The following is a 144179-nucleotide window of genomic DNA, read 5'->3' on the forward strand; positions in this document are numbered from 1 at the left end:
CTGTTGACATTTTAATGATACATTGTGCAGACAATGATTTTTTTTATTACTGCAATAAGCAGAGACAGAAAATCATCAATTCAGCAAGGTCTTGAAAAATAACATCCTACAAAAGTGTTAAAATCTTTACACATTGAACCTCTAGGGCGGCACGGTGGCTCAGTGGTTAGCTCTTCTGCCTCACGGCACTGAGGTCATGAGTTTGATTCCTGACCATGGACTTATCTGTGTGTAGTTTGTATGTTCTTCCTATGTTTGCGTGGGTTTCCTCTGGGTGCTCCAGTTTCCTCCCACGCTCCAAAAACAAACTAGTAGGTTAATTGGCTGCTATTAAATTGACCTTAGTCTCTCTCTCTCTGTGTATATGTTAGGGAATTTAGACTGTAAGCTCCAATGGGACAGGGACTAATGTGAGTTATCTGTACAGCACTGCAGAATTAGTGGCGCTATATAAATAGCTGATGATGATAATCTCTGTAAGAACTGTTAATAATACATTATGACGTTCATGGCCAACCAGCAATAATGTACTTGTGTCACAGATTCTTTCTGACACTAAACTACTGTATTCATCAGGGGATCTTGGCTACATTACATCTAGGCTACACAATGTATTTGTGCCCTAATATTTGCAATATAAGTTGTTACTTATTTATTTTTAAATTTTTTATTTATGAGGTAGACAATAAAAATAAGCACATTGGTTACATTGAGCATAGTATCACACAATATGTTTACAAGCATAAAGACACTCGGATAAGTGTTACAGACAAATTGTATGTCCCAATGGCATGTATCAAAAGCCTCTTGGTTTGTTAGCGTTTGAGGAACAAGTAAGTACATATATGAGCATATATGAGCATGGGGACACAGGCCAGCATCCAGGGCCATCTTAACAACATTATGGGCCCCCGGGCAAAACAGTACACCGGGGCCCCTAGATATAGATATAGATATAGATATATAGATGTATACAGATACAGATATAGATATATAGAGATAGAGATAGATAGATGTACTTGCTCAGTGACCCTTGTAGGTTTTTTTTGCAGGTTTTTTTCTTTTGCAGGATTATTTATTCTCATTAAGAGCTGTGCCTATGGGGCCCCCTTGCCCGTGGGCCCCCCGGGCAGCTGCCCATCGTGCCCAATGAAAAAGATGACCCTGCCAGCACCCCCTAACGATTGCTAGCTAGTCAGATGACGTTTTGTTCAATCGGAGGATCACCAACACACATTCGTAACTCGTACCATTCTGTATTGTGGAAGCTCTCCCACACTTGTGTACGTATACCTTGCGGTAATAAGCCTATCAAGCTTTCCCATGTGTTAAAGAAATATTCAACCCTGCTCTCTTGCTGTAATGAGGTTTCGATCCAGTCCATACGGAAAATATGGTAGAGTTTTTGAGGGAAAAGTGAGAATGTGGGTGGTTCTTTCTGGGCCCAGACCTGCAGAACGCTCTTCCTCGCTGCTGCCGATATAGCAAGCAATAGTTTTCTACAACCCTTGTCCACCTTAATCTCTGAAGGCAAAATTACGAAGATCGCTCTCTCTGGGGATAATGGAACATAATTTATTAAATGAGCGAGTGAGTATCTCCAGATCTGGACCCAGAAATGTCTAATAGGAGGGCACTCCCAAAAACAGTGTGTCAGGTCTGCCTGATGAGCTCCATTTTGGGCATAGGTGATTATCCGCCAAGTCAATTTGAAAACGCCTAGATGGGGAGAGATCGGCTCTGTGGAAAATTTTTATAAACATCTCTGAATAAGTCATAGCTAGGATTAGGCGCGTCTGTTTTATCAAGGCTTTTAAAAGAAAGTCTGGGGTCATAGAAGGGAAACGTTCCTGCCATTTGGCGATACGCGTCTTAAAATTATTATAATCAAACCGATGGCATAAGATAGAATAATGTTGTGAAATAGCTTGATGCAACGGGACCGGCTTAGCCAGAATTGGATCTAGCGGATTGTCCCAATCTATCGGGAAGAACTTGTTTAAGACAGTTTTAATATAATGTTGGCATTGAAAATAGGCCAAATTATGAGCTCGAAGGGGGGGGAATACAGAAGAGGTTTGGTCATGGGACATGGGTTTACGAGATACCTTATCGATCAGTGGACGGATTGTTGAGATTCCTAATTTTTCCAACATTGTAAAAGGATAGGAAGCCATGCAGTCCTGAAATTCGGGGTTATGTATTAATGGAAGATGCTACGAGGCATGCGGGTTTAATCTGAATTGTCTACAAACTTGTTGCCATAGTTTATAGGTAGTAAAGAGGATTGGATTATCACTAACCAAATCCGGTAATTCCTGTTTGTGCATGTGAATGAAAGCACAAAGGTTTATTTCCGGTAGGAAGTTCTGATCAAGTATAGTACAGGTATATGTAGATGTATTATGGATCCAGTCTCGAAGATGTCTCAACTGGGCCGCGTGGTTATATTGGGTCACGTTTGGTAAATTGAAACCTCCTCTCTCTCTTGGTTGTTGCAATTTTATGAGTCCGATTCGATCCCTCTTTGAGTTCCAGATGAATTTACGGAAAATCGAGTTTATTTTTGTCGAGTTTGAATTTGTTAGAAGTAGAGGAAGTATCTGCAGAGGGTATAGAAGCTCAGAAAAGTAATAATTTTTATTAAATTAATCCGGCCACCCATGGATAGATTTAATCTGCCCCACCCATTTATTTCTCGTTCAGCTTCCAGAATTGTTTTAGTAATATTTAAGTGATAGAGCAGATGAATATTTTTCGGCAGACACCCCTGGTAGTATTGGTCGTGGTGGCGCTATAGCGTCACTGTAGCCCTGTCTCTTGCACGACATTTCATAGCAAGGGGTGAGGCTTACTGGACTGACAAAAAATGAATCATTAAGCCTCACCTCCATCACGTCCAGGAGGATGCCTACTCATCCTGGAGCACTCCCTGAGTTTCGGGAGCCTCCCGGAAATACCGGGAGAGTAGGCAAGTATGGTATAGTAATGTAATGTAATTTGCTCTGTGGGAGTAGTTTCAGTACAGGTTCATTTGTTGCAATTGTTAGAGGTCCAAAAAACCTGTAAGTGGCCAACAATGGGCACAGAGTTTAGAAACAAAGCTCCTAGTTAAAGCATGCGTGAACACTGTCACACATGCGTCTCACTATTTTACTGTTATTGCAATTGTACTGCGTCAGACCTATAAGAAACCCAGTCCTGGTTCCATGTTATTTAATCCCTGTTAAATGCTATTAGTGTTTATTGCATTGCATAGTAGTAGACTATATTCTGGGAGTAGGCTAGTCACATCTACAGTTGGTAATTACATCTAGCTCATATACTGCACATCACTGATATTTTGTATTATATTATATATTACTTTTGTCTGTCCTTATTACTGCTCTTGCCATTTACCTACTTCTGCCAAATAAACATAGCACTTTGTTTTCCCTCCTTTACCATTTGCACTCCCCAGTATAAGTGTGGAACATATATTTACCTCCCACTGTGACACTATTCAAGAATGACCTGGGGTGGCAGCACTGAAGACATCCATTGTAAATAAATCTAGTTAACATATCACACCCCTGGAACCTATCTACCCAGTGGTTACATATATAAAGCAAATTTAGTTCAAATGTTGCTTTTTTTCCATAGATGAGGAAAATGGTAAATGTTATTATTCCTTTTTTTGCATTATACATTTTCTTCTTAAAAAGAGTTTTTAACATTATATTTTTTATTTATAATTTTGTGGAGTGTTTAATCTTTAGACTTTTTTTTAAGAACACAGTCTGTGAGCTTGCAGTATAGTTTTGTTGCAAGGATTTACTAACATTGTTTCTGCAAATAACATTGATATTGATAAGGATAATTGTCATAGCTCTACAATCGCTACAACTTACTTTTTAATTCTATTTTATGAAAACAATGCATTTTTAATGTGTCAATGTGAATTTGGTGTGATGTTTATAAATTATGGCAAGCGTTTGTTTAGATATTATTCTGCAGGGGGCAGGCTTTACACAGGTAATCAGGTCATTGACTTTCCCCAAGTCACCAGGTAACCTGGTTTGTCCCAAACAAACAGCAGACAGGTGAATGTGATTCTTCCCTCACTACCACTCCCTGCAGGTGTACAAACTTAGTGTTGACAGAAAAGCAGAAAGGGGTTAGAAGTGAGGAAAAGCACACAGGTAGAAATACCTGCAGACTGTAGAGACAAAGAAAGCATAGATAATGTGAATATAAGCTGTGATTCATTAATTTCATCATGCCAGCTCCGGCAGCACCTTCTGCTGTCCCACTCGGACCCCCTCGTCTTCGGTTAGATGACAAGTTGTTGTCTCTAGAGTTTCATCTTTTGGATGCCCAGTTTAATGAAACAGGACAGTATCAGCTGGTCCTGCATGTGGAGAACCCTCTGCTGGATGACTCGGTGGAAGGGGTCACAGTGAGCGTCAACAATGGAGATATGATTCAGAGCTGCCAGGCCGAGACCGACATTGCAGAGCAAAGCGACCTAGCAGATACTCTCGCATTTGACAAGAACATCTTCCTATTTATTCTGCCCAAAGGTAATATATGCTGGTGATATATAAACACTGATCCAATCTCCCAGAGCAGGCTTGAAAGGCTCCCTCACACTTCTATTGAGGAGGATAGCAAAGGCACCAAGAGCTCATTCATACACAGACACTGGCAAAATGGGTAAAACTGCATGAATACAAATGTGTGCATTACGAGCCTTTTAGTCATGTGTTTCAGTGTGCTTTTCATGAGTTGCCCTATTACCAATACAATCAAATGTACCGGTAATGTGCATATTAAAAATGTTCAAAGTAATATTGGGGACGGCACCCCAGACTCTTATTTGACCTATTTTCATGCTTCTAGTAACAAAAAAAGTGTAAAGGTCTAAACAAGTTCTACGTCCTTTTCTAGTATTCACTTTATAGCAGTCTTTGTAGACAAAGGTACAGCAGAGGTACTACTGTTTGAGACCTGTACGGCGCTGCGGAACCCTTGTGGCGCCTAACAAATAAAGGATAATAATAATACAAAAACAGCCAGTGCTGTATTATTGTCCGTTTTGCCTTAGTATGTTGTGGAATTACCAAAATCAGGCAGTTTACCTCATTATTTTCACAGAAAGGGGCACAAGCATGCATTTGCATCATACCATACTATGACTGCAGTATAAAGAATATGGGGGCACAGTCACCTAAAACATGCTTAAAATAAGTAAGTTGAAAGCATATATTTATTTGAGAAAGTAAATAGAAGTGTTCAGTTAAACATTTAATCCAAACTAAACTACATACAATTTCTATCTATAGTGTTAATGTTACTACTTGTCTTCACTTTCTTCATAGATTACCTAATTCTGTTTCCTCCCTTGTTCTACACAGGGCTTTGTAAGAATGATAAGCACCATGACGTCAGACTGTGCATTGATGTCTTGAAGATTGGAACTGGTCCTTTTAAAGGGGGCAAGAAAGTTGGACAAGCTTTATTTGCCATCTACCCGCGCACTAACCAGCCCCGCATTAATCTGCGTGCTGAACCCTTCCAGCCACTTTATAATTACCAGGGAGTGCTTGCACTTCTGCGAGTTGGAGGGGATCATATGGCAATGCACTGTGGACGTCTTGCATACAATGTCTGCTTTCGGGAATACCAACCAACAAAAATTGAGGAAATTCCCAAACCAGACTCTCCCATACAGGCCAGGTTAAAAGCAAGTAATTCTCAGGCTGGTACCCCCAGACCTGACCTTTACCAGCAAAACAATTCTCAAAAAGATCTATCCCGAGTACCTACTTCTACGTTCAATATCTCCCACTCAGAAACTACAAGATCTGTCCAGTACAACACTGACACTCCCACACCTAGATCACATCACAATGTCAGTAAAAACCAAGATCTCAGAAAACCTAAGTCCTCAGATGAAGAAGAAGAAGAGGAAGAATGGATACCATCTCCAAAGTTTGATTCACTGCAAGACCAGGTAAGGACTGAGTAGCATGGAATGTTATTATATTTAGTCCGGAAGATTATACGGCACCACAACATCAGTCCCTCCACAGTTGTGTCAGCCATATATTTGCTTACATAAGCTTCTTATATCAAATGTGACAAATATTGTATTGCTTTTATTTATGTACCATAGATGTTTCATTTTATCCTGGCATTTGCAGCACTGTATAGTAGAGGCCCATACTTGCTAGTTAAATATAAATCTGTCTTCTACCAGACAACCATATGTATATGTGATTGCAGGGATGACAACGGAATGCAGCCTATTTTCATCCTATTGGTATCAGTTGTATCTGATTGTTTGAATTTTGTTAGCTACTCAAGAAGCAGTTGCTTAACAGGTTTTAGTTGAAGGTTGATTCATTTACATTAGTATACAGGTAGTAACATCCAGTCTAAATGGACAGAAACTAAGGTCACTAGTAGACATGTGCAACATTTTCCAAAGTGTTCTATGAAATTTACAGCGTTTTGTTGGTGGAATATAACCATATCACACACCAGGATTAATTGACTGTTGTCATTCCAGGTTTATCCCAAGTTGGACGTAAGTCCAAAACGGAGATGCAAAACCCACTTTTTCATTCTGCTTATGCACAGTAAAATGGCATAGTATCTGGGCTTTGTGCCTATGTGTAGACAGGTTGAATAGGTTAGCGAAGGGTTAAGACAGTAATGGCGTGTTACCGCCCTTTACTACCTATGTAGAGGTGGAAGCAGGGTCATATACACCTCTTCGGTATATCTGTTGGGCCTGCTTCACCCCTGGCGCAATATCCTTAGTGGTGATGATGACTCCCTGAAAAAAAAGTAAAACTGGCTTTAGTGCTGCCAGACTAGGCTGGTGTCACCAAAGTGCTTTTTGACCCACTGATTTTGCCGGCAGTGTTAGAGCTGTTTTGGTTTTTTGGCCGGGCTGGGGTTCATTTTTAAAAAATAAAAAATATATATATATATCTATCTACTATATAAAAGCCTAGTGGCGTGTGTCTGTGTGTGGAAAAAAAAAACCAAGCTGCAGCGCCACCTGCTGGGTGAAGTTATACACTGACCTACTAAATTCTTTCAGAAAGGACTGAAATTTGGTATACTAAGATGTTTTTAATTTGTTAATTTAATTTGTTAATTGTTAAAAGTGTTTATAAAGATTTAAAAAAAATATATATATATTTCTTGAAGGAGAAGTGACAGTTTGGAGTGGTTGGTGGTTGCTGGGGGTGACAGTGGGGAGTGGTTGGTGGTTGAGGCCTGGGCTATGGCCCAAATGCATGACAAGAACCTTTTTAACACCTTAAGTAGCTTGATTTGACTAGAATGCATGAGTATCATGCACGGGTTAACTTGTGTGTGTATATATATATAATATATATATATATATATATATATATATATATATATATATATATATATAATATATATATATATATATATATATATATATATATATATCTATATAAAAAAAAGAAGGGTAAAAGAAACAGGGCGCCACATAGTGTATTACCACAATAAAATCAATGCTTGAAAAGGATAGAGTATGACAGAATTGGAGGCACACTAGAGATATAATAAAGATATATTGTGATTTTCAAATAGTGATCAGAAAAGACACTTGTGCCAACACACTGTTATCCCAGGTGTGATCACCACTAGTAAATATTAAGCGTACCGGATAAAAAAACTTGTCAGGCATATCCATAAAACTGCTGTGATTTCCAATGATTTAGGTTGTCTCCAAATCCTCAATAATATGGGGAGTCACTGGAAAACCACTTGCATCTCCATGGTGCAATAAAGTAGAAAAAGCTAAAATAGTATAATACTGTATGCAACAGAATTTATTTAATAAAAGTAAGTATCAAACTTACATAAAAACATTTACAACAATGCACATAAAGGTATCTTTTAGGTGGTACTCATCTATGCAGCATGCATTTCCCGCAGGGTAGGTGACAATCAGTCCCAATGAATCTCCACAGCGGATCTCCAGCATATGTACCCCAAAATCCTGCAGTGTTTCGTCCGTACAATAACAAGGACTTCATCAGGAGGAAAATATATTTTTCTCCTGATGAAGTCCTTGTTATTGTATGGACGAAACGTGTTGAGGTATATTGCACACTGCAGGATATCGGGGTACGTATGTGGCTTTTTGTGTCAGACACACAGAGCTCATGTTGATTAAAAAGACTGAGGCTAGAGATATGTGACAGTGAGCTGCTATAGAACAAAATATATTGCCTATCTGATTATTGTGTAATATGTGGCTGTGGAGAAATATCGGGACATATAAGATGTACTGGGCAGTATGTAGCATGGTGGTTAGCCTTGCTGCCTCACAGCTCTAGGGCCATGGCTGGGTATGACTTTACCCACGAGTCTATCTTTGTGGAGTTTGCATGGGATCAAGCTGATAAATGCTATTACAGCGGTGTCCATAGGGCATGGGTACTCTCATGTGACAGGCAGGGTTGCCAACTCTGAAATGAAAAACAAGCCCAAACCAATCCTAAAAAGCCCCAAAGAAAGCCCAACTTACAGGGACCATCCTTTTCTATAACACTAATTTCTACACATTTCTACACTGAATCTCCATTTAGAAAACCTTTATAAACACAAGAGGACACATTTATACACTGATAGGGCAAATGAACAAGCAAATGCTGTAATTTAGGACACTGGTATGTCTATACCACACAGCCCCATGATATAACAGTATAAGCAGTCTTCTGACATGAGCAGCTTACTGAATGGGAGGGGAGGGTGTTATATAGCAGTGTTACCTGCTATAAGTGCAGCGATCGTGTGTCTGTCACAGCACTTATTACAGTAGGATGCTGTAGATCCGTCTTCCTGTGAATTATTCCACGTCCTCCTCTGACTCCGCCGACCCACAAAGCGCCACTTCATTGGAGGAATTCGCTGCACAACCTGCCCACAAAAAAAAACAACTGAATGCACCAATCACAAAATGGTAACAGAGGGAAACCCCCCCCCCCCCCCCCAAAAAAAAACCGATTGTGCAGTCTGAGGACTTGGAGAACGTGTCCAAGCTCAAAAACAAGCTCCCCGCCCAGTTCCGCTTGTTATAAGCGGAATTGGCAACTATGGTGACAGGAACTACTGGTCTTTGATGTTTTCTATGTCATACTTGGCAACTTTTCCTTATTGGCTTCAGAAAGATCCTGGGGGAGGTGGACGTGCGGGGGCGGGGCTTGATGAATTGCATCATTTTGGCCTCGCCCCCTAAACAATTGTCACAATTTTGGCCGATTACAGTAGGGAGTGGAGCAAAGATGACATGATATTTGCATCATTAAGCCCGCCTCCACCACTTATCTATTGCAGGGGCGAAAACCGGGAGGTTGCCCTGCACTCTCGGGAGGTCTCCCAGAAATGCGGGAGTCTCCTGGATATTCCGGGAAAGTAGGCAACTATGCGTTGAAGAAAAGCAGCAAATGAATCTCTAGAGACTGAAGTGTCTTTTACATTTCTGTCTCCATTACTGACCATTACTGAAGTCATGTTGTCTTACCTGTCAGTCTTTGATCAAATCTTGGTCTCCATGAAAATGGCCACCTCCATAGGCATCAATACATGGACATAGGACACAATTTCTGAACTGTGTCATCATGCCACAGATGGCGAAGCCAACCACGTCTTGTACTGGCTCAGTATCAGGGAGAATGCCAGACTCTTCAGGGAGTGAGGGAGATCACCCCTATTTCAGGGAGTCTCCCTGAAATTCAGGGAGAGTTGACAAGTATGTTCTATGTACATGAAAACAGTGTAAAAGCTTATAAAAAAACATGGGTGCAGAAAGCTCTCATGTGTTATCACCTTGATGCTCATTATTTATATAGTCTAGAACTAAAGGCAGCATTGCTCCTTCTTTTATTGTGTAACAAATTCTAGATCTGATGATTCAGGAATTTGTATTGATGTTTTAAGTCAGGGAGATTTACATATGATACATGGACTATATAGTAACACAATGCATGCCTATACAAACAATGCAGACATTAATAACATGCACTATACAACCTACCTTACACCTTACTATGAAAAACGTAATATTGCAGTGAATGAAGACAACCTGCAAAGAGATACTCAGTGCCATCTGGTGGCCTGTTTGTGATTATGCTAGCAGTTTTGGCCCAGTCCTTGTTTACTTTACAATCTAATGTAGCTTATGTGAAAAAAGTAGCAGTAATTGTAGAACTGTGACTGGACCCTCTAATATAATAAAACTTGATTTGCAGTGTTAACACTGAACAGTATAAACGGAGTGGGCTGCATAGAGTTGGACGCATTTTATGTAAAAAAAAAAATAATGCAGACCTTAAATGTGTCCGAAACACTATTAAAAGAATCTTCAGATACCTGCGACTCAGAATATCATGATAAATAAGTCTGCTGCCATTTAAAGCATGTAATACATTTTAAGTGTATCATGATGTAGTGATGCAAGTCATTGACATCAAGTTGTGATGAAAAAATCCCGGCGTGCCCCTGTGAACCCCCCTAAAAGCGACCCAAGCACCAGCGCTCATAGCCTCTGAAGCCTGCCTGTATTGGTTAGTAGCGGCAGGCCTCCCGGCGTCTGTAGTGTTTATTCTTTTTCTTCTTTAAGGATTACAAAGCTGGAAGTAGATGATCCAATCCATGGATTTAGGTCTTTAATACATTGTTCAAAGGGGGTTGGTTGTTCAATGGGCGCTAGTTTTGGGAGGAGCCCTAGTGCTTTCAGCATGGGGCTGTTTATTTCCTAGGACAGAGTGCCAGCATTTTTTTATGGACCCAATTCCCTAGGCTGAACAGGCAGCGTTTGTGTGACATTATGACAGGGGGACCCAAAGCTCTGGGTTTCACCAGCTCAGCCTAGGAACCCCACGCTGTTCATCCCTCCGAAATTGCCGCAACCCACCCAGGCTACAAGCTCTGGTACTTAGTTCACTTTTGGGTGGCCTTACACCATTATTATAAAAATATGTTTATTTACTTTTTATTTTACACATTACTGAGGTCTGGGGTGATAATCATCATCAGCCCAGATCATGTGTCTGGCATCCACCTAGTCAAAATCGGATGCATCTTTAGTAAGGTGTCGTCTCCACACTACTTTTGTACTTACATGTGAATGCCGCTGACCCACCACTCCAAGTGCATGTAGGCACAAGTATAAGATACACTGAACTCACGATAGGGCACAAGTTGTGCGCATAATTTATACAAGTCACATTTTTATGTGGCTAAAATGGAATTGCATCCAACTTTATATAAGGCCCTTAGCCCCTTCTCAGTTTAGGACCACTCCTTTCTTTCAGCTTTTATTTTTTCCCTCTACTATACTGCTCCACCTAGGCTAATGTTTCTCTTACATAAAGAGAAGAAGACTGTTTAAATTCCATGTGTTTGAATGTTTTGCTTGCATTAGTTGCAAATGATCTATAATATAAAAGCCTAGCGGCGTGTGTTAGTCTGTGTGTGGAAAAAAACTACCGGGTGACAGAGTGCTCAAGCTGCAGCGCCTCCTGCTGGGCGGAGTTATATACTACACTGACCTACTAAATTCTTAGCATTATCTATAATATAAAAGCCTAGCAGCGTGTGTTAGTCTGTGTGTGGAAAAAAAACAAAACAAGCTGCAGCGCCACCTGCTGGGCGGAGTTATACACTGACCTACTAAATTCTTGGCATTATCTAATATATAAAAGTAAAAGCCTAGCGCCGTGTGTTAGTGTGTGTGTGTGTGGGAAAAAACTATTTTCTCAGAAAGGGCTCATCCAATTGACCTGAAATTTGGTATACTGACATTATTTGACAAACAAATTAGAATAGTGAAGTCAGTTAACTTCCATCATCCCCCCTTCCCCCCGTAGGAGGGGTAGTAAAGGCTAAATTTACGAGTTGAGGGGTCAAACTCATTTTCGTGAGGTAATTTTACCTCAAGAACACACATTAAAAAGGGCGCTTGCGTCGGGAAGTAACGCTCTTCCCCTGAGGAGGCCTGTGCTAGGCCCAAATGCATGACAAGAACCTTTTTAAGACCTTAAGTAGCTTGATTTGACTAGAATGCATGAGTGTCATGCACAGGTTAACTTGTTTAATATATTAAGGAAGCCTGAAGCCACTGCCCCTGGGTCCGGGGCAATAGGAGCACACTGCTCGTCTCTTTGTGTTGTTGTCCTTGTCAGCCCTAGACTTAGGTACTGTACGCAATGATAGGCGAGTGTTTTCCCTCCTCCACCAGACACTCCAGCAGCTCCTACCCTACTAAGTAATAGTATTATATCTAATATGTGACAGTGGGATGGATGGTGGGGGTCATGTGACAAGGGGTGATAGAGTATGGGGGTGCATATGTGACTAGAGCTTGTGGACATAAGTGACAAGGAGATGTGTTGGGGGGGGGGGGGTCCGTTATGTGACCTAGGACCAGAGGTGTTTGCAGCAATACCAAACAAGTTTTGCTTTCATTTCAAATTTCTTAATGCGTCACTGATTGCTTGAAGTATAAATAACATCTTCACAGACTCTTCATCTATATAACTCCTACATGCCTCTCTCACCTGATATGGCCAGTAAACTAGTACGCAGTATTTCCCCATTTTTCAATTATTCTTTTAATCTTGTTGGTTTTTTTTTGACACCTTCTTTGTTATCTCTCTTCTTCTCATTCATGTTTCTCCTGAAGGATGATCTTGAAGATGGACCTGATAGACCTTCATCTTCTTTGATGTTGCACCCTGTATCACAAAGAATACCTAATGATGCTCCTTTGCTTCTCCCCTCACCTCCCAAAACACCAGCTGCCACCCAGAGGTCTCACGTGAGTAGCAAAAATGTGTGACTGTGAGACACTGTTCGGGTATAAAACAGAAGTATGATTGGAGACCAGCATGATTGGAGACAATAGTAGGTTAAGAGTCATATGTACTGTGCGGTGAACCCAGCAATAGTATAGTGCTCTATTACTTATAGAAGTCATGACCTACTTACTGTGCATGATGAGAGTTTAAGAAAACTCCATTTAGTTCTCTATTTTGATTACCGCATATTGGTCTTCAAGAGCAGAATGTAAACTTATAATAGTTTGGTTTTTAGGTGTGCTGTGAAAGAGTGACATGTTTGAGAAGTATAGATATTAAGTAGAATAATGCTTTTCTTGATGATTGTGTATGTGTGTTGTATGTATATTTCATTAACGGGGTTAACACCGAATTTAAGAACACAGATTGGTAAACAGCTCTTTCAATAAGCCAGAGCAGCCCAGAGGTTTTCTATAATTATTGTTGCACTTTGTGCATTAGTTTGTATTGGAAGGGTATGATGGCTGCATTACCATTCATATATAGTATATGTCCAGATGTATGAAGGGGTTGCATTGTTGAGGGTTTTGTAGGTAAGAGTGAGTACTCTGGAGCATATGGGGAGCCAGTTTAGGGATTTGCTAAATGGTGCAGAAGATGTGGAGCAGCGAGAGAAGAAGATCAGTTGTGTGCCATAGCAGAGTTGTTTTTGTTGCAAGAGTATGAGAGATATAGAGGTAGTGGACATAACATTTGAACACCTGGGTAAATGCAATAATGACTAGGGATGAGTGCACTCGGATTTATGAAATCCGAGCCCACCCGAACGTTGCGGATCCGAGTCGGATCCGAGACAGATCCGGGTATTGGCGCCAAATTCAAATCTGAAACTGAGGCTCTGACTCATAATCCCGTTGTCGGATCTCGCGATACTCGGATCCTATAAATTCCCCGCTAGTCGCCGCCATCTTCACTCGGGCATTGATCAGGGTAGAGGGAGGGTGTGTTAGGTGGTCCTCTGTCCTGGTAGATCTCGTGCTGTGCTGTTTAGTTCTGTGCTGTGCTGTTTAGTTCTGTGCTGTGCTGTGTTCTGCAGTATCAGTCCAGTGGTGCTGTGTGCTGTGCTCTGTCCTTCTGAGGTCAGTGGTGCTGCTGGGTCCTGTGCTGTGTCCTGTTCAGTCCAGTGGTGCTGTGTCCTGTGCTCTGTGCTTCTAAGGGCATAGTTATTTCCCCAATATTCCAAAGTGTTTAAAAAAATAAAAAAAAGTTATTTAAAAAAATACCAAAAACTACTTTAATTTTTTTTAATTACCACAAAATTTGCACAACCAATCCTGCAGTATAAGCCCATTGGTACTGCAATATTACAAAGTTCACACATTCAGCAGTAAAAGTCCAGTGGTTCTGCAATATTACAAAGTTCACACATTCTGCAGTATCAGTCCAGTGGTGCTGTGTCCTGTGCTCTGTCCTGCTGAGTTCAGTAGTGCTGCTGGGTCCTGTTCAGTCCAGTGGTGCTGTGTCCTGTGCTCTGTGCTTCTAAGGGCATAGTTATTTCCCCATTATTCCCAAGTTTTTAAAAAATAAAAAAAAAGTTATAAAAAAAATTAAAATAAAAAATTTTTAAAAAAAATAATTATAACCAAATTTGCAAAGCCAATCCAGCAGTATATAAGCCCATTGGTACTGCAATATTACCAAGTTCACACATTCAGCAGTAAAAGTCCAGTGGTACTGCTATTACAAAGTTCACTGATTCAGCAGTATAAGTCCAGTGCTACTCTCCTGTGCCGCATATAATTTTTAAAGGCTTTGCCGAGTGTGTGTGGCTTAGGGGTACGCTCTCTTGTGCTACATATAATGGAAAACCAAAATTTGGAGGATAAAGTAGGGAAAGATCAAGACCCACTTCCTCCTAATGCTGAAGCTGCTGCCACTAGTCATGACATAGACGATGAAATGCCATCAACGTCGTCTGGCAAGCCCGAATCCCAATCTCCTAGTACAGGGCATGTAAAATCCAAAAAGCCCAAGTTCTCAAAAAATAGCAAAAAGAGAAACTTAAAATCATCTGAGGAGAAACGTAAAGTTGGCAATATGCCATTTACGACACGGAGTGGCAAGGAACGGCTTAGGCCCTGGCCCGTGTTCATGACTAGTGGTCCAGCTTCACCCAAGGATCTAAGCCCACCTCCCCCCCCTACAAAAAATTTAAGAGAGTTATGCTGTCAGCAACAACAACAAAACAGCAAAGAACTCTGCCTTCTAAACAGATGACATCACAAATCCCCAAGGCAAGTCAAAGGGTGTTGTTGGTTGTGAACCCTGACCTTCCCATCACTGTACGGGAAGAGGTGACTCCATCCAGCATTTGCAGCACGCCCTCTGCATATGCTGGAAGGATCACCCACAGTCCAGTTACAGATTTGGCTAATGAAGGTGTGAATGTTGTACACTGGGAGGAGGATATTGATGTAGCTGGCGCTGAGGAGGATGTTGATGATTATGATGCAGCCAGATACCAAATTGCCTTTCTCAATTTCTATTTATATTCTAGATTATATAACGGCTGAAAAGTTTCCTGTTTTACTCCTAGTGGAGAGGGGATCTGATGCAGACAGATACCAAACTGCCTTTGTCCATTTCTTTGTATATTTGAATTTCTAGTTCTACAGTCTATGTAGGCTGCTTTATTTATATTCAACTACAAGTGTAGGGTGGGGGGGGGGGGGGGGAGCATAGATAGCCACCAAAATAACGTGGTCCATTTAATTTCACTTTCTAGCTCAACAGTCTGTGCAGCCTTTTTTTATCTTCAAAGTATTTATATTTACAAGCCTTGCAATCTAAATTAACTAGAGGTAGTGACGTGGTAGAACTCCAAAAGGCAGTTTGGAAGCCCCTGTACAAACTGGCTCTATTTTTTAACTGAGTTGTCCCCCCTCCAGTGTGTACTCGGAAAGAGTTTTTAGTGCAGCGGGGAACCTGGTCAGTGAGCGGCGAAGGAGGTTGCTTCCTCACAACGTAGAAAAAATGATGTTTATAAAAATGAATAATCAATTCCTCAATGAAGTACAGCACTGCCCTCCAGACAGTACAGAGGGACTGTGGTTGTGGAGTCCAGCGGGGATGAATTGATAATGTGTGAGGAGGAGGAAGTACACACTGTAGGGAGAAAGGAATCAGAGGTTGAGGATGAGGACGACATCTTTCCTCAGTAGAGCCTGTTTAGTTTGTACAGGGAGAGATGAATTGTTTAATTGGTGTGGGGGCCCAAACAAACAAATCATTTCAGCCACAGTTGTTTGGTAGGCCCTGTCGCTGAAATGATTGGTTTGTTAAAGTGTGCATGTCCTATTTCAACAACATAAGGGTGGGTGTGAGGGCCCAAGGACAATTCCATCTTGGACCTTTTTTTTTTGCATTATATGACCAATCAACAGTCGTTTGCCATGTTCAAAAAGTAAAACCAAATTTAAAAAAATTCAAGAAATTAAACCAAAAGTAAAATGCCCTGTCATAATTTAAAACAAGAGGTATTGACGTGCTCTAAAACTACTGTATTGTTGTTTATATTTTATAAACACTACACTTGAAAGCTTGAGTCTTTCAATAAAAAAGTAACTGTCCATTGCACGAATATTTGCAACAGGGACAATTTTAGGGTTAAGAAAGTCAACTAATAACACTTCGACGCTGTCTGTCTTTATAAACACTACACTTGGAAGTTGGAGGAGGTATTGTGGCCCCGGCACCAAATTTACTACCGGGGCCACTCCACTGTGCAGTCCATATTTAGGTGTATCAGATATTAAACAACGGTGACAGTTGATGCCCAATTTTTTAATTATATTGTGGCCTCGGTACCAAATTGTGTACCGGGGCCACCACACTACGCAGTCCATACCCTTTTTTGGTGGAATTCTGACACGTGGAGGGTTTTTTAATTATATTGTGGCCTCGGTACCAAATTGTGTACCGGGGCCACCACACTACGCAGTCCAGATACTTGTTTGGTGGAATTCAGACCAGTTGAGGGTTTTATTATTATATTGTGGGGACCACTCTATCTATACCACACTACAACTCTATACCACTCTATTTAATACTTTAATTCTATTTAATATTTTAATTCTATTAGTAGTTACCATAAAGAGGAACAAAATAAACCAATTTTACCAAAAGTATAATATGACTTAGACTTACAAACACTACACTTGAAAGATGGTGCCTTTAAATGAAAAAGTCAGTCTTCATTGCACGACTATGTGCAACAGGGACAGTTTTTTGGTTTACAAAGTCAACCAATAACACTTCGACCCTGTCTGTCTTTAACATACTTGATGGGATCTCAATGACGAATTGTCTGTACCATGTTTGGAGGAGGTATTGTGGCCCCGGTATCAAATTGGGTACCGGGGCCACCCCACTACGCAGTCCATACCCTTTTTTGGTGGAATTCTGACACGTGGAGGGTTTTTTAATTATATTGTGGCCTCGTACCAAATTGTGTACCGGGGCCACCACACTACGCAGTCCATACCCTTTTTTGGTGGAATTCTGACACGTGGAGGGTTTTTTAATTATATTGTGGCCTCGGTACCAAATTGTGTACCGGGGCCACCACACTACGCAGTCAAGATAGATAGATGCGTATCATAGATAAAGTACATTCAGTGGTGTGGGGCAAATTGAAAAATATTCAAAATGCACTGACATTATCAAAAACAAGAGGTTGTCACACGCTAAAACTCCAACATGTATATGATGGAGAGGATGGAGGAGCAGCCGTATGTGTAGTGTAATGCAGACCTGTTGAAGGTTTTTTATATATTTTATTGTGGTGCCCAGTGCCCACTCCTCTAGGCAGTCCAGGTACATTTATTGGTGCGATTCATAAAAGTTCAGGGTTTTTAATATATTGTGGTGACCCACTCCTCTACGCAGTCCAGGTACATTTATTGGTGCGATTCATAAAAGTTCAGGGTTTTTAATATATTGTGGTGACCCACTCCTCTACGCAGTCCAGGTACATTTATTGGTGCGATTCATAAAAGTTCAGGGTTTTTAATATATTGTGGTGACCCACTCCTCTACGCATTCCAGGTACATTTATTGGTGCGATTCATAAAAGTTCAGGGTTTTTAATATATTGTGGTGACCCACTCCTCTACGCATTCCAGGTACATTTATTGGTGCGATTCATAAAAGTTCAGGGTTTTTAATATATTGTGGTGACCCACTCCTCTACGCAGTCCAGGTACATTTATTGGTGCGATTCATAAAAGTTCAGGGTTTTTAATATATTGTGGTGACCCACTCCTCTACGCAGTCCAGGTACATTTATTGGTGCGATTCATAAAAGTTCAGGGTTTTTAATATATTGTGGTGACCCACTCCTCTACGCAGTCCAGGTACATTTATTGGTGCGAATCATAAAAGTTCAGGGTTTTTAATATATATTGTGGTGACCCACTCCTCTACGCAGTCCAGGTACATTTATTGGTGCGAATCATACAAGTTGATGGTTTTCTTATTATATATATTGTGGTGACCAGTGTCGGACTGGGGCATGAAGGGCCCACCGGGGGACTGCAAAGCTAGGGGCCCACCAGAGGGGGTGTGGCCAGCATCATAGAGGCGTGGCCTGACACTAGAGGGGGGAGTGGTCAGCCCATGAAGGACAGCTAGCATCATAGTGTAGTATATAAAGAATGCAGTGTGTATATAAAGAGTACACAGTCTTGACCTCCCCCTTAGATTGGGTAGAACAGTCACCAAAAATCTGGATTGTCCCACTAGAATCAGAACATTTGACAGACTGTCCTACCTGTTCTTGTCACCACCTGTGGCTGCTGGTTTCTTAAGTTGCGACTTGTCTGGATCCCGGAATGTTGGGTACCCTATTTTGAAAAAAAAATGGGTACATTTAGAAAATTCCAACCAGCCCCGGCGTAAAATCTATAGCACCCACAATTAATACTTAGGCCTTCCTCCAGCCCCAACATTAAAGATAGGTTTATTTATTAAGTGAGAATACTCTATTTCCCTCCCTCCAAACAGCCCCAGCAATAAATGAATATCATTTACATATAATACATATACCTATTTCCCACAACAGGCACTGCCATTAAATAATTCATATTCACATTTAATAAATAGACCTCATGCTCCTCAAACTCAGCCCCACATTCAATCAATAGCACCTAAACCACCCCAGGATTAAATTAAAGGTCTGTCACCCCATCTTAATTTAATAGGCCCCACTCTTAAATTAAATAGCCCACCAATAAATTAAATTGCCCCACCATCACCCCACAAATAAAATAGCTCCCATTAAATAATTAGCCCCCACCTAAACTCCACCATTAAATTAATAGCCTATCTCCTACCCATGTACTATTAAGGCAACCCCACTCCTTTCCCTCATATCACACATTATATTAAAAAACCCATTCCCTCATTATAGCAGCCCACACTCCTTTCATTCACACCATATTGTGGCCCCCCCCTCCCATTTCATTCACACAGTATAGCAGGGCCCCCCTCCCCTGTCACTCACACAAATAGCAGCCCCCCCCTCCCCTGTCTCTCACACAGTATAGCAGGCCCCCCCTCCCCTGTCTCTCACACAGTATAGCAGGCCCCCCTCCCCTGTCTCTCACACAAATAGCAGGGCACCCCCGTCCCCTGTCTCTCACACAGTATAGCAGGCCCCCCCTCCCCTGTCTCTCACACAGTATAGCAGGGCCCCCCTCCCCTGTCTCTCACACAGTATAGCAGGCCCCCCTCCCCTGTCTCCCACACAAATAGCAGGCCCCCCTCCCCTGTCTCTCACACAAATAGCAGGGCACCCCCGTCCCCTGTCTCTCACACAGTATAGCAGGGCCCCCCTCCCCTGTCTCTCACACAAATAGCAGGCCCCCCTCCCCTGTCTCTCACACAAATAGCAGGCCCCCCTCCCCTGTCTCTCACACAAATAGCAGGGCCATCTTTCATTCACACTTACCTTATTGCTGCATCTCACATGCTTGCTGTGCGATCAAAAGCAAAACAGGAAGTAACGTGCGTTCCACGGTGGAACGCACGCTACTTCCTGTTTCCTGTTTAGCGAAAGTGACTGGTCCCTGAGGAGGGGCCAGCCACCCACTGCCACGCTGACCCCGCCGCGCGGCACCTGGCTCCCGGCCCCCACCGACACAAGAATCATTTTTTTAGCCCCGCCCCACCACGGAGGAGGGCGGAGCTATCTGCCATCAGGGCCTACCGGTGGATTTCCCGGTCCACCGGCGGCCCAGTCCGACGCTGGTGGTGACCCACTCCTCTACGCAGTCCAGGTACATTTATTGGTGCGAATCATAAAAGTTCAGGGTTTTTACTTTTTAATATATATTGTGGTGACCCACTCCTCTACGTAGTCCAGGTACATTTATTGGTGCGAATCATACAAGTTGATGGTTTTCTTATTATATATATTGTGGTGACCCACTCCTCTAGGCAGTCCAGGTACATTTATTGGTGCGAATCATAAAAGTTCAGGGTTTTTAATATATATTGTGGTGACCCACTCCTCTACGCAGTCCAGGTACATTTATTGGTGCGATTCATAAAAGTTCAGGGTTTTTAATATATATTGTGGTGACCCACTCCTCTACGCAGTCCAGAAAGATACCTTGTTGCAACGTTTTGGACTAATAACTATATTGTGAGGTGTTCAGAATACACTGTAAATTAGTGGAAATGCTTGTTATTGAATGTTATTGAGGTTAATAATAGCCTAGGAGTGAAAATAAGCCCAAAAACTTGATTTTTAAACTTTTTATGTTTTTTTCAAAAAAAATCCGAATCCAAAACCTTAAATCCGAACCGAGACCTTTCGTCAAGTGTTTTGCGAGACAAATCCGAACCCCAAAAATAACGAAAATCCGGATCCAAAACACAAAACACGAGACCTCAAAAGTCGCCGGTGCACATCCCTAATAATGACATTCCAGCATGGTCAGGGTCATGTATAAAATTGCTGTACTGCCCTGCTGACCCATAATTAGGAGGAGACTTTGGTGACATTGAAAGAGAGGTGAGCGTGGTATCCGTGCCTTCATTTGAAGTGCAATAAAAAACAGATAAACAACTGTATTATTTATTAACCCTTGATGCAAGCAAGCAGAGCAGGACATTATAGTCAGGTTGCAGTGTGTAAATCACTAATTACATCTGCCAATTTTAAGATCAGTGGTGCAAAGACTATAGGCAATAGGCTACCATGCAGTGGAGGAAAGATGAATGGCATGCGTACCACCAACCTTAAGAACTCCAACAATAAATGGTTTTGGTTGTTCTGTAATGTTCCTGACGGGAAGCTTGTCCAGTATGACAATTCCCACATACACAGAGCACGTGTGGTCATCCAGTGTATAGATGAAGGTGACATTGATGTTATCCACATGTCATGGTCTTCTTAATCACCAGATCTGTACCCAATTGAGCATTTATGAGATATTTTGCCTGACGCAGCGTTTACTACCACAGTTGATCAGACATCAGTTGAGTGACATTCTTATGAAACAATCATCATCAACATTATCAACATTTATTTACATAGCGGCAGCAGATTGGGTAGCGATTTACAGTTGGGAACAAACAATAGTAAAACAATAGCGGGTAATACATACAGAGAGGTAAGAGGGCCCTGCTCACAAGCTTACAATCTATGGGAGGGAGCTGCATCTCTCCTAAAAATCAAGACATCGGTAGAGTGAAGGCCACTGTGCATACAGGCCATAGAACTGCATGTGGTAGCTTAATGCTCTATCAAGTGACTTTAGAATGGTGTTTTCAATTTTTGTCTGTGTATAAATTTTACCAATTTGTATATTGGGTCTGTTCACATGTTATTAATGTTATGTTTAAATCACCCTTTTCTTATATTTTCTTTGCATTTCTTTTTACTTTCCACATGGAATACTGGAAAAAACACACACATATATATGTATTAAAATACATGATGCTGCTTTCTAAGAAGAATGTTTTATTTAATTTTTCATCCATTATTTATTAGTTCCAAATGAATGGAAAAAGGGTAAAATATATTAATGCATGGACCCTTAGAGGGTTATTGAATTGCCTTGTAAGGCACAAATATACAGCTATGGCTCTGTCTATAGTGCTGTGTTCAGTAACTCCTCAGTTGCCATGGATCTGCAAAACAGGACCCTCTCTCACTAGCTTGCAATCATGATTGTAAATCGAGTTCTACTGTTCACTGTCAGGAGAGATACTATGCACTTTTTTAGTAGAAGATAAATTAGGGGAGTAATACTCTGTGTGATTCTATTTATTCACCTTCAGGGAAGCTCACCCTACTCAGTCTACCTTTTGTCTTTTTTATTTGGTCTTTTCTCCCTTAGGTTATAGAGAAGCCCCCAGCTCCAGGTGACCCTGTGCATGGTGAAGATAGAGAAACAAAACTTTTACCCCTTCCTGGAACTGAGACAGTTGTTGTTTTCCTCCATTCAGCCACTCACATTCCCTCAAATACGACTGGGTCTGTGCCCACCCCCTTCATCACTCTGTAAGTATGCAAGTAAGATTTGGGGGTATATTTACTAAACTGCGGGTTTGAAAAAGTGGAGATGTTGCCTATAGCAACCAATCCGATTCTAGTTATCATTTATTTAGTGCATTCTACAAAATGATAGCTAGAATCTTATTGGTTGCTATAGGCAACATCTCCACTTTTTCAAACCCACAGTTTAGTAAATATACCCCTTGGAGTCTAGTTGTACAGCAGGCTGCCACAACTAACCATTTCTGAGCTTGGTTATTGCTCCAAAGATACTATCTCTGTAATTTCATATTGCATTTTCTGCTAATTTTCTAGGTATTCACGCCAGATGGTTAATACATTTTTGGAATCTGAAAAATCACATTTGTCCTATATCGCACATTACTTCATATATTCTATTATGCTCATTGTTATACCCCTATGCTACACATTGTTTAACATTTCCTTCATAACACTGTCCTGATTGTGTGATATAGCAAATGGTAGAGCTTTTACAATTTTGTTTTCTCCTCCTTCATACATGTTTAATTATTTTTCTGGCCCAGTGGTTGACACTTGTGATAATCTCAGACACCTAACCTTAAACATCTTTGCTTCAAAAGCAGTTAATCCAGTCTGAAAATGGCTTGTATGGGGCTGCTAATGGGATTTTGCTACCCCTCCTTGTCTTCTCAGGGGGTTCACTTCCCATTAATATTTCATCACATTGGCCCAGAGCTGACAGATCACATGACAACAACCCCAGGCCAGTCCCTCCCTCACTCCTTTGTCAGTCACAGCCTGATGATTGACAGTTTAGACCTATGAGTGTATTTCCTTTTTCCTATTTACAAGTGGTTTGGATTCTGTATTCAGTCATGGGTCATTCATATTGCTGAAAAAATTAAAAATAAAATTATATATATATATATATATATGCAATGAATTACCTAGTCAGAGTAATACATTAATAATTGATCTACAAACATCACTCCAGTAGCTACAATTTGAGAAATATGTGGCATTAAATAGCTTAGGATTTATAATATATTGATTTTCTTTTATTAGTAACATGTGTTTTACAGAATGAGCAGCGTGGATGAAAAAAGAGGAATTGATGCACAAAGCATCTCACATGCTGCACGAACTCAAACTACCAGCCCAGTCTGGGGGGAGATCCTGACCATGACAGTGAAAGAGGAGGAGATAGAGAAAGAAGGTACCTGCATAGCAGTGATCTGCTAACACCACTTGTATGTAACACTGCACCCCTCTGTCAGAATTCTGTGAAACTGTAGAATACTGTACAATAGTGTATATCCTCTATTATGTAATTGAAATAGTGGTGCAAATACGCATGTGCTGACATGTCTTATACAGTGCTGGCACAAGCTCTGTGGTTCCTTAGGCATCCCACCTATTGGGACTGGTGGTCCCAATCACCCTGATTATTAACCATAATCAGGGTGATTGGGGCCACCAGTTAGTATGATACTAACCTAATTATTGGACTTCATTCAGTTGCCATGGGGTTTGGTAATGTGTCACAAGAAAAAGAAGCAGGAACTGGGAGGGTGGCCTACTCTACTGGAAGCCTGTGATGTCACTCATTCAGTGTTATATGAACCCATAACCATTGGCACCCTAGGCAAACTCCTAGGTTCGCCTAATGGTTGTTACGCCCCTGGCCTTGTCTTCTGTATTCATCTGTCCTGTATAATATGATGCATTTACCCTTTAGTTACCCAATCTTTTGTAGAATAGTGCAATTATTATTGTTATTGCTATTCAGTATACATAAAGCATCATATTATCACACTGCTCTGTATAATTAGTAAAAACTGCAAAGATATCACATAAAAGTACAAACTGAAACAAAGGGAAAAGAGAGCCCAGCTTGTGAGAGCCACCAATCTAAAGCAAGAAAGCACACAATTACAGGGACAAAATGTGTGGGCTGATTTTCTCCATTAACATGTCTTGTATGGATTAGCACAAGTACCTTCTCAATTAGCATTTCTTATATATAGAGATGTGCCACTAGCCTTCTTATGTACCTGTCTTATGCAGCACAGAACAATTATCCTTTCTGTTCACATATGCTATTAGTGTAGCACAATTACTCTTTCTGATAGCATTACCTAATTATGTGTGATATGTAAATCTGACCTGGACTTTATTTTTATTTTAAATTGTGCAATTAATCATAAAATAATATTACAGTCAATCTTCAAAGTACTTTCCCAAGTAACAATTATCGATTGTTTTCTTAAAAAAAAAAAAATCACCCCTTCTCTCTGAAATCATTGATTCAGAAACATTGAAACTTGCACTTAATTTTACTCTCATTTGACACCCATCATGTGCAGACATTACTGAGTCTAAGGTTGTTATTGAGTAGGGTATAATCAATGGTGGAAGGGTATAATAGTATAATCAGTGGGGGAAGTGGGCTGTTAAATGGTGGTATGCCATACTCCTACTGCCTTCATTGTAAAACTGTCCAATTCCATTCACTTACATTTTCCATACCGCCACTTTGTAATTTCCACTTAAACCACTGAGTATAATACATACTTTTCATAAACAATTTTTATTTCACTTGTAGAGCTGATCCTCACTGTGGCTGATAATCCCTCTCAGGATCTTCTCCTTGACTACCGCCTGCCACTCAGTGTTCTGCAACCTTTCCACCCATATCATCTGTGTATGGTGCAGGTACTAAATGGCTGTTAGAGGGTGAGGGGATTCTCAAGTACAACACATTCCACAAAATGCTATATAAATATCTGGGGAATGAGGACACACACACCAGGAGCTATTGTCTACAAGATGTAGAAGCCTCCTGTTACAACACATCATGAATCACTTATAAAACCTCACATTTACAAATCAAGATACTTTAAAGTGAAGCAGTCATCTACACACAGAGGAATGAGACATAATGTGGACTGAACCAATATCCATGAGAACTCAGCTTATCTATTTATTAAGAATCAATTCAGGATGAAACACCTTTTCTTCTGTGGTTGTCCAGTGTTTATCCAGTTTGTCATATCCCCTCTTGTCTCAGCTTCGCCCCTCCCCATCAGATTGTACGTTCTCATGTACAGGGCCTGTCTTGTCCATTGTCTTGTTATCCCTTATATTATGTCCTCTTCATTCCTCAGCCGCACAGTCAGGTTCCTGAAGGGTGCCATCTTTATGTCAGCATTGAGCGCAGAAGCAGCTGTATTGCTCAGCAGAGTGGGTTCACATATAGCGCTTTACAGGTGAGTTGGGCATGAATCTGCGAAAGATAATACATAGTAATAAATAAAATCCAGTAACCAGGTTACCATGCCTTTTCATGCAGGTTCTGCTTGTCGGCATAGAAGCTCCTCTTCAGGATCCATCTCATCCTCTTTTGGCAGTGGCAAGGATTGTGTCCAACTACAAAGATTATAGGTATGATTGTTATATACAATAAATAACATACAAATGGTCAGTATCTTCGGCAGTGGCACATATCAAAAGTTATGTTAATGTTTATGTAAGTTAATGCAATTTGAGAATAAAGATCATTCTGATAATTGTACAGGCTGTATCTCCAGCTATATTATACTTCACACAGGGATATTGTGGCCATAGAAAGACACCAGGTCCAAGTGTTTTTATAAAGGTTACTTAAACTCCAAGGTGACTTCCAAACTGCTTCCACTTTAATAATAGTGGTAGATATATAATATAATAAACTAGTGTTCATAATGAATGCATGACGTGGTGACATAATTGACAGCATTTGTGTATTGCATTGTCTTTAATAGCTTATTTCCAGGTTTCCAGGATCCACATTAAAATTAAGTGTATATCAAGATGTAAGTGCCTCTTCCTTCTCAAACTGCAATGCTAGCACAACTGAAACAATGTAATGTACTTCTCTCTTTGAAATATGAAGATATTTCATTATGTTAGTGCTTGTTTAACTGTGTGTATGTAATATTGTGTATCCTACAGTCAGGCCCACAAGCCTCCTGGTAACTCTGGGGTGAGTCATATCACCGTTGCATTCCCAGACCCGTCCCCATCTTGTTTCCAGGTGCCACAAAGAGCCACACAGGGACACCCACAGGTAACATTGATGTACTTACTATATCAAGAGTGTTCAATGCTAAAGATCTTGAGGCTTTCAGGCTTGGATCCTCAACTCCTACTCATATGCCACCATTTGCCCAACACCACATTTATATATGTGTATACAATAAAACATTAACTCCCTAGAAATTAAAACTTTGTTTTTTTTTAATTAATAGACATACATAAGTAAACAATTAAAACATGAATCCTGGGTTTGGACTTATTTCACAAACTCAAACCTTTGTGTTATGGCACAGACTTTCCTTTTGCTCTTTTTATAATCCTTGTCACAGTCTTCCTGTGATTTTACATGCAGACTCATTCCATCTGTGCTTTGTGAATCTTTCTCATAGATCTCTTTTCCTGGGCTTCCACCCTCCCAGCCTATATGGAATACCTCCTATATGTTTCAGGGAAGAGATGGGGTGACCCTCTTCAGCGAAGGACCTGCACTAGTCCTGGAATATTACCCTGTCACTGCTGGTAAATCTACAGGAGTTACTGTCTGGGCAATGTGTCTAACAAGTTGGACTTGCTTCTGTGATAGTCCCCCTAGAATTTAGGGTACACAGAGGATGACAATATAAATGCATAGTTGCACACAGATGGTTTATTCTTTATTCTACAGATGGCATGTTTAAGGCACTATTGTCACTGGTATCCTTTCTAAAACTAAAAATGTATCTCAAAAGCTTCCACATGTACTCAACAATCTGCTCTATGGAACCAACATTTGTAGAATTGCACATGACCAGCAAATATAATGTTAGACAAAACTAAAGGGGCCAATTTAACACAACCGGATCTCTGTCATGTTTGGCCAGACCTGTAAGACACGTTTGTTTAGCACTTGGGATGAATGACTTGGTCTTATAGGACACATGGTGGGTAGCTGATGACCACATACATGGTCAGATATGGCCATAACCCATAGTTTTATATTTACCAGTCATCCCAGTCAATGGCTGAATGATCCTGCTCAAATATTGATTGTTTTTGGGCCCATACACATTGCAATTTGTGCCCAATACAGTATTTGGCAGGCAAAATTACAGCATGTATGAATACATACATACAAACATTCAAACAAATTCCCTTTTTGGTACTGAAGGCCTAAAGTGGCACTGGCCTAGAATAACACTCTTAAAGGGCTGCAGGGAAATGGCTGTGAAGCAGAAATGCATGCATGTATTCATTTTATTTTCAATTCTATCCAATAAATATCATTTGCATGTTCACAGTTTATAGTTGAGCTGTATTAATTTGCACTGCTTGTTGGGAATCAGATGATATTGCACCTATGATGGGGGACAAGGAAAAGCTTGACATCTAATCAATATGAATAACTTCCTTTTTAGCTAAATTTTACACCAAATATTTCTCAGCGTGCTCATTATATTTTATTTTCTCTTATGATGTGTGTATGATGGATTCTATACAGAGCTACACCTTACCTTAAAATCAAACTCTTCTTATCTAAAAGACTTAAGGGTTTGTTTGCAATTATGAGGCACAAAAGCTGGATTTTTCTTTTTTTGCACCATTGTTGCAGGTGTTATACATCTACAGCAGGCAGTTGTGATGGTGCACCTGAATTGTACTAAAGTAAGATATTGTTTCTGTGCTCAAGATATTAAAATGCACTGCGAGTGGTAGAGACAGGGTGGGCTGGAACCCATTTCTACTTTACACTGCAGCAGGTACTGGGCATAACCCCTTTACATTAATGCCTGTTCAGAAGTGGCATTAGCTGCTACTTTCAGCTTTCAGTTCAGTGCCATTTGCATATCCTAAGTGTACAAGTTATACAAACTGCCACTTGAAATAAGGACAGTTGCCCTGACTCTCATTTTGCCAAGGGATAATACCTTAAACAGCTTTTCCAACCTTAAATAATTTGTTGCTCTGCCGACCCACCCTGGGTTCTGAGGGCATTGTATCTCTGATTGTGACTCAAAACAGCATGAAGGTTATTTCATGGGGTTGCAGCACTGATGGTTTCCTTGCTGCACTGTAATAGTGGGATAACACATTAAAGTTATAGGCTTCAAAATAATGTTATATTACATATAGCACATTATTATGAATCAGGGGGTTCTATGGAGCTGCTGGTCAACCCACCCATCACATGGTCTCTATGCTACTAGGAGGAGTAGAACTGAATCCAGAGCCTGCAGACAGATATGTACAGTAAGTATGGGTACAAAAGCATGTATCAGTATTAGGTTGTTTTAAACATGTTGCAGAATTAGTGGGGCTATATAAATGAATAGATGATGATGATTTGTTAACTTTTATTTAGTGATGGAGTAAGCCTTTTAAACAAGCAGTTTATTGGAAGAAATCCAGAATAGTTAAATTCAGTGAGGGAGGGAAATAAGTGGTGCAAAAAAATACAAAGGGCCCTTAAATCCATTTAGCAAATCAGCAAATTTATCCACAAGGAATTTGGAGCAGGTGAACCCAAATTATTATATATTATCATCATCATCTATTTATATAGCGCCACTAATTCCGCAGCGCTGTACAGAGAACTCACATCAGTCCCTGCTCCATTGGAGCTTACAGTCTAAATTCCAGCACATGCAACAGGGGCACTGACTAAATCTCAGCAACCAGATAAGCAAAGTGTTCAAAGACTATACTGAGCCTATAAATGGTTCTGATATGTTTATTGTGTCCTTTTCTGTCTGCCGGGATTCTTCTTACAATGACTAGCTGGAAATTAATGTTTTTTGTTATTTCTCTTGTTTAGCGGTTCTTAATGCCAATGGTATAGTACCATTCATTCCCATAAGTTACTGACTCGTAGTTTTGCACAGAGTAAAGAAAGGGTGAATACAGGTTAGCTTTACATAACCTTAGGATTGAGCTCAATATCAATCTCCTGGAGCACTTGATCTGCTGGTCACAAGGTTAATGTCAGCAAACAGAGACAGAAGTTTTGTGGCTTTCCTCTATAAATATTATAGATATAGGTGGCACAGTGGTATTTCTGCCTTACATTGCTTTTGTTCTGACCAGTGTACTATCTGAGTGGAATTTGTGTGCTCTAGGTAGTTCAGACTCTAAGCTCCATAGGAACAGGGACTGATGTAGTTGATTAAACAAGTGCGACGTAATATGTTGGCGCTATAAATAAAGGTAATAGGTAGCAGAAGGAACTGTTTAAACTTCAAATGAGTTTATTATATAATGCGTTTTCTTTGATTAGATTCTAGGCGTGTCCCATGGCATCTATCACACTACTGTGGGTTCTCGGTAATCCCCTTGGACATGAAAGTCTATCACCAGCTGATGTCTGGAAGTAGCAACAAAGCTCTCACCTTAACTGGTGTCCCTATTCAGGTAAATTCAAGAACAAAAGCATAGATGAAACTGAACTTAGTAATGCCATTTTAAGAGAGGGGGAGGGGTACAGAGTATAGTGTATTGGGGACTGCTGGTATCACTAATATTTGTGAAAGAACTGCCATTACAAGCATTGTACTTGTGTAGTTGGCAATGATTTTTGCGTGAATTTAGCACCGCCAATTGGGTAGTGCAAATGGCACAGTTGTATATTCATACACCTCTTCTTCCTTTAGGGTACAGATCTGAAGACTCTCTCTGGTGGACCTCCCTCGGTGTCACTACAGCTGCTACTACTGAAGTCTGAGGTGAGAGGTGAAACATTGTCTGCTACAGACTTAATTATTTTCTGTCTTTTCATTCATGCTGTCGGTTTACTTTTTCTCTGTCCTTTCATTTGCATGTGTGTTTCTTTCTTTCCGTTTACTCTTAGTCCCTTACCTTTATTTGCTCTGTATCATTTATGTTTTATGTTCTACAGGTTATCTATTATAATTTTTCTTCATCACTATGTTGCTGGCACAGGTCCATTGGGCAATCCACTGTGGTATTTGCTAGTTGACTGCAATAGATCAACTGGAAACACAGTGAGGAATGTTTATCACAAGTGCCTGGACAATTGATGACAATATGGGATCCCGCCACCTGTCAATCTTTCCCTCTCCCCTTATCGTGCTCTCTTGCTTTGCTCTCTCATCTCATTTATAATCTGAACTAACAAGCTGTCGATATCTTTTCATATCACACCTCAGGGCTAGTGGGAGGTGGACTAAGGGGATGCTTCTGCCTAATTTCTCCCATGAGACAGAGCAGAAAAAAGGAGGGGTCCTGTTGAATAATTCAGGGGGTTTCTTACCCTTGAGCTGCAATAAATAATCGCCCTCCTCCTCTAATGTCAGGCACTGAATTAATTCTGAGACTCGCATCTTAAACCCAATATCCACCATAGGGAAACATAAAATGATAGCCTGTGAAGAAATGTTCTTATCCCAGCTAGTAGGGTACATGCAGAATACTAGATTCTGTTAGAACGGTTATGCTGCTGATAATAACACAAGCATCCAGTTCTTATAAAATAGGTGGGTGATAGAAAAGAATATTGGTAAAGGTGACAAATAGATTGAGCAGATATTATAAAGTTCTAAAGTGATTGATTAAGAAGCCGAGAGAATTTGCAGGGTGGGGATTTATAGGGGAATATATGCCTGTAAATACTGATTTGCTTCCTATCGCTCCAGTAGTGTGCTCCTATGTTAATCACAGTCTAATGAGTGGGGCTCATGCAGAGACACACTGTGCTCTGCACACAGACAAATACACCCCAGATGCCGTTCATTAACTTCTATTACCAAGTAATGCTTCCATTTTCAGTAGCAGCACGAAGTAACAAGGGGGGTATGATTAGTCATTTCACTGTGGTGTATTCTACACGCAATATACACATATCATACAAAAAGAATAAACTGTCATAAACTGTCCTCTTGCTTCAATACCTACAGAAGTCAAGATAGGTATAGCTGTGTATATCCAGATTACCTGTTGTTTATCAATAATGTGTCTTGTTCCTCAGCACCCAGAATTCTTTTTGAGTCCATCTGCAATACAACCTTCCACTGATTGGCAGGCACAAAGCCAACAGGCTACAAGCTTCACAAAGGGGGACTCAGGAACCCCTAATAAGGATGAGGTGAGTGTGCAGGGAAACATGTAACCTGTGCTATAGCTAAACTGCTAATAGCAGCAGTTAAAAGAGAAATCATTGTCCTGTCACTGTTCCTGTGCTGTATACAGGGTGATCACTGTGGTACCTTGTGATGTGTACCAAACCATCTATGTACAGCTGAGTGACATCACTTTGCTGCTCAGTTCTATATACTGATAGATCACTGTACTGCCCTGTGCTGTATACAGGGTGTTCACTGTGGTACCTTGTGCTGTGTACCAAACCATCTATGTACAGCTGAGGGACATCACTTTACTGCTCAGTTCTATATACTGATAGATCACTGTACTGCCCTGTGCTGTATACAGGGTGATCACTGTGGTACCTTGTGCTGTGTACCAAACCATCTATGTACAGCTGAGTGACATCACTTTACTGCTCAGTTCTATATACTGATAGATCACTGTATTGCCCTGTGCTGTTTATGGGAAGACAAAGAGCTCACAATATTATTTAATGTTGTATACCGACAGGTCACTATAGTGTACAGCACTGAATACAGAGACTTCATTTTTGTATACTGAGATACTGCTGCACTGCCCATTACTAGGTGCCAAGTTTGGTTTAGCAGTAAATCCTGTATATTAATATAGAGCTGCAGTTCCCAGTAATATAGACTGAGATTGGTCAGTTTATACGAGAGATAGCTGTCCGGCGATTAACAGATTTCCAGTGACAGAGACAAAGCACACAGGAAATTAACATTGGAAATAAAGAGTTGGTAGTTAATGAAAGAATGATAGAAGGGATGAGCTGGAGAAGATACAAAAGGAGACAGTGATTGTGCTATACAGGACTCTGCTCTCTTCCTTGGGGTTTCTCTGCAGTTGGATTACTCCATAAAAGCAAAGGATGAAAGAGAGGGATGAAAGACAAACAGCAGCTGCTCCGCTTATCTCCGACGTCCAGAGTGTAAACTGCATCTGTGGAGACCACTGAGACCTCTCATCTAGTCTTGTGTGGTTGAGGAAAATGCTGAGCCCTCTCTTCTGGGGCTGTTTAACTTTGTGTTGTAATCCAGCTTCTGCGTACTTGGTACACTACAGATATGACCCAGTTGTTTGTCTGAAGAAATACCGTATATGTTATACTGGGCATACAGTTTACATGGCTGCTAACATAGATACAGTCTGCAATACTATAAACAGTGTAATACAAGTAGTATACACATTGTAGGCCAGCAGGGTCTTGCCACATATTGGATACTATGTAAGTTCGAGGCCATAGTCTGCAGGAAGCATATCTCTAGGTCAGATTTATGGGCCCCTTGGGGAGGATCTGATTAAAAGCTGATTCTAGTTTGCAAACACACAGGAGAATAATGAAAGAGTGAGATTTATAGGGATTCCAGAGAGGGGAAGGCCAAGGGGAGAGGAACCAGGGGAGGGGGGCTGACTTCGAATTAAGGGCAGCAGTAAAAAATGAGAACATGATTGGGAAAGAGAAATTCTGCATCTATGAAAGCGTTACATAGTTATAGTGCAATTAGTTTATTCTGTTCTGTTGACTCTTAGGCCAAGTTTTTATATGTTACTTTTTTATAGCTTATATTTCATAAATTGCCTTTTTATGGGTTATAAGGGCTCCTTTCTGCCTCACATTTCTCATTACTGAAGTGAAACAGTTTTAATATGTTGATGAGCCCTAGGCAAAGTTTAAATTACTGTGCCTCCTACAATAATATATTCATCCATTTTTCTGCCCTACTGATCTTCCTCAGCAAGCAGAATACTTGTTCATAAGGTCTCACAATGCAGTGTGATGTTCCAAAGTCTTGCATTGTGCCCAGATCACTGGGGAAGGGTGAAAGAACCACATCAATTCTAAACTTGCATGACCATTGTGGAAAGTCAATTATGAGGGATGTGCAATATTATCCCGTTTTAAAAACATCCATAAGAAATAAACATAGGAGCCACAGACCCCTCTATCAATGATTTATGTTCCTCTCAGTCTACTGAGTATTGCGGACAACAACAAGACATCCATAACAGCATGTAAGCCACCAGCATGGAGATCATCATGCAGGGAAACTAAGATGTGTGCTCCAGGAAGTTTGCTTTCCAAATAATTGTCTCCATGACTTTCAGGCGTGGGCAGCAGATGGGACATACTGCTCCATGACATTTATACCAGCACTATTCCTGGGCCTGTAATCATTTTAATGCAAGCAAACTTTTTGGGGCTCATGTAATGCTGGACATACCTTTTGTCCCATAAAGAAAGCATTTCCGTACTGCACATTCACACAAAAAATGCTTACGCCTGTATGCTGATTTGGTTGCATCATACACTTCAGACACCTTGCACTTGGAGCAGGGGAACAGGGCAGAGAAAGAGTGGCAGAGCATAGGCTGAGCACAGTAAGGGCATGATCACGTCATTGTGGCTGAAGTACACCTGGACAGATGTTTGAATTTAACTACTTGTATTTTGTATTTGTGTCTTTATTTAATTACATTTTATATTGCAAATGAGTGAGTCTTTTTAAATGAGTCTCTATCAATATCACATAACTGGAATTGTATTCTTCCCTGCAAAAAAGTTCAACGTCCGTCAGATTGCGAAGCTGTCCTGTGCACAGCCCTCTTAGATCATTTTGCGGGTTTTCAATGTGTTGAGGTCTGGCCTCCAGTGGCTCCATTCCAAGACTTCCTCTTCAGCTTTTTGACAAAGGTCAGCAGGTTTCGTGCCTTAATGTCTTGCTAATTGCTGGCGATATTCATTATGTCCTCTATGCTGCCTAGCAGGGCCGTAACTAGGGCTGTGCGACAGGGGCGACCGCCCAGGGCGCAACACTGAAGGGGGGCACAATTTAGGCATATTTTAGGTTCATTTGGTTAAAATTGAGGACTAGGGGGGCGGCATTTATCTTTCTCGCCCCAGGCGCTAGAATTCTAAGTTATGGCTCTGCTGCCTAGAGTCCAGCTGAAGAGAAGCAGACCAATGAATGATGCTGCCACAGTAAGTATGGTGTACTTTGGATGATGAGCTGGCCATAAGATATTTTCCCCCATGATTTTGGCGCAATTGAATGTATTTTTTTGCAGAATTTAGACTTGGATTTTCTTTTTTGTACGAAATGATTTCTGACTTGCCACCCTATCCATAGCCCAGGCGTGCAGAATACTGAAGATTGTTGTTACATGCAGGGAGTGACATGTTCTGCAAGAAGCTTCTGCAGCTTTTTTAATGTTGTTGTAGACACCTTGATAGCTTCCCTGATGAGTTTTATCCTTGCCCTGTCATCAACTTTGGAGGGACATCCTGATCTTGCCAATGTTCCTGTTGTGCCACATATTCTCAACGTATTGATGATATTATTTTATATCCCTACCCTGATTGGTAGCTTTCAACAGTGAGGTCCCGTAGATGTCTTGAAGGGTCCGTGCAGACCGTCACAACCCCAGTAGGATGCAACCTAGAAAACTACAAGGAAATCCTACAGGAACTGCTGATCTTTATTTGGGGTTAAACACAGTCACTTTCATAGCTGGCAGGGGTATGCTAATTACCTTTGTATGTGATTTTGGATGTGATTAGTTAACAGTGAACACAACTACAGTCCCATTATGACAGGGTGTGCACTCTTATGCTACCTGGGTACTGTAGGTTTTTAATTTTAACTTCTGTTTTTTCACTTGAAATTTCTTGCTTGCAAGATCACATTAAACGGTAGATGTATCAGACCTTCATAAAAGGAAAAGTGGAGGTGTTACCCATAGCAACCATTCAGATTCTAGCTATTGTTCTCTAGAATGTCCTAGATCAGTGACACTGATACACATCACACGGTGCGTCCCTCTAGCCTTCAAACTGGCCGCACACTACCCTCAATCTCAGTAATATGTAAAGCAATGCATTTAATCAAGAAGAGTGACACCTATTCATAATAACATATCAGCATTGTAAAGTGTTACAAGTTATACCAAACAATTCTGACCAATAAGCCGGTAGAAGCTGGGAGCCGCAGGTGAAGGCACCTGTTGCCCATCACTGTATTAGATAAATGCTCGCTAGAATCTGATAGACTGCTATGGGCAATAACTTCATTTTAGAAAGTGTAATAAATCTACCCTTAAAGGTGGACAAATATCTGACATGATTTATCTGATTTCAAGCTTGACATCACACACATGCAAGTTCTATACTCTCTTTATATTCACAGCAGCTGTTGTGTAAGACTCTTGTCCTGTTCCTGCATCATAAGTGGACCAAATTTCGCCTGATGTCGCATGAACTTTTAAAAATACTTTAGTTACAGTCTGATAGTATAGCAAACGTAGAGCCTGATTCATTAAGGAAGCACGGTGGCGTAGTGGTTAGCACTTCTGCCTTACAACACTGGGGTCATGAGTTCAGTTCCCGATCATGGCCTTATCTGTGAGGAATTTGTATGTTCTCCCCGTGTTTGCGTGGGTGTGCTCCGGTTTCCTCCCACACTCCAAAAATATACTGGTAGGTTAATTGGCTGCTAACAAATTTACCCTAGTCTGTGTGTGTGTGTTAGGGAATTTAGACTGTAAGCCGAAGAGAGAGACAGAGGATTAAAAAAAAGAAAGGCAATAGAAAGGTAAGTGAAGGGTAGCAAAAACAGCATAAAGGGCACAGTGTGAAGCGAGAGAAGGGTAAAGGGGAGCAAAAGCAGCATGATGGAGGTCACAGTATGAAACAGGGGAGACAAATGAAGGGGAGCAAAAGCAGTATGAAGGGCGCAGTGTGATGAAAGGGGGTGACAAAATTGCATATGAGACTTTTTTTTGCGGCCCACAAAATCTTAGACTTTGATTATTTGGCCCAATTGGGGTTTTGAGTTTGACATGCCAGGTCTAATACATATGTGGAATATAAAGTCCCAATAGAATGCACAGAAGAAAAAGTATTCAAATAATATCACCTGTTATAATATCGTCATTAATGACAAAATATAAAAAAAAAAAAAAAAAACATAAAATACATTTCTTAGAATGTTATGAATGTCTAGTGAACATAAAATGCATTTTTACAATTGCTCCTAATTGCAAACACATTCACTAGTTTGCATATGCTACCATCATTACTAGTAATCGGCCCTTAGACCAGACCAGTAGCTGGTGCAAGTGATACAACAGACAAATCTGCACTTTTAGAGATGCCAAAGGCTTGAATCAGACTTTGCTGCATGCGCTCGAGCTTGGCACACCCTTAGTGTACATTGCCTATCTGCATATGCCCTATCCCCTCCCCGTTACGCCGCTGAAATTGTAGGCTGTAGTAAGTGTCCTTTGTGCTTGAAGATGAATTGAACGTTGCTGCGTCCACTGTCCTATGGTTTGTTTCTAAACATTTGCAGTAAGATTTTACGCCACAAAATACAGCACGTATCACCATTTACGGGCCTTAATGAATCAGGCCCATAATGTTTTTAATTACATAATATGTAAAACGATACATTTCATATATATCTAGATGGCTTAAATAGCCAGCAGAGCGCCGACGTTACAGCTAGGAGGTGAACTCTGATTGGCTCACCGCCCCGACCCATAGCGGTGCAGCAGCACTGGTCCGGAGGGGTCCTCCGGACCTCCAACCGCCCCATTAAGCTCTTCACAGTTCCAAAGCACATTGCAGCGTTTGATTTGATTTTTAAACTGAACTAAAAATCTTGTTCAAGATGGAACAATGTCATTCCAATTCTGCAGTGTGTATGCACTCACGACCGGCAGTGTTCATAGATCGTTATGGAGTGTGCAGAGTCACAATCTTTTCAGCCAATAGTTATGACAGTTGAAGAGCACAGATCTGAAGGTAAATCTTGTAAAATACACATGAATCGGCATGCTGATCGGGACTTGTATTTTTTTCAGTCATTGGTAAAATTGTTAAATATATCACATCGGGAGAAATTTTCTGTATTGTGTACCTAGCCTAAGTCCTATTTGGTAAAATAGATGAATGGATTACCTTCAAAGATCTGTTATTTACTTGAGACATCGTGGAGTAGTAAGAGAGAAATGGAAGATTTTCCTCCCTGGATAAAAGAGATTTAGGGCCTGAGTATCTGTATACATCTATATATCTATATCTGAATACATCTATATATCTATATCTAGGGGCCCCAGTGCACTGCTTTGCCCGGGGGCCCATAATGTTGTTAAGATGGCCCTGGGCAGAAGTGAGTGAACATGGCTGTTGGGGGGGTGAGTGAGTGAACATGTCTGCAGGGGGGAAGTGAGTGAACATGTCTGCAGGGGGGGAGTGAGTGAACATGTCTGCAGGGGGGGGGAGTGAGTGAACATGGCTGCTGGGGGGGAGTGAGTGAACAGGGCTGCTGGGGGGCAGAAGTGAGTGCACAGGGCTGCTGGGGGGCAGAAGTGAGTGCACAGGGCTGCTGGGGGGCAGAAGTGAGTGCACAGGGCTGCTGGGGGTGTGGGAGGGAGTGAACAGGGCTGCTGGGGGGCTGAGGGGCGGAGTGAGTGAAGGGGGGAGTGAGTGAACATGCTCCTGGGTGGGGGGGAGTGAGTGAACATGGCTGCTAGGGGGATAATGGGAATGGGTGAACAGGGCTGCTGGGGGTGTGTGTGAGTGAACAGGGCTGCTGGGGGGGGGGGGGGAGTGAGTGAACATGGCTGCTGGGGGGGAGTGAGTGAACATGGCTGCTGGGGGGGAGTGAGTGAACATGGCTGCTGGGGGAGGGAGTGAGTGAAAATGTATGTTAATATAGTGTGTGGCCGCAGTATTTTAATATGGCGTGTGTGTGTGGCCGCAGTATGTTAATATGACGCATATGTGGGTGGCCGCAGTATGTTAATATGGCATGTGTGTGTATGTGTTGGAGCAGTATGTTAATATAGTGTGTGAGGGGAGGGAGGATCTTAATATAGTGTGGGAGGTAGGCTATTTAACCGTAAAGTGTAAGTGGGGGCTAATTATTTAAGGTGAGGAGACTGAACCTTTAATTTAATGCTGGGACTGTTTGGAGGGAGGGAAATAGCTTTTGATTAAATGGGTATACTGTTAGTTTAATGTTGGAGCTGGTTGGAGGGAAATAGGTCTACTTATTAAATGTGAATATTATTATTGTTGGGAATGGAGGGAGGCCTAATTATAAAACGTGATTTCTATTGATTTAACACTCTTGTCTCTTCTCACTTCCCCATTACCTGGTCCATGTCCCAAACAAAACTGTCCAACTTGATCCTACTGTTACTATTTATCTCCCTCTAGAATGTAAGATCTCTACTTTATGTCTCATGTTTGTCCTCAATCCATCTACCTCATATGTCCCTTGTCATGTACCTATTTTTATGTTTACTGTTTTCATGTGTGTTATAAATGTCAGGCACCACGGCAAATAAACGATGATGATGATGGTAGGTGAATTGACTTCTGACTAAACTAATCCTAGTGTGTATGTTCGTGTGGTAGGGAAAATAGATTGTAAGCTCCACCGGCACAGGGACTGATCTGGTTGATTAAATATTCTCTGTAAAGCGCTGTGTAATATGTAGGTACTGAATGAATTAGTAATAATAATACTTCTTATTTATATAGTATATTTATTATTGATAACATACTTGCCAATTCTCCTGGAATGTCCGGGAGACTCCGGAATTAAGGTTAGGTCTCCAAGACTTCCGGGAGAGTAGGACATTCTCCCGCATCTGTCCACTTCCTAGTGAAGTGCGCAGGATTTGGAGGCTCCATGATTCTCAGGGAATCGCATCATTTTGGCCCGTCACCCACGGTAAAATGCCACGTTTGTGTCAGTGTGTCATGGGGGCATGGCCAAAATAATGTGATTCGCTGGGCCCCGCTCCCACACGCCCACATCCCCCCTGGATCTCCTGGAGGCCACCTTGGAAAGGTTGGCAAGTATGATTAGTAATAATAATCCTTATTTATATAGCGACAACATATTACACTGTCATTTACACATGCACATAAATTCCTGCCCCAGTACAGCTTACAATATCATTTTTCTACCACAGGCACATAAACACACACACTCTTGGGACAATATGTTTAGAAACTAATTAACCTACTAGTATGTTTAAGCTGTGAGAGAAATCCATACAGACACTGGGAGAAACTTCATTAAGCTGTATCCAGATTGTGAGCTTCTGTAGCAGATGTCAACAGAAACTAAAAAAAACAACAAATTTATATATTGCTATTTAATTTTTATCTGTATGTTTGTATAGCATACAGTGAGAAGTACTGTAGTATTCAGCAACATTTTTACTTTTTACTTCAAGTTCAATTTTTGGTACAAACTTTAGTGTAATCCTATCTTCCAACTAATGTAAATCAGTAAGTAACACTTAACAAATACAATAATACTAAACATTGTACAGCTGGAATTTTACATATAACAGTGTACACATTCAAAACACTTGCTGTACTTATCGTCACCTTAAATTCTAGTTTTGGAAAGTTTTTGGGACCTTAATCTATATTTTTACACTTCTATTTTGATATATTCAGTCCTGTGTTCCTGATTACTTTGAACCTTTTCCTGATTGGTTTGTTATATTCATTATCTCCACAATACTAACTTGGCATAGAGCTAATCAGCTTCTCCCCCCCCCCCCCCCCCCCCCTCCTCAGAGCCCTAGGAAAAAGGGCTGAAGAGAGCAGCCCCAGACTTCTGTTTGTCTCACAGGCAGAACCAAAATCTGTGGGTGTTGCTGTGGTGGGGAGGTATGGCGGGAGGACCTGATTGGTCCTCCTGTTTATACTCCTCTTTTGCAGCCATTTTTGGTGATAATGCAGCTTTAAATTGTAAAATAAGGAAAATGTTATTATATGGTCATTATGTCAAACCTGGGAGGAACCTAGACACAATAAACACTGTTTACAGAATAGGTTAGCCTGTTCCCAGTTTACTTTGCAAGCCCTCACTGCTTGTATTTGTGACTATTGACATAGTTACACTTGCAATTTTTCAGAACTCATTAACCACCAAAATTGTTGCAGAGGAGAGGTAGATATATGTTTAAGTTATGCCATAGTTACCAGATGCTCGAATTAGGGTTACACCTCTCGAACTCCTGAGGAAGTCGACAATTCTCCTGCACAGTTGCTTACCTGCCTGTGTAGTGGACAGATCTGTGATGGTGCAAATTGCTTCATCAATCTGCGTCCACCTTCGTGAACACAAAGTGGACAGGGTTGTGGTGGCAATTAGTGGCGCCCACTTGACGTGAGTGGCACCATCAATTCACTCCCACCTTTTCTCCCAGAAGACATGTATGGAAAGTAGGCAAGTATGAGTTTTGCCCTGATAGTGAATTTGCCAAAAAAATTGCCTGTACAGCTGGTTTGTTCATCTCTAGTGACATATTTCCATAATATTCAATCCCTGTGGGAGAGAATACAAAGATAATTACAAGCAGAAGGAAATATGAACAAATATCTAGACATGGGTGTGGAGTTCAACAGAGAACAGACACACGTCCTTTATCAATCCTTCCTCTCTAACAAATATTGTATTTTTACAATAAATGTGTTTTTATAAGCAATAGCTTTTATATAACCCCCCAAAATAATATTTCTTATAATATAGGCATGTTTTTTCATTCAACATATGATATTATCTTTAATAGCAACAGACCATGTTATTTGAATGATTTATTCAATGATATGTTATGAAGCCTCTGTCTGCCAAATGTTTTACTGGTGGTATATATGCAGTATTTTGATAGAAGCTAGCTTCTGAGCCAGACTCAGAACAATTGATGAATACAGCAACACGCCTAACAAACATTATGATCTAGTGGCTTGGCATGACCTTTAAGCAGCCACACCAGTGAAAACTTTGCCCACCAATGTGCACCATTCTGAACAACTAGATTACAGTAATATCCATCAAGTGTCTTCGGTCTAGCGCAGAAGCTGGGGTCAGTTAATTATTGCACAGCAAAACTTCATTGTGTGTCAGCAGCTTAAAATTTAATACAAGCCCCATGATGAAAGAAATAAAGTAAAAATAAAACATTCTTCCATGTACGAAAACAGCTTATTTATTATTAAACTGCTAGAAATCCTCCTGAGTCTGTCTGCTTTTTGCCATATATAGAATGTCATTGTCATTAGAGATAGTCCTATAAGGTGTGTTCACAAAAGTATGTGTCCTACTTACTAAGCTGTGATGGAGAAAGTGCGTTCTACAGGCCTGTATACAGAAAGGGTTAAAAGAGCCAACACCCTATTTCATGAGAGTACATTATGTGGTATCAATGCCCCCCTAGTGGTTGAAATTGGGAAAGAAACTAGAACAATGGATGAACTGAGATGTTCAGATTGGAATATTACCTGGCACAGAAGGGCCCACTTTTAGTATATTGTTTACATTTAAAGCAAGAGAATATATAGAGTATCTTGTATATTTATTTTCTAAGTAGATACTAAAATCATGCTTTAAATTGTTCAGACAAGTTTAGAATAACATGTACGGTAACTTATTTTATACTGAAACAGTAATAAATCTTGTCAGACTTCATAATGGACATTAATGACTGCTGGTCTGTACTGTGTTGTGTCTTTTGACTAACATCATGCATATTCTGCTCGGAAACATGGTAAGGGCTTAATGCTTTTGTGTGATTGACAAGGGTGACAGCAGCAGTGTACTCAAACTTTCCTTCTCTACCTGGAAGCTGCAAGTTTTCTAAGTCAAACAACTTACATATAATACATTCAGGAGTATTAGGTTTCTGTATTAAAAATGAGCAGCTCCTGTCTTTCCCAAACCCCAGGGTTTTTTTGCTTTCAAAACTATGAATGTGCAGTGTATGATCTCTCTATGCTTCCTGTTAATTAATTGACCTTAGGAAAGTCCCTCTGTCTCCCACCTCTAACCATAATAGCAACTGAAATGACTAACATAACATCAAGCAGTGAATAAGAATATGGCCACATCCTCTTTACATATACTTTAAGCATACTTGCCTACTTTTGGTAAGTTGTATCCGGGAGAGGGGCGCGCCTAGAGGGCGGGAGGGGGCTGGGCATGGCCAAACTCATCATTTTGGCCCCGCCTCACGTTAAATATGCCATTTTGCCGTAGGGGCGGGGCCAAAATGCCGCAATTCACCGCGAATCACGTCATTTTAGCCCCGCAATTGCAGGATGTGGGAGACTTGCCACCTCTCCCGGGAGTCTGTGAGACCGACCCGAATTTCGTGAGTCTCCCGGACATTCCAGGAGAGTTGGCAAGTACAACTTTAAGGGAAGGGGTATAATCAGACAACAAAGTGCTGCCAATCAATTGTCAAGGCGCGCGTTTAACAGGGGAGGCTGGCAAATTTTCACCCGTGGGCAGGGGGGGGGGGGGGGCAAGACTCAACTATGCAGCCTATTTTAAAGGAAAAAAATTCAGATGACCCAGCCCAAGGTAGCACACTATGGGACCGACCCAGGGGGCAGATGCCAAACTGCCCCCATCCCAGCCTGCTCCTGGCATTAACCATGTCTACCTCACTGGCCACCTGACCTGCAGTCCCAGTGACAAACATAAAATCGGACTGTAATAATCCATACTGTGGGATGCAAACCAGAGCTGGATTAAGACCCCTTGGAGTCTTCGGTAAGATAGTGATTTGTGGCCGCACTCCTCAAATTGGTCCATACCACTCTATTTATTTATCTTATACACAATGTTAACTATATACATTTTACTCTGACTTAACATATCTGATACACACTACTCACTATGCACAGGTCACACTGACATTACTCACAAGGTACAAAACTGACATGCCCCCTTCTGCCCACTAGTTTTTCTTTTACATGCCTCACTGCCCACCAGCTTTTCCCTCACATGCCCTTCTGCCCACCAGCTTTTCCCTCACATGCCCTTCTGCCCACCAGCTTTTCCCTCACATGCCCTTCTCCCCACCAACCTTTTCCCTCACATGCCTCACTGCCCACCAGCTTTTCCCTCACATGCCCTTCTCCCCACCAACCTTTTCCCTCACATGCCTTACTGCCCACCAGCTTTTCCCTCACATGCCCCTCTGCCCACCAGCTTTTCCCTCAAATGCCCCTCTGCCCTCCAGCTTTTCCCTCACATGCCCCTCTGCCCACCAGCTTTTCCCTCACATGCCCCTCTGCCCACCAGCTTTTCCCTCACATGCCCCTCTGCCCACCAGCTTTTCTCTCACATGCCCCTCTGCCCACCAGCTTTTTCCCTCACATGTCCTTCTGCCCACCAGCTTTTCCCTCACATGCCACTCTACCCACCAGCTTTTCCCTCACATGCCCTTCTGCCCACCAGCTTTTCCCTCACATGCCCCTCTACCCACCAGCTTTTCCCTCACATGCCCCTCTGCCCACCAGCTTTTCCCTCACATGCCACTCTGCCCACCAGCTTTTCCCTCACATGCTACTTTGCCCACCAGCTTTTCCCTCACATGCCCTTCTGCCCATCAGCTTTTCCCTCACATGCCACTCTACCCACCAGCTTTTCCCTCACATGCCCTTCTGCCCACCAGCTTTTCCCTCATATGCCCTTCTGCCCACCAGCTTTTCTCTCACATGCCCCTCTGCCCACCAGCTTTTCACTCACATGTCCTTCTGCCCACCAGCTTTTCCCTCACATGTCCTTCTGCTCACCAGCTTTTCCCTCACATGCCCTTCTGCCCACCAGCTTTTCCCTCACATGCCACTCTACCCACCAGCTTTTCCCTCACATGCCCCTCTGCCCACCAGCTTTTCCCTCACATGCCACTCTGCCCACCAGCTTTTCCCTCACATGCCACTCTGCCCACCAGCTTTTCCCTCACATGCCCTTCTGCCCACCAGCATTTCCCTCACATGCCACTCTGCCCACCAGCTTTTCCCTCACATGCCCTTCTGCCCACCAGCTTTTCCTTCACATGCCACTCTACCCACCAGCTTTTCCCTCACATGCGCTTTTCCTTTTTGCACTGTTAGTTCTGCTGCTGGAGTTCCCCCTAACTTAACCATACATTTCACCATTCCAGGGATAATCAATAACCCTTATCCACATCACTGGCCATGATAATCCACAAAGCAAATCAGTTACTCATCTCTCCATTTCTGCCAAATAAATTTTTCTTTTTTAACAAGTATTTCACATCACTTCTCAGTTACTTTGTTTTTCTATTTATTTATTTTATTAAAATAATAATAATTCACAACAAATATCAGCAATTTCATAATTCACAACATCCCCATTCCCAACTCTCCCTAACTTTAGATGGGCTGGGTGGGGTTACTTGCCTTATTGGGAAGACGGATGGGCATTACATTAGTGAATGTAAATATGTAGATGAAATAGGTTGTATGCACATTTTTAATAATGCCATTAAGCCACAAATGTTCACAGAAATAGTGAAAAGTGAAAATGCTCTTTAAAAATAGGGTTTAAGTTTTTATTCTTTTTATAGGAAGCTAGATTCAACCCATGAACTTTGCCAAAGTATCTGTGCTGATACAAATAGTCTCGCAATGCCTTCTTTTTGCAGGAAGTTTAAGGGCTAGATTAACTAAGCTGCGGGTTTGAAAAAGTGGGGATGTTGCCTATAGCAACCAATCAGATTCTAGCTGTCATTTTGTAGAAGGTACTAAATAAATGAAAGCTAGAATCTGATTGGTTGCTATAGGCAACATCCCCACTTTTTCAAACCCGCAGCTTAGTAAATCTAGCCCGAAGTGTTGTTGTTTGTTTGCTGGAAGTGATTTTGTCATTCTGACTTTCTCTGTAGCTCATTTTGTTTGGTTTAAAGTTTTGCCACATAGTAAATTACTGGAATACTAGCTAAACTGCTTGATAATAATACCCTAAAGTGAAGCTATATGTAATTGTGTGTGTTACGTTAATGACTGAAGCTGCCAGGGTTGGTTGCCGACTATCTCCAGTATACAGACTGGTGTCCAATGCCCTGCCCTCTTCCTCTTGGTGACAGTTTCCAGGGAGATTTATTGTTGTGACAACCTGCATAGCGAGTTGTCCCAGAAGAATTAAGGTGACAGGATGTTATGGGAAATTAAAGTAAAATATAGGAAGACAGGGTAACTAGGATATTTCTAGAGGTGATAGTCACTCAGTCTCAGTGGGGGTGAGGATGTAATGCTAAGGAGAGAAAACATCTACAAATAAGGGAGCCACATAAATGTTTATAGGGAGGGAGTAGGCAGGGGAAACAGGTAGCTCTAACAAGGTAAGATCTAAGAAACAAAGAAAATGATTTCTAAATGCGTACGCAGGGAGCAGAGCAGGGAGCTGGATATTTAACTGTGCTTCTAAGTCTGCCCCCAAGCCTGTTGACTGCACCTCTTATCCATTCTGGCTGCATTACACAAGGTAAGTTGGATGAGAGACATGAAGCTGTGGTTGCTATTTGGTAAAGGGAGGAGGGTGTGTGTGTTTGGGTGGGAGTGTATCTGTGCAACAGTTATCTCTCTAGGATACTGGGTTGGGTGCTGTTATCTTTCTTTAGTATAGGGCTGGGAGCTCAGCTATACTATGTCACATTAAATGTGTGTAGGAGCAACACTTTTATAAACAGTATTTAGGGCACCACTCAGAGCCTTCTCTGAATAGTATAACGTTCTGAGCTAGAGTTGTACTCTCGCTAGCATAGTATATACAGCTGGACATATACAACTAGTCATATAGTTTACTCTTTCCCAACATGGTGCTTGGTGCACACCATTCATGTGTCTGCTGAATATTGCAATATACACCTGTGAGAAAAACTATTTCTCACTAAAAGTGTACAGGATTGGCTCACATTAGCATATTACATAGCTCCAGAGGACCTGCTATCTCTCATGGATGGATAGTTTTTATAGACCATACTCTTCCTCTGTAAGTAATATAATGATTTAGTGTTTATTGTTTTTTATTGTATGTGATTAGATACATTTTAAGTACTAATCTCAGGGTCTATCACTACTGTTTATTTTTAGCTGCAGAAAGATGGGCCTTTTTTGCCCCCCTACAATGCTCTGGCCGACATCCTTCCTGACCCATGGATTCAACAGACACCAGGAGAGCAAAAGTCCTCAGATCCAGTGGGACTTCAGAAGCAATCCAACACAAAACTCCCTACAAAATACCTGAGGTAAGTCCAAGATGCCTAGTGTAATGCTTGTGCACTCAGTTCATGAACCTGGACCATGAGACTTCGTTCACCTGTGTGCAGGATGTCTTGACAGTCTGTTCTTATTTGTGAATGAAATGAAGTTTGCGAATTGAATTATATCTCATCCTTGGAGACCCTCTGTGAACATCTGAGCTAAAATCTCTCTAATCTCTTGTAGTAATACTGTGGAACTTCCTGTAGACCCTGTGATGGAGCATCAGGAAGAGGTGAGCACTGCCTGTATATGTTTGTAATATATAAATATATATACAATTACAGTATTCTCACATCCTTATAATAAAATAAAATGTAATGTAAAGTATTAATTAGATGTTGGATTAAAGCACTGCTTTTTAACCTGGAGTGCTAAATACTTTTTTAATAGTGCAAGATATTACAGATTTATTTAGAAGGTATATAAGAGAAATAATTTATTAGGCACAACCATGTTAAATCGACTAATTGGGTGTTTTATCAGTTTCTGTAATATACACACACAGATGATTTTCAAAGCTGCTTATTGTAGTGAAACTGCAGTGTGAGCTGCATGTTGGCCTAGTGGTTAGTGTTGGCGCTGCACAGGGTTGAGTTAAGCACTGACTTGGTGTAGTTTGTAAGTTCTCATCTGTGCATGGATTTCCTCTGGGTACTCCAGTTTCCTTCCAAAGTAAAAAAAATCTAGAGTAGATTTATTAGCTAAAGGCCTAATTGTTCAGCATATTTTACAGCCCCCCAATTGGTAAGTCTGGAATGCACTTCCATACTATGTGTCATCTTTTGTAATCTCCAATGTCGTAGAAGTGTAAAATGGTACATTAACATGTTAGGAACGTGCCACATTTAAAAGAAAAGGTGAAGTATGGCAACTGGGAATTACTTTTACAAACATAATAATAAACAAACTGATCTAGCTATATTAGTTCAGTTGTAATAATGTATACTTGTGAGTACTGTAGTACTTAGTAAGTTTCACTGACTAAATGTAACTTTAAACTGACTCACATGCCTCCTAAAATTCATATTTTTGGAATCGGAAAACAGCAAGAGGAGGAGTGGGGCTTGGCGACATAACCCAAAGGCATGCCTAGCTCGTCTGAATCGCTAGGTGTCCACAACCACACTCCCCTGGCCTTCCATTGCATGGTGTGGACCAGTGACAGATGCACAGAAGACAAGCTCACAGCTGTGAGTGATACATACCTCTCAACATACCCGGGTGTCGGGACAGTAGGACAGTCCTGCAGAATCGGGACTGTCCCCCCTAATTCAGTATACAAACATAAAAAAGTAGCCAAAATACTACAGTACTCATCACTGTACATTATACAAACATGCAAATAAATAATAATATATACACTTATTATGTAGCTTTTTTTTTGATCTGCTATAGACGTTTGCAAACTAATCTGCGTGGAGTTTGTATGTTCTCCCAATGTCACTGTAGGTTTCTTCTGATTTACCCCCATGGCACAAAAACATACTAGTAGGTTAATTAGCTTCTACCTAAATTGTCCCCTGTGTGTTTGTGTGCCTGTAGTAGAGAATTAGGTTTTAAGCTGCACTGAGGCAGGGACTGATGTGAATGAATAAACAATCTCTGATCATAAGCTCTGCATGATATTTTGACGTTGTATATATAAAGAAAGTGCTGTCGTTTTGTGTGGTAATACACAAGCATCTAGTGATGTGGCATTAATGGGTAGGACAAACAAACCTTATACCAGTGTTTCTTAACTCCAGTCCTCACGTACTCCTAACAGCTCATCTTTTGAGAATTTCTGTCTGTGGAATAGGTGAGATAATTACTGACCCAGCCAAGCAGACTAAGTCACCTGTGCATGATTAGAGAAATCCTGTAAACATGAGCTGTTGGGGGTGCGTGAGGACCGGAGTTAAGAAACTTTTTCTAATACTTACCAGTGCATTTCTAATGTTATGTACTAAGGTGAATTAGCCTAAAGGTCATATATAATAAAATTGTTCTCATATAAGTCACAGAACTCCATATTGTCTTTCAATATATTTACATTTTAAATTAGGAGGTGTGACACTGCTTATAATACCAAATTAGCAGTTTTTGGGAAACCAATGAAGAAGAAAAAATGCAGATGTTTAGTATAATATGGATGCAGTTGTAATGTAAATAACTAACTTTATTATATCTTGCTGAGCACCAATAATAGTCTGGTTGTAGTCAGAGTGTGCAAACAATCAATGGTGGGACGTCCCAAAGTGGAAGAAGATTGATGTAGATTGACATCAGTCTTCTACTCCTGGGGTCTGACAAGAAGATTGATGTGGCACTGTATTAGTAGGAATATCCATTCCTTAGTAAAAGTACATAAGTATTGATGCAATATGTCTGGGCTATTTGCAGAGCCGGATTTAGACCTCATAGGGCCCTAGGCAGGATACTGTTTTTGGGCCCCCTCCCTGAAACAATCCATAGCACTATATTTTTGCAGCCTACCATATACCCCTATAGTTACGTAGAAGTGAAAGCATGTGCCGCCGCATGCCTACCATATACCCCTATAGTTAAGTAGATATGAAAGTATGTGCCGCCGCTGCGCGGCGGCACGCCGCCAAAGGAGGTGAGGGCGTGGCTTGCATCTTTGGGGGCGTACCTAACATGTGAAAAGAGCAAGGCCACCCTGCTGCAGAAAAAGGCACCCCTAAATAATTACCAAGCAGTCCCGTTTTTTTAAGTAGTTGGGTCAAAACAACATAATAAATATTGAAGTCAGGGCAGAAATACTTACTTAAGTTGTTTGCAAAAATAATACGCATAAATCCAAGTATGTGCTCTTGTCACTTTTGTCCCTCTATCAACACACTGTGCCCCTTCATTGTCACTTTTGCCCCTTCACAATATCACATGTGCCCTTTCCCCATCACCTCTGTGCCCATCACCATCCCCACCTCTGTGCCAATCACCATCACCACCAATGTGCCAATCACCATCACCACCTCTGTGCCCATCACCACCTCTGTGCCTTTTCACCATCACCACCTCTGTGCCCTTCACCATCACCACCTCTGTGCCCTTCACCATCACCACCTCTGTGCCCTTCACCATCACCACCTCTGCGCCAATCACCATCACCTCCTCTGTGCCCTTCACCATCACCACCTCTGTGTCAATCACCATCACCACCTCTGTGCCAATCACCATCACCAATTCTGTGCCCCTTCACCATCACCGTGCCCCTTCACCATCACCACCTCTGTGCCCTTCACCATCACCACCTCTGTGCCCATCACCACTTCTGTGCCAATCACCATCACCACTTCTGTGCCAATCACCATCTCTGTGCCCTTCACCATCACCACCTCTGTGCCCTTCACCATCACCACTTCTGTGCCAATCACCATCACCACTTCTGTGCCAATCACCATCTCTGTACCCTTCACCACCTCTGTGCCCCTTCACCATCACCACTTCTGTGCCCATCACCATCACCACTTCTGTGCCCCTTCACCATCACCACTTCTGTGCCCCTTCACCATCACCACTTATGTCCCTTGTTTTACTTACCTTTCTATTGCGCGCTGCTCCTCCTCCGTCAGTCCAGATGTAAAAAAAAAAAAAAAAAAAAAGAAAGAGTCACGTGAGCGCTCGTCGGGTCCCGGCAGCCTCTCCTCCTCTCTCTATCACTGAGACACTGAGAGGAGAAGAGGCTGCCGGGACCCGATTCGCGGCACCCCCCCCCTCCCCCGACTCGCGGCACCCCCCCCCCCCCCGCACGAGTCGCGCGGGGGGGGGGGGGGGGTGTGCCGCGAGTCGGGGGAGGGGCCGATTATTTTTTTTTTTTTTCATTTTTTAAAAAATTACTCCTGTCCCCCCCAGCTGTGCCCCCCGAGTGACGCTAGGCCCTAGGCAGGTGCCTAGGTTGCCTAGCGGTAAATCCGGCCCTGGCTATTTGAGGTAAGCCCATATCTTCCACAGTCAGGATTTTTGTTGCTGTGTAATTTACAGCACAGGAAAGGATAAAGTGCAAAATGAGCTGAAAGGACTAGTAAACACTGTATTAAAAAGTACATACAAAAAAAAAAAAAAAAATTTGAAAAAAAAACTAATATACAGATTAATAACAATAGGATGGTGGCAATAGACTCAATTTTTTTTGCCTGTGAGGTGCAGGGATAGTGATTATAGGCCTGATTCAGAGTGGAACACAAACATAAGTGTAATTTGTGATTGAAAAAGTTGCATGCAAGTGTATGTGTGTGTATGCGTGTGTATGCCGTATTCAGAGTTGAAGATGCGTCCAAATCTGAATGAGTAGCAGATGTGTCTACTTGGCAACAGGCACACCGCTCAGACACTTGCATCCAACCTGCAAACATGTACAAAACCTTTTATTATATAAGTTATAAATGCAATTGCTATGAAGCATTATTTAAACTTGAACTTAGCTAACAAACCACGAACAACTTTCCAATATGCGTAAAAGAATTAAAACATTTTTTTGTATTTTTCCTACAACACGTTCTGCAAATCCTAATCTATGGCCGAGCGACTACTGAAATCTTGATAAGCGTCTGTGAATCATTCACAAACCTCTAAGTTTTTTGCTAGTTTGGGTGTTCGTCATTGTCATCATCCGCTACTTACACCTGTTCTTGACCCCTCGCAAATAAAACTGCTTTTTCATGTGTATCCTTGACTACTTCCCAATTTGATTCCGTACGCAATTGCCCTTACTGTACATTGCCAACATTAACCATTCCTTCCCTCCCCAACTACATCTCTTCAGGCTTAAGGAGTTGTAAATGCCAAAAAGTCACAGGTCTGAATAGTTGCAGTTGTGCAAGTTCACTTTCTGAGTATTCGCAGTGCAAAAATGCAAACGAGCGTACGTCTCACTATGACTCAGGCCCTATATGTGTTAGGACTATTTGTGGGTATAGGAATATTGTGAGTAATGTATTCTCTGGCTGCAATGCAACTATGACAGGAATAGGAATAAAACAGAGATGTAATAGGTTTTATAACAGGGGGTATAAACAACTGTAAAATACATATTGTCACTCTCTGACGTCGCTAACAAACACATATCGTTTGACACTATTAAGCATCAAAGATAAATATATATTTCTTAGTTGCTTATACAGATATTCACAAAATTCATGAGCAATATAATTCTTCCTCTTTCATTCCGTAGCTATGATTCATTTGACCGTTAAAAGTGAATGTTTCAATTTTGTCTTAAACTGAGGTTTGTCTTTACAATAATGAATTATTGTCACAGAGAATGAATAATAACAGACACAGAGGTATAAAGATTAAGAATAAGAGTTTTTACTTAGTGTTGTAGGTTGTCAAACAGTACAAACATCAAGATACAGTGCTGGAAACTCTAGGCAAAAATGCATGTTTGTTTTAACACCTTTAAAAGGGAGAGTGACAGATCACTGATATGCAGCTCACTGGAGAGAATGCCCAATTTGAAAGACATGCAAAATTTTGCAATCTTTTCAATGCTTTTTTTCTTTCTTGCCACATTTCCAGCCTATGCAACCTACTATACTCTACTCAATAAATAGGATCTCATGAAAGACTTAGGGCTAGATTTACTAAGCTGCGGGTTTGAAAAAGTGGGGTTGTTGCCTATAGCCACCAATCAGATTCTAGCTGTCATTTTGTAGAAAGAACTAAATAAATGAAAGCTAGAATCTGATTGGTTGCTATAGGCAACATCCCCACTTTTTCAAACCCGCAGCTTAGTAAATCTAGCCCTTAATCTTACTCTATTATTTGTGGGCATGAGGGAGGAAATCTCAACCTCTACTGAAATAAAGGAGACCTCTTATAAAGTCTTTTACAGATGGTATCATACACCAGATGGACTGAATAAGATGTCTTCTTCTGCTCATTCCAGATGTTGGCGGAACTGTGGCTACTGGGGAACAATGTCACATGTGGTTAAAATACCTGATAAACACTCCCTACTGAGGTCCATAGCCCCCTGGACTCTATGATGGAAGTCCTGATCCAAAAGGATCCATGGACTTTCCTCTTATGATACCCCCCCCCCCCACTCCCACAAAAGAACAACTATAGCAAGCATTTTAAGAAACTGGTCTTTTATATACTAGCAGCCACTAAATGTGTACTAGCCTGTAATTGGAAAAATCTCCTCCTGCTCTCCTCTCAAGAACTTAAAAAATATATCTGGCATCAGCCATGGAAAAAATAACACACTGTCTCCATGACGGGTGACACATATTTGGCAGGTCTGGATCTCATAGTCATTCAAAGACAACCAACCCTAACTACAGTGGCATCAGAATAGATCTCCCCACTCATCTCCCCATCCTCTTCAATTACAGTGATTGCTATCTCCACCCATTTACCATGTGGTCTAATGGTCTGAAACCCATTTGAATAACTAGCTCCACACTAGGACTTCTCCCCTACAGTTGTGTGCCTGGACTCCTCCCCCCCCCCCCCCCCCCCTCCACCTCTTCCTTCTGCCCCATCTTTTATCTGTTTTTTAAGAGTCCCATTGTTGTACAAGTTGAATCGAAGTTGTATAAATGAAGACTTTTATTTGTTAGAAAACGTATCTGTATAAAATACCCACAATTCCTTCTCTTCAGTTTTAGCAATTTCTGGCCCACTATTATAAATCCCCATTGAAGCCCAGGATTCTGGCAAGGGGGTGGCTTGGAAACATCTTGTAAACTGTCAGCTGAGACCTCAAGACCACTCTCACAACACTCGCCATGGGCGCATCAAGTCCTGTGGATACCTGCTGGGAAAACGTGTACGTGATTCTCAGTAGTAGTATTAGGTAGCAATACTCATTAATATTATAATTCACACTAAGTATTGCTATTACTACTTCTGTACTACCACTGAAGAATATTAAGGAGCACTTCACAATTAGAACTACTACTATTGATACTTTAACCCCTGCTGCTGTATTTACATAATATATTTTACTATATACTGAGTAATAAAATTACCTATACTGACTGAGGCTCATTTTCCCTATTCTCTATATACCCCCTGAAAACGATTTCCATTAGATTCTAATTAGAGATGTTCACTGACCCCCTTGTTTTGGTTTTGGATATCTGGATCTGGATTAACTTCGTGTTTTGGTTTTGGCAAAACTGCCCTTGTGTATTTTGGTTTTGGATCCCTATTTTTTTTTCCTAAAATCACATAATTTGGCTCTTTTTTTTGTCCCTAAATTATTATTAACCTCAATAACATTAATTTCCAGTAAATTTTTGTCAAGTGACAAGAACACTGCTACCCCTCCTGTTTCTGTATGAGCAAGGGCACTGAGCAATGTCACTGGAGAATAGAGAGTGACAAGATCACTGCTACCCCTGTTTCTCTGTGAGCAATGGCGCTGGATCTCCTGGGGAGGGAGGTACTTATGGAATTCAAAACCCGCAAGATCCGACAACGCAACAATGACCTTTTGCCTCGATTCAGATCCGAGGACGCGCGAGCCTGCTCAGATCCCTTAAGTTCGGGTGGGCTCGGTTTTCAGAAAACCGAGCCCGAGCATCTCTAATTCTAATACCGTCTTGCTGACTGTCAATAGTATGTAATTCCCTGTCTGTGTCGTTGGCTGCTGGGTGTTAACCGGCAGTCCACCATTGCTATGAGGCACTGTGAATTGGGTCCCATCTTTGATCTTGTCCAGGACTTGTTTTGGAGAAAAGTGGCTCTACTAAGAGGAGCTCATTTCCAATTGTTAAATTAAGGTGGAATTGAAATCATTTATTTTTTGGATTGATGGACTATAAGTAATTGACTCTTTCCTTTTTGAATACACTTTCCAAGTGTTTATCACAAGTGTCAGGAACTCCTCACATTTATTTTATTTGTCATTTCAAAATGTGTTGCATAGTTAATGGCAATTTAATCTGTGGATAATATTCCTACCAAATACACAGAATGGCTCATGTTCATACTTGTAAATATGCAGTTGAATAAAATTATTTGTGAACAGTAACTTAAATAAGAGAAGTGTGTCCCTTAGACTAAACGCAGTTAAAATCATGCGGGTGAGTGACTTGCCAAAGAACCTATTATCTGTGGATTCCTGGAATTTTAGCCAATGAGAGCAGGAAGGGGATGGGACTTATACACAGTTATAAGTCAGTGCTCAGAGGTTACAGTCCTTCCTGCTTCCGGATTCCTCCCGCCCTCCCTGCAATTTCTGAGATATATTGTATCGTAGTTGTTTAGAGTAGGAGAGCAGTGCAGTCTGTAACTGTGCATATGGTGCTCGGGTGATCTTGTCATAGGTCACTACCCCTCTGTGGTTATGGTGTCATACCATGGTTGGTCCGTTTGTTAGGAGGACCATTGGGCCAGTTTTGTATGGTTTATATTGGCGGAGTTTATAGGGGGCGTAGTCTTGCCATTGGACTTGATCTTAGCACCGGCCAATAGATAAGGTATGATCCTGGGTTGGTGGTACTATGGTCTGACCTTTCCACCTTATTGGTTTTGCGTTCCTGACTGCCCTGCTCTCGTCCGCCTTACAGTCCTATTAGTTTAAATATAAATAAATACCGTCATTCTTTCCAACTTTAATTTGGTGTCCGTGTCTTTATTTGGTTTGGTAAAAGGTAATGTCACAGGTGTGTTATTTGGGGAGAACTTCCCTGCTATGCATTTTATGTCCATTTGTTTTATCAAGCGTTTTATAAAACATACATTAAAAATAAACCTTGTTTATAAATACAGTGAATTGCCCTTATAATGACTTACCACATAGACCACTCTTGCTCTACAATCCTTGTTTTATGATTTTTTTTCGTTATTGAGGTGTGCAAACTAAATTAGAACAGTTAAACACTAAAAACATTGCTGCAATGGCAACAATATTATAAATGAATGATTGTAAAGAATGTACACAAGGTCTAGGATCTCCCTCCTCTGGATACCAGTAGAACTGCAGGTAATTTCACCTGTTCAGCCTGCTACAGGTAGTGGACAAAAATATGGAAACACCTGAGTAAATTAGAGACACCAAGCACATCGAAAGCAAAAACATCCTACAGCATATTCAGGGTAAATAATGCTTGACTTTCCTAATATCCTATAAGCATAGCTAGCATGGTAGTAGTGACTTTGAGAGAACAGTGATTGTTGCACATTTGGCAGAAGCTTCAGTGACCACAACAGTTTAACTTGCTAGTGTTTAATTAGAAATAGTGGCTATAGTGTTGTCAGCACTTAACTCAAAGTGAAAATGCCTGGTTGCCCCTCAAAGTGTATGGGTATGCTGACACTAAGGGGCATATTCAATTGTTATTTTTCCGCGCCGCGGAAAAACTATTACCGTTAATACAGTAATAGATAGCTGGATCAGCTCGCAGCTCCAGCGAGTAAATTACCGTATTAACGGTTTTTCTGCGCACGATTAGCGTAATAATGGTAATCGTACACGGGCCGCGAGATTTTCGGCATTTCCGCCGAGAATTGAATATGCCCCTTATAGTACTACAGCCCTGACATCCAGGGCCCACTGGAAAAATGTTAAAAAAAGAACAATACACAACATGAAAAAACATCTCTTATTCTCTTTTATTTCCTCACCTAATTCCAATGTGGCGCGCTGGAATCATCCCTATCTCCAGCAGGAATTCCATGAGTACAGAAAATAAGAAACCATAATGTACGACGCATAAGCCTTCTGCAAATGTCTCAGAACCAACATTGCAATCATCTTTGTAAGCTGGGAGAATTACCACACTCTGAGGTCATATCATCATCATCATCATCACCATTTATTTATATAGCGCCACTAATTCCACAGCGCTGTAAGAGATCTCACTCACATCAGTCCCTGCCCCATTGGCGCTTACAGTCTAAATTCCCTAATATACACACAGACAGACAGAGACACACATATTAGGGTCAATTTGTTAGCAGCCAATTGACCTACCAGTATGTTTTTGGAGTGTGGGAGGAAACCGGAACACTCGGAGGAAACCGGAGCACCCGGAGTCATATTAATGTAATACCAGTTTTGAGTCATTTGCAGCAGGGCTCTTAAGTACCACTGCAAAAATCTTGTAGCCATTCTCTCTTATGACCATACTTGTGGACATTTTGGCTAATTGTTCATACACTTTCTGCCACTGATTGGAATATCAGGCTTATATGGAGGTCAAATATTGGTGGCATATTCTATTTTGTATTTTATACTTGTGTACATTCTTTTTTCATATCCCATTAATGGTATCCCTAGCTTTAATTTATTTGTATCATTTCATTTACATAGGTTTGTAGTTTTAACATATTTTCTTCCCTGTTTTTTAATTTTTGAAAGTCATGAAAGTGGAAATAACATGCTGATTCATTCACACACTGAACAGAGACTGATGCAGATATATTTTGTGGATATAGTTTCACTAGCACCACTAGTACCACAACAATACACATGCCTATAAATAGCTGGACTAAGACCTTTATTTGTATTTCTCCTAAAGGAGCTAGGAAACTACCGACTCGCCATGCAGCGCATGGCAGATGATATCATTGCCCTACGGCGTCAGATGAGTGGACTGGAGGCAGAAAACAGCGCCCTACGTAGTGAACGTAGTCTCCATCAGGACGTGGGCCGCAGCCTTCTCAGCGACACAGACATTGATGTTATGACCAAAGCTGAAATCGCTGACCGACTAGGTGAGGGTGTACATTCTAGTTTCTATACAATCCCTGGCCATAAATAGTAATCACCAATCCAACATTTTCCAGTGTTAGTGTACCTGAACAGTGCTGGTTTTCAGGAACTCTAACTACTCTTGGATTGGATACTTGCCAACTCCCAAAATTAAGGTCGGTCTCCCGAAATCCTGGGAGAGCTGGCATTTCTCCTGCATCCCACAATTCCCTTGGCGAAATGACGCGATTCTCTGTGAATCGCGTCATTTGGCCTCGCCCCCCGTCGACAAAACGTAATTTTACTTGTGATTGCGAGGCCAAAATGACGCAATTGAAGGAGCCCCGCCCATCCCACCTTCTAGTCACACCCCTCTCCCGGATGTCGCCTGCTGAAAGTAGGCAAGTATGATTAATGACCTGCATTCATATTAGCATAATATGGAAGTGTGCCCTTTATTCTCTGTTAAATTTATATTTTAACAGTACTTGCCTAATACAGAATGATATTAAAGAAGAAGTGTTATCTTCTGGTATTGAAGAAAGAATTCTCTCTTCTATCTCTATTCCCTTACAGTGGCTGTGAAACAAAAGTTGGCAAGTGAAACATCAGAGCTCCGCAGTATAAGAGACAGAGTCCAGCAATTGCAGAATGAGTTAGTGAGGGTGAGTACCGTGGCTGCCAACCATAGATAAAAGTGACATTTTCATCTATTAGTAATCATATTACTATACTATATAGTGATCAGTAAAGACATACTGCAGACACTACTAAATTATCCATAATATGCACTTCAGCAGTGATTTGGGTCCGTGCATCCTTTTTTCCTGCAACACCCTAGATCTTTACATCTCCTTTTGCATATTTTGTTTTAACATTTTATTTTTACATAAGCAAAGTGTTACTAAAAATGCCCATTAAATGTAAGAACTGGTAACACTTGGGAGTGCAAAAAATCACTGGATGGGCACCACAAATCATCCTTGGTTTTGCACACATCTAGATGGTCCGCCCAGATCACACCAAGGTGCACACTTACTCTCTGTGACGGATCTGCAAACTAGATATACACCTAGATGTGCAGAGAGTCGGGATAATCAGGTGCACTGTGCAAAAAGTGTCAATTCCACTTCCAAGCTACCCGTTTCAATAAACTAAGATTTTCACTTTTATCATTTGTGTATTAAATTAATCTTGAGAGTGAGGGATCTGTCTTTTTTTTACTTCTGACACTTGTCTTTTTGAGGTTTTGTTTTAAATAAAGCAAAATGTGGATGAAAATATTATGTACAAATCAAAGGGCACAGCACTATTGTTTTGTGCTTCAGAAATGTGCTTTTTGTAAATTGTCTCCATTGTATCTCGTTGTCTGACTATAAATGGGTTCACTTTTTTTGAGTCAATAAAGAAGCTGCAGTGTAATGTTATCAGCTATAAACAGTCCTGGGATAACAGAAGTAAATTACTAGGTTCCTCTCTGCTTTGTAGTTTATGTGCGTTCAAGCATTGTATTGTCAAAATCAGTCAATAAGAATCTCATTATAAATAATGCAGTGCATTACCTTATAGGAAGATTGTACTCATGTAATTCAGTGTATTGATCCATACTGAGTGAGCTTACTTATTCTTTGTATTATGGTTTGCTAATGTTGTAATGATTTTCCAGAGAAATGATCGCGAGAAGGAGCTACTTCTGCTGCAGAGAGCGCACCAGCAGCAGCAGGCTGTGATGAGCCAGTACCACCATCGACTGAGCCGGGCAAAAACATTACAGGACACTGTACGGAAACAAGAGAAGGTGAGGTGCAACCTCTTTAAAAATGATGCTACAATGTAATGATGAAGTAAAGCAATGCGAGAGTATGGACTGCAGTGAGAAAACTAAACTGTACTAGAACTATAAATGCATCACATACCAGTACCCTGAGTAAAATATTCATGGCCAGTGACAGACAGTGAGCAAAGAAGGCATCAGAGTAAAATTGGCTTATATAGGGCGATCACCATAGCCTGTAGGGACACAACTTAGGTGGCTGTCCACTCACCATACCTCTTTGACATCAACAGTTTAGAAAGCTTGCTCATCTTGTCAAAATAGTGGCACTGTCCTACAGAATTCAACACCCCAACATGTATATCATCTTCTACCGTTCACATCCCCCCAAAGTAAAGTAACACTTCTTAATAACAATTTATCAGACAAGTTATTTTTTTTCTCATTTCCTATAATGATTAAAAAAAAGTCATTACATAGACCGTGTTCAGAGAAACACCCGTCTCTCAGCAGTAATCTCCTTTAGAAATATGCCAACTGTACCTAGTGCTAAGTTTGACCGTAGGCTTATTCTTATGCAGGTGATTCAGAAGATGGAAAAACTGCTGGACAGTAAACTAAGAGACGAGAAGAGGAGCCGCGTGGACGGAGGAGATAGAGGTGACACTGATGAGAGAGGGAGAGGTAGCACTGTGATTTAAAGACTTTGTATAGTTCCCATATGTTCAACGGCAATTCACCAGGAAGAGGTTTGAAATGAGCAAAGGCAAGATAGTTGTAAGCCAGAAGGTCACCCATCCTATGCTTCCTCTTCTATATTATAGCCAATCATACGTTGCCCTCTCCATCCTTCTTTCCTTTTCCAATTCCTCAAAGGCTAAAATTGACAAAACTATTGATTTTCTGTTTAAACAAGGGGACAGTATAACCTCTTTAATGCAGGTGTCATTTGGAATGATTCATTGGGGACTGCAAAGTTAAAGTAAAAACATAAAAAATATTAAAGAGCCGTGGGCAAAAATAATGGCAGCCTTTTAGATTTTTCTAACAATACACCATCTCTCACAGAAGCTTGTTGAAATTACAAAATATGCTGTTATCCACATATATATTTCTCTGAAACCACAAAAAGCAGAAACATGTAGTAAATCATAGCTTATTCCACAAAGAATCCTTAAATGGGCCAAACAAAATTATTGTCACCTTCTAGAAGTAGTTAGAAATATGTAGATTTCAAGCAGATGTTTCTCCTTCTCTTTGGAACGGAACTCAGCTGTGGTAGCAGGTGCCACTAATATAAAAACCACTCATTAATAACCGTGAATAGACAAAAGGATTAATTCTCTGTTTCGTGTCACTGTGTGTACTGTAATGGGTATGGAGAAAAGAAGGAAAGACAGAGAATTGTCTGAGGAGGTCAGAAAGATTGTAGCCAAGCATGGGAAATCTCAAGGCTATAAATTAATCTCCAGAGGCCTTTATAATCCCATGTCCACAGTATGTAATGTTATTCGGAAGTTTAAGGCCCATGGTAAACCTCCCTTGACATGGCCACAAGAGAAAACTTGATTGAAGATTGCAGTGTAGGATTGTTCAGATGGTGGAGAAAGCACCTTGATCAAACTACCCAACAGATTCAAGCTGACCTTCATACATGGGGTATGACCGTTTCAGCTTGTACCATCCTTCACCAACTCAATGAAAGAGGGTGAATGACAGATGAGACCAAATTAGAGCTTTGTGGTAAAGCGAATCATCTTTATATTACCAGACCATTTTAGAGCGCAATGTTGAACTCAATGTCAGCAAGTTGAGTCTCCGTCCAAGGTCGTGGATCTTCCAGCAAGACATTTACCCCAAACACCCAGGCTGGGTTCAAGACAAGACACTGGACTGTTCTGAAGCAGCCAGCAATGATTCCACATCTAAATCCCATAAAGCACCTGTGGAGAGATCTGAAACTAGCAGTTGGGAGAAAACGCCCTTGAAATCTGGAAGAACTGGAGCAGATTGCACATGAAGAGTGGACCAAACCACCAGGAGAAAGATGCAGGAAGCTCATTCATGGCTATAGGAAGCTGTTTGTTGCAGTTATTTTGACCAAAGGCTCTGCTACCAAATTTTAAGTCTAAGGTGTCAATAATTTTGTTTATGCCATTTCTTTCATTTTCTGATTTGAAAGGATATATGGTATTACATTCATAATTAAAAACAAAGGATCTGTATAATAACAGAGAAAGAATTGTGGAGACCAATTACTGTTGTTAATTTCAACTTAAGTTTAGAGAAAATTGTGAGTTGTTTGTGAAGTGCAAGGGTACCAATACTTTTGCCCTTTATAAAGGCATATATAGTATTGTGAGATTTACGTCCTTTTGCGTAGCGTATATTTGCATTTTTTCACACAGACTGTGCATGATCTGAAAGTGAACGTATGCAAGTGCGGCTATCAGACCGGTGACTTTATGGCACTTTTGACTCCTTATGTACAGTAAGGGTGTATTTGAGAAGTTGCATTCAGGCTGGGAAGTAGTCCCAGATACGCCTGCAAGCATTTTTATTTGCAGGTGGCCAAGTAGCGGATGATGACGTCGAACACCCGAACTGGTGAACTGCTTGTAATTAGAGATTTGCAAATGATTCGCAGACGTTTATTGAGCCTTTGGTAGTTGCTTAATCATAGATTAGGATTTGTTGTACATGTTGTAGCAAAGATAAAAACATTATTTTTTGTACGTATGACAGGAAGTTGTTCCTGCTGTATTAGTGAGGTTTTTCAAGTTTAAATGATGCTTCATAGCAATTGCTTTCATAACACACAAAATATAATGTTATGTGCATGCCAGCAAATTGGACATACGTGTCTGAGGGGTGTGTCGTTTGTCAAGCAGGGGCATCTGCTACCTATTCAGACATGGACGCATCTTCAACTATAAATACGGCGTACATACATATACAGTTGCGTGCAAAGTTTTCAGTTACAAGTTACGCTTACGCTTGTGTTCCACTCTGAACCATGCCCAATGTGTATATAATTGTATAGAAAAAATGGATAATTTCTTTACAAAACCCATCTACTTCTCAGGTACCAAAAGATATAAAGGTACCAAATTCTCAACTAGCATCATTGCTAAACAGTCTGGACTGGTTGGCTCTATAACAGGGAGACCACAAGCATGGAATCTCACTGCTACAGTACATGACAACCAATGTTGATTCCTCTATTGTTGGGGGACCACAAATACAGCATGCTAAACATACCCAGAGGCTCCCAGACCCAGACTGAAAAGAGCTGCAGTATTTCTGACCATGGTGACTGTGGGAACAAAGGCTTGGTGTGGCTTCTTTGCCATCCCAGTATAATGGAGAGGAGTCCCAAGGACCTACCCCACCCCATTATACCAAGAAGAGTAAAAAAAAAGACATACACAATCTTTCAATAAACTGTATTTGAATTAAAGGTTCCCCAAAACATGTGTTCACCAATTTATTACTGACCAACCTGGGGCTAGTTTTCACCGTAAAAGGGAACTTCACGCTTGGTATCTCTATGTTATAGTGGAAACCAGCCCATGTTGACTAGCATTGAGACTGAAGTGTACCTGCAAACACGCTTCTCTACAGAATGGGTCCGATAAGAAGTAGAGTACCAGACCCGATCTCTGCCTGCCTTTAGTGGAGGAAGGCATTTATAAGGGCACTCTAACAATGTATAAATAGCTTCACACACACACACACACAGATGTGAAACATGTAAGAAACAGTCCTGATGTTTTATTCTTCTGAATTATTTAAGCCATAAATAAGCCTAAACCAAGGGGTATTTTAGAATAACAAATGAAAGCTTAATTTAATTGAAAGGGATAGTACTAAAGGGGTTGGAGGCTGGACTTTGAATTGACGTTTAAACTTTTGCACAGTACATGTCCTAAGCAGTTTGTCACAATTCGAGGCGCACATTGTGGAGACTGCTCCCGAGTATGGAGAGTACAGAGTTACGAGAGAGTATGAAGCTGTTAATTTTTATGTGCGCTAAATGGACCTAAAGTATGAGGTGCACTGGTACAAAACCAAGTTATCTTGCAGTGCGGAGTGCACTTTATAAAGTAACTGCTCTGTGTTCTCCTAATTTCCTAAATTCTGCAAAACAGCCTCCTGACTGGAAGGGACTGCCTTTTTATTAGACATACGGAAGTTTTTGCCTCAGATGCTTACATTTTGGGGTTGACTATGGGCACAAGTAAGATTTTTTACACACAAGACAGGAGAGTACCAAACATGTTTTTTTTAAGGTTTTACAGTCTTCTTTAGATTCATCTGGAGTGATAAGCCCCGCAGACTCTATCTGACCATCCTTAGGAAGTCTAGGATCAGAGGAAGAAGATTAAATAAATTAATATTATCTAGCAAGCCATCTGAATCAAATAGCAGCTACTTGAGTTCCCTATAATATCTTCGCTTGGCTAAACAGAAAAACTAACTACACCAAGGTAAACTTCTTAGCCTCCAAATAGGCTATAGCCAAAACCAACAGATCGGCCTCGCTTAACTTTTTCACCTCTCTCAAATTCTGCTAGACCATTCGAGATTATTGTCGATTCCATCTGAAATTATCCTCCACTGTATCCCGCTTAGGTCCATTATGGAACAATCCAGATATCCCCTAAAATGTGGCTCCAAATGTGGCCCTAAAATGTGGCTCCAAGCTGGGATTAGACCAGCTGGGACCAGCTGGGATGACCTTAACATCAGAAACAATTGGACCTCCCTAAATGTTATTCAACAAAAGTTTTTCTCCTTCCATACTCTGTTCTTTGTATTTCTCAAAGTGAGTCACTTCCTCATTTCTCTTTCCTCTGTGAATACCCTGAGAGACCTTACTTTACTTGAAAGCTATGTCTGTGTTCTTCGCTTTGTAAGGGCATTATGTCTTCAATCTACAACTTGTTAATTGATATTACTCTTGGCTCTCTGGGCAGCCACGAAAGGGAATGAGAAAGGGATTTGGGACCACCTCAGGATGAATCTTGTTGGAAGAAGTGAGAGAAGGGATTCCCACTAGTTCATTTTCAATACATTTAAGAAACTCTGTACAGGTACTACTGTAGGTGGTATTGTACCTCAGATAAACTCTCTAAAATGTTCCCTAACTCCAACTCTAGCTGCTGGCCACATAGGCTCAGTTTTCCATATGTGGTGTGCTTGCCATCGCATTGTCCCCCTTTGGAACAAGGTCTTGCCCATTTTTAACTCTCTGTCCAACCAACCGATTTCCAAAGACCCATGGGCCTTCCACTTATCCCACCCCCACAGTATGAGAGCGCCCAGACTAACAAATTGATCTCTCTCATCCTCACAGCCGCTAAATTCCTAATTTCTGAAGCTTGGGGAAACCCTGACACTCATATTACCAGAGCTCTCAAAAACCTTATTTGGCACATTTCAAGCATGGAGAGTATCATATATTATCTGCACAATACATGACACAAATTCGATGCCATTTGGACACCCTGGTGTATAAGGGAAAGTTGTAATCATCCGCCCTCATTTAGGACATCCTCCCCACCTTAACTATTCAGTCCTTTTGTCCAGCATACTTAGGGCCATCTCCAGGTCCTCCGCAGAGGTGACTTTACCCTCTGATTCTATGAGGTTTGGTATACTATTGCTGATTTAAGATCTCTATGTATATTTATACATACACTAATTTGTTTTTTGTATTTCATTTGTTTATTGGTTATTGCTGTCATGTACCTGCCTCCCCCTCCCCTTTTTCTCATCCCCTACCAGTCCTTTTTGAAAAAACAAAAAACAATTTTATTATCTGTCCAATTGTTCCTTTTATAAATAAAAAGTTTCAAAAAACCCCCCCAGAAGACATGCATCAATTGTGTGTGCCAATGCAAAAAAGTACAAAATGTATGACGTTATATGCCATACATACCCCTATACTCTTGGCAATAATTACTTATTTTACCTATTTTTATGTTACAGGGGAAGCAATAATTTTTATCCTGAATTGCCAAAGATATATGACGTTCTTTAGCTAGGTGAGAGGTGACATTAATCTTGGAAGCAGGGAGTGATTGAGCAGTGTGAGAAATCACACTATAATAAGGGATAATACAAATGAAAGAGAGCATGAGGAGTGACAGCTAGAAGTGAGGACATTACAACACATGTTTAGCCAAGAAACATTGAATAAATCACTTAAAGTGTACCTGACTGGTGAAGGGTTTTTCATCTTGTATCAGGCAGTTTTACATTAGCTAGCATGGCATTGCACACAGCACATAATATACAACAAAAGCAATAACATTGGGAACTAAAAAAAAAACTTCAGGATCGTCCGTGGTGTGAAGGATTAAGATAAGTAAATGGTGAATCTGCTGAGCTAGAATCTGAGATGTGATATTGATGAGTGAGAACCTAATTGGTAACATCATAATCAGAAGCCCAGAATTCTTCAATTCCCTCTCTAGACCGCAAATATGAGAAGCGTGTTTAAAATATGAAGGTAAAACATTGTTGTGCTGCAATTTCTGCCACTGCACACTCCTTGTACAGTTTTCCACTATTGCGTGTGTGTGTGTGTGTGTGTGTGTGTGTGTGTGTGTGTATGTATATATATATATATATATATATATATATATATATATATATATATATAATATAGTTATACTGCAAGGTCATTAGCGGTCATAAACCATTTTAGGCCTCAGTATAGATTGGATTAAGTCCAGTATCCTTTCCATAGATATATTTGGCCATATGTAACATCAGTCATCCCTCCCTGTAAAACAAGTACTATAAGATATTTAGGGATAGACATCTCCAGGTACCTTAACAACTTTCATCATCATCAGTTATTTATATAGCGCCACTAATTCCGCAGCGCTGTACAGAGAACTCACTCACATCCGTCCCTGCCCTATTGGCGCTTACAGTATAAATTCCCTAACACAGACACACAGACAGAGGGAGACTAGGGTCAATTTTTGATAGCAGCCAATTAACCTACTAGTATGTTTTTGGAGTAGCAGGAAACCGGAGCACCTAGAGAAGAACATACAAACTCCACACAGATAAGACCAGTGAGAAGAAGTGTTAACCACTAGGCCACTGTGCTGCCCATTAAATCACAGCCTTGTCAAATTACATCACAACTAAAATAAGAACATGGACAAAACTACTAGGGATGAGCGCGCTCGGATTTCTGAAATCCGAGCCCACCCGAACGTTGCGGATCCGAGTCGGATCCGAGACAGATCCGGGTATTGGCGCCAAATTCAAAAGTGAAACTGAGGCTCTGACTCATAATCCCGTTGTCGGATCTCGCGATACTCGGATCCTATAAATTCCCCGCTAGTCGCCGCCATCTTCACTCGGGCATTGATCAGGGTAGAGGGAGGGTGTGTTAGGTGGTCCTCTGTGCTGTTTAGTTCTGTGCTGTTTAGTTCTGTGCTGTTTAGTTCTGTGCTGTTTAGTTCTGTGCTGTTTAGTTCTGTGCTGTGCTGTGCTGTGCTGTGCTGTGCTGTGCTGTGTTCTGCAGTATCAGTCCAGTGGTGCTGTGTGCTGTGCTCTGTCCTTCTGAGGTCAGTGGTGCTGCTGGGTCCTGTGCTGTGTCCTGTTCAGTCCAGTGGTGCTGTGTCCTGTGCTCTGTGCTTCTAAGGGCATAGTTATTTCCCCAATATTCCCCTGTGTTTAAAAAAATAAAAAAAAGTTTTTTTAAAAAATACCAAAAACTACTTTAATATTTTTTAATTACCACAAAATTTTCACAACCAATCCTGCAGTATAAGCCCATTGGTACTGCAATATTACCAAGTTCACACATTCAGCAGTAAAAGTCCAGTGGTACTGCAATATTACCAAGTTCACACATTCTGCAGTATCAGTCCAGTGGTGCTGTGTCCTGTGCTCTGTCCTGCTGAGTTCCGTAGTGCTGCTGGGTCCTGTGCCGTGTCCTGTTCAGTCCAGTGGTGCTGTGTCCTGTGCTCTGTGCTTCTAAGGGCATAGTTATTTCCCCATTATTCCCAAGTTTTTAAAAAATAAAAAAAAAGTAAAAAATAATAAAAATTTTTAAAAAAAATAAATATATAATAATTATAACCAAATTTGCAAAACCAATCCAGCATTATAAGTCCATTGGTACTGCAATATTACCAAGTTCACACATTCTGCAGTATCAGTCCAGTGGTGCTGTGTCCTGTGCTCTGTCCTGCTGAGTTCCGTAGTGCTGCTGGGTCCTGTGCCGTGTCCTGTTCAGTCCAGTGGTGCTGTGTCCTGTGCTCTGTGCTTCTAAGGGCATAGTTATTTCCCCATTATTCCCAAGTTTTTAAAAAATAAAAAAAAAGTAAAAAATAATAAAAAATTTAAAAAAAAAAAAATATATAATAATTATAACCAAATTTGCAAAACCAATCCAGCATTATAAGTCCATTGGTACTGCAATATTACCAAGTTCACACATTCTGCAGTATCTTGTGCTACATATAATGGAGAGCAAAAATTTGGAGGATAAAGTAGGGAAAGATCAAGACCCACTTCCTCCTAATGCTGAAGCTGCTGCCACTAGTCATGACATAGACGATGAAATGCCATCAACGTCGTCTGGCAAGCACGATGCCCAATCTCCTAGTACAGGGCATGTAAAATCCAAAAAGCCCAAGTTCTCAAAAAACAGCAAAAAAAGAAACTTAAAATCATCTGAGGAGAAACGTAAAGTTGGCAATATGCCAATTACGACAAGTAGTGGCAAGGAACGGCTTAGGCCCTGTCCAGTGTTCATGACTAGTGGTCCAACTTCACCCAAGGATCAAAGCCCTCCTCCCCCCCCCTACAAAAAATTTAAGAGAGTTATGCTGTCAGCAACAACAACAAAACAGCAAAGAACTCTGCCTTCTAAACAGATGACATCACAAATCCCCAAGGCGAGTCCAAGGGTGTTGTTGGTTGTGAACCCTGACCTTCCCATCACTGTACGGGAAGAGGTGACTCCATCCAGCATTTGCAGCACGCCCTCTGCATATGCTGGAAGGATCACCCACAGTCCAGTTACAGATTTGGCTAATGAAGGTGTGAATGTTGTGCACTGGGAGGAGGATATTGATGTAGCTGGCGCTGAGGAGGATGTTGATGATTATGATGCAGACAGATACCAAATTGCATTTCTCAATTTCTATTTATATTCTAGATTATATAACGGCTGAAAAGTTTTCTGTTTTACTCCTAGTGGAGAGGGGATCTGATGCAGACAGATACCAAACTGCCTTTGTCCATTTCTTTGTATATTTGAATTGCTAGTTCTACAGTCTATGCAGGCTGCTTTATTTATATTCAACTACAAGTGTAGGGCGGGGGGGGGGGGGCATAGATAGCCACCAAAGTAACGTGGTCCATTTAATTTCACTTTCTAGCTCCACAGTCTGTGCAGCCTGCTTTTTTTTATCTTCAAAGTATTTATATTTACAAGCCTTGCAATCTAAATTAACTAGAGGTAGTGACGTGGTAGAACTCCAAAAGGCAGTTTGGAAGCCCCTGTACAAACTGGCTCTATTTTTTAACTGAGTTGTCCCCCCTCCAGTGTGTACTCGGAAAGAGTTTTTAGTGCAGCGGGGAACCTGGTCAGTGAGCGGCGAAGGAGGTTGCTTCCTCACAACGTTGAAAAAATGATGTTTATAAAAATGAATAATCAATTCCTCAATGAAGTACAGCACTGCCCTCCAGACAGTACAGAGGGACTGTGGTTGTGGAGTCCAGCGGGGACGAATTGATAATGTGTGAGGAGGAGGAAGTACACACTGTAGGGGGAGAGGAATCAGAGGTTGAGGATAAGGACGACATCTTTCCTCAGTAGAGCCTGTTTAGTTTGTACAGGGAGAGATGAATTGTTTTATTGGTGTGGGGGCCCAAACAAACCAATCATTTCAGCCACAGTTGTTTGGTAGGCCCTGTCGCTGAAATGATTGGTTTGTTAAAGTGTGCATGTCCTATTTCAACAACATAAGGGTGGGTGGGAGGGCCCAAGGACAATTCCATCTTGCAACTTTTTTTTTGGCATTATGTGACCATTCAACAGTCGTTTGCCATGTTCAAAAAGTAAAAGAAAATGCCAACAAATTCAATAAATTAAATCAAAAGTTAAATGCCCTGTCATTATTTAAAACAAGAGGTTTTGACGTGCTAGAATTAGTGTAGTGTTAAGATGTTATAAACACTACACTTGGAAATTGGAGGAGGTAATGTGGCCCCGGTATCAAATTGGGTACCGGGGCCACCCCACTATGCAGTCCAGATACTTGTTTGGTGGAATCCAGACACGTGGAGGGTTTTTAAATTATATTGTGGCCTCGGTACCAAATTGTGTACCGGGGCCACCACACTACGCAGTCAAGATACTTGTTTGGTGGAATTCAGACCAGTTGAGGGTTTTATTATTATATTGTGTGGACCACTCTATCTATACCACACTACAACTCTATACCACTCTATTTCCTACTTTAATTCTATTTAATTCTATTTCCTACTTTAATTCTATTACTAATTAATTACCATAAAGAGGAACAAAAAAAACCAATTTTACCAAAAGTATAATATGACTTAGACTTACAAACACTACACTTGAAAGATCGTGCCTTTAAATGAAAAAGTCAGTCTTCATTGCACGACTATGTGCAAGTGCAACAGGGACATTTTTTTGGGTTTACAAAGTCAAACAATAACACTACGACCCTGTCTGTCTGGGGTCTGTCAATGACGAATTGTCTGTAGCATGTTTGGAGGAGGTATTGTGGCCCCGGTATCAAATTGGGTACCGGGGCCACCCCACTACGCAGTCCAGATACTTGTTTGGTGGAATTCTGACACGTGGAGGGTGTATTTATTTTATTGTGGCCCCGGTATCAAATTGGGTACCGGGGCCACCCCACTATGCAGTCCAGATACTTGTTTGGTGGAATTCCGACACGTGGAGGGTTTTTAAATTATATTGTGGCCTCGGTACCAAATTGTGTACCGGGGCCACCACACTACGCAGTCAAGATAGATAGATGCGTATCATAGATAAAGTACATTCAGTGGTGTGGGGCAAATTGAAAAATATTCCAAATGCACTGACATTATCAAAAACAAGAGGTTGTCACACGCTAAAACTCCAACATGTATATGATGGAGAGGATGGAGGAGCAGCCGTATGTGTAGTGTAATGCAGACCTGTTGAAGGTTTTTTATATATTTTATTGTGGTGCCCAGTGCCCACTCCTCTACGCAGTCCAGGTACATTTATTGGTGCGAATCATAAAAGTTCAGGGTTTTTAATATATTGTGGTGACCCACTCCTCTACGCAGTCCAGGTACATTTATTGGTGCGAATCAAACCAGTTGATGGTTTTCTTATTATATATATTGTGGTGACCCACTCCTCTACGCAGTCCAGGTACATTTATTGGTGCGAATCAAACCAGTTGATGGTTTTCTTATTATATATATTGTGGTGACCCACTCCTCTACGCAGTCCAGGTACATTTATTGGTGCGAATCAAACAAGTTGATGGTTTTCTTATTATATATATTGTGGTGACCCACTCCTCTACGCAGTCCAGGTACATTTATTGGTGCGATTCATAAAAGTTCAGGGTTTTTAATATATTGTGGTGACCCACTCCTCTACGCAGTCCAGGTACATTTATTGGTGCGATTCATAAAAGTTCAGGGTTTTTAATATATTGTGGTGACCCACTCCTCTACGCAGTCCAGGTACATTTATTGGTGCGAATCAAACCAGTTGATGGTTTTCTTATTATATATATTGTGGTGACCCACTCCTCTACGCAGTCCAGGTACATTTATTGGTGCGAATCAAACAAGTTGATGGTTTTCTTATTATATATATTGTGGTGACCCACTCCTCTACGCAGTCCAGGTACATTTATTGGTGCGATTCATAAAAGTTCAGGGTTTTTAATATATTGTGGTGACCCACTCCTCTACGCAGTCCAGGTACATTTATTGGTGCGAATCAAACCAGTTGATGGTTTTCTTATTATATATATTGTGGTGACCCACTCCTCTACGCAGTCCAGGTACATTTATTGGTGCGATTCATAAAAGTTCAGGGTTTTTAATATATTGTGGTGACCCACTCCTCTACGCAGTCCAGGTACATTTATTGGTGCGAATCAAACAAGTTGATGGTTTTCTTATTATATATATTGTGGTGACCCACTCCTCTACGCAGTCCAGGTACATTTATTGGTGCGATTCATAAAAGTTCAGGGTTTTTAATATATTGTGGTGACCCACTCCTCTACGCAGTCCAGGTACATTTATTGGTGCGATTCATAAAAGTTCAGGGTTTTTAATATATTGTGGTGACCCACTCCTCTACGCAGTCCAGGTACATTTATTGGTGCGAATCAAACAAGTTGATGGTTTTCTTATTATATATATTGTGGTGACCCACTCCTCTACGCAGTCCAGGTACATTTATTGGTGCGAATCAAACAAGTTGATGGTTTTCTTATTATATATATTGTGGTGACCCACTCCTCTACGCAGTCCAGGTACATTTATTGGTGCGATTCATAAAAGTTCAGGGTTTTTAATATATTGTGGTGACCCACTCCTCTACGCAGTCCAGGTACATTTATTGGTGCGATTCATAAAAGTTCAGGGTTTTTAATATATTGTGGTGACCCACTCCTCTACGCAGTCCAGGTACATTTATTGGTGCGAATCAAACCAGTTGATGGTTTTCTTATTATATATATTGTGGTGACCCACTCCTCTACGCAGTCCAGGTACATTTATTGGTGCGATTCATAAAAGTTCAGGGTTTTTAATATATTGTGGTGACCCACTCCTCTACTCAGTCCAGGTACATTTATTGGTGCGAATCAAACAAGTTGATGGTTTTCTTATTATATATATTGTGGTGACCCACTCCTCTACGCAGTCCAGGTACATTTATTGGTGCGATTCATAAAAGTTCAGGGTTTTTAATATATTGTGGTGACCCACTCCTCTACGCAGTCCAGGTACATTTATTGGTGCGAATCAAACCAGTTGATGGTTTTCTTATTATATATATTGTGGTGACCCACTCCTCTACGCAGTCCAGGTACATTTATTGGTGCGAATCAAACCAGTTGATGGTTTTCTTATTATATATATTGTGGTGACCCACTCCTCTACGCAGTCCAGGTACATTTATTGGTGCGAATCAAACAAGTTGATGGTTTTCTTATTATATATATTGTGGTGACCCACTCCTCTACGCAGTCCAGGTACATTTATTGGTGCGATTCATAAAAGTTCAGGGTTTTTAATATATTGTGGTGACCCACTCCTCTACGCAGTCCAGGTACATTTATTGGTGCGATTCATAAAAGTTCAGGGTTTTTAAGATATTGTGGTGACCCACTCCTCTACGCAGTCCAGGTACAATTATTGGTGCGAATCATAAAAGTTCAGGGTTTTTAATATATATTGTGGTGACCCACTCCTCTACGCAGTCCAGAAAGATACCTTGTTGCAACGTTTTGGACTAATAACTATATTGTGAGGTGTTCAGAATACACTGTAAATTAGTGGAAATGCTTGTTATTGAATGTTATTGAGGTTAATAATAGCCTAGGAGTGAAAATAAGCCCAAAAACTTGATTTTTAAACTTTTTATGTTTTTTTCAAAAAAAATCCGAATCCAATACCTTAAATCCGAACCGAGACCTTTCGTCAAGTGTTTTGCGAGACAAATCCGAACCTCAAAAATAACGAAAATCCGGATCCAAAACACAAAACACGAGACCTCAAAAGTCGCCGGTGCACATCCCTAAAAACTACCATTGTCAGCAGTAAGTTGAGTGACCCACCTGCCGAAAATCCTATAGATTATATACCAACCCCCTATATAGCTATATTTAAGTGAGAACTAGATTTTTGACACTCGTTCTAGATAATTGGTAATACCAGTGTGTGGTAGCATGGGACATAACAGCGTTAAGTGTTTTTTTTCTCTCTTCAAGATTTTTTTTCCCTTCCTCTCTCCCAGGGGGTCGAACAGAGGTTCTTCAGCAGGAGATACATGCTACATTACTGGCTGAGAATTCACGCCTAAGAGAAGAGCTGGAGAGGGCTCGACTCCCAACTACAGTATTGCCACAGAGCGCTCTGGTGAGTAGATAACAGGCAGGAATGATGAGAGGCAAATGAAGGATCAAATATTGTCTGAGGTTATCAGGAATAAAATGGGCAGACTAGATAGGCCAAATGGTTCTTTTACTGCTGGCAAATGTTTATTTAGTAAGTGGTTAGAGTATTTAAGTCATCGATTGCATAAACTGATATATAATGTCTAATAGGTTCAAAGGAGTTATGAAAGGTTCTAGAAATAAGTTGTAGGTATAACAGGTAGGTATAACAGAAAACAAAGAAAACGATACATTGGAGCTGAACATATATAAAAATGATGGCAAAAAATAACTGTCTGATACATGTAGTCTGCTCATTTCATTACCTGCTGTTTTTTTGTTTCTCTTATAAGTTCTTAAAGTAACAAATCTCCAAAGAACCCATATATTGGTTAGAGAAATGACTTAAAGGGAACTTATGTGCAAAGCCACTGCTATTCAGTCAGGAGTTGATTTACAAAACAGGTCTAATATGTACTAAATGTATTTTGAGACTCAAGGCACAAACACAACGCAAAAGATTGTGTTAGAGACAGATACGTAGCACGACATTTAATTTACAGTAACAACAATTTAATATGTGACACAGAGCCACTTTTGATGCCACAATAGCGAAAATTTCAGTTACCTCCATCAAATTATGTATTGAGGTTTTCACCACTTTAGATGCAAGTTGAGATGTTATTTCTCAGTATAAGCCACCAAACCACAATGTAAAAAATGTTTATTGTGGAGGTTGTGTTTTTTTACAGTTTCATGAAGCATTCACTGACACTGAGAAGTTTTCCCTTCTTAGCAAGCTGGAGAAATCACAAGCAAGAGTGCAGAGCCTGGAGAGAGAGGTGATTAATCTATCACTATTTTTCATTTGTGAATATTGAGTTTCGGTGCCATTGTGGTTTCTTACTGTTCCATTACTGTAATCTACCTCTTACTGCTAGCTAGAGGATGCGGCACGGCGATGGGGACGTGACAAACAGCAGCTCCTGATGCAGCTGTCTGAGCAGCAGATGGGATTCAGCCGTACCCACACTACAATCCTGCACCACTTTCCCACGGTAAGGATCATGTTCTGTTCTACTAATGATAGACAAGTAGTTCAGAACATCAATGTTATATTCCTGTACCCATCTTCTCTGCTATGGATGATAAGTTATTCATTGCAAGTCACTAGTATTCTCAGCTATGCACATTTTAGACTAAAGAGGTTTGCTTGGAGCAGCAATAAGAGCTTTCTTTTGAAATGCTTACTTAACAACATAGCTGTATGCTGTCTGAAAACACCTTGCACTAGAAAGGAATGCATCCAAGTTACCCTGTCTATTCTCCCTTTATTTAATTTAAATGCCAAGCCTGCACATCTGCCTTGTTTGTGTATGCCACATACAACCCAAAGACTGATCAACCTTTATAGTCCATTGGAAAGTTTTTCATGCACACTCAAATACCTCAGAGGCACATATTAGCTTGCAAATGTAGGTGGAATAACACAACAAATGTCCAGTTTCATATTTTGCATTGTGTTGTGCCTTCACTGATTATAATAAATGACATAGGGATATAGCTGGTAATGTACTTACTGCTGAGCGCCACTAGGAGCCGGTGTGACAGAGCTATCAATAGTTATGAAAACTGAATGAAAAAAAGGCCATATTGAGTCAGCACAGTTTGTAGTCAATTGACATCAGTTGATGTTTATAAATTGCAAACAACAACCACAGATGCCACCACATTCAGTGGTGAGCCCCATAAAGCAAAATATAAAGATATCAATATTCTCTGTACTGGTAGTTTTAGATGGATAACTTTGGAGCAAATAGGTTTTTAAAATATTGAACTGTGTCACCCATTCTATTTTCATTTGTAATGACTCGTCTCTTTGGGGCTTGTGGTGCATCGCTCACTATAACTTAATTTGATAGAACTCAACAACTACCCCAAAAGGTAGGAGCCAGCAGTTTTTAATGGAAAATGTGAGAGCTGCTTATAAAATACTTGCACAACATGTGTACATAGCAGATCATGCATAAAATAAACAGCAGGCCATTTATTACAGGTTACACGTCCCACATGACCAGCATATTATACCAACCTTTTGTCCCCCAACACACTCTTATAACAAGTGTATGCACCAGCACACTATTATATCTGCCATGTGCCCCTCAGCGTATAGTTATACCTGCTGTGCCTCAGCAACATGTACTCCCCAACATATTTATATGCCATACTGTCCAGCACATCACAATATCAGCCTGTGCATTCAGCATTCAGCACATCACTATACCGTTCTGCGCCCAAAGCACATAATTATTCCAGCATGTGACCCTTTGAGCCACCACATGATTGGCAAATACTCTTATCAATTGGTCGGCATAGATAATAAAATGAATGGCCTTGCTTGTATGTTTTATAGTGTACTTTAAACCTATGCACAACTATGTGAACCTGAGCATATTCCCAAGAAGTGTTTTTGCTTTGAGTTTTCATATCTTATCTTCCCTGCTGTTTTGAGAACTGACGCTCTAGAGAAATATTCTCCTATAATTAATCATAAATATAGACAAATAGACCTGTCTAGCATTGATGTACAAATGATGGGACATAGGAACCAACTTTTTTAAATAAATAAGAGAAAATATGCCCTGCATAGACATGGTTATTGGCTGCTCAAGCACCCACAAAACCATCCGATTATGGACACAGAACACATCACCTACTGTCATGCCTCTTACCTCCGCAGAAGGATCCAGACCCACCCACAAGGAGGCATGCCAAGCTCAATCCTATAATATGACATTTTCAACAATGCAACTTAGCCGCACTCTTAAAATGATCCTTCAACTGGAGTACAACAGAACTGGTGCAGATATTGATGTAATGGTGTCACATGGCTTCCAGGTGATGTGAGAGATGTGAGCTTCAGGTACTGGAAACACAGTGATACTTTAGTAAATGACTTTGAAAAGCCTGTATTCTTGGACACCCCTTTTGCAGTCATGGAACTGTTGTCAAAGGCAGAGCTACAAGTGACATCACAACAACAAGAAGCAAAATACAGAACATGGCAGCACACAGTGGCTACTTGGAAGTTCATTGCATATAAGGAATCAATATAATTATGTTTACTGCTGAAACCCAGACTAGTATAAGACTAGTAGAAAAAGTCCCCCCTTTATATTGAGTGTTTATTATAGCAAATGTTCTCTGAATATAGACATTAAAATGAACAATTTTATTATACAAGAGAATTGTATCCTTAATGTAAAGCACTCTATAATGTACAGAAATACATTGAAGATGGATATAAAGCCCCAAAGGCAGGACTACAGTGCTATGCACACGTTGTGGTATATACTAAAATAAATACTGCTTTAAAGAATAACTACCATTAACAAAATGTTCTGTATAGTATTAGTTGTAATTCCATTTTTTAATTAACAATTATTTTGGGACAACCACCAGTTATTTGGAGATAACAGGCGATAAACCTATTTAGCTGTCATGGTGAGAAGCAAAGAGAACATGTCACCACTCTTGTTGGGAGTTGATATAACTAGCATTAACAGACAAGGCTCACGTGTCTTCATTGTATTCTTTTCCTCTTATTGGTATGTTATGTTTATGTTGTTGAAACTTTCATTCAAAATCTCTAATGTTCATTATCAAAAACACATTTTCATTTTTCCACACTACATGGTAAGAAAGAATAGCACTGAATTTATCTTGTTCTATGAAGACAATTGTACATGTATGTAAATTTGTACTGAAGCAAAATAAAAATATATTATTAAAAATTCATCTGTTTAATTTATTAGTAACCCAATCTAGTTCAGAGCTGATGTATATTGCAAGTGATTTTGCAAAGTATATATGTCTGTGACCTTCCACAAAGCAAGGAAGAAGCACTAAAAATGCTTACCTACCACCTCTTTATCTCACTTTAATACTCTTGTGCCGAATGCTCTGCAAAACTAGGGGCCTGATTCATTAAGAATCTTAAATGAAGAGGATTCTTATTTCAGTCTCCTGGACAAAACCATGTTACATTGCAAGGGGTGCAAATGAGTGTTCTCTTTTGCACATAAGTTAAATACTGACTGTTTTTTCATGTAACACACACATATCAACTTTAAATTTCAGTGTACAAATAAGCTATCAAGTATTTGTGTGCTACATGAAAAAAACAGTCAGTATTTAACTTATGTGCAAAACTGAACACTCATTTGCACCCCTTGCAATGTAACATGGTTTTGTCCAGGAGACTGAAATAAGAATCCTCTTCATTTAAGATCCTTAATGAATCAGGCCCTAGGTGCCTATTTCATAACTAGCAAGAAACTCCTGTGCTCCTGCAGACTTCTGTTCCTCTGCAAATGCTGCCATTTTTCTCCACAAACCAATGTACTTTGGCAGAAATCTAGGCGCAAATTGAGGCATTGCATAAATGAGTTCCAATGGCTTCAGTTAATGCACATTAGACAATTGAGAATTCAAAGATCAGTCACCTTCTTCAGATCACATGGTGGTCACAATATGTATAATTTTTTTCCATCTATACCTGTATTGACAAAAGAACTTTACAACATCAGTTCTCCAAATTATATCTCCATTTCTGGAGACTAAATAATATGCTAGACCAGCAAGTCCATAAGGCAAAGAGGCTTTAGGAGAGGCGTTCAGAGAGAGAGAGGGCGCAGCGTTAGCTGAATGGGTTTGGAAGGGAAGATAATGAGATTAAAGGTTGTTCCCACTTCAGCCATGCGGTTTGTCTCTATCTTAAAATTCTCCAAAACCTGAAAAATAAGAGAAAGCATTTAATTTAAAATCAAAACAGCATTAAACCATACTAAGGGATCTATTTAACAAGCGGTGAAGAGCCAAAAGGCTTTTTGTTATTTAACAAAGGGTTAACGCCAGTGTTGCTTACCGCAAATCTCTACGGACACTGCGGTATCAGGCAAATTATTGAGCTATGAAAAGCAAAGTTTTTGCAGCAAGGTAATGCCATCTCCGGATGACGCTACTTGACTTTTACAATGACTTTTACAGCTGAAGCCTTTACACTTGACTCTTAGAGCTGAAGCCTATCTAGCCTTGCAGCTTTGCATGCATACTATTGTCATAGGACAAAGCTATATGTGCATAGTATTTTCTACATTCGCAAACAGCATTAGTGTGCCGGTGAATAGGAAAACATCTTTGGGGGGTCTTCACAGGGGCTCCCAGAGCAGCCCCAATATGATAAGTATTTCATTATTTAATGTGATTTGCAACAATACAGAATGATGGTTACCGCCACCCCATAATAAATAGACCTCTAAGTACCTTAATATCTAATTATTGCCCTTTATTCGTCATTCAGAATAATATTTATGTCACCTATGCAGTTTTACTTGTGTTCTATTTACAATTCAATATTCTGTATGTGCACTGGTAGCACTGGTAAATGCTACAACCTGCTGCACGTAACATTATGCTGGCTCTTTACCTGAGCAATACCATTCTTGTCAACTCTCCCGGAATGTCCGGGAGACTCCCGCATTTTGCGCGAGTCTCACGGACTCCCAGGAGAGTGTGGCAATCTCCCGGATCTGCCCACTTCACGGTGAATCGCGGTGTTTGGCCCCGCCCCCCACTGTCAAATGACGTGTTTGCGTCATGACGTCATGGGGAGTGAGTCCAAAATGACGCGCATTTTGGAGGCACGCACCCCATCATGCCCACCTCCCCCGCAGGCTCCCGGATACCAACATTTCAAAGTTTGTAAGTATGAGCAATACATATTCAGGGACTGATTTAGAGTCGGACACAAGTCCTTCTGTTGAGCGCAAAAAGCACTTTTGGCCAAAGATCCGTCTCGGTTTGCACTCTGACTGAGATGGATCTCCCCGTTGAACCTCTCTGTGCTTAGAGAGATGGAACAGGGGAGGTAGGGGGCGAGCCTAGCAATGTAAAGGCATGTTCACACTCTTTGCATGCTATTTTGAGTTGAAAGCAACCGCAGATAGGTATCTTTGAGACGTATCCTTTGCAGGTGCTTTCAGCTGGTGCAAGAGACTTCAATGTATTAAAAAGCAAAGTAAAACATATAATATTTTTTTTTTTTTAAAAAAAAAGGTGTTCAACCCCTCACAAACAGCATAAGCAACCCTTGTGATGTTTGGAGGGGGGAACGACAATTTTTTTCTTTTCACATTCTTAAATGTAATTATCTGCTTTACAGGACGCTGTGCATGATACACTTGCACGTCGACCCATAAGGCAGATAAAGAGGCGTGTTTGTGCAATTTGCACAGTATTCTAAGTCGCATGAGCAATATTTTACTACAAATTTACAACTGTTTAAATAGTATGTCTGCTTATTATTGGGTTTAGTTTTTTTTTTTTATTATATTATCACCTCTGAATGCAGTAACATTCTCTGTCTTAGTCTACACTTAAGATGATGCTGTTTCTTCATTAGCTACTTGACAGCCAATTAGTTGTCTGAAATGGGAAAGCCACATCTAAAATACACGGTTTTCCCATCCTTCATGGCCAGTGTCCATTTTTTAGCTCTCTCCATATAAATTCAGCTATGTGAACTTGCACTTGCATAGGTGACTTTGTGCAAATCCCACTCCCGTTCCTGGAGTTATGCAGCATTACAGAAATAGTCTAAAGCTTTGAAGTGTTATGCTGTTATTATAATGCCCAGTGGGACCCAAGTATCCTTCTTTGTGGGATGTGTGACACTGAATGCCAGCAGAGCACCAGGAAGACATAGGAAGCAAGAGGAAGCAGTGACTAGGAGGAAACACTGCAGGGATATAGCAGGTGGGGGCAACAGGGCAGTAGGTACTGCATAGTATTTCTTTTCAATGGGCATTATCACTTGCATATTATATTATTACTGGCATATTACCAGGGCCTGATTAAGGGTTCTGGCCGCTCTTGGCTAATACACCCACAGTGCCCCCCCCCCCCTCCTTCAAATCATTAAAGGAAGATTCAGGAGTATTCTCCAGCAAACAAATTTATGAAGATTCTCTTACCTGTTCTTGCTGTTCTTTCTTGCTTGTTCTCGCAGCATTGTTGTCGTTTCGCTGTCTTCTGGAAAGTTGGGGTTCTGTTTTGAAAATGTGCAAACATTACAAATCCTCAATGGAGGATGAGGATGCTCTTTAGAGAGCATCCTCATGAACAGCACACAATTCAGAGATTATGCCCCCCCCCCCCCACCAGCCATTTCCTCAACCACAACCACAAGTAATCTTCATGATTCCCATGGCAATTTCATCATCCACTTACCACCAAGTTATTTCATCACCTACCCCCCCTCAGACAATTCATCATTCACCTTAGCTCTCCCTGTATATCTTCCACTTGCTCTTCCCCCAGCCATTAGATCACTGTACCCATTATCACACTGCCCCCCTCAATACACTGTGCCCTTTATCATATTGTGCCCACCCTTCAGCAAACTCTTCCCCCCTTAAGAGCACACTATCCCCCATATTATACTACACTATGCCCCCATTCGGAATACTATGCCCCCCTTCAGAACATGCTGCCACCCTTCAGCACATGCTGCCCTCCTTCAGCACACCCTGTCCTCCCTTCAGCACACTCTGCCCCTGCTTCAGCACACACTGCCCCTCCTTCAGCACACACTGCCCCCCCTTCAGCACACCCTGTCCTCCCTTCAGCATACTCTGCCCCTCCTTCAGCATACTCTGCCCCTCCTTCAGCACACACTGCCCCCCCTTCAACACACACTGCCCCCCCTTCAACACACACTGCCCCCCCTTCAACACACACTGCCCCTCCTTCAGCAAACACTGTCTCCCCATCAGCACACATTGTCTCCCTTATTACACACTGTCCCTCCTTCAGCACACACTGCCCCCCCCCCCTTCAGCACACCCTGTCCCTCCTTTAGCACACCCTGTCCCTCCTTTAGCACACCCTGTCCCTCCTTTAGCACACCCTGTCCCTCCTTTAGCACACCCTGTCCCTCCTTCAGCACACCCTGTCCCTCCTTCAGCACACTCTGCCCCTCGTTCAGCGCACAATGCCCCTTCTTATTACACACTGTCCCTCGTTCAGCACACCCTGTCCCTCGTTCAGCACACCCTGTCCCTCGTTCAGCACACCCTGTCCCTCGTTCAGCACACCCTGTCCCTCGTTCAGCACACCCTGTCCCTCGTTCAGCACAATCTGTCCCCCCTTCAGCACACCCTGCCCCTCCTTCAGCACAATCTGTTCCCCCTTCAGCACACCCTGCCCCTCCTTCAGCACAATCTGTACCCCCTTCAGCACACCCTGCCCCTCCTTCAGCACACACTGTCCCCCTTATTACACACTGCCCCCCTTCAGCACACACTAACCCCCCCTTTGGCACACACTGTCCCACCTTCAGCACACCCTGCCCCTCCTTCAGCACACCCTGCCCCTCCTTCAGCACACCCTGTCCCTCCCTCAGCACACCCTGTCCCCCTTATTACACACTGCACCCCTTCAGCACACATTGTCCCACTTATTACACTCTGTCTCCCCTTCAGCACACTGTTCCCCCCTTCAGCACACTGTCCCACCTTCAGCACAATCTGTCCCCCTTTCAGCACACCCTGCCCCTCCTTCAGCACACCCTGCCCCTCCTTCAGCACACACTGTCCCTCTTATTACACACTGCCAGCCTTCAGTACACACACTACCCCCCTTTAGCACACAATGCCCCAATTTAGCACACACTTCTCCTCATAACATTCTAACCCTCCAGAACACTATGTCCCTGCATAAACACAAATATTTACTTACCTGTCTTCTTCTCTTCTGACGGCAGTCTGTTCCTCTCACTGCAGCTCCTCACTGACTCCGTCAAGACGTGATGATGACATCGTGTTCGACAGTCAGTGAGGAGGGGGAGGAGCAGAGGTTAGGAGAGGGGAAGGGGGGAATGGAGCGGCTACCTCTACATAAATACAAAATAAATAAAATTTTCCTATTGATTGTAGTAAAAGAGATTGGGGAAATTATCTTTATATAAGTGCGCCATACATAAATGTTTTTACATACGTGTATGAGGAAGAGCTGCATCTCCATTTCTGCTATCCTTCTACCAATGCACTGTCGGGGACCAAAACCAAAGCCTAGACCTCTAAAATGTGTTGATCCACCCCCTAGCCAGCGCTCAGGGGAGAACTGCTCAGGAGATGGAAACACATCTGGATTCCGTCCCATTGCGTACAGTCCAACCTGCACCAATGTCTGAAAGGGAAGGGGAGAGAGATTATGCAAAAGAGTTGTTCATGGAAAGGGATGTGCTCTCATTCTGCATACAGTACAGGTCATTATGGATGTGGCAACAGATGATACCAATAACCCTTAACAACATGTTAGGAACCTTTACAGTTTAAAATGCTTATAGCTGCATTCAGACAGCGATTGTTACTTTCACATGCAATGTACAGTATGCTAGGCTGGCCAATTGGCTGCCATCAAGGTCAACACTGATCTATCCAGTTCAGTTAGTATTTAGAACTTTAACATCATGAAATAGTTTTTTTCAAAAATGTATGTAAGTTTTATAATGTGGAACCAGTAATCTCTGGTAGAAAATATGGGTACAGGCATTTTAAAATGTAAAATGACTTTCTTAATATTTTTCTTAAGATGCATTTGTATTTGTAAAACAATTATTTCCTCTGTTCTTCATTGTTATGGATAGTTTCACACTTGCACTATTAGTGCTTACCCCTGGTGGAATCATGTGGTTGTGGAGAATGGTATCCCTCCTGGTGTATCGTTGCAATGTGATAGCCACAGGATGCAGCCTGCAACAAAGAATGATTAATGAAAAAAAGGCATGATTTGCACAGTGCAGTTTTTAAATGTAACTTTTTATATTCTTGGGCAGCAATCCTTTTATACCTGAGTGTTTCCTTCAAAGCTGCTTTAACCAGTGGGATCCTCTTCAGCAGAGCTGTGAGGTCACTTCCTGAGGCCGCTCTGGCAGCCAGAACTTCGGCCCTGAGTTTCTCCTGCACACCTGGGGCACGGGCTAGCTCATACATTGCCCACTGCAGAGTCATAGATGTCTGTGACAGCATTAAGGGAATGGTATTGATATGGAATAAATCATCATTTCATGTCTATACATGCACAACAAAGGGTGTGGAATTAGTTGGCTCGATTTAACATTTACATTTTCTTTCTTGCATTCATCTCAGACCCATTTATCCCAGTGTGTAGCGCAGCCTATTGACAAGCAGCAATGATACAGCATAAGAAATAGATTTTCGGTGTTCCTGGGCCTGCTTCCATAGTAACTGAGATCGGACACATTGTGCTTGGTGAATGTCATTATACAGAATTAGGTTAAGAAACAAAATATATTTCTAGTTCATACAGTATTGAGAATTCAATTTTTTTTAAATATACAGTATAGTTACCATTTCAAAATAACAAAACAGAGCTTTGATCTTGAATTTATTTTACACGGTTTCATACATGGTATAATATTTATATAACTAAGAAAGAAAACCATGCTCATACATTGTTATGCAGTGATGTAGTACATTATGTCATGCTGGTGAATGAAGGCTTCTGATTAAAATTCAGTTGAGTTATGTCACATATTGGCTATCCAATTTCTCTTCCAATTGCCTTCAGTCTAAATGCCACAGATCAGCTCATGGAGCTTTGATTATTTTCTTATTATGCAGATACTATAAGTAGTAGTGTATATGTAGGTTCTCTTGCTTGTTAGTAATTATTTACATATATTTATTTCAGATATGGTTTTTAGCCAGCACTTACCTATGAATGAGGTGTGAATACGCAGGGTCATGGGGTGTGATTGGCAGGATTGGTGTCTTCTAGCTTGTCGCGCTAGCCACCATTAACAGGGTCCATGTGTATTTCGCTGCTTGTTTCAAACATTTATTTGCCTTGATAAAGGTGCAATGTACTACTGAAGCGTTGATATGCTATAATAACATTTTGTAATCTTTTTTTGGTTCTAAAAATCTTTTGGATTATACTTATGGTAATTCAGCTTGGATTTTTAGACACGTAACCCATTGGTTGTTTTCCTCCAAAAACCAGTGATTGCCCACCCTCTATATTGTATTATAAATATTAATTTATTTTTTTAACATTCATTTATGTTTTAAGAATGATCCAATCATTCTGATGGTAACCAATGCCAATCTTTTTCCATTGCCTAATTTGCATTAACTTTATCAAAACGAATTGCTGATTGGTTGCCATGTGGTACAGCTCTTATGCAGGTCAGTAATTTGCTAGTAATGAAATAAATAAATCCTATTGGTTTGGGTTGAGTATCTTTATATGTCTTGACTATATTAACCATTAGTGTCTCCTTCCGTCACTTACTGTATCCACCCCTCCAGCCATCAGTTCTGTAATGCTAGCTTTAATATCCTCCAGAGGCAGCTGATCCTGAAGTAGAAGACTAGAAAGGACTCCAGAGTATGTATTGTTTGTCCGTTGCCTTAGAGAACTGTATATACCTTGTATACAGCGATCAGCTGGGGAAGACAAGAGATATAGATATGTATATAAATATTGTTTACTTCTCACAGTAAATTTAAGTTACTGGTATTGGCATATAAAGACGTGACCTCATACAGCGGGATTTCAGGAGACCGCATATTGTGATTGCTAGGGTCTTAATTTAGATGATAGAACTAGTTAAAAATAAATGGTTTATATGGGACATGAGTAACTGGCTTTTTGTAGTTTGTAAGACAAGCATACATATTCAATAATGTCAAATTGTGTGAGCTTTGAATAGGGGTGTCATTTTATTCTTGACTTTGTAGAAAAGGAAGATTATTCATTTATGAATCTAAAACACAGACAGAAGAGCAAACCCTGTGTTCCATGTGTTGTGACTGCTTGTTATCTGCAACTGGTTTTTACTCTAGTCAGTGAAACCGGGAATGGGAGGATGTGATGAGAGTGGAAGTGAGATACAGATCTTGTGCAGAACAGAGGTGTCAAGTTGGGAGATATTTTTAGACAAGTGAGGAGATGTATGTTTGGTGCAGTTTTGTTAATAGCCTTGTATGTTAGTAGAATTATTTTATATTGGATTTGCTGGAAAACAGACAACCAATGTAGAAACTGGTGAGTCAGCAGTGGGAGAACGATTTGCAAGGAAAATCAATCTAGCTGCTACATACAAAATAGAGTGTAGGAGTAAAAGTCTGATTTGGGGAAGACCAGTAGAGAGGGAATTGTAATAGTTATTGTGGGAGATGAGCAGTGCATACATTAACGTTTTTGCAGTGTCTTGTGTGAAATATGTGCTTATTCTGGAAATGTTTTTTAGATGTATGTAACATGATTTAGATATAGAGTTGATGTGGGGAGCATAGGATAGTTCTAAATCAAGTATAATGAGCTTGTGTGGTGGGATTTATTGTCATGTTGTCAACAGAAATAGAAATGTCAAGTAGGTAACTTCTGTTGGTTGTATATTATTAATTTTGTTTTTTAAAGATTGAGTTTGGGTTTGTGAAAGGACATCCAAAATATCTTGTCATCAAATGGCAGAAGGACAGTCAGTAACACGGGCCAATACAGACGGTGATAGATCAGGAAAGGATAGATATATTTGGGTAACATATGCATAGAGATGATACTGGAAGTCATAGAAACTTATTAGTTTTCCAAGTGAAGTCGTATAAATAGAGAATAATAGAGAACCAAGGACTGAGCCTTGTGGTACTGCAACTGATAAAGTAAGTAGAGCAGAGGTGAATCCAGAGAAACTAACACCGAAAGATCAATTAGATAGGTAGGATGAGAACCAGGATACGACAGTGTCTTTAGGACTTAAGGATTGTAGCATTTGTATGAGAACAGTGTGGTCAACTGTGTAAATTGCAGCAGAGAGATCGAGGAGAATTAAAAGTGAGTAATGGCCTTTAGATTTAGCAGTGGTCAAATCGTTGACAACCTTAATCAACGCAGTCTTTGTGCAGCTTCAAATGAGATTTGAAAACCCACCTATTATTAAAAGCCTATTAGTACTCTGCTTAACTATTTCACCTAGTAGGTAACCTTTCCCTCTCATCCTTTCAACCCCCGTCCTCCTTCTTTCCCCCTCGTTCCTCGCGACCCTGTCTCCATTTCACACCTTGTGTCATCTGTTTGTCTGCCCTCCTCTTTAATTTGTAAGCTGTTTGAGCAGGGTCCTCCCACCTCCTGTTTCCACCATTTATAACTTTGCTTTCATGCTCCTTGGGCTATCTACCCATTGACTTGACTCCTGCATATCTTTGCATCTTTTAAGTGACTCTTAACCTGTTAGCTGCACCCACACTCTTGGGCACTGGTTTCCAGTTGGGCAGAATATACCTCGCTCACCCTCACCCTTCCAGTCTTTCTCGATAGTTGTGCTTAGAGCTACAAAAGTTATATTGTTACTTATTTACTGTTCTGCACTGTTTATTGTTGGTACCCTGTACGGCGCTGCAGAAATCTTGTGGCACTACTACTACTACTACTCATAATAATAAAATGTTCCAATAAGTTTTTGACTCAATTTCAGAGAAGGTATCTGTTATTTGAGGCTTTTAGTGGATAGCCAGACTTTGTGTCCAATCTGAAAATTGGGTACATCTCTATGGTGTATGTCTGCAGCTTGATTATAATGTTCTTGAGCTTCTTTCAATGTATCAATAAGCTTCTCTTGATTTTTTTTAAGACGATTGGGTGGATTTTCTACCCAATTGTGATTCTATTAGTCACAGTTGGAACTTATGTGGAAACTGGGAGATTCAGAGTAAATGTTGGATGGAAACCACAGTTGGCAAAGATAAGGAAATTGAACTGTGTGCAGAGTTGTTATATAAAATTCAGAATTGGGTAGAAAATCCACCCAATCGTCTTAAAAAAAACATCATAAGTATTGTTCAAAAGTCTGTTTAGCCCTTTCAGATTGTGGATGGAAAGGAGAGAACAGATTAACCTTCACTCCAAGGGCAGTGCAAAAACTCTTTCAAAACTTAGAAGTGAATTGAATACCTCTATCAGAAACTATATCATCTGGGATGTCCTGATGCCTGAATATTTCCCAAATCATAAGTTTTGCAGTCTGTTCAGCTGTGGGTATCGCCTTGGCAGGGATAAAATGAGCTATCTTAGTAAGACGATCCAATACTACTAGAATTACTGTCCTCCCTTTTGAAGGAGGTAGGTCAGCTATGAAATCTATGAAATCCATAGAGATAGCGCTCCAGGGACGATATGAAATTGGAAGAAGTTGGAGTAAACTAAGTGGTGAGTTGCACAGAGTCTTGTTTCAGGCACATGTCAGGCATAATGAAACATATCTTTTGACATAAAGGCGATGAAGTTGAGTCCAGTAGCCATTATGAAATGTTAAATTAACATGTGTAGAAGGATTTCTAAGGGAAGGTTTAGAATCATAAGCATTTTTCAAAACTGAGAGTAACTACAGAGAAACAACGGCCCCTAAGAAGTTGTGATGAGGTAGAATCATTTTTACAGGTTTCTTCTACATGGGGCTCAGAAAACATTCCAGAGAGTGCATCTGCTTTGCCATTTCTGGATCAAGGTCGGTAAGAAATTATGAAGTTAAAATGAGAGAAAAATAAAGTCCATCTGGCCTGTCTAGGGGACAATTGTTTTAGAATTGTTTAACTTTTAAAATTTCTAGATTTCTTTGACCAGTAAGAACTGTTACTAGATGGACAAAATACTCAAGAAGTTGTCTCCATTCTGAAAAAGCACGCTTGGTGGCCAGTAATTCCTTGTTTCCAATATCATAATTATTTTCCACAGATGTCATTTGGCGGGAAAAATAAGAACAAGGATGCAACAACTTCTTGTCACTAATACGTTGAAAAAGAAATGCTCCCACTGCGAAATCAGAGGCATCAACTTCAACAACAGAGGGTAGTTCAGGATTCAGTTGTATCAAAATTGGTGCTGATGTGAAAAGAGTCTTAAGACGGGTAAAAGCTTCTTGTGTTTCAGATGATATATCCTAAGAATTGGATTTGAGCTTGTTCAAATTCATACTTTTCCAATTTAATATACAATCGGTTCTTCCAAAGTCTTTCAAGTACAGTACAGCCATGTTTGCGATGTTCCTCCAGATTTTCAGAAAATATATGAATGTCATCTAGATAAGCGAGAACAAATTGATCTAATAGATCTCTTAAGATGCCATTGATGAATTGCTGAAATGTTGCAGGGACATTGCATAGACCAAAGACTCAAAATGTTCATATCTTGTCCTGAACGCAGTTTTCCACTCATCCCCAGGTCGAATACGAACAAAACTGTATGCCCCACATAAATCAAGCTTCATAAAGATCTTTGCCTTCTATAGCCTCTCAAACAATTCAGGAATTAAGGAGAGTAGATAACAGTTCTTGATCGTAATCTTATTCTGTTTCCTATAGTCAATACAGGGGCGTAGGGTAGAGTCTTTCTTCTCAACAAATAATAAAGCTGCACTAGAAGGGGAAGTACAATGGTGAATGAAGCCAGTTTCATCCAAAAATTCCCACAGGACTTTTAACTCTGGTTCGGACAGAGAATGTAGCCGCCCAAAAGGTATTGATGATCCTGGTAGCAGCTCAATGGGACAGTCATAGGGGCGATGGGGAGGTAATATTTCTGCATTCTTCTATCACAGACATCCCAAAATTCTCTGTATTGTGGTGGCAATCTTTTCAAATTTTTAAAAGAAAGTTCAGTGACCTGCTTGACTTCAGATACCATAAAGGTAGTTTAATTTGAAATGCGAGTATCCCAGTTGACAGAAGCTTGCAGAAACGTGAATAGAGGTCTTTGCCTATAGCAGCCATCTTTCCTGTAGAGCTTATCACACTCACAGGTACTCAGATGCCCCTAGGTCTTTAACTCTAGTGTAGTGTAAGCTTATGAGTAATACTGTAGCGAGGAAATAGGAGACAGTAGACAGGATGGTAGTGGGTAGTCAGGAGCAGGCAGAGGTCAGGGGTCTGTAGCAGTCTGAATAGTCAGGGACAAGCCAAGGGATCAGGACTGGCAGCAAACAGGGATTTACAGAAAACAAGCCAAAAGTCAGGGCAATCAGGTTACAAGCAAGGTCCAGAAACTAGCCAAAGTTAACAACAGAAGTCGATCAGGAAAATAACAAAAGTATCCAAACGTAATACAGGAAAACAGGAGCAGGTTAGCTATGCACAGGATATAAGCTATAACCGTCAGGGAGGCTAAGCCCTCCCCGACTTAAATACATAAGGGAGCCAATAAAAAGTGAGGAGGCACACCAGTTTAATCAGCCTCGGCAGGATGTAATTAATTGACAAATGTGTGTGCGCGCCCGGCACTAACAAGCAGAGTGTCCCTGCCGTTGCCTAGGTGACAGCCGGGGCAAAGTGGGAGTGACATCATGGTCATCATGGTGACAGCTTGGCAGATTGAATGTACTGAAGACTTTTGTGGTCTGTAAAAACTGAAATCAGATGCGTAGCCCTTTCCAACCAGTAACGCAAAGCCCATTTGATAGCTAGTAACTCATGGTTACCTACGTAATAGTTTGCTTCTGCAGGGGTAAAATTCTGAGAGAGATAAGCACAGGGGTGCAGTCTCTGATCCTGAGGATCCTTTTGGGAAAGGATAGCACCCGCCCCCACATCTAAAGCGTCCACCTCAATTATAAAAGGTAGTTCAGGATTCGGGTGTTTGAGAACTGGAGCGGAGATTAAGGCGTCCTTTAAAGCCAAGAATGATGCCAAAGCTTTAGGAGACCAATTGACTGTGTTGGACCCTTTCTGGGTAAGAGCAGTGATAGTTGACACCAGAACAGAAAATGAGAGGATGAACCTCCTATAATAGTTTGCAAAACCTAAGAATCGCTGGATGGCTTTTTGGTTTGTAGGAACCACCCAATCTAGAATAGCATGGACCTTGGGGTTGATGACATATCCCAGAAAGGTTACTTGAGTGACCTTGAACTTGCATTTTTTGAGTTTGGCAAAAAGCTGATGTTGGCAGAGTTTGAGGAGCACTTCATGAACATGTTGACCATGTTGTATCAAGGGCTGCAAATAGATCAAAATATTGTCAAGGTAGACCACTATGAATTTGCCTAAAAACCCCTGAAAGACATCATTAATCAGGTCCTGGAAAACCCGTGGGACATTGACCAAATATTCATAGTGACCAGAGTGGGTATTAAAGGCGATTTTCCACTTGTCCCCCTCTCTAATCCGGACGAGATTGTATGCTCCCCACAGGTCAATCTTAGAGAAAATCGTGGCCTGCTTAAGCTGTTCAAAGATAACTGAAATGAGAGGAAGCGGGTAAGTGTTTTTAACTGTAGTTTTGTTCAAGCCATGGTAGTCTATGCAAGGCCTCAAACTACCAAGCTTTTTGGCCACAAAGAAATACCCGGCTCTTACCAGGGACTTAGAGGTTCTTATAAAGCCTCCTCCACATACTCCTCCAAAGCCTTAGTATCTGGAATAAAAAGTGCGTACAACCTGCCTTTAGGCAGCTTAGAACCAGGGATGATGTCAATAGCACAGTCATATTCCCGATGAGAAGGAAAGGAATCTGCCTTTTTCTTGAAAAATATATCCTGGAAATCCAATGTGAGTGCTCACCCTGCTGTCTCTCCATGCCTGGACACCGCACTAACAGGCAGAGCGTCTTGGCTGTTGCCTAGGTGACTGAATGGCGATGGCCAGGATGCGGCCCAAACGTACACAGTGAGTTGCGGAAGCTTGGGGCACCGCCATGGCTCGTAACAGACAGGGGATTCCCAAGTTTATGGGAAATTTAGGTGAAGCAGTTAAATGATGTCCTGGTTCAATAGCTATTTGGAGCTGAATGGTTTAATGGGTAACTGGCCCTGAAGACAAAGGTGATCCATCTACAGTCTCCAAACTCACCCAATATGGTTTTCCTGTGCAAAGGTGATATTCATTAAATTGTCATCAGCACCAAAATTGAGCATTGCCAGACTGGCAATTAGAAGAAACCCAGAAGAAAGTGTTATTGGTAGAACAAAATGGGATTGATGAGGCAGAGGGTCTTCTTTTCCGTGAGCTAGGAGATCTAGTGGTTGTGAGATGGAATTTAATTAAATAGACTTAGGGGTAAATGTATCAAGCTGAGAGTATTCCCGGCGGGTTTGAAAGACCAATCAGGTTCTAGCTGTTTTTTATTTAGTACATTCTACAAAATGATAGCTAGAATCTGATTGGTTGCTATAGGCAACATCTCTACTTTTCAAACCCACCGGAAAATTCTCAGCTTGATACATTTACCCCTTAGACTTAGAATTCACTTGTCTAAAGTCTGTCATAGCAATAGTTTGATGACTCTCATTTGGGCAACTGAATGCATACTGTACTTGACCACCACAATATAAACAAAGATTCTCATCACAACGTCTCTGTTTTTTATTAAAGCTGAGAGGTTTCCTAATTACATCAATTTGCATTGGTTCAGGTGAAACATTAGGACTGTCTAATGGTGGGGCCTTGAATGATGTAGGACTATAAAACTTGTCCACTCCAAAAGCTTTTAACCTCTCACTTTTCCTTTCACTTAGTCTTGGATCAATCCTAATACAAAGTTGGATAAATGTGTCCAGATCATAAGGGGTGTCCACTCTGGCCACTTGCTCAGAATGACCACGACGGAACTGCCTTTTTTGGCAGAATCTTTCCATGTGGTGTCTGCAATGAAACATCAGAATTCAGCAGGTTACTCAGCTACAGAGCGTTTTCCTTGGCGCAGTCCATGGAGTTTAGCTTCAGCAATGGAGCATCATTTAGGATAATCAAAAACTTGACCGATAGCATTTATATCTTGCAGGATATTGCTGTCTTGCTCAACATAAAAGAGGCCCAGGAAAGAGCTTCCCCAGGCAGAATATTAATTATGAAGAAGATCTTCATCGTATCATTATTGAACTGTGTAGGTTGCATCTGAAAATGCTGCACTGATTTAGGAAACCTCTGTATAAGTGACAATCACCACTAAATTTAGAAGGCAATGGTGGACGTGAGATTTGTGCAGCAGCAATGTCATTTTTTTAAAACTTTTCCTGCAATTTAGATATTTGTCTTTGCTGGGTTTTAACAAGGGTTTCTAATTCTATGATCTTATTCTGATAAAGGCAAGTAAACTCTTGCAGCACTTTTATTTGATTCTTCAAAGTAATTAGCAGAGTTACTCCTGTGGACCATTTTTAGGCCAGATTTATCTGTAATGGTACAGAAACTGAACAAGAGTCCAGAGGCTGAAAGGAAGGAAAACTGGAGGATAGTGTAATAAAGAGCGGTCAATGGCAGCCGGCTTCAGAAAAAAAAAGTGAATAATAGAATGCAGGATGCAGCAGCAGAAACTAGATTAATGGCAGGAGTACAATAATCTGGCAAGGCAGACAGGGACAGGTAAGGCTTTTATAGGAAGTGAGGGGGTGAAGCGAGAACATGCTGGAACATAGAAGCACAGTTGGACTAGAATACAGAGTAAAGACAAGGCACTGTCCAGCAGCCAAAATAGCTCAGTCAGCAGAGCAGCAGACTCAAGAAGCAAAAGCTCTGGGTTCAAGCCCTGACAACAGGAGACAGAGATCTGCTGATTTGGGAGAATATAGGATCAAGAGGACAGGTGGTAGAGTAAAAAGAATGTAGATACTTCATTTTTATTTGTGGGATCAAATAAAGAGATGGTGTTAGAGTGTGCAGGGAAGGAATTGAGCAGGTTGTTTGTTGACAAAGATGATTCCATTTCAAGTTGAATCTTAACAATATTGTCCTTGAAGTAGGAAGTAAGGTCTTGGGCATTGATAGTAGTCAGAGGGTTGAGAAGAGGTTAAAATGGTGTTTGGAGTTTTTCATCTGAGTAGAGATGGGAGATTGGAAGTATGTTTGTTTAACAGTGTCCAGAGCATTTCGATATTAGTGGTAGATAGCGGTATATGTGCAGAAATCATTAGTGGTACAAGATTTACACCAGTGACGCTTTGCTTTGTGAGAAAGTATGTGAACATTTCATGTTGCCTTATTGTGCCACGGCTGACATTGAAGTAGACATGAAGTTTGAAGGGTCGCTGGAGCGACTTGATCAAGAGGTGCTGCAACTGATCAAGAGTACTGCCATATCAGGGGAGGAGAAACTAGAAATTGTGGCGAGAGTGTGTTGGAGAGAGGTGGAAAACTATTGAAAATTAATAGAGTTAAGATTTCTACTGGTATGAGGAGTCTTGGTAGAGATAGACAGTAGAGAGTTTAAAGAACTGTGGGAGAGCTTGTAGCTGAAAAGGTGATGATCCAAAAGGGGGTAGGAGTGTTGAGGAAATCAAAAACTGAGCACAGTCTAGAGAAAACAAGATCAAGGCAGTGGCCACCCCGATGAGTAGAGGACTCAGTCCGCTGGGAGAGGCCAAGGGAGGAAGTTAGAGAGAGTAGTTTGGAGGCACAAGTGGAATGTGGTTTATCAATGGGGATGTTGAAATCGCCCATGATGATTGTGGGGATGTCAGAAGACAAAAAATGAAGGAACCAGGCAGAGAAATGTTAAGGAAATTGTTGGTATGGTCCGGGGGGCATAGGAATAGATCACAACAACACGCATAGAGAATAGGTTAAATATCCGAAAAGTATGTACTTCAAAAGATGTGAACGTGAGTGATGGGACATTTAGTATAACTGTGAATGTGCACTGTGGGGAAAGAAGTAGTCCAACCCCACCTCCTTGCCTGCCTCCAGGTCTGGGGGTCTGGGTGAAATGGAGGCCACCATGTGAAAGGGCTGCAGGTGGGGCAGTGTCTGATTGTGTGAGCCATGTTTGTGTTATTGACAGAAGGTTGAGAATTTTTGAGAGGAAACAGTTGTGTATGGAGTAAGTTTGTAGAGCGTGCATTCCATAGAGCACACTTGAAGGACTTTGGGAGAGAAGAGAGACAGTGAAGTGTTTGTGGTTTGCTGGATTTCGGTAGTGCTCTGATATACGTGTATGAGGGATGTCCAGAACGTATTGTCATTGAAATTCGTGAGGAGGGGCAAACAATTGCTATGAAATGTGTATTTTTATAATTATTCTGGTATGTGCTCATTTTTAAGATTTACTAATAAAACATTGTAAACAATAGACACCATGGTAGTGCCCTCTGTTTGCATTATTGTTTAGAAATATGTATTAATTTGGTGCACACTGCAAAAAAACAGTTCATTGTGTCATGTTTGGTCCAATTATTTTTACCTAGTTCTGTCATTAAGACCCTACCAATTGAAATATGCTGTCTCCTGAAATCTAGCTGCCTGAGGTCACTTCTTTATACACCATTTGCGATAAAGAGAGGGACAGATTTTGTTAAGCAGAAGCCATAGTTTTTAAAACATAAACAAAAATAAAACTGGGTGCTCAGTATCCAATCAAGAGAAAAAAGTATACACTAATCATATGTTAAAACAACAATATAATAGATTGTACTATAGATAGATATAATAGATTATAATAGATTGTAAGCATGCGAGCAGGGCCTTCTCACCTCTTTGTCTGTTTTACCCAGTTTGTTTATTAGTTTACTGTGTTTGTCCCCATTTGTAAAGCACTACGGAATATGTTGGCACTATATAAATAAATGATGATGATGAATATAATAATATATATTGTGATAATTATGATGCAAGAGATAAAAACAATAATTATCCTAATACGAGTCATTAAACATCCCTTGAAGTCAGAAGCCTGTATGCACAGGAAGCTATGCACACTTACCATGGTTAAAGATGGAATCCCATGCCTTCACGTGGTCCGTCCAGATAGATGAGTTTATCAGTCTCAGCAGCCGGGGAGGAATATAAAGCATGGGGCTTGTGGTGTGAAACATTAGTGTTACCGAGTCTATAAACTTCTGAGATTCCGGGTTTATGTAATCCTGCAGGAGACCAAGTCGCTGTCCATATAGCACATAGCAAATAGCTGTGAACATATCACATGTACAGATCAACACACAGAGAAAAACTATAGCTACCACACAAATTGATGCAATATGAAATATGTTGTGCTGTGCGCACACACAGGCTTCTAAGAATGGTCTACACTTACATTGTGAACTAAATGCAAATACCGTATATACTCGTGTATAAGCCGAGTTTTTCAGCACATTTTTGTGTGCTGAAAATGGCCCCCTCGGCTTATACACGGGTGAACTTCCTGGTGTCCGGTCCCTAAGCTGTTTAGTTCCGCAGTGGAATGCATGTGAGTTCCACTGACAGGAAGTTTTGCATTTGGAACGCAAACTTGCGTTCCAAATGCCGAACTTCCTGTTGGTGGAATGCACATGCGTTCCACTGCGGGGTAAGTAAAAGGCTGAAAAACTCTCTCTCTCTTTTTTTTTTTTTTTTTCACGGAGCGATCTTCATTTTCAGCAGCAACGAGTATGGCGCCCTGGAGCCTGAAATCTCTCTAGCACGCTAGTTCTCTTTCACAGCAGCCTCATTAACGAGAACATAGTTGATTTCTTCATCCCCTTTCTGCCACTGGAGCGCCGGCATGTGAAGATGTGTATCAAGGAAGAGCTAAGACAATATGGGCTCCAGGAGGATGAACATATAATAGAGGCTGTGGCAAATATGATGCAGTACATCCCAAAGGAGTGCAAAAGATTTTCTGATAGTGGCTGCAAACGTGTGAGAGTGACCCTGGAACTCAAGTCCTGACAACTGACAACCCCACCAAACTGCAAGTAATAGATTTGAAAATTTCACAACTTACACAGTTAATAATTTATTTGTATTTTATGTGTATACATATTTTTATTCTCCACAACAATGAAAGCATACATCAAAATGACAAAATAGCATTAAACTGAAAAACACACATGATATAAAAATGTGTACAATAAAAATGCATATACAGATGTAAATAAAAAAATATAATAATGAATACATCTAAAAAAATTACCAGTAGCTGCTGCATTTCCCACCCTAGGCTTATACTCGAGTCAATAAGTTTTACCTGTTTTTGGTGGTAAAATTAGGTGCCTCGGCTTATATTCGGGTCGACTTATACTCAAGTATATACGGTAGCTTATTTAAAAAGAAGGCTAGGTAACATCTCATAACTGTTCAAGTATATATAGTATATACAGTAGTTGAAGTGAAAACTTTAGAAGTAGCGGTAGGAAAAATGTATTGGGAATGTAAGTGAATTGAATTGGATAGTTTTACAACAAAGTCAGTAGGAGAAATGGCGGTATGGCGTATACACCGCCACTTTGACCACTGGTAAAATACATAACTGATGAGCATTTCACTGAGACTGGTGCTTCCAATCGCTCTATCAAAATCAGTATTAAACTTGGCAAAGGACTATTCTAGACCTGGTAACAGAATTTTAGAGAGTAAGAGATAACCAGCCACCTGTACCCACAAATAGTGACAGTAAGATTATTAGTTGTCTGTGAGCACAAAATGCTTTCTAGTAAACATTTTTTTAAGGAAAAGCAGAACCTCTTCTGTCTTGCACACCAAACATATCAAGTATTAGCTTTCTGGCAGGAACAGATATTGGTGAATGAGCATACAGCTTATGGAATATCCCCATAAGCAATGCTAAATATCAACTTTCTACATTATCAATACCCCCAGGAAACTTATAATGGACTGCACTCCGTTAAATAAAGCTCTGCATGCTTTTGACAGACATTAGAAGTACTGAGCAGGACTCTATACATTATATTAAGTTGAGGTTAGCACAACAGCATGGGCCAGCACTTCCCGTGTTCTCCCAGAGCTGTTATAATGTTATGTTTTATTGGTTGATAGAACACTGTTTCCATGTACTGAATTCTGATTGCTTGCAAACAATAGCGGGTCTGGGACAAGTATATAAGCACCAGAAATGCGTTTGTACTGTACATTAGACAACTCAAATTGGATGTGTATGGTACATTATTATTATATTATTATACAGTATTGTGCATTAAAAGTGTTTGTTCTGTATTGCACACTACCCAACAGGAAAGTCACCAAGGAGGAGTCTATAGGCCGTAGGGTGTAACACATTGCTATATGCAATGAAGTTAATTAATCAAACTATGCTTTTTGGGGGATGGTTATTTTGTTGATTTTACTTTTCCTAAACAAATACAAGGAAGGCATCATAGGTCATAGTGTGTAAAACACCTATTCATGCATAGAAGTTCATACATCCATGTTTTTTATGTTTCAAATTTGATCTAAATTTTTGTTTACATCACTGGTATCAAACAGCTTATCTGACCCTTGACTGATAGAGGAATTCTAATTTACACATGAGGTTCTGGGTGGCCGAGAAAGAGGTACTTTAAAGCACTCCCCATCCACATTCAATGAATTATAGTGGTGCCAGAAATATTCTGGCAAGTTCATGGCAAATTCCCATTTTACTATTTAATTGAAACAGCTGCTCACTACCCTATACCAGCAGTCATTTAATACATTTCTTTAGGAGGCCTTAGGAGAGAATAATCTTACCCATTATTATACTTTGGGGAAAAAGCACTGCTGATCATGAATGCTACCTCAATATTTCAATGGCAGCCTGTTACTGTAAAAATATAGCAATGTTGCAGTTCCATGGGATACTTTCTTCTGCGTGTCCCTAAGTCTGGACCTCTCCTTATGGGAAATCTGAGACATGTGAGAATAGCATCCCATCCATAATACTCTACTATGCTGCTAAAAGAGAATTCAAATAATAGATTTGGGAATTACTGTTTAACTTAACATCCACTGTTTCTTAAAAGGAGAAGGTTAGTAAAGTTAGAATGAATTGGAAAATAGACTAAGCCATTATTTATTGAATGGCATCCCATAGATTGCTGATGGGAGTTGAAATTCAGCATCTGAACAGCCACTGCCTGTGTCTGTATCCATACAGCCAATAGCTTGGGAAAGCATGAGACAGTTGCTGTTTATGTTGTTCTTCAATGAATACCTGTGTCAGAGTATAAGTGCCCCCCTTTCTTCTTTACTTACACTCTAGTGCAAACCGAAAGAGCTCATTGGTCAAGTCAGCAGTCCACTTTCCCCGATCACTCCTTTCCACCTGAGTGTAAACTCTACGAACAAAATCCTGCCCCACACTGTCCAGAAGCGGCAGGAAGCGATTCATCCCTGCCACAGATAGTACCTCGCGATTTAGTATCAGTCGTTGACAACGCCAGTCTTCTCCACTCCTGAAAGACCACAGTATAAAGTGTGACCTCTTTATATAACAAACATCAATATATCATACTTGCCAACTCTCCCGGAATGTCCGGGAGACTCCCGCATTTTGCGAGAGTCTCCCGGACTCCCGGGTGAGTGTGGCAATCTCCTGAATTCTGCCCACTTCACTAGGAAGTGCCCCACTTCCTAGTGAAGTGGGCAGAATTAGCTCCCAAACTCCGCAATTCCCGGTGAATCGCGGGGTTTGGCTCCGCGCCCACTGTGAAATGACGCGGGTGCGTTATGACGTCACAGGGGGGCGGTGCCAAAATGCCACGATTCTGGCCACCCCGCCCCCCTCACGACCCCCTCCACTGGCTGGCTCCTGGAAGAGAGAAAGTAGGTAAGTATGCTACCCTATTAGTTTGTATTTGTATTGTATTAGTTTGTATTTTTTTTAGATTGAAAGCTCTGAAGGTTGTCTTGCTATAAATAGAAACATAGATAAAAATGCAATCTTAAAAATACTCTCAACACTATTATTATCCTCCTACAAATCATTATATCATTTTCAAAATCTCTATGGAGGAAAAAAAAGTATGGCTGCCAGACAGAAAGATAGTCTGCTACACAGACACAGGATGCCTGACTCTCAGCATGTGATGTTGGTGGAGAGACAGAGAGATGTGGAACAGTATTGTATCATGTAACTGCAGTTGCTATGGTAGTCACATTACACTGTGGAAAGTCTGTGGAATTATAAATCATTAATAGCAGTCTGAAGAAACAAACCAAGGTAATAAGGTAATTACCAAGCTGCTTCTGTTATCCAGACACAGTGATTTATGTAAAAAAAAAAATACTCCTTAAACACTCAAATATAGAAGCAAATCATCCATTTTTATATATAAACTACATTTTCTAAACTATAATGTACGATAGTATTTATCTTTTCATGTAAAAACAATATTTAAACTTTTTATACAAGAACCACTTGGCAAGGACCATTCCTGTATTATCCACATTCTGAGGCTACAGGACAGAAAAATTAAAATATACACACATAACTAATACATTAAAAAAAATAAAAAATAAAAAAATTATTTTGCTCCTGCATACCCCATAACGCATTCCATGGCTGATAGAGTGTCTTTTGTCAGACACTTTTAAATGCTATGTAGTCTACATTATGATGAACAAAACAAAATAATGCAGCATTAGGCAACAGCGACACTTAGTGGTGAGCTGGGCTAATGATATCTTGAAAATTGTGCAAGGCAAATACACAAGAACAGTGGAAAAATGTAGCTTAATATTTTAGTACAGTATTAGCAATGTAAAAAATAGTATTCAGAATTTTGCAGATAAATAGATGAACAGCATCAAATTTCTCAGATACTAGGACTGGATGTATTTTTTACTGTATAGCCCGGCGGTTCCCAAACTGTGCGCCGCGGCTCCCAGGGGTGCCGCGGTGCTGTCACTGGGGTGCCGCGGGCCAGCCATAAAAAAAACAAACCACAAACTTACCAATCCGTCAGGCACCGGGACCCAGCAGCCTCCTCTCTCCCGCAGCTGTCACTGAATATCGATGTCAGTAACAAGCTGCTGTGGGAGAGAGGAGGCTGCTGGGTCCCGGCGCCCGACGGATTGGTAAATTTCTGTGTTCTTTTTTTTTTTTTATGGCTGGCGGCTGGCGCGGAGCAGAGGAGGGGGACAGAGAGCAAAGGATGGTGACAGCGGGGCACAGGAGGGGGAGAGAGAGCAGAGGATGGGGACAGAGAGCCAAGGATGGTGACAGTGGGGCAGAGGAGGGGGACAGAGAGCAAAGGATGGTGACAGCGGAGCAGAGGAAGGAGACAGCGGAGCAGAGGATGGGGACAGCGAGCAGAGGAGGGTGACAGCGGCGCAGAGGATGGGGACAGAGAGCAGAGGAGGGTGACAGCGGGGCAGAGGAGGGGGACACAGCGTGAGAGGGGCAGTGGAGGGGGACACAGCGTGAGCGGGCAGAGGAGGGGGACATTGTGAGAGAGGGCAGAGGAGGGGGGACAGCGTGACAGAGGGGAGAGGGGGCAGTGTGAGAGAGGGCAGTGTGTCTGGATGCAGAGGGGACAGAGTGTCTGGATGCAGAGGGGGCATTTTTGCATACAACTAAATAAGTATTTCTGTCCTGACCTAAATACTTATTACAATTTTTTGACCCAACTACTTCTAAAACAGGACTGCTCAATAAATATTTTGGAGGGGTGCCTTGAAAAAATTTGGAGACTCTAAGGGTACCGCGAACTGCAAAAGTTTGGGAACCACTGGTATAGCCTATAATTTACTATCTGTTTGGTATGGGTATGCTATTCAAACACCAAGTAGAAGTTCCAATTTGTATCCAAAAAAGTTAAAAACAACTTGTATTATATTTAAAAATGCACAACAAAAACCAATTACAATCACTGCACACTTTGCTTCGACTGTAATAAATAGCATACCCATTACACAGCTCTTAAAGGAGAATGCAAAAAAATGGGCTGAATATTAGTTGAACCCACAGAATGGGTGCTTCAATGTGTGAAAACAACACATGTAATTTAGAAAAAATGCTGCTTAGTGAAATCATTCACCCTAAATATTTCTCTCTACATTAACTTGTCAGAGAGTATTGAGCTTTTCTGTAAAGACTCTGGGAATCTATATAAGATTATGTACTACCAAAGAAAGCAGGCAAGCAGAATCATTTCACAACACATTTCAATAATACACTATTCAAAATGATTATTATGTCCCAAATAAAAATCACCACAAACAGAAATAACCACAATTCCATATGTACTAAAAACTCACTTCAGTAGCACTCCATATCTCTTATTGCGATAATCCCGGTACTCGTACCACGGCTGAATCCTGAGACGCTCAGGATGTATCCCTTCCACCTGGAATAAAGCAGCAGCATCCTCTGGATGTTGGATGAAAACACTGTCATGTGTTCCCAGAGTCTCCCTATGCAAACAATACAAGCACTGTCTCATACATTTTACAGATGCCTCTCAATGATATCACAACCATATTTCATTCTGCTCCTCTCTCTATAAGAAACACAAGTAGCACTCTATGTCACCTCCTGTTATAGGTATATTTATCAAAGAGTGATAGGGCTTTGCCCTAAACATCAAAAGGTTACTGACGGCTATAACATTCACTGGGTTTCACTGATGATAACTTCAATGACAATGGAAGCCTTTTTAACAAGCATTGCAACAGAATTGTTCAACTGCCCCAGCAATATTTTATTGATAAAGTTTGTTAATAAGTATTTTTTTTAATAATAAATGATACTTACCTCTGCATATTTATATATAGGCACCTATACAGCTTTACTATAGAGATGCTCAGTTAACAAAAATGTTTAAAAAAGAGTGAGGGGTTCTATAATAATTACACTTTTTTATCTTTATAGTAACTTTGATACACAGCTATCTAACATTCTGCTCATTTCTCTACATGTAATACATAGCTATTTCATTCTGCTCATCTCTCTATAGAAGTTACACAGTTATCTTTCACTTTGCTCATCTCATTACATAACATACACAGCTATCTCCCAATGGTCATCTTTCTACATAACATACACAGCTATCTCCCACTCTGCTCATCTTTTTACCTAGCATACACATACTTGCCTACTTTTAGGCGGGCATGAGTAAAATGGCGTTTTGTCGTGGGGGGGCGGGGCCAAAATGACACGATTCTCGGTGAATCGCATCATTTTAACCAGGGAATTCACGGATGCGGGAGAAATGCCAGTTCTTGCGGGAGCCGGGAGACTGACCCGAATTTCGGGAGTATCCCGGACTTTCCGGGAGAGTTGGCAAGTATGAGCATACACAGCTAGCTCCCACTCTGCTTATCTTTCTACGTAACATACACAGCTAGCTCCCACTCTGCTTAACTTTCTACATAATATACACAGCTATCTCCAGTGGTGGGATTCAAATAAATTAACAATCGGTTGTCTGTCCTAATGACCAATTTAAGTATACAAAAAGATATACCGAAGGGTAGTTTAATATTTCATGCATTTAATACTCAAATAAGAACTATAAAAGAGGTACACAAAAATAGATTATGATATAAGACGGAGTTTTAAAATAATAATGAAAAAATATTAAATAACAAGCAAAACTAAAAGAAATATAAAGTACCAACAATGGAAGTTACATGGCAATACATACATTGAATCACAATAGGAATTAAATATAAACATAGGCAATAAAAGAGTACAAATTATTAAGACATTACAAAGACAATAGCAAACTAATAAAGAACAAATATTATAAAAGCTGCATAATGATAAATTATTTATATCAATATCAAGAGGCAGTTATCTAGTCAAACCCAGGTGTGCGTGTGTGTATAAAATATTTCTTATTTTATGCTGCTAATATCAAGATAATAATAGTAATGAGTCACGTTATGCCACACAGTAGTGCCCCATTTCAAATTATGCCACAGTAATGCCCCCAGTTCATATTATGCCACGGTAATGTTCCTCTTCATCACACTGTGCCATGCTGCTTTTGCCCCATTCACACTGTGCCATGCTGCTTTTGCCCCTCTTCACACAGTGCCATGCTGCTTTTACCCCCCTTCACACTGTGCCATACTGCTTTTACCCCCTTCACACTTTGCCATTCTGCTATTGCTCCCCCTTCACACTGTGCCATGCTGCTTTTGCTCCACCTTCACACTCTGCCATTCTGCTTTTGCTCCCCCTTGCTTCCGTTCCTTCACTTACCTTTTCTATTGGCTTCTTTCCTCTCTTTTCTTCTCTTCTTTTCTTCTGTCTTCTTGCTTGCTGGCTCCTCTCTGCGCCACTCCTCACCAGACATTTGGTGCCGCCGGAGAAGGGAGGAGGAGCGTCGACGTCACAAATAGGTGAGTATTTTTTTTTTAAAGTACCCCGCTCCCCCCACCAACATAGAGGGTGGACTCTGAAACAACAGGTTCGCCAAACACACCTTAAAATGAGGTATCGGCTCTGGTGAACTGCTGCGAACCACCTGAATCCCACCACTGGCTATCTCCCACTCACTTTCTACATAACATACACAGCTATCTCCCACTGCTCTTCTTTCAACATAACGTACACAGCTATCTCCCACTGCTCCTCTTTCCACATAACATACACAGCTATCTCCCACTCTGCTTTTTTCCACATAACATACACAGCTATCTCCCACTGCTCCTCATTCCACATAACATACACAGCTATCTCCCACTCTGCTTCTTTCCACATAACATACACAGCTATCTCCCACTCTGCTTATCTTTCTGCAGGATATACACCTATAATTGTACACCTCTTTCCTGTATGAAATGTAACTCTCTATCACCCTGTCCATCCTTCTATATAAAATGTAAGTGATTAATTCTGAAAGATACACAGTAATCTCTCACACTATAGTCCTCTCTTTTATAACCCACAGATCTGTCTCTCTCACGTCCTGCTTTCCAGCTACTCTACAGTTGTAATAGTCTCATACTTATTAATTCCTTCCTTCCATACAAACACACAAATCATAGACCGACCTCTACCACAGAGCAGAAGTTGTCTCCCACACCTGTATATAGGTCCAAAGCGCTGGTAATTTTTCATCATGAGATGATGCATATTGTGAAATCCATCCTTCCTCCAGAAGTGATACAAGTTTCTCCATCCTTTCTTCCAGTCACCAGGCAGGTGTTCATAGGGCAAGGGAGGTTGATTACTGACCACTGCAGAGCTCTCACTAGCCAGTGAATGGTTCAGCAGCCCAGAGGTAGAAGGAAGAACAAACAGCCTACGGGTTAGCAACATGTTGACTGTCAGTCAGATGGTGCAGGGGTCTCTCTTATAGAGCTGCAGAAAACATGAAGGACACAAGGAGGAGAGTGAGGGATATGTCCCTGAGCTGAGGAGGATTTCAGGGTTATAGCTGTATACAGAGAAGGGGGGAGAGCTTTTTTCTAGAAGGGATAGTGTATGAAAGTTTTATGTCTAAAAATGCATTTACAATATCCATAACAGCATGTTGACCATAAAATAGAACAGGTTTAGAGAACAGGAAGAAACCTAAAGAGCTATACTTTATTTCAGATATATTAAAATATTGTGAATTTACATGTGCAGGAATTTTAAATAGCTTCTACATTTTACTTCTGAATGCATCACACGATCAATTAAAGCAAACCTGCAATCATGCAATCATTTTATGATTGAAGATATGACTTAAAAACGTATTATTATTATTCTTTATTTATATGGCGCCGCAAGGTTTCCACAGCGCCATACAAAATAAAATACACAGAGTAGACCATGCAGGGTACAACAGTACAGAGGAAAACAAGTAAAACCAAGACTCCAAAAGAAGAAATGAAATTTAGACAGGAGGGAAGAGGGTCCTGCTGGTAAGAGCTTATATACTAAAGGGAGGGGAAACAGACATCAGGCATGAGAGGAGTCAGTGGAGGAGATCAAGCGCAAGAGAAGGGGGAACAAGAAAGTGGGGAAAACAGGGATGGAGAAGGGTAGGTGGATGGCTGGTAGTCTTTGATGAACAGATGGGTTTTTAGATCTTGTTTGAAGGTGCTCAGATTAGGGGACAAATGGAGCGAAGGAGGTGAATCCAGTGGAGGGGGGCAGCACAGTAGAAATCTTGGATTCTAGTGTGGGATGAGGTGATCAGTGGGAAGAGGAGGCGACGGTCATTGGCCGAGTGCAGGGAGCCGGTGGGAGTATGAATGGAGAGGAGATTGGAGATATAAGGGGCAGTGGAATGGGAGAGGGTGATGATGAGGTGTTTAAAGAGGATTCTGTAGGGGATAGGGTGCCAGTGTAAGGCAAGGCAGAGATGTGGGCAGAGGAGCAACCACATTGAGAATAGAGCGAAGGTGGGCGAGAGGCCTGTGAGTAGAAGGTTACAGTAATTGAAGCGGGAAATGATGAGTGGATAATGGTTTTACATACACATATACATACACATAGATCATGCTTTAAGTTTGTTAAAGAAAAGATTAAGGCGTTGTCACTGCTGGCCGCCGCTCCTCGCTTCCGTCACCATGATGACTGGGACTTCCCTTCCGTCTACATGTCCTGGCTGTCACCAAGGGAACAGCCGGAACGCTTCTCTCTTTCACCGCCGCGGCCTGGCTAAAATGACAGCTGGGTGCACGTTCACTGAGGAAATTAATTAACAGCCTTATGGGCTGATTAGTGCAGTTGTTGTTCCCCTATTGTGATTGGCCCACCTGTGTATAAAAGGCAGGGAGGACTTAGCCTCCCTGACAGTTATAGTTCTCAGTTGCTGTTTACTATCCTGCTCCTTTGCCTTCTGTTTTCTGGATTGGATTGCTTGTGTTTGACTCTTGGATTTGTTTACTGGACTTTGATTCCCTGCCTGTTGCCCTGACCTCTGCTTCAACTCTGGACCTTCCTTATTTGCTGCCAGCCCTGACATCTTGCCTGTTGCTGAGCACGGTACCTGCTTGAGACCTTAGACCTTGGCTTGTTTCCTGACCATGCTTTGTTTACTATCACCCGCTACTCTGTGCTGTGGTACATTCATAAACTTGTACTACTATGAGTATAAGACATGGGGGCATTCGAGTACCTGTGAGCGTAACGAGCTCTACGGGAAAGGCAGCCATCTTGTTCTACAAGTTCATGATAGTAACCGCTAGCCGTAACAGGCCTGTACACATGGATGTTGTTAGTTCTGTTTTCCTTTCTGTTCCTATTTTCAACAGCTGAGCGGAGGAGAGAAGGACTCTAACATAGATCATTGATATCTATGGGGTGATGTCTGTGCAGTGTACATGGCCCTTTCTAAAAATGGAACAAAGATTGATGGTGAGGTAAAGTAGAAATTGTCTTCTCTCCTCAATTCAACTGCCAACAATGTAACAGAGAAGAAATTGAATTAATAATGTCTGTGTGCACAGGTCCTGGTTACATGAGTAATTGACAATGGAGCAGACAAAAGGTTTTCCTATTGTGGACCTTCTGGAGCACTGACTCAACTCTTAATATGCCAAGGGCAATTTCACTTCCTCTTTTTCCCATGAAATGAGCACATAGGGACTCATCTAGAGTTGGCTGCATCTACACCACACATGCAAACAGAAAAAGACACACACATGAAAAACCAAGCTTACATGCATATGGCCAGTTAGACTCTTCTCAAGAACTAGCTTGTAAAGCCTACTCCAGAAGTTTATCAGCTCGGCATAATTGTGCAAATTAGGTGTTTTTTGTTGAGTCATTCTGTTGTGGTAGTTGTTTCTAACTAAAATATTAAATTCAAATAATGCACACTAACCTAGTCATGGGCACCATACTATGACAAAAAGGTAACACTATGGTATTACAACAACAAAAAAGATTTATTTAGTATGCCATATTGTGATGAAACAAGAGGATAACGTTACCTCAGCATGGATGTGCTAGTTTCGCAAGAGAAATGGACATTGATCAAAGTATTTTTTACTCCTTTACCCCCAGAATCCCAGGTTCCAGAAGAGTCAGATACTGGTCATGTTCTAGAAAGGTTAAGCCCACCTTCCGTTAACAACACTCAGGTTTAACTTTATGTTTATGTTATGTACAATGTATGCTTAACCTGTGCCTCCATAAATATATTGATACTATGTCACCCCGGGGAAGGATTGATCCTGATTGACTGCTTTGAACGCAGCCTGAACCATAGATGTTATGAGTGCCGGCTCTTGCAAATGCTATGCATTCAGGGGGTCTGATAACAGGAAATGCTATTCAGTTTGGAGCAGGGGATCTCTCTAAAAGATTGGAAGGGGTTAATTCAGGGAAGTTACCAGAGCCAAGTTAATCATGAGTGTTTAGGCTCCCTTTGCTATGATCTATTATGTAAGTTTGTTATCTCCAGACTTTGTGGAGTCAGCAGTGACACCAGGTCCCAGAGTAAGATTGCCAGTTTTCAGTCCCTGTCATGCATTTGGAGATCATAGCAACCAATCAGGTAGCCAGCAGAGCTAGCTCCATCCCTGCCCTCACAATTCTCAAATATGGGAAACAGCGCCAGGATAAAAGGCTGTGCCTGATGACGAGTATTGTGGCACTTGCATAACATACTAAACAGTACTGTAAAATAGTGAGATCTTCAGTGTACTTTATCCAGTTCAAAGGGCAGCAAATCAGCTTCATACAGCAGTATACACCACAATGCCATCATATATAGCCCAGTAATAATATACTCAATAGGATCTAATATGTAAAGTAATAAGCCCAATAAATAATATGCCAAACAACAAATTGTCAATATGCATATGAAATGTAAATACTGGGGAAGCAGCTACTCAGCTTCTGGGCCCCTGTTTAGTTGCCACCCATGCTACCTACTAAGTACAAGCAGCAATTGCCTTAGACAGTTCAGAGGGTCCTTAGGATTCTGCCCGTGATTGGCTAGTATGAAAACATAATCTCCCAGTTGCGTCTTGTGGAATTGTATTCTGCGAATGAGCGATATAAAATTCCCCGCGCAGCCTCCATTACCCCCTCTTCTTGCATGATCAGCCACATGTTCAGGCAAAGGTAGAGTGTAAAAGCCTTTTGTTCTGGTGAGGAGCCTGGAAAGGTCACATCTGGCAATACTACTGTATACAGCTATCTGTTACAGCTAACGGTCTTATCATAAATTTGTAGAACAAGATGGAGAGGTCTTCACCTATAGCAGCCGCCTTTCCCATAGAGCTCGTTATGCTCACAGGTACTCTGATGCCCCTAGGTCTTAAACTCAGAGTAGTACAGGTTTATGAATGTACCGCAGCACACTGTAGCGGGAAATAGTGAATCAAGCATGGTCAGGAAACAGGCCGAGGTCTTAGGTCCGAAGCAGGTACCAGAAACAGGCAAGATAGCAGGGCTGGCAGCGAATGAGGAGGGTCCAGAAATGAAGCAATGGTCAGGGCAACAGGCAAATAATCAAAGTCCAATAATCAAGGTTCTGCAGCGCCGTGTCCCGGCAGCGGAGGACAGCCGGGCGCGTGCGCAAATCTATTACTAGCCTGTAGGCTAATTAAATTAATTAAGCAGGGGCTGTGGATGATTTCAAAGCTAGGCTCTCATTGGCTGCCAGTAGTAGTTAAGGCAGTGAGGTCTGAAGCCTCACTGCCGGTTATAGCGTGTCTGACCAAGTATTGCTGACCTGCTCCTGTTTCCTTTACCCTGTCCTGTGGATACTATATTGGATCTCCCGTGTATGACTCCCTGCTTGGATTTTGGACTCTGCCTGCTAGCTTGTGACCCTGACCCTTTTGGCCTGTACCTTGGACCCTGCTACCTTGACTGTGACCCCGACCTCTGGCGTGTTATTTGACTACCCTGCTTGCCTGTGACCCTTGACCTTTGCTATAGTTTTGACTATCCGCTACTTTCTACCAGTCTCCTGGCCTGCCGCTGTGGTCCTGCATTACCAACCCACACTACACCTGGAGCTAAGTCCTGGGGGCATGAGTACCGGTGAGCGCATCAAGCTCTAAGGGAAAGCCAGCTGCTAAAGGTGAAAATCTCTGTCATCTAGTTCTGTGGGTTGGTGATCAGGCCAGCAGCCTAACAAGTGTAGCAATTTTTAGACTCCCAAACAAAAACTGATTTATCAGCCTCAAGGACTGTGTCACGCTACCAGAGAGACTTCAACTGGATCCTGATAGTTCAGCCGAGATTGACGTTACTTCAGCGAGGGGCGCGGAGTCTAACAAGTGAAAGGTGTTCACCAGTGATTCCCGCAAGGGAATATGGGCTTTTGCGGCTTCCACTTGCAGGTCGCGGTCCCCTGGAGAAGTTCTCAGTGAACCACAACAGACGGAGCGTAGAATCAGGTAGAAGTAGTACTGTCACTTGATAGCGGCGTTTAGCCAGGAAGTTTGGCAGCGTTGCCACTTGGGAGAGGGAATATAGCTGGGATGTTCAGCGAAGTAGTCACTAGGGAACTGGTTAGCAGGAAAAGGTAGTGTCGCCACTTGGAAGTACTTTCACTGGAATCTCAGCAGCGTAGCCACCTAGAGGTGAATTCCCCAGAGAGATGTAGCTTGGGAGCTGAAGAAATAGCAAAAACACAGGAGCTGTTTCCAATCTTAAAGTCAGGGACTGACTGAAAGAACCAGCATTGAGTTCTGGTCAGAGGAGGTAGATATAGTGCAGTTCCTATTGGACAGCCAATAGAGGGCAGTGAGAACACATAAAACAGTTAGACAGTTCTGCGCATGCGCAGAACCACTGAGCGCTGAATGGAAGACGGGGAGACACAGCGCTGGATGGCTGCAGCAGCGTGGACCAGGTAAGTGAAGAAAAAGAGAGAGTCTTGGTGGGGAAGGCCTCCGGGATTAGCGGACACACACGCCGGCTCCCGGGGAGACAGCGGGAGTCCGGCGTGTGACAGACTGCTTGCTTCAAGATGCCAATCACCTCTTTGTGTAACTCTAAGTAGTGTTGTGAAGTGTCACACTGCAGTTCTACCCCGTTGTGGTCCATGGGTAAAATATCACATTGCTGGTAGTTCCCAGGAGAGCACCACATGGCTGGGGTAGCTATCAGACACACCACTACCAGCCAGGCGCTTAGTTCCGAGGGGAAATGTAATGAGGGACAAAGCTGAAGTTGATGGGATGGAGAATATAGAAATGTGACGGATGAACTGAAATTGATAAACAGGTAAACAAAACAAGACTCTTGAAGCACCAGCAGAGAAACAAAATTTCAACTTTACTCATACAAAGATTGGTAAAAGTGAGGGCCTTGTAAAGTCTGCCTACAGGTGAAATACTTAGCCTTAAGCAAAGGACTAACTAAGGTAAGCGAAAAAGAATGTGTACTTGTTAATGGTACACTGCCACCTGCTGTCTGTAGCTGGTATTGTGACAGATCCTCACACTGCAGATGTCAGTGTTGTTGGTGCATTGCCACATGTTTTCTGTGGCTGGTGCTGCAGCGGATCCTCGCAGACACCCACTTGGTTTCTCTGGAGGACTGCCTCTGACCAGAAGACCTGAACTCAGGTATTACTACCCATCTATTAGATTTATGATGAATGATTTGCTGATTTGCTGAGCAATTGGTTTTAATTTTAATCTTTCAGAGAGTTTAGCCGGACTAGTGGCTACTGGTTGTTGTTAAAGAATATATATAGTACTAGTATAGAGACTGAGTTAAATATCATTCTGAACTAAGTAGTATATTAAGTGGAGAAAAACAGTGTGCTTTTGCTATCATCATCATCATCTTTTATTTATAAAGCACCACTGATTCCGCAGAGCTGCACAGAGAACTCATTCACATCAGTCCCTGCCCCTTTGGAGCTTACAGTCTACATTTCATAACACACACATAGATAGAGAGAAAGACTAGGGTCAATTTTGATAAGAGCCAATTAACCTACCACTATGTTTTTGGATTGTAGGAGGAAACCGGAGCACCCGGAGGAAACCCACGCAAATACGGGGAGAACATACAAACTCCACACAGATAAGACCATGGTCGAGAATTGAACTCATGACCCCAGTGCTATGAGGCAGAGGTGTTAACCACTTAGCCTCCGTGCTATATGATTATTAGCAGCAAAATCCAAAGCACAAATTGATTTCTTTCTTTTAAAATTTTAAGTTTTTCTATTGAAAGTAATCATGTGTGGGACAGTGACATCTGAATTAATTTTGAAAAAACTGGATGTTTGTGTGTGAGTGTCAACGCAGCGGCACACCGTAAAAAAGTTATATATTCTAAACTTTTTTCTATTTCTCACTACTTTTTCAACTGGACAGTGGTATGAATAAATAGAGTTAGACATTTATAAAAGTAAATAGATGAAGGTGGCCTGCACCCATACCAAAAACTTCAAAGACTAGTACTATGCACTTCTCAATGGGCAGAAAGAGCATTCATCGGTATCCAAGATTAAAGCTTTCATAAACTTGTTTCACTTATATGCTCTGTGCCGTAATGCTGCGCTTCTGAATCAAACCCAGGGACACATACATATTTATGGGGAGGGCTGAAAAATTAGTCCCCTGGGGGAAGCCTCATCCAGCCCTGGAGTAAAGGAGACTGCCTGAGACTTGCAGCGGAATTGGCCCCCAAGACCCATGAAGATTTCTGTCAGACAACAAGTGCTATTAAATGTTCTATTAGTGAAGTGTAAGAAACATGTAAAACAGACATTTCAGATAGGCCAATAGATGCCCTTCCCACACATGTAAGTATGTATAATACTCACATTGATGCAGATTTGGTTGCCCAAAACATGTCTTACTCAATGCAATTGAAAGTCCACATTCTGAGAAATTAAGAGGACAGATTTTGGCCCTGGCAAAGAATATATGTAGAGATTGAGATATGATGGCTGATGATTTATGCTAAGTGATGAAATTAGAGAACCGTACAGATGAATTCATTATTTTCAGAATTGAATGAGAGAAAGCAAATGTAACAATGGCAAAATTACAAAATCCTTCATTAAGACAGCTCGCTGCAGACATTGGCCAAAATCGGTGACAATTGGGACAGTTGTGAAGGAATTATTAGAAAATAGACTTGAAATGACTGTAAAAGAATGTTAATCCTATAAATAGTAATATAGGAGGAAAAACATCTCAAAATGACTTTAGTTTACCTTCCACAAAAACAGGTAACAAAGATAGAAGAAGATCACTGGTCCTCACAGCCCTTCTCTGTAGCCTCTGATTCTTGATCAGTCCAGCAGGAGTAATAACTCCTAGCAAGTCTTGACTTCAAGCCTCCATAATTTTCATCTCTGAATCTCTTTTCTGTCTCCAGATACAGCCTTTTATCTGTTCTATGGTTTCTCTCTGCAGGATGGGGCTCCCACTACTGGCTCCCCACTTGCCATCTCTTAATCTTGTGGGGGTTGATCGAAAATCTGGTGCTGCTCATCTTACCCCGTGACCCCCTGCCATTGGCGGCTCCACTGTGTCTGTAGATAACGTGTTTGCACAATGGATCTAATCATTATTTATGACATCCCTCCATAGAGTAACCTGTTCACTACTTTCTGCATATTTGCAAGCTCCAGGCTAACATGTTTCTGGGTCTACCTAGCCTCACTACTGGCAGAGACCAGTCCTATGAGTCTTCTGGATTCCTAGCTTCAGATCTCTTGGCAAAAGAAATCCTCCCTTTCTAAGGTCAAAAGAGACTGGTGGCTCTATGGGACCCTCCCATCACATAATAACAACACTGAACCCAATAATAATGAACCAGGTATTAAAGCTACCATGATAGGTTTTCCTGACTTTAACACCATCTGGTCGTGGGTATTACTTGAAATATCTTTGCTTAGTGACGAAGAGGACTTTCATAATGTTCCGTTCCTTGAGCCATTTCCTCAGTGTGGTATAATGATGAGTAAATTTTGCCTTGACATTGCTGTACCCTGTTCCCCAGCTAATACCATGATGAAGGAGGAGTGGGTATTGGGCATATTCAAATAGAGGTTAAGCCTACAGAGACTCTCTCTTTCACATAGCTGAATCATGTTTTCTTTCCTTGTTTACATAGAAAAATTTAATATATATGCTGGAGAAATTGTAGCCACTCTGGAGAGATCGACCCTGCAAAGACTGTTCCAAGCACAGCCTGCACCAGAGATACACTAAGTACTGGACCATGCTGTTAATGGTAGCAGGGCTATGTATCTAGAAGGCAGCCACACATTTATAGACAGTGCCAGTCAACCCATGGTCTGTTGAAAGTAACAATTGGGTTAATCCAAGGAAGATGCCATTGTTATTGCATCTCCAGTGATTACATTTCTTTGTTAAAATCCATTGTGGGAACCAATATGCTGCAGAGTATATTCTGTTTTTCTTAATGACTGTAACTAGCTCACAGTTTACATATTATTTTCTGTTGTGTATTTAACCTTTACATGCAGGATGTGTTCGACAAGGGTACTGCGATGGCAGCAGTGTGTATGATTTAGGTGCTGCTTCTTACACTACCTTTTTACCCGGGTCAATGATTGTGTACCTTGTATAACACAATTACAATTTATTCATCACCTAAAATACACTTTAATTAAACAATTAACCATATGCACCTTTGTACTGTGCTCCAGAATTGTGTACTTTGTATGACCCAATTGCAATTGCTTCATCACTTAAACCATAGTTCAGTTAAATATTTAACAACACTGACTTTTATACTGTGCTCTTGATTTTGTTTTGTTAAACTAACTTTAATATTTGAACAAAGATGAAACAAAAATTTTATCCAGTGCTAGTAAAATACATATAAAAAAAACAAAGAAAACATTATTTCACCAGTGTTACAAGCTGCCGCGGCTCGCTTCCTGGTTCCTCTAGCGTCCCGGCCGTCACCTTGACGACCGGGACGTCACTTCCACCCAGCACACGACCGTTGCTAAGGCAACGGTCAGACGCTCCTTCAGCGCGGCGTCCCGGCGGTATAGAGAGCCGGGCGCGCACGTGCATTTTGTAAATTATGATTGAATTCAGCCTGTGGGCTGAATTAGCAGGCATTAGCTTGCAAGTGGGTATACTTCAGGGGCAAGCCCTGATTGTATTTAAGGCAGTGAGGTCTGCAGCCTCACTGCCGGTTATAGCGTTCTGTCCTCAGTCCTGCTGCCTGCTTGTGCTATCTGTTTTCGTTCCTGCTACCTTGGATTTGACTACCCGTGTTTTGACCCCTGCTTGTTATTGGACCTGTGACCCTTCTCTTCTGACCTCGACCTTTTGCCTGGACTTCGGATTTTGCTTCTCTGCCTGTGTGTTTGACCCTTCGCTAGTCTTTGGATATTGCATCTGTGCCTGTGACCCTTTGACCTAGGATTCTACTTAACTACAGTCCGCCAATCACTTCACTTCTGGGAACTCCTTTAAGTCAGTATACGTCACTCGACCCTCGGTCGGCCCGCAGCCCAGTCTGTCCCCACCACTAGGGGCTCCAGCAAACACCTGGCCTTCAGAGTAGTTCCCGAGTTTCACTGTACTGACTTGGGAGTTCCTAACAACCAGCAGGCTTTCCAGGTCTTGGCGGATATGGGTCCAGACTTAATGTGGGACCCTCAGATGGTGTGACGTTTGGAGCACACATTTCCTGGTGCTCTATTGCTAACCTGTGTATGAATAGATCAATGTTGTCACAATATAGGCCCTGTGTAACACCAAGTCTGTCCCACATACAGCAATCTGAACAGCTGGCCGTTACTGTCGTCACCTTAGTCACTTAGCAATGAATACACTTTTCTGTCACCACAAAGGATTTATTTTGGTGTCCTTATGTTCACCAAAACCACTTATTAATGTTTCACACTTAAATCATATACACATGTAGCATCGGCCCCCTCGGGCTTCGTAAATTCACAAAGAATAACAGAGAACACGCTAGATTAAATTTATTTAATCTGAAAAATGTTTCCAAGGCTTAATTACAAAAAAAAGTTAATAACAACACACACAATAAATTTGCACAAATAATAATGTGTAAGGGAACAGAATTGAGAAAAATGGGACATTTCAGTCTTGTTAGACCCCTCATGAAAATGCACACTTCATTGTCTAAGGCAGAAGATTTTAAACCCTTTTTTCCACATAGTTTCCACCCCCCACCTTTGGAGTTTAGCTGTCAATAAGGACAGATTAATCTTCCAAATGTCACAGGGTTTTTGATGAGAGCTAGGGATATCCTGAGATCGTAATGTTCACAGGACCTGATTTCCCACCTTTGCTCATTCTGCTTGGCTAGATGGTTTACAACTTTGGGGCTTCAAACTCCTCCAAGATCCTATCTCTCCCTGGTCTGGCTATTTTCAACAGATTAACGACACTTGCATAAATTCAAACTCATGTCATCTAGCAAAGCACACGTTGAGATTACATTACAAGATTACATACAATATACATTGTAATAGATGAATTCAACAGAAAATAACAATCAGTCATTAGATATACTACATAATCGTCACACCATGGAATATGTATTGCTCTTGGGATGTAGTTGAAAAGTTAACAGTGAAAATGTCTACACCTAAATGTCTACAGTCATGAGGTTGGCACAGTTATAAGGTCAACATGTAAAATGTGTACAGGGTTGTAAGTCGACTGTTAAAATGTCAACATAAATCACTAGGTTTAGAATAGCCATATATGAAAAGAAATATAAACAGCAAGACATTTTTAAACAAAGACAGCTTGTACCCCCTCCAACAGTTAAACCAACCCTAGAGCTGCCAGCCTAGGCTGGTACTAGCAAAATCAGCTAGGAAAAAAGCATGGGGTCCCCCCCCCCCTCGAGTTTACTATTTCCAGCACTAGGCTTTGCCAGCCTGGGCTGGTGGCACTAAAGCAGGAAAACCCACAGCGTGGGATCCTCCTGCAATAATGCCAAACCAGAACCAGGCTGATCAGCACGGGGATGGATTCCCTAGAGAGATCGGGACCACAACCCCCCCTCTCTTCCTTAAGTTTACCTATCCCTGAGCTGATAGCACTAGTAGCACTAGGGCTCTTCCCATACGGGCGGTGGTTGTGGGGTAATGATAATGTTATAATGTATGAAACCGCTTTGTCCCTGGTGCACTACAGATCCCAGCATGCACAGGCATCACGTGTTTGGGCATGTTGGTGCTTGTTGTGACTACAAAGCCACCAACAGGTGTGTGGGAAGAGCCCTAGTGCTATCACCACGAGTAAACCTAGGGGCAAGCAACATTTTTTTTTTTGCAGATCCAGTCTCCCTAGGGATTCCAGCCTAATCCTAAACGGCCTGGGGCTGGTTAGACATTTTCACTGTCGACTTTCATACCCAACCGCTTGCTCTTAACTTTTTCTAATATTGCAAACAGTAAACACACACTTCTTTAAAAAAATTATGAAAATTGTCTTTTGGATCCAAAATTTTTGGGGGGCTGGTTTATCATCATATGGGATAGGACTACACTTACGCAGGTGTCATAATAATGTTTACTGAAACAGATTTTTGAGAAGCAGGCAAGTCATGGAAAATAATGACTTTATGTCTATTATTCCCCCCCTGACAAACAACCCTAAGCCAATCAGCACAGAGTTCATAGACAGATCGCAAAAAATACAGGCCCTCCCTAGTGTTTAGTTAGCCTTTTGCACTACGATTGTACTACTGCCTTATTACATGTTATTTACATTTCATGGTTAAAGTTATCTCAGTCATTTTATCTCTTTCAAGGACAAAATCCTTTACCTTTACACATTATTTAATAAGTTATTGGCCTTTAATTTACTTACCCATTTAATAAACATGTCAAGTGGCTTTCCCCCCTTTTCCTAGTTTGTGTGTGAGTCATCACCAGTTATTTATTGTAAGAAAGACAGGAGTTTCCCGAGTCAATCCCTGGTAGATGTTACCAAGATCTGCAACCCTGAACAATGAACTCAGGTGAAGACACAGTATTTGAAAAGAGGAAACACTATCCTAACTTTAAAATCTACCACCCTTCTAGGTATTCTGAGGTACCCGGGGTGCAGAGGCTACTCTAGTAATGGTATGTCTCAGGGATGTTGGCACCATCTTGACTGTATCCTTGCAGGGACAAATGTCACAGACTTTTTTGAATTGGATGCACGTTATCAGGGCTCTACGTGCACTTACATCCTGCATTTCATGACTTGATGTGTGCGTCCACTTTATGTTAGAATATAATTGTTATGGAACAGATGAGCATATGTGCACATGCCTCTTGCTACCAGTAATATAATAGTGTTTATATATGTATGAAATGTAATGAATATAGGTATTAAATGCAAATAAGAATATGTGTGGATTATATGCCAGTTACTGTCACAACATTATTGTCTCTTTGGTAGAGTAGTTGTTTTTATGGTTTAGCTGGGTGTTGGTGTATGGTGCAGGGGTATTGATCTATAGTACAAAATTACTCATAGTGGGAAAAGATGATAAGAGGGGATTTTTGTTGATATAGTATGTCAAGTGACGTCCCAGTCATCATGGAGACGGCCGGGACGCCAGGGAGAGGGGCAGTAAGTCGCAGAGGTGCCCGCGGCTCCTAACAACACCCCTCCTTCAAACCACAAAATTTCATAAAAAACAAACAAAAAAACATTCTTACTAGGCTGGCAGCACTTAGGTTATTAACCATTTATTACCCCACACCCACCCGCTGGCATTGTCAATTTAATGTCAGCATTGTGACGGTGAGCTATCAGAATGTTGGCATTTTATCTGTGTCAGGAAAGTTGAAATACCATCATTTAGCCTGTCTGCATTTTTCTATCAGCAGGATAAGTGTTGTTATTTCTTACGCCAGGATTTCAAACTCAATCCGTCAAAACACAACTTTATTCAATTTTTACACTTTCTGTATGCTGTCACGGTCATCTGAATTTCTTGATCCGCTTCGGGAGCCCTGGAGCAGGACTGAAACAGAAACTAGCAGCCTGGATAATCTTCCTGCTCATGTTCTTGCTGAATGTAAAATATAGCAGGGGAATGAGCAGTCTGGAAATGCTGACAGGAGCACTGCACTTTAGTTATGCAGACAGGAACACTGGAACCAGGAGCCAAGAACTATCCTCTGGAGAGAAGTGTGTTGTTCTGGCAATGAACAGATCACAGCAGCAGGTTTAAATAGGATGTCCCAAACAACTATTGGCTGATCAGTTCATGTGATCACAGCTTCTGAATCTGGTTGGTTTGGAATGATCACCTGACTGCATCCAAGATGGCCGCGCCCATGCAGCAGAACAAACAGTATGTGTTTGTTTACAAACGGAGGTGTGGAGAACGGGAATGCTGCAGATGACCAGAAGGGACCCAGGTAGCCGTGATATGACAGCGGCGGATGAGGTAAGTGCGGCTACGATCCCGATTTGTGACATATGCTACCATTGGGGTAAGAATACCCACTTGTTACACCTGATGTATGCTACTGTTTTTTTTCTTTGGGTATTTGAGTTAAAATATTGAGTAGCTACTCAGGTGCGCAGTGTCTCTTAATATCTGTGGCATGAACTTTTGGGTCTGGGAGGGAGATATTGGCACCATAGTTGCCCTGTTCTGACATTTCCTATCTGGTGCAATTGTTTGCACCAGATAGGAGATATTGTTTTTGTGGTGCTGTGCATTGTAAAAAAGATAGTACTTAACACAACCCTGAGCTCAGTGCTCTTGGCAATTGACCTATTTGCAGTGGCATATAGTTCATTTGCTAAAAGCCCAGGTGAAGCCCAAGACTTTCATGCAATTGTGTAGGTTAGTTTTTAATTAAAAACTTTGAACTTTACCCAATTCTGAGCAAAGGGTACCCCTTCTTCTCCTTCACAGCAAACTCATCTGACCGTCCAACATAATGCCTTCTACCTAGAACAAGATGTTCTGCTTGCGAACTTACTACTTAGCTTTTGCTTGGTTCAATTCATTTTTTTTTGAGAACTATGTTTTTTAAACATCTATTAAATCATCTCAGAAAACTACAGTAGAAAAATCAGAAGCAGAACACTTTCTACTGGATGGAGATGGTCAACCTCATATTGTGAAGTTAGGCTTTCACTGAACGAGAGATGAACACTAAAGCAGCTGCACAGTGACTCTAAATGCAGTTAGCTCTTGTTCAGTAAACAAATACCAAGACAGGTCCTAGGATGCACTGAGAAAAACTAATATGTATGATCTACAGCGCGTTTCACAATAGTGGCTGTTTGCAACAACCACTATTGTCAGTCTTTGCCGTGTGCACTGTGGTTAATAATGGGGCTCAAGATGTTGCACTGAGACACTGGTTGATCATTAATGATTTCTGTACAAAGTCTTAAACTGTTACTATAGCAGTTCCCAAACCAAGTCCGCTGGGCCCCCTAACAGTACAGGTGTTCTAGGTGACAAGTGAAAAAATTAGTACCACCTGTGGATCTGTTACAATGTATCAGTAAGTAATGAATACACCTGTGCTCCAGCAAGGAGATATGAAAAACCTGTACTGTTGGGGAGCCCTGAGGACTGGGTTTGGGAAACACTGAGTTAAGAGAATACTTGTACCATTCATTTGTGGGTAGGTTTAAGCCTAGCATGAAGTTGGTTAGAGCAGGGTTTCCCAAACCCAGTCCTCAGGGCTCCCCAACAGTGCAGGTTTTTCATATCTCCTTGCTGGAGCACAGGTATATTCATTACTGAATGACACATTGTAACAGATCCACAGGTGGTCCTAATTATGTCACATGTGATCCAGAAAACCTGCACTGTTGGGGAGCCCTGAGGACTGGGTTTGGGAAACCCTGGGTTAGGGGATGCCTGAAGTTGTACTGCTGCTACTTAAGTACAATGGAATGGAATGTGACTGAAATGGAGGCTGCACGTTATCGTTGCTTCTTTTCTTTTCTTTTTTTTAAAGGGTAATTTTCTCATTCCCATGATTTCATGGTTTAAATATTTTTCTTGGATGTTTTTCCTGTCAGTTTCCCAAATACACAGAATGTAACTTTTGGTCTCTGTTACATAGTCACAAAGTATTTTAGATTAAAAAAGACACGTCCATCATGTTTAACCTTTCATCCTAAATGAGTTGATACAGAGGAATAAAAAAAACATGTAATGTTTTGTCAAATTTGCCTTAAGAGGCTGAATACTGGCAAACGTACAATTCTCGACATTTTTATGTAATTAATGCCAGCAGTCATTTATTTTATGCTTTGGTGTCAGACGCCGTCCCTGGCACCTAATGTGTGCACGGGGACGGCGTCTGACACCAAAACATAAAATGCCTTCTTTGCCCCCCGTGTGTCCCATTGCCAAGCAACAGGACACTACTTCCGGTTCTCGGACGGAATTTCGGGTGCATGCGCCCAAACATGGCATCTCCTTTGTTAGGCAACGGAGATGCCAGCAGCACTTCCTGGCGGAAGTCAGCTGTTCTGACCACTGATCCCACGTCCACCAATGAGAGGCCACTATCATTTATTTAACCTGGCTCTGGAGCCATTACGGTGCCAGAGTATCTAGGTCTCTAGACTCCAACACCTTGTTTGTCTCCTGCATACCTGTCTTCTTGCATTCTGACCCGGTTCTGCCTGACTACTCTTTTGGATCCCCAATGGACCTATACTGATTTCCTGGTATTGACGTTTAGTATTCTGACTCCACTCCTGCCTGCACCTTTGGTACCTGTATTTCCCGCACGGTTTGACCTTGGACTTCACGGCTACTCTTGTTCACCTTACACTTGACTAGTAGCTATCTGGGAGGGCCACGACTTGCACGTCTCTGCAACGAACCCCAAAATTTCTTGCGAGGCTCCCTGGCGAAGACCAGATGTGTGTTTAGACTCAGCGCCTCCTAGCTTAGCAGCGCCAATATCGGCAGGTAAGACCTTCAGAGCAAGTCTGTTCATGACAGTATACTCTGGCCATGTCCTCAGAAGGCCCCGGTAAACAATCAGCTGGTGACTTGTTGCTCCACTTAGCTCATAAGGTCCAACAACACGACAACGAGCAGGCCCATTTACTCTAGCCTGATGTTGTCACCGCTTCCGGGACTGGTCTGGACCACAAGGGGGCTGGAAGGACAATCTGCAAACTGTCACTGTGGGTGTCAAGGTAACTGTGGGGTTAAGAGACACGGGTGCAGATGTTACGCTAGTGCGTTCAGAACTGGGAGATTGTAAGCTTGCGAGCAGGGCCTTCTCACCTCTTTGTCTGTTTTACCCAGTTTGTTTATTAGTTTACTATGTTTGTCCCCAATTGTAAAGCGCTACAGAATATGTTGGCGCTATATAAATAAATGATGATGATGGGAGGGTTAGTGGACTTCATTACAGGAAAGTGTATTTCTGTGCAAGGGGTGGGTGGAATTCACCTTACTGTGCCTATGGCCAAGGCTTACCTTGATTGGGGTGCTGGAATATGGGGTGCTGGTGCCTACATATGTGTTACTGGAGACAGATTTAGGAAGAATGCTGTCTCAGTATGTCTCTAATGATGATGTTAATGCCACACCTGTTACTGTGTCAGATCTGCCGAGAGTAACCACATTTTTTCTCAGGTACAAGGATGTGACAGGGAAAGGGAATGTCGTATTGTATCTGATGTGTGCAATGATGCTAATGCCACACCTGGAACTGTGTTAGAATCGGCTGAAAGTAACCACGTTTTTTTCCCAGGTACCAGAATGTGACGGAAATAGAATGTCGTATTGTACCTGATGCGTATAATGATGATAATGCCAAAAGTAGTATTGCATTAGAATCTAGACATGTTCTTCCACTGGCATCTTGTTCTGAGGCAGGGACAGGGGACACTGTTACTGCAAATATTGGCATTGATACAGGTGTAGATAAGATGCTTGCTAGAAATGGGCCAGATGACAATGTGATTGTCACGGGCACTAGGAGTCTTTACCCAGGGATCACCAGGTGGTAAGCTTACCAGAGCAATATAGATGGTAATAGTGTACTCTGGTAGCAGGGTGATCACGGAACAGGCAATAGTAGATGATGAGATGCTCAGGAAAGTCTATGACTAGCAGCACTGGTAATAAGGAGGTGATAATACACGAGGAACTGTATGGACAAGGGCAAGTGGAGGTAGTCAGTGGTCTGCGTTAGCAAGTTGTACCACTGCTATAGTGAGGAGGAATGTCCAACAGAAACGAGGAGGTGATGAGAGTCAGCGGTCTGCGGATAGCAAGTGGTACCGCTGTCTGAGTGAAGGAATGGAATCCAAGTGGAGGTATCCGGGAAGTCAGTGGTCTGCGGTAGCAAGTTGTACCACTGCTATGTGAGAGGAATGGAACAGGTGATACTGGAACAGGAATCAGTGGTCTGCCTTCAGCAAGTTGTACCACTGAAAATATATGTGAGGAGGTGTACGGGGAGAGACTGCAACACAGGATGTACACGGGCACATTAAACACGATCCGCAGTAATATGCACAATATATATAAATGACTGAACAGGTCTGCAAATGTAGAAAGTCTCTGAAGTAATCCAGCACAAGGTAACACAGTCAATGATGGCAAAAGACTCAGCGGATTGCAAACTCCAGAGGAGAACCAACACAGTCCAGCAAGATATGCAATACACCAGCACAGTCAATGAGAAGTATGCATACCGTGGTTCAGAAGGCAGTCAGACAGGAGTGCAGTGATACCTGGGCGGCAGGAGGCCGACAGGATGAGAAGTCCCTGGATGTAAGAAGCAGAAGTCTAGTAGGTGCAGCGCACAGGTAAGTAGACCAACAGGGACACGAATCCAATGCTGACAGGAGGGTAGCGACCAGGGGAACCAGGAAGGCGTGGAGAGCGGATCAGCAGTAGATGGACGATAGGACTGGCAGCGGCAGCAGGACTCTGCGAACCCACGGGAGAGATGAGATGACGCTGAGGTGCACAGGAGCAGCGGATAGAAATCAGCTAGCAGTCACGATGATGAACACAGGCGAGTTGCCAGCTGGAGGCTGTAGTGCACGGAGGCAGCGGATAGGAATCAGCTCACGGTCACGATGATGAACACAGGCGAGTTGCCGGCTGGAGGCTGTAGTGCACGGAGGCAGCGGATAGGAATCAGCTCACAGTCACGATGATGAACACAGGCGAGTTGCCAGCTGGAGGCTGTAGTGCACGGAGGCAGCAGCTAGGAATCAGCTCACAGACTTGATGATGAACAGGTGAGTGGATAAGGAGAGAAGGCTGTAGTGCACGGAGGCAGCGGATAGGAATCAGCCAACAGTCACTATGGAATATAATAGCGTTGAAGTGGTATAGGAGACTGTAGTGCACGGAGGCAGCGGATAGGAATCAGCCAACAGTCACTATGGAATATAATAGCGTTGAAGTGGTATAGGAGACTGTAGTGCACGGAGGCAGCGGATAGGAATCAGCAAACAGTCACTATGGAATATAATAGCGTTGAAGTGGTATAGGAGACTGTAGTGCACGGAGGCAGCGGATAGGAATCAGCAAACAGTCACTATGGAATATAATAGCGTTGAAGTGGTATAGGAGACTGTAGTGCACGGAGGCAGCGGATAGGAATCAGCAAACAGTCACTATGGAATATAATAGCGTTGAAGTGGTATAGGAGACTGTAGTGCACGGAGGCAGCGGATAGGAATCAGCAAACAGTCACTATGGAATATAATAGCGTTAAAGTGGTATAGGAGACTGTAGTGCACGGAGGCAGCGGATAGGAATCAGCAAACAGTCACTATGGAATATAATAGCGTTGAAGTGGTATAGGAGACTGTAGTGCACGGAGGCAGCGGATAGGAATCAGCAAACAGTCACGATGATACAGTTGATGGTAGAAGTGGTATGGGAACCACAGTAGGAGAAGTGGTTAGGAAACCACAGAGGTAGAAGTGGTTTGGAAACCACAGGAATCAGCAGCGCTGAATACACGAGGAAACACAGGAACACCTTCAGAGGCTCATGGGGAATGAGACTCCAAGATCAGGCAACGTGGTGTTGACCACAGGTGCTTAATATAGGGCGTGTTGCCTGATCTGCCAATTGAGTTAAAGGGACATACACTAAAGTATAGGAAAGGGCTGCGCATGCGCAGACCCTCAGGATGGAGGACGACCACGGTTCCTAAATGTCCGGGAAGAGGCACTCACGGTCCGGTGAGTGACAGTACCCCCCCTTTTAAAGGTGGGCACAGAACGCCTGGAACCGGGCTTGTCCGGATTTTTGAAATAAAACTTCTTCAAAAGGGCAGGAGCATTAAGATCTTCAGCTTTGATCCAAGAGCGCTCCTCAGGACCAAAGCCCTTCCAATGAACGAGGAAACGGAGTACTCCTCGCGAAATTTTTGCGTCTAATACCTCAGTAATTTCAAAATCCTCCTCCTGATGAACTTGAACTGGCTGCGGAGCTGAGGGAGGTTTTGAAAAACGGTTGATAATAAGAGGCTTGAGTAAGGACACATGGAAGGCATTAGAAATCCGAAGATTCTTAGGAAGAAGAAGTTTCACACATACTGGATTGATTACTTGAATGATCCTATATGGACCAATAAAACGAGGGGCGAATTTCATAGATGGGACCTTCAAACGAATGTTTTTGGTAGATAACCAGGCACGATCTCCAATTTTTAGTGGTGGAATAGCCCGCCTCTTCTTATCTGCAAAAGACTTATATTTGTTAGATGTCTGCTTTAAACAGGTTTTGACCTGAGACCAGATATTTTTGAAGGTCTGACAAACAGTCACCACAGCAGGAACTTGGGTGGGCGGGAGGGCAGGAAATTCCGGAAAAGACGGATGGTGACCGTGAACCACCAGCCCTTGACTTTTTGAAGATGACTCCTGAGATCCATCTTCAACGTCCGATGACGTCACGAACGCCCGATGAGGAGGAAGGCGTTCAGACTGAACCTTATCGCACAGATCCGTAGATAAAGGATCCTGTGGAGGAGGACCTGGTGGAATAGACGAATGCTGTCTTTTGAATGAAACCACTTGAGAGAGACAACGATGATGACATTCAGCTCCCCACGATGTAACTTGAGAAGTGCGCCAGTCAATCTGGGGAGAATGACATTGAAGCCATGGAAGGCCTAAGACAATCGGACTTGTCGTAACAGGAAGAATTAAAAACGAAATCTCTTCATGGTGTAGCCCACCAATCTGAAGCGTTACTGGAGACGTACTCTGGGTGATGAGACCATTGATGAGACGTGATCCATCCATAGCAGTCACAGTAATCGGTGTTTTCAAGGTAATCACTGGTAGGGACCATTGATTCACTAATGATTTGGAAATGAAATTTCCTGCTGCTCCGGAATCAATCAGTGCTTGAGCCTCAAAGGATTTGGTAGCAAAGGAAATCGTAACCTCAAAAGCACAGGCTTTTAATTTCGTAGAAGATGGAGAGGACTCCAGGAACCCTAACCTTATCTCCCCAGTATTGGTTAGAGCCCGGCATTTCCTGGGACAAGAATTGAGCATATGCGTGGAATCGGCACAATAGATACAAAGTCTATTCTTTATTCTTCGGTCCCTCTCCTCTAAAGTTAATTTGGAGCGACCTATCTCCATGGGTATCACCGGAGATGAAGCTGGGTGAAATTGAGGATTTGAGAGAAGAGGTGTTTTAACCGAAGTTGTTTTCTCAGGTTCTCTTTCACGAAACCTCAGGTCTACACGATGGCAAAGAGAGATCAAATCTTCTAAAGAGGAGGGTAGTTCTTGTGAAGTCAGTGCGTTTTTAATTTTATCGGAAAGCCCCTGCCAGAAGGCGGCGATCAGTGCCTCAGCGTTCCACTAAAGTTCAGAGGCTAATATCCGAAATCTAATGACGTACTGAGCCACAGTGCGAGATCCTTGGCGAAGACGGAGAATGCTGGATGCAGCGGAAATAACACGACCTGGTTCATCGAATACACTTCGGAACGTGGAAATAAATTCGGCACTATCCTGTAACAATGGATCGTTTCTTTCCCACAGAGGGGAAGCCCATGCGAGAGCTTGTCCAGAAAACAATGAAATAAGATAGGCCACTCTGGAACGATGGGTAGAAAAATTTTGAGGTTGGAGCTCAAAATGAACTGAGCATTGAGTAAGAAAACCCCTACAAGTTTTGGGGTCTCCATCGTATTTTGACGGAGTAGGCAGGTGAAGCGTGGAAGCCGTAAACACCTGGGATGGCACTGGGGAAACGGAGGAAGGCACAGGAGCATCAACAGTAGTTGTGGCATCTTGCACAGACGGTCTTTGGGAGGCTAACGCCTGGTAACACCGCAGTAAATGCCGTTGGCGAACTTCCTGTTGCTCAATACGGGTAACTAGATGCCGCAGCATCTCTTTGGCTGTAGGTTCCGTATCTGGGTCTGTCATGGCCTGATCTTACTGTCACGGGCACTAGGAGTCTTTACCCAGGGATCACCAGGTGGTAAGCTTACCAGAGCAATATAGATGGTAATAGTGTACTCTGGTAGCAGGGTGATCACGGAACAGGCAATAGTAGATGATGAGATGCTCAGGAAAGTCTATGACTAGCAGCACTGGTAATAAGGAGGTGATAATACACGAGGAACTGTATGGACAAGGGCAAGTGGAGGTAGTCAGTGGTCTGCGTTAGCAAGTTGTACCACTGCTATAGTGAGGAGGAATGTCCAACAGAAACGAGGAGGTGATGAGAGTCAGCGGTCTGCGGATAGCAAGTGGTACCGCTGTCTGAGTGAAGGAATGGAATCCAAGTGGAGATATCCGGGAAGTCAGTGGTCTGCGGTAGCAAGTTGTACCACTGCTATGTGAGAGGAATGGAACAGGTGATACTGGAACAGGAATCAGTGGTCTGCCTTCAGCAAGTTGTACCACTGAAAATATATGTGAGGAGGTGTACGGGGAGAGACTGCAACACAGGATGTACACGGGCACATTAAACACGATCCGCAGTAATATGCACAATATATATAAATGACTGAACAGGTCTGCAAATGTAGAAAGTCTCTGAAGTAATCCAGCACAAGGTAACACAGTCAATGATGGCAAAAGACTCAGCGGATTGCAAACTCCAGAGGAGAACCAACACAGTCCAGCAAGATATGCAATACACCAGCACAGTCAATGAGAAGTATGCATACCGTGGTTCAGAAGGCAGTCAGACAGGAGTGCAGTGATACCTGGGCGGCAGGAGGCCGACAGGATGAGAAGTCCCTGGATGTAAGAAGCAGAAGTCTAGTAGGTGCAGCGCACAGGTAAGTAGACCAACAGGGACACGAATCCAATGCTGACAGGAGGGTAGCGACCAGGGGAACCAGGAAGGCGTGGAGAGCGGATCAGCAGTAGATGGACGATAGGACTGGCAGCGGCAGCAGGACTCTGCGAACCCACGGGAGAGATGAGATGACGCTGAGGTGCACAGGAGCAGCGGATAGAAATCAGCTAGCAGTCACGATGATGAACACAGGCGAGTTGCCAGCTGGAGGCTGTACTGCACGGAGGCAGCGGATAGGAATCAGCTCACGGTCACGATGATGAACACAGGCGAGTTGCCGGCTGGAGGCTGTAGTGCACGGAGGCAGCGGATAGGAATCAGCTCACAGTCACGATGATGAACACAGGCGAGTTGCCAGCTGGAGGCTGTAGTGCACGGAGGCAGCAGCTAGGAATCAGCTCACAGACTTGATGATGAACAGGTGAGTGGATAAGGAGAGAAGGCTGTAGTGCACGGAGGCAGCGGATAGGAATCAGCAAACAGTCACTATGGAATATAATAGCGTTGAAGTGGTATAGGAGACTGTAGTGCACGGAGGCAGCGGATAGGAATCAGCCAACAGTCACTATGGAATATAATAGCGTTGAAGTGGTATAGGAGACTGTAGTGCACGGAGGCAGCGGATAGGAATCAGCAAACAGTCACTATGGAATATAATAGCGTTGAAGTGGTATAGGAGACTGTAGTGCACGGAGGCAGCGGATAGGAATCAGCAAACAGTCACTATGGAATATAATAGCGTTGAAGTGGTATAGGAGACTGTAGTGCACGGAGGCAGCGGATAGGAATCAGCAAACAGTCACTATGGAATATAATAGCGTTGAAGTGGTATAGGAGACTGTAGTGCACGGAGGCAGCGGATAGGAATCAGCAAACAGTCACTATGGAATATAATAGCGTTGAAGTGGTATAGGAGACTGTAGTGCACGGAGGCAGCGGATAGGAATCAGCAAACAGTCACTATGGAATATAATAGCGTTAAAGTGGTATAGGAGACTGTAGTGCACGGAGGCAGCGGATAGGAATCAGCAAACAGTCACTATGGAATATAATAGCGTTGAAGTGGTATAGGAGACTGTAGTGCACGGAGGCAGCGGATAGGAATCAGCAAACAGTCACGATGATACAGTTGATGGTAGAAGTGGTATGGGAACCACAGTAGGAGAAGTGGTTAGGAAACCACAGAGGTAGAAGTGGTTTGGAAACCACAGGAATCAGCAGCGCTGAATACACGAGGAAACACAGGAACACCTTCAGAGGCTCATGGGGAATGAGACTCCAAGATCAGGCAACGTGGTGTTGACCACAGGTGCTTAATATAGGGCGTGTTGCCTGATCTGCCAATTGAGTTAAAGGGACATACACTAAAGTATAGGAAAGGGCTGCGCATGCGCAGACCCTCAGGATGGAGGACGACCACGGTTCCTAAATGTCCGGGAAGAGGCACTCACGGTCCGGTGAGTGACAGTACCCCCCCTTTTAAAGGTGGGCACAGAACGCCTGGAACCGGGCTTGTCCGGATTTTTGAAATAAAACTTCTTCAAAAGGGCAGGAGCATTAAGATCTTCAGCTTTGATCCAAGAGCGCTCCTCAGGACCAAAGCCCTTCCAATGAACGAGGAAACGGAGTACTCCTCGCGAAATTTTTGCGTCTAATACCTCAGTAATTTCAAAATCCTCCTCCTGATGAACTTGAACTGGCTGCGGAGCTGAGGGAGGTTTTGAAAAACGGTTGATAATAAGAGGCTTGAGTAAGGACACATGGAAGGCATTAGAAATCCGAAGATTCTTAGGAAGAAGAAGTTTCACACATACTGGATTGATTACTTGAATGATCCTATATGGACCAATAAAACGAGGGGCGAATTTCATAGATGGGACCTTCAAACGAATGTTTTTGGTAGATAACCAGACACGATCTCCAATTTTTAGTGGTGGAATAGCCCGCCTCTTCTTATCTGCAAAAGACTTATATTTGTTAGATGTCTTCTTTAAACAGGTTTTGACCTGAGACCAGATATTTTTGAAGGTCTGACAAACAGTCACCACAGCAGGAACTTGGGTGGGCGGGAGGGCAGGAAATTCCGGAAAAGACGGATGGTGACCGTGAACCACCAGCCCTTGACTTTTTGAAGATGACTCCTGAGATCCATCTTCAACGTCCGATGACGTCACGAACGCCCGATGAGGAGGAAGGCGTTCAGACTGAACCTTATCGCACAGATCCGTAGATAAAGGATCCTGTGGAGGAGGACCTGGTGGAATAGACGAATGCTGTCTTTTGAATGAAACCACTTGAGAGAGACAACGATGATGACATTCAGCTCCCCACGATGTAACTTGAGAAGTGCGCCAGTCAATCTGGGGAGAATGACATTGAAGCCATGGAAGGCCTAAGACAATCGGACTTGTCGTAACAGGAAGAATTAAAAACGAAATCTCTTCATGGTGTAGCCCACCAATCTGAAGCGTTACTGGAGACGTACTCTGGGTGATGAGACCATTGATGAGACGTGATCCATCCATAGCAGTCACAGTAATCGGTGTTTTCAAGGTAATCACTGGTAGGGACCATTGATTCACTAATGATTTGGAAATGAAATTTCCTGCTGCTCCGGAATCAATCAGTGCTTGAGCCTCAAAGGATTTGGTAGCAAAGGAAATCGTAACCTCAAAAACACAGGCTTTTAATTTCGTAGAAGATGGAGAGGACTCCAGGAACCCTAACCTTATCTCCCCAGTATTGGTTAGAGCCCGGCATTTCCTGGGACAAGAATTGAGCATATGCGTGGAATCGGCACAATAGATACAAAGTCTATTCTTTATTCTTCGGTCCCTCTCCTCTAAAGTTAATTTGGAGCGACCTATCTCCATGGGTATCACCGGAGATGAAGCTGGGTGAAATTGAGGATTTGAGAGAAGAGGTGTTTTAACCGAAGTTGTTTTCTCAGGTTCTCTTTCACGAAACCTCAGGTCTACACGATGGCAAAGAGAGATCAAATCTTCTAAAGAGGAGGGTAGTTCTTGTGAAGTCAGTGCGTTTTTAATTTTATCGGAAAGCCCCTGCCAGAAGGCGGCGATCAGTGCCTCAGCGTTCCACTAAAGTTCAGAGGCTAATATCCGAAATCTAATGACGTACTGAGCCACAGTGCGAGATCCTTGGCGAAGACGGAGAATGCTGGATGCAGCGGAAATAACACGACCTGGTTCATCGAATACACTTCGGAACGTGGAAATAAATTCGGCACTATCCTGTAACAATGGATCGTTTCTTTCCCACAGAGGGGAAGCCCATGCGAGAGCTTGTCCAGAAAACAATGAAATAAGATAGGCCACTCTGGAACGATGGGTAGAAAAATTTTGAGGTTGGAGCTCAAAATGAACTGAGCATTGAGTAAGAAAACCCCTACAAGTTTTGGGGTCTCCATCGTATTTTGACGGAGTAGGCAGGTGAAGCGTGGAAGCCGTAAACACCTGGGATGGCACTGGGGAAACGGAGGAAGGCACAGGAGCATCAACAGTAGTTGTGGCATCTTGCACAGACGGTCTTTGGGAGGCTAACGCCTGGTAACACCGCAGTAAATGCCGTTGGCGAACTTCCTGTTGCTCAATACGGGTAACTAGATGCCGCAGCATCTCTTTGGCTGTAGGTTCCGTATCTGGGTCTGTCATGGCCTGATCTTACTGTCACGGGCACTAGGAGTCTTTACCCAGGGATCACCAGGTGGTAAGCTTACCAGAGCAATATAGATGGTAATAGTGTACTCTGGTAGCAGGGTGATCACGGAACAGGCAATAGTAGATGATGAGATGCTCAGGAAAGTCTATGACTAGCAGCACTGGTAATAAGGAGGTGATAATACACGAGGAACTGTATGGACAAGGGCAAGTGGAGGTAGTCAGTGGTCTGCGTTAGCAAGTTGTACCACTGCTATAGTGAGGAGGAATGTCCAACAGAAACGAGGAGGTGATGAGAGTCAGCGGTCTGCGGATAGCAAGTGGTACCGCTGTCTGAGTGAAGGAATGGAATCCAAGTGGAGATATCCGGGAAGTCAGTGGTCTGCGGTAGCAAGTTGTACCACTGCTATGTGAGAGGAATGGAACAGGTGATACTGGAACAGGAATCAGTGGTCTGCCTTCAGCAAGTTGTACCACTGAAAATATATGTGAGGAGGTGTACGGGGAGAGACTGCAACACAGGATGTACACGGGCACATTAAACACGATCCGCAGTAATATGCACAATATATATAAATGACTGAACAGGTCTGCAAATGTAGAAAGTCTCTGAAGTAATCCAGCACAAGGTAACACAGTCAATGATGGCAAAAGACTCAGCGGATTGCAAACTCCAGAGGAGAACCAACACAGTCCAGCAAGATATGCAATACACCAGCACAGTCAATGAGAAGTATGCATACCGTGGTTCAGAAGGCAGTCAGACAGGAGTGCAGTGATACCTGGGCGGCAGGAGGCCGACAGGATGAGAAGTCCCTGGATGTAAGAAGCAGAAGTCTAGTAGGTGCAGCGCACAGGTAAGTAGACCAACAGGGACACGAATCCAATGCTGACAGGAGGGTAGCGACCAGGGGAACCAGGAAGGCGTGGAGAGCGGATCAGCAGTAGATGGACGATAGGACTGGCAGCGGCAGCAGGACTCTGCGAACCCACGGGAGAGATGAGATGACGCTGAGGTGCACAGGAGCAGCGGATAGAAATCAGCTAGCAGTCACGATGATGAACACAGGCGAGTTGCCAGCTGGAGGCTGTAGTGCACGGAGGCAGCGGATAGGAATCAGCTCACGGTCACGATGATGAACACAGGCGAGTTGCCGGCTGGAGGCTGTAGTGCACGGAGGCAGCGGATAGGAATCAGCTCACAGTCACGATGATGAACACAGGCGAGTTGCCAGCTGGAGGCTGTAGTGCACGGAGGCAGCAGCTAGGAATCAGCTCACAGACTTGATGATGAACAGGTGAGTGGATAAGGAGAGAAGGCTGTAGTGCACGGAGGCAGCGGATAGGAATCAGCAAACAGTCACTATGGAATATAATAGCGTTGAAGTGGTATAGGAGACTGTAGTGCACGGAGGCAGCGGATAGGAATCAGCCAACAGTCACTATGGAATATAATAGCGTTGAAGTGGTATAGGAGACTGTAGTGCACGGAGGCAGCGGATAGGAATCAGCAAACAGTCACTATGGAATATAATAGCGTTGAAGTGGTATAGGAGACTGTAGTGCACGGAGGCAGCGGATAGGAATCAGCAAACAGTCACTATGGAATATAATAGCGTTGAAGTGGTATAGGAGACTGTAGTGCACGGAGGCAGCGGATAGGAATCAGCAAACAGTCACTATGGAATATAATAGCGTTGAAGTGGTATAGGAGACTGTAGTGCACGGAGGCAGCGGATAGGAATCAGCAAACAGTCACTATGGAATATAATAGCGTTGAAGTGGTATAGGAGACTGTAGTGCACGGAGGCAGCGGATAGGAATCAGCAAACAGTCACTATGGAATATAATAGCGTTAAAGTGGTATAGGAGACTGTAGTGCACGGAGGCAGCGGATAGGAATCAGCAAACAGTCACTATGGAATATAATAGCGTTGAAGTGGTATAGGAGACTGTAGTGCACGGAGGCAGCGGATAGGAATCAGCAAACAGTCACGATGATACAGTTGATGGTAGAAGTGGTATGGGAACCACAGTAGGAGAAGTGGTTAGGAAACCACAGAGGTAGAAGTGGTTTGGAAACCACAGGAATCAGCAGCGCTGAATACACGAGGAAACACAGGAACACCTTCAGAGGCTCATGGGGAATGAGACTCCAAGATCAGGCAACGTGGTGTTGACCACAGGTGCTTAATATAGGGCGTGTTGCCTGATCTGCCAATTGAGTTAAAGGGACATACACTAAAGTATAGGAAAGGGCTGCGCATGCGCAGACCCTCAGGATGGAGGACGACCACGGTTCCTAAATGTCCGGGAAGAGGCACTCACGGTCCGGTGAGTGACAGTACCCCCCCTTTTAAAGGTGGGCACAGAACGCCTGGAACCGGGCTTGTCCGGATTTTTGAAATAAAACTTCTTCAAAAGGGCAGGAGCATTAAGATCTTCAGCTTTGATCCAAGAGCGCTCCTCAGGACCAAAGCCCTTCCAATGAACGAGGAAACGGAGTACTCCTCGCGAAATTTTTGCGTCTAATACCTCAGTAATTTCAAAATCCTCCTCCTGATGAACTTGAACTGGCTGCGGAGCTGAGGGAGGTTTTGAAAAACGGTTGATAATAAGAGGCTTGAGTAAGGACACATGGAAGGCATTAGAAATCCGAAGATTCTTAGGAAGAAGAAGTTTCACACATACTGGATTGATTACTTGAATGATCCTATATGGACCAATAAAACGAGGGGCGAATTTCATAGATGGGACCTTCAAACGAATGTTTTTGGTAGATAACCAGACACGATCTCCAATTTTTAGTGGTGGAATAGCCCGCCTCTTCTTATCTGCAAAAGACTTATATTTGTTAGATGTCTTCTTTAAACAGGTTTTGACCTGAGACCAGATATTTTTGAAGGTCTGACAAACAGTCACCACAGCAGGAACTTGGGTGGGCGGGAGGGCAGGAAATTCCGGAAAAGACGGATGGTGACCGTGAACCACCAGCCCTTGACTTTTTGAAGATGACTCCTGAGATCCATCTTCAACGTCCGATGACGTCACGAACGCCCGATGAGGAGGAAGGCGTTCAGACTGAACCTTATCGCACAGATCCGTAGATAAAGGATCCTGTGGAGGAGGACCTGGTGGAATAGACGAATGCTGTCTTTTGAATGAAACCACTTGAGAGAGACAACGATGATGACATTCAGCTCCCCACGATGTAACTTGAGAAGTGCGCCAGTCAATCTGGGGAGAATGACATTGAAGCCATGGAAGGCCTAAGACAATCGGACTTGTCGTAACAGGAAGAATTAAAAACGAAATCTCTTCATGGTGTAGCCCACCAATCTGAAGCGTTACTGGAGACGTACTCTGGGTGATGAGACCATTGATGAGACGTGATCCATCCATAGCAGTCACAGTAATCGGTGTTTTCAAGGTAATCACTGGTAGGGACCATTGATTCACTAATGATTTGGAAATGAAATTTCCTGCTGCTCCGGAATCAATCAGTGCTTGAGCCTCAAAGGATTTGGTAGCAAAGGAAATCGTAACCTCAAAAACACAGGCTTTTAATTTCGTAGAAGATGGAGAGGACTCCAGGAACCCTAACCTTATCTCCCCAGTATTGGTTAGAGCCCGGCATTTCCTGGGACAAGAATTGAGCATATGCGTGGAATCGGCACAATAGATACAAAGTCTATTCTTTATTCTTCGGTCCCTCTCCTCTAAAGTTAATTTGGAGCGACCTATCTCCATGGGTATCACCGGAGATGAAGCTGGGTGAAATTGAGGATTTGAGAGAAGAGGTGTTTTAACCGAAGTTGTTTTCTCAGGTTCTCTTTCACGAAACCTCAGGTCTACACGATGGCAAAGAGAGATCAAATCTTCTAAAGAGGAGGGTAGTTCTTGTGAAGTCAGTGCGTTTTTAATTTTATCGGAAAGCCCCTGCCAGAAGGCGGCGATCAGTGCCTCAGCGTTCCACTAAAGTTCAGAGGCTAATATCCGAAATCTAATGACGTACTGAGCCACAGTGCGAGATCCTTGGCGAAGACGGAGAATGCTGGATGCAGCGGAAATAACACGACCTGGTTCATCGAATACACTTCGGAACGTGGAAATAAATTCGGCACTATCCTGTAACAATGGATCGTTTCTTTCCCACAGAGGGGAAGCCCATGCGAGAGCTTGTCCAGAAAACAATGAAATAAGATAGGCCACTCTGGAACGATGGGTAGAAAAATTTTGAGGTTGGAGCTCAAAATGAACTGAGCATTGAGTAAGAAAACCCCTACAAGTTTTGGGGTCTCCATCGTATTTTGACGGAGTAGGCAGGTGAAGCGTGGAAGCCGTAAACACCTGGGATGGCACTGGGGAAACGGAGGAAGGCACAGGAGCATCAACAGTAGTTGTGGCATCTTGCACAGACGGTCTTTGGGAGGCTAACGCCTGGTAACACCGCAGTAAATGCCGTTGGCGAACTTCCTGTTGCTCAATACGGGTAACTAGATGCCGCAGCATCTCTTTGGCTGTAGGTTCCGTATCTGGGTCTGTCATGGCCTGATCTTACTGTCACGGGCACTAGGAGTCTTTACCCAGGGATCACCAGGTGGTAAGCTTACCAGAGCAATATAGATGGTAATAGTGTACTCTGGTAGCAGGGTGATCACGGAACAGGCAATAGTAGATGATGAGATGCTCAGGAAAGTCTATGACTAGCAGCACTGGTAATAAGGAGGTGATAATACACGAGGAACTGTATGGACAAGGGCAAGTGGAGGTAGTCAGTGGTCTGCGTTAGCAAGTTGTACCACTGCTATAGTGAGGAGGAATGTCCAACAGAAACGAGGAGGTGATGAGAGTCAGCGGTCTGCGGATAGCAAGTGGTACCGCTGTCTGAGTGAAGGAATGGAATCCAAGTGGAGGTATCCGGGAAGTCAGTGGTCTGCGGTAGCAAGTTGTACCACTGCTATGTGAGAGGAATGGAACAGGTGATACTGGAACAGGAATCAGTGGTCTGCCTTCAGCAAGTTGTACCACTGAAAATATATGTGAGGAGGTGTACGGGGAGAGACTGCAACACAGGATGTACACGGGCACATTAAACACGATCCGCAGTAATATGCACAATATATATAAATGACTGAACAGGTCTGCAAATGTAGAAAGTCTCTGAAGTAATCCAGCACAAGGTAACACAGTCAATGATGGCAAAAGACTCAGCGGATTGCAAACTCCAGAGGAGAACCAACACAGTCCAGCAAGATATGCAATACACCAGCACAGTCAATGAGAAGTATGCATACCGTGGTTCAGAAGGCAGTCAGACAGGAGTGCAGTGATACCTGGGCGGCAGGAGGCCGACAGGATGAGAAGTCCCTGGATGTAAGAAGCAGAAGTCTAGTAGGTGCAGCGCACAGGTAAGTAGACCAACAGGGACACGAATCCAATGCTGACAGGAGGGTAGCGACCAGGGGAACCAGGAAGGCGTGGAGAGCGGATCAGCAGTAGATGGACGATAGGACTGGCAGCGGCAGCAGGACTCTGCGAACCCACGGGAGAGATGAGATGACGCTGAGGTGCACAGGAGCAGCGGATAGAAATCAGCTAGCAGTCACGATGATGAACACAGGCGAGTTGCCAGCTGGAGGCTGTAGTGCACGGAGGCAGCGGATAGGAATCAGCTCACGGTCACGATGATGAACACAGGCGAGTTGCCGGCTGGAGGCTGTAGTGCACGGAGGCAGCGGATAGGAATCAGCTCACAGACTTGATGATGAACAGGTGAGTGGATAAGGAGAGAAGGCTGTAGTGCACGGAGGCAGCGGATAGGAATCAGCAAACAGTCACTATGGAATATAATAGCGTTGAAGTGGTATAGGAGACTGTAGTGCACGGAGGCAGCGGATAGGAATCAGCCAACAGTCACTATGGAATATAATAGCGTTGAAGTGGTATAGGAGACTGTAGTGCACGGAGGCAGCGGATAGGAATCAGCAAACAGTCACTATGGAATATAATAGCGTTGAAGTGGTATAGGAGACTGTAGTGCACGGAGGCAGCGGATAGGAATCAGCAAACAGTCACTATGGAATATAATAGCGTTGAAGTGGTATAGGAGACTGTAGTGCACGGAGGCAGCGGATAGGAATCAGCAAACAGTCACTATGGAATATAATAGCGTTAAAGTGGTATAGGAGACTGTAGTGCACGGAGGCAGCGGATAGGAATCAGCAAACAGTCACTATGGAATATAATAGCGTTGAAGTGGTATAGGAGACTGTAGTGCACGGAGGCAGCGGATAGGAATCAGCAAACAGTCACTATGGAATATAATAGCGTTAAAGTGGTATAGGAGACTGTAGTGCACGGAGGCAGCGGATAGGAATCAGCAAACAGTCACTATGGAATATAATAGCGTTGAAGTGGTATAGGAGACTGTAGTGCACGGAGGCAGCGGATAGGAATCAGCAAACAGTCACTATGGAATATAATAGCGTTGAAGTGGTATAGGAGACTGTAGTGCACGGAGGCAGCGGATAGGAATCAGCAAACAGTCACTATGGAATATAATAGCGTTGAAGTGGTATAGGAGACTGTAGTGCACGGAGGCAGCGGATAGGAATCAGCAAACAGTCACTATGGAATATAATAGCGTTAAAGTGGTATAGGAGACTGTAGTGCACGGAGGCAGCGGATAGGAATCAGCAAACAGTCACTATGGAATATAATAGCGTTGAAGTGGTATAGGAGACTGTAGTGCACGGAGGTAGCGGATAGGAATCAGCAAACAGTCACGATGATACAGTTGATGGTAGAAGTGGTATGGGAACCACAGTAGGAGAAGTGGTTAGGAAACCACAGAGGTAGAAGTGGTTTGGAAACCACAGGAATCAGCAGCGCTGAATACACGAGGAAACACAGGAACACCTTCAGAGGCTCATGGGGAATGAGACTCCAAGATCAGGCAACGTGGTGTTGACCACAGGTGCTTAATATAGGGCGTGTTGCCTGATCTGCCAATTGAGTTAAAGGGACATACACTAAAGTATAGGAAATGGCTGCGCATGCGCAGACCCTCAGGATGGAGGACGACCACGGTTCCTAAATGTCCGGGAAGAGGCACTCACGGTCCGGTGAGTGACAGTGATTAATTCTGTTGTGTTAGAAAAAGACAATGTTTCTTCCCAGGTAATATGCTTAGAAGATAGGGTACAAGGTAAATGGGAGGGAGAGCAGAGTGAAACTGTGTGTTCTGTACCTGAACAGCCATACTCAGGGGTATTGAGAATGTGGGGGAGACACATAGACTTGACCAACGGGAAATAGTGAGTGACAGCAATCCTTACATTGTTCTTGGTATCTGTAGTTCGAATGTTCACCACTCAGTTCTTCATCTGAGTTCTAAACATTCACCTGAGTTATCTAAGAGACAGGGGGGTCAGTTGCTAGCCCACCCTCTCCTAGTCAGTCGTCTAACCACTTAGAGAAGGTAGATTAGGGACCCAAACTCTCTGTTATTCTACGCCCCGAGATAGATGAGTCCAAGGGGGAGGGGAGTGTCCTGTTCAGTAGCCCCCCAGATAATAATCGCATAGTGGCTCCAACTGACAGGGAACTTTGTAATTGGGAAGCAAGGCAGAGTGGAAGTAGGTATTCTGCTGTGCCAGAATTAAGGAGTTCACACTTACAGGAGTTTTTGTGGGAGGGAGGCGTCCTCTCAGGCAGCACCTACAAAGAGACACAGTCAGTGAGAGGTACAGAGAGTGTAGCTTAGAATGCAGAGGTTAGCCCACAGCTATTGAAGGACCAGAAGTCCCAGCCAAATGATGTATTTAACCCCTTCTTAACTCTTCTCACCATGGATCCTAATGAGACCCAGCTAACAGCTATTCCAGTTAAACCAGGGGGAATCTGTGGGAGTTGGCTTGGGCAATGACCTGTCAGTCAATACCCATGCCATCTCTTAAAAAGGGTAGGTGTTGTGAACATAGAGAACTTACAGTTATTTACAAGGGTTAACCCATCACATAATTGTAGGGAATAAGGGATAAACCATAACTGCAGTGTAAATATGTTATATCAAATGAATCCATTGATAAATTGAGCTATTAAAGTGGGAAAGTCTAATTTGATGGCTTTGCACACTCCAGTGTGAGAAGATAGGAGTGTCACCTGTGGAAGCTTCAAAGAGCCCCTGCTGTGAGATATAGCCTGGCCTGCGATGGAGTTTGACACCTGAATAGACTTTTAGGAACAGCTCAGCATGGTGTCTGGATCACAGAGCCCATCTGCTAACTTGGCTATACTTTATATAGACAAATAGAATTCAGTTTTAAAATATGCCACTTAAAATCAATAAAAGTAGGGATCAACCACATATTTCTCCATAGCATGATGAAGGGCAACTCATATGTCAAATTCAGAATTCTGTCCCACAGAGAAGTTAAGGAAATGAGTATAAGCTCTACGATTATACTGTATCTGGGCGTGTTTGATATCAAAAGATGGACCAGTTCATAGGGGATTTATTAATGATAAAATTGGATCTGTGTGACGTTCCACAGAAAAGTTAGGTCACATAGTAGAATTGGTTAGTAAATCAGGCAAATGCAAATAGTTATTGAAAAAAGTGTCACAGACCACAACCCCCAGGAGGCGGAAAGGTGTAAAGGTGTCTTTAAAAAGCTGAGACCAGTTACAACAAATTGTCAGTCTTTTGGAAAACCAATCCACATTGATAAGCTGTCCATCTTCATAGACAATTTCCCATGGCACAGATTATACAACTCATGTAAATTAGACTCTGAATGTAACCCTTTTTATTTTAAACTGTTTTGCTTGTGTATGTTATGTCAATTTTTTTATTTTATTGTTTATATATCTGACTGCCCTGTACTTTTATATATTAAATTTATAATTTAATATGTGGCGTCCTTGATACTCTAACAAATCCATTAGCCTGTTAAGAAGAATATAGCTCGACCAAGTTAATCCTTTGAATGTCAGTATGTGATTTGTTGATACATTTCATTAACAAGTTTAGTGTGTGCTTGCATTTACATCTATGTAATAGTCTGGATGTGTGAAGAGTTAACCCTTTGTTTGCTGGTGGGCGCCTTGTTAGCCTGTGTTAGCCTGTGGTAGCTAGAAGTCTTGTGTGCCAGTGTGGGACAGTATATTGGGGTCCTATTACTGTATTCAATAGGTGGTGGCAAACCTGAAGTGTGTGGGGGTACGAATGCTCTCTGGGGGCGATTCAGTAGGTCTATAACCTGTGTGATAGGTAGAGAGAGACTGCGGGCTGGAATCGTGTGCAACCTCACACAGCAAACACCCAAAGTCACGGCAGCTGGGAGTGTGTTTGTGAAACTTTGTAAGGATGGATTCTGCTTTACTACATAATGTTGTGTTATCTACACAGAGAATATATTAATTACAACTTCTACATCATTGGCATTAACACGCTTGCCGTATCCTTGATTTAGATGTTACTGCATTGAGTTAAAGAGGATATAAGCACTCAATCTTGCTCTCTCCTTTCACATAAGGTAGAATACACCACCAAGCAGGTATCTCACATCCATACTCACCTCATCACTGCTACTACCTATTGTATTAGGTTAATAGCCATCATAATCTGTTACATAAATGTACACACTGGCAGACTGTATGCTCTTTATTAGTCACTTCATATTCTAGCATTCAAAGAAACATGGGCAAACAATGAAATGGTTATCATAGCCAAGCAATACTTCTCTTCTTAAAATGATTATGGATTTGTTAGAGAGACAAGCTTATTACATTTTAGATTTAACATAAGACACAGGGCATTGAATAATAAAAAAACATAATAAAGGACATGTTAAATAAATTAAAAAAATAAAGGGATAAAAATACAGAAAATAGAGTACTTTCATATATCATATAGTATGTATGCTGGGCAAAATTGATTGGACAGCTCTCAATCAGATTGACTCCCCGAAACTGTCAATTTTCCATAACAACCAGTTGGTTTTTAAAGATGTTTCCCTGGGTGGCCATTCAGAGAGGAAGTGTATTTGCTAACATGGGGAAGAAATTTACATGTTGGTGTGATTCATAGTGACTTCAGAAATAATCCACAATTCTTATAGCAGTCATATCTTTTCTCTGACACACCCCAGATACATAATATCCCATCCAATAAACAGGTCATAAATTCCCACACAATTGCATAACAAATATGACATTATTAGGTCCAATATTTCTAGTTTCTCTGCACAGCTGCTATATATAATGGGCCCATCTTATGTGACTTCTTTCACGGAGTTTAGATCTTTCAGAACATGAAGAGGTAGATTTACTAAGCCTTCTAAAAAAGGAAAAGTGTAGATGTTGCCCATAGCAACCAACCAGATTCTGGCTATCATTGTCTAGAATGTACAAGATTAATGGTAGCTAGAATCTGGTTTAGAAAATCTACCTCTTAATGCTTTGAATTTTAGGAATTATAACCCGAAATATAAGAAGAGTGTTTTGAAGTTTTAGATTTTTTTAAATAAATACATAGACCCTATGTGAGAGATGCTACCAGCTGCATTCTTGAAGCTGCATGGAACTCCTCTGTATGCTTACATTATTATTTCCACTGACTCACACCTTCACAATACTAACACATTTGAATACCAATGTCTCTCTGTATTCATAAAAACCTTAATTTAGTTATCCTAAATGGATACCAGGAAGGGAATTGAACTACCAGTTGGAGGACAACATATGTGATTCTGTCAGGTTTGTGATATGCATATGCTAAGCTGGCTTCCTGAGAACAATGGTGTGCCTTTTGATGCATTTAACTTAGTTAATCCACCACTTGGCTTACTGGCCAAATAAAGCAATTTGTCAGAGTAAAAATTTATTTTTTTGACAATCATATCTATTTGTTTATTTACTTTTTGGAACATGACAATAATGTATTGAAAAAATTAAATATCATTGGTCCTAATACAAAATCCCGAGGTTCAACTATTCATAACTGTTTTTTGCACACAATCGTTTAACGCTTAACTCTGCCTTCCGTTTGTCACCTTTGTCCAAATAGTCATTTTCATTTTTCAGAGAACCACCGTGTTCAGTTTCTGATCTACTATTGACCTAAAGCTTTTTGGGGATTATTTTGATCTCTTTAGCAACCTATTTTTTTCTTTTCTATTTTAACCATTCTAATAGTCATTTTACAATTATTGCTACATAATTGTAGCTCACAAATGAAGATTTAGTACTATGAGATATACTGTATAATTTTTACTTACATATTTGCATCTATTTCTTTGTTTTACCTTCAAAATTGCCATATTGGTTTTAATGTTATTCTTTTGTGTTGCCTCCTACAGGAATAGACTGGTAGAACTCTCTGTTTTGAGATAAAATGAATATGTTCATTAATAGTATTTTTGGCCTTGAGCTACAGAAAGATCAAGAAGCTATCCTATTCTCTGTATCTGAGCACTGGAAAGCAGGTTTTCTGATTGCAAACCGATGCTAACAGATGTAGTTACTATCGCTAAAAAAGCTATATTGTGGCAATGAACCTTTCTTCACCCCCTTTCTTCTGGGATAGTTAAAACTGAGATGTTAGAGACCATTTACTTTTACAGAATGACCACTCTTCCGGATGTAGAAAGGGGACTTAATTTAAATTTAATATAAAATGGGACCTGTATAGATAAAAAGTAAATATCCAATATACAAAATTATTTGAATTGACTAAGTGGTTCAAACAGCTTTAAGAAGCATTCTCTGAGGGAAGATGAGAATTCAATAGAGATGGAATCTCAAAGATCTAATTTGGGGGCTCCTAGACTGATGTCCCACTCTTCCCATGACTCCTGCCCTTCTCTCCATTATTATTATTAATATTATTATTATTATTATTATTATTATTATTATTATTATCATTTATTTGTTAGGCGCCACAAGGTATCTGCAGCGCCGCACACAGTACTAACAGTAGACTATACAGGGTGAAACCATACAGAACAATGAACAAAAAGTACCAATACTCCAGAAACTCCGGCTAGTCATATGCAGTAAAGACGGAGCGGAAGAACAGGTATGGAGACAGGAGGGGAGGGGGCCCTGCTCATACGAGCTTACATCCTAAGGGAGGGTAAACAGACCAGGCACAAGAGGAGCCAGTTGAGGAAAGAGGAGAGAAGGGAGGACGAGCTAAAGGGAGGTTAAGTAGATGGTTGGTAGGCTTTGAGGAAGAGGTGAGTTTTGAGTGCACGTTTGAAGGAGCACAGAGTAGGAGAGAGACGGATGGAACGAGGGAGGTCGTTCCAGAGAAGGGGGGCTGCATGGGAAAAGTCTTGGATTCTGGAGTGGGAAGAGGTGATAAGAGTGGAGGAGAGGCGGCGGTCGTTGGCCGAGCGCAGGGAGCGGGCAGGAGTGGGAATGGAGAGGAGGTTAGAGATATAAGGGGCAGTAGAGTTGGAGAGAGCCTTGTAAGTGGTGGTGAGGAGTTTGAAAAGGATTCTGTAGGGGAAGGGGAGCCAGTGTAAGGCAAGGCAGAGAGGGGAGGCAGAGGAGGAGCGGCGTGAGAGAAAGATGAGTCTTGCGGCCGCATTGAGTATAGAGCGGAGGGGGGAGAGACGGGAGTGGGGGAGGACAGTGAGGAGGAGGTTACAATAATCGAGGCGGGAGATGATGAGTGCGTGGATGACAGTTTTGGTGGCATCCTGAGAGAGAAAAGGACGGATGCGGGCGATGTTGCATAGTTGGAAGTGACAGGCTTGGGCAAGGGAATGAATGTGGGGGGCAAAAGAGAGAGGTGAGTCGAGGGTGACACCCAGGCAGCGAAGTTGGGTGACAGAGGAGATGGTGGTGTTGTTGACTACAATAGAGAGGTCATGGTGGGATGGGAGGCTGGGCGGAGGAAAGACAATGAGTTCAGTTTTAGAGATATTGATTTTGAGAAAGCGCTCGGACATCCAGGAGGAGATGGCGGAGAGGCAGTCGGATACCCGAGCGAGGAGGGTGGAGGAAAGATCAGGAGAGGAGATATAGCGTTGAATGTCGTCAGCATAAATGTGATACTGAAGACTGAAGGAGGAGATGAGAGCACCAAGGGAGGCACCATGAGCCAAGGTCCGTTCCAACTATTATATTTAGTTTCTGAATCCAGGTATTCTTAAATATTTTTCTAAAGGTAGTTTGAAGATGAATATAAATGCACTCACAGTTTGGTTTAGTAGAAAGAGTCCATTGTATTATGAATAATTGAAGGGAGATGTTCTTTCTAGTGTCGTACAAATATACAAAACACTTTGGG

The 144179-nt window shown here is 42.0% G+C and overlaps 2 protein-coding genes across 3 annotated transcripts; one reads left to right on the plus strand and one right to left on the minus strand.

Moving 5' to 3' along the window:
* Positions 1-1083: 1083 nt before the first annotated feature.
* On the plus strand, positions 1084-77067 carry CCDC33 (coiled-coil domain containing 33). Its single transcript, XM_075208302.1, has 23 exons — positions 1084-1283; positions 5397-5995; positions 12719-12853; positions 22241-22404; positions 23463-23596; positions 24986-25095; positions 25548-25649; positions 25733-25824; positions 26374-26488; positions 26847-26976; positions 29708-29841; positions 30081-30152; positions 31415-31531; positions 46487-46641; positions 46841-46889; positions 57136-57331; positions 57885-57973; positions 58975-59106; positions 59664-59742; positions 73133-73254; positions 74024-74113; positions 74213-74329; positions 76012-77067. Exons 2-23 carry the CDS (start codon positions 5615-5617, stop codon positions 76063-76065), a joined length of 2769 nt encoding a protein of 922 aa, XP_075064403.1. The 5' UTR covers positions 1084-1283; positions 5397-5614; the 3' UTR covers positions 76066-77067.
* On the minus strand, positions 76485-104342 carry CYP11A1 (cytochrome P450 family 11 subfamily A member 1). Of its 2 annotated transcripts, none has more exons than XM_075208303.1 (9): positions 104071-104342; positions 101294-101449; positions 98288-98487; positions 95043-95246; positions 84651-84805; positions 83184-83350; positions 83008-83086; positions 82329-82520; positions 76485-78064 (listed from the first exon to the last, which is right to left on the minus strand). In XM_075208303.1, the coding sequence occupies exons 1-9, from the start codon at positions 104304-104306 to the stop codon at positions 77948-77950; spliced, it is 1506 nt and encodes a 501-aa protein (XP_075064404.1). In that variant the 5' UTR covers positions 104307-104342; the 3' UTR covers positions 76485-77947. The 2 variants fall into 2 exon arrangements, with proteins under 2 accessions (XP_075064404.1, XP_075064405.1); XM_075208304.1 differs by lacking the exon at positions 104071-104342 and adding an exon at positions 103245-104049.
* Positions 104343-144179: the final 39837 nt, after the last annotated feature.

This window comes from Mixophyes fleayi, chromosome 4 (assembly GCF_038048845.1).
Source record: "Mixophyes fleayi isolate aMixFle1 chromosome 4, aMixFle1.hap1, whole genome shotgun sequence".
Taxonomy (NCBI): domain Eukaryota; kingdom Metazoa; phylum Chordata; class Amphibia; order Anura; family Limnodynastidae; genus Mixophyes; species Mixophyes fleayi.

What these genes read in the sequence shown, in the direction of transcription:
- CCDC33 (XM_075208302.1), top strand. Translation starts at nt 5,615, where the DNA reads ATGGCAATGCACTGTGGACGTCTTGCATACAATGTCTGCTTTCGGGAA. An exon ending in ATATTACCCTGTCACTGCTG is followed by an intron (nt 26,977 to 29,707) that starts GTAAATCTACAG and finishes TTCTTTGATTAG; the next exon opens with ATTCTAGGCGTGTCCCATGG. An exon ending in TCCTGCACCACTTTCCCACG is followed by an intron (nt 74,330 to 76,011) that starts GTAAGGATCATG and finishes TTACCTCCGCAG; the next exon opens with AAGGATCCAGACCCACCCAC.
- CYP11A1 (XM_075208303.1), bottom strand. Translation starts at nt 104,306, where the DNA reads ATGTTGCTAACCCGTAGGCTGTTTGTTCTTCCTTCTACCTCTGGGCTG. An exon ending in CGCTTTGGACCTATATACAG is followed by an intron (nt 101,450 to 104,070) that starts GTGTGGGAGACA and finishes TTGTTTGCATAG; the next exon opens with GGAGACTCTGGGAACACATG. An exon ending in AGATATGGAGTGCTACTGAA is followed by an intron (nt 98,488 to 101,293) that starts GTGAGTTTTTAG and finishes GTGGTCTTTCAG; the next exon opens with GAGTGGAGAAGACTGGCGTT.